General features: G+C 40.1%; 7 protein-coding genes across 7 annotated transcripts; 4 read left to right on the forward strand and 3 right to left on the reverse strand.

Annotated features, from left to right (window-relative positions):
• Nucleotides 1-3,475: 3,475 nt before the first annotated feature.
• LOC134290302 (probable serine/threonine-protein kinase DDB_G0278845) lies at nucleotides 3,476-10,717 on the reverse strand. The gene is made up of 2 exons (XM_062857409.1): nucleotides 9,920-10,717; nucleotides 3,476-3,565 (listed from the first exon to the last, which is right to left on the reverse strand). The coding sequence occupies exons 1-2, from the start codon at nucleotides 10,715-10,717 to the stop codon at nucleotides 3,476-3,478; spliced, it is 888 nt and encodes a 295-aa protein (XP_062713393.1).
• Nucleotides 10,718-17,468: 6,751 nt separating this feature from the next.
• Nucleotides 17,469-19,007, forward strand: LOC134290303 (uncharacterized). The gene is made up of 2 exons (XM_062857410.1): nucleotides 17,469-17,713; nucleotides 17,888-19,007. The coding sequence occupies exons 1-2, from the start codon at nucleotides 17,469-17,471 to the stop codon at nucleotides 19,005-19,007; spliced, it is 1,365 nt and encodes a 454-aa protein (XP_062713394.1).
• Nucleotides 19,008-22,263: 3,256 nt separating this feature from the next.
• On the forward strand, nucleotides 22,264-24,950 carry LOC109415509 (glutamate receptor-like). The gene is made up of 7 exons (XM_029875116.2): nucleotides 22,264-22,799; nucleotides 22,862-23,082; nucleotides 23,136-23,271; nucleotides 23,430-23,538; nucleotides 23,598-24,099; nucleotides 24,162-24,455; nucleotides 24,514-24,950. The coding sequence occupies exons 1-7, from the start codon at nucleotides 22,367-22,369 to the stop codon at nucleotides 24,778-24,780; spliced, it is 1,962 nt and encodes a 653-aa protein (XP_029730976.2). The 5' UTR covers nucleotides 22,264-22,366; the 3' UTR covers nucleotides 24,781-24,950.
• Nucleotides 24,951-30,250: 5,300 nt separating this feature from the next.
• LOC109400841 (uncharacterized) lies at nucleotides 30,251-39,641 on the forward strand. The gene is made up of 6 exons (XM_019673327.3): nucleotides 30,251-30,901; nucleotides 30,959-31,094; nucleotides 31,157-31,265; nucleotides 38,247-38,751; nucleotides 38,815-39,108; nucleotides 39,175-39,641. Exons 1-6 carry the CDS (start codon nucleotides 30,287-30,289, stop codon nucleotides 39,436-39,438), a joined length of 1,923 nt encoding a protein of 640 aa, XP_019528872.2. The 5' UTR covers nucleotides 30,251-30,286; the 3' UTR covers nucleotides 39,439-39,641.
• A 130-nt stretch (nucleotides 39,642-39,771) lies between these two features.
• LOC109415489 (forkhead box protein J3) lies at nucleotides 39,772-98,239 on the reverse strand. The gene is made up of 5 exons (XM_019689372.3): nucleotides 97,550-98,239; nucleotides 58,542-59,001; nucleotides 58,248-58,437; nucleotides 40,485-41,066; nucleotides 39,772-40,428 (listed from the first exon to the last, which is right to left on the reverse strand). Exons 1-5 carry the CDS (start codon nucleotides 97,632-97,634, stop codon nucleotides 40,198-40,200), a joined length of 1,548 nt encoding a protein of 515 aa, XP_019544917.3. The 5' UTR covers nucleotides 97,635-98,239; the 3' UTR covers nucleotides 39,772-40,197.
• LOC134291902 (uncharacterized) lies at nucleotides 72,241-86,205 on the forward strand. Its single transcript, XM_062860297.1, has 5 exons — nucleotides 72,241-72,312; nucleotides 72,382-73,086; nucleotides 84,287-84,473; nucleotides 84,535-84,940; nucleotides 84,999-86,205. Exons 2-5 carry the CDS (start codon nucleotides 72,492-72,494, stop codon nucleotides 85,509-85,511), a joined length of 1,701 nt encoding a protein of 566 aa, XP_062716281.1. The 5' UTR covers nucleotides 72,241-72,312; nucleotides 72,382-72,491; the 3' UTR covers nucleotides 85,512-86,205.
• A 21,344-nt stretch (nucleotides 98,240-119,583) lies between the features above and the next one.
• On the reverse strand, nucleotides 119,584-128,653 carry LOC109400808 (glutamate receptor U1-like). Its single transcript, XM_019673306.3, has 4 exons — nucleotides 128,574-128,653; nucleotides 127,518-128,521; nucleotides 120,055-120,642; nucleotides 119,584-119,975 (listed from the first exon to the last, which is right to left on the reverse strand). The coding sequence occupies exons 2-4, from the start codon at nucleotides 128,352-128,354 to the stop codon at nucleotides 119,685-119,687; spliced, it is 1,716 nt and encodes a 571-aa protein (XP_019528851.3). The 5' UTR covers nucleotides 128,355-128,521; nucleotides 128,574-128,653; the 3' UTR covers nucleotides 119,584-119,684.
• Between the last annotated feature and the right edge of the window lie 15,526 nt (nucleotides 128,654-144,179).

A 144,179-nucleotide genomic window follows, 5' to 3' on the forward strand; every position in this document is an offset into this window, starting at 1 on the left:
TGCCACCACTAGTGCTATGGGCATCATGCCCGCTAGCACACATACCGAATTCTTAGAGACCGTGCGATATGCGCTGACCACCTTAAGGCATAACAACCTGTGAGTACTCTTGAGTCGCTTCACGTTTCGATTGACCAGAGGTTCCCGAACTTTTTGCTACTAAATTTTCGCGGCGCACCAACAACTTCTTACAAAGAATTTTAATAATTTTAACTCCTTCAGTACAAGATTTCAAATAAAAATCGGTAAAAAGCCTTCAATGTCATGCTTTTTTATAATTAAAAACAAAAAAGAAAAGTTGCTTAAAGATTCGCAGAACTTAACACAAATTTTATATTTCTGAAGGATTGCTTTGCAAAACTTTTATATTTTTTAAATAAAGTACGTAGATTCCCAAATTAAAGGGAAAATAGATATAAAAATAAATTGTTCAGAAGCTGTCAGAACGGCTGATAGTGACGGTGGGGGTTATTTTTTTTGTATTCGGAACTCAAAAAACTCAACTCAACTCAACTCAATAACTCAAAAAGGCGGCTTCAGAACCATGCATGAAATTGACACATAAATTATCGCAGATTTTTTACGATAAGGTGCTAAACCAGTCTATAGGAGGAAATCTCAATCATAGAGACAAACTAACAGGTTATGATAGTGATGTAAGTAAAAATATCGTCCCGAAACGTTTGAGACAGCACGAAGACCTGGAGATTGACAGTAATTATATATCACCGTATTACGGAAAGAACTTTGAATTACAAGCTATTTATAAAATCGAAAACTAAGCCGTATCATAAAAAGTCCAAGAATTTGAGAGTCTTACTAAAATTTTCAAAATTCCGGAAATATAAAAAAATGTAAAAATCTAAATGTTTCTCGAGGATATTATAAATTCCGGAAAACATTCGTAGACTTTGAATATTTACTATTTAATTGAAAGTTTAGAATAAGGAAACCCCCTTTGAATGACTTTTTTTTGAAGTCTTCCACAAAAAAAACCAAAGGGTTTGAGGTGACTCTAATTTTACAAAACAATACAAAAACAGCTAAAAATATATTCTGCCTTCAATAATAAGAGTTTGTTCTTTGTGTTTTGGCCCAAGAGCCTGCGGCGCACCTGAGAGATGTTAACGGCGCACCAGGGCGACGCGGCGCACAGTTTGGGAAGCACTGCGATTGACCACTTGCGCATTCGACCATGCAGCGGTGCCGTCGACCTCATCCAGTCCTCTACTATGCTAATTGCGTGCGTTGCAGTCAATTCCACTTCCTCTATCGATTCGCCGTATACCACGAGGGTAATATCGTAGACAAAGCCGATCCGCTTCATGCCCGGTGAAAGTTTAAGCCTCAATACGCCATCATACGCCGCGTTCCATACTACCGGGCCCAGGACGGACCCCTGAGGTACCCCCGCGGTGATATTGTAGCTCTTCTCGCCTTCCTCGGTGTCATAGATTAGCACACTATTCTGGAAGTGGCTCTCCAGTAACCGGCATAGGCTAACGGGAACTCTTAGGTGGTGTATGGCGCACTCGATGGCGGTCTAGCTGACGCTGTAGAACGCATTCTTTACGTCCAGCAGCGTGACGACTGCACAATAGCGGACTCCTGTTCGCTTCTTTTGGAGTGCTATCTCGGCCATTTTGGTTACAACCCTAATAGCGTCCACCGTTGATCGACCCTTCCGGAAGCCGAATTGGTTATCCGAGAGGCCAGAGTCATCGGGTTTCTCGGTATAGACCATCAGCCACGACAGAATGATCCGTTCCAACAGTGTTCCGGCGGTTTCCAGAAGGCAGATAGGTCTGTACCCAAGCAACCAAAAGTTCGGATTCCACTTGAAGAACGAACTCAGAAGTTCAAATTTGGTTCAACTCCGGTTTCGTTGAACTTGATTCTCCAAAAAACTACTCTTGTATTGTTTATGAACATGGAAGGACATGTACATGTTTTGACTTCTCTTCAAAACGACATTAAAGTCGAAAAAAGGTTCAAAAAGAACTTATGTTGAACTTTAAGACAGAGTTCAATCAAATATTAACCGAACTCATGTTGAACTTTTACGTGCCTTTAAAACTCAAAAAGAGTTCATTTGGACATATTTCAACAACTTGAAATCATCCGTTCAGAACCTGTTTCGAACTTGTTTTGAACTTACTACTCAAAGTTCGGATAAATATTAACCGTACCAAAAGTGAACTTCACTTGAACTTCGGCGACAGCGGGGCCGGGGAGAAGTTCTCATTCAATTAAATCACTCGGAAATCGAGCCCAGCAGCCACAGCTTGTGTTAATTTCACAAGTACACTTTGTTCCACTATAATATTTCAACGTACTTACTTGTAATCAACGCAAAGGATCCGTATTGTGTGGCTTAAAGGCTGCCCCCGCAGCGGACAACTGTTCCCCCCAGGATTCCGCCGGGTTTCTTTCGGCTGCGCACAAAAATTTTCCAACTTTGCTAGATGTTTTCACACCCGTCTCACTTGTCGCTGCAGCGCACCGGTAATCGACGCAATCGTAGTCACTGGAAACCAAGCTGAAAACTTATAATCTTTTCTTAAAGTCGATACACAGGCCCTAATTTATTGCTTTGCACTGCGAACCACAACAAATTGAAAATGTCAAACTGTGTATGTTCACAAGAAGTTCCACGTGAACTTCTTTCGAACTTTCGACTTCAAAAAGTATTCCAAGTTCAGGGAAAGTTCACAGGCGAACCTGATTGAGCTCTACTATATGATATTAGTACATTGAGTAAAATCCCACAGTGCCTAACAACACATACATGGAGTAGTGGTTAGGCACCGACTTTCAACGAAGAGAACCCGAGTTCAAATCTCAGTAAGTAAAAAACATCAAAAATTATTTCAAGGTATTAGTCAATTTAGATTCCACATGAACTAATGTTTCTTTGTAATAAATTACTTTTAAGGACTAAACACATTTTTTTTTCATTTTTTTCAAAGTTTATTTTTAAGCTGAATAGCGTTCCTTTCAGCGACACAAGGGTACTTTTTGTGAACTCAAGTTCGGTTAATTACTTAAAAAGTGAGCTGAATAGAATGCTTTTCATCTTCCTTCGAATAGCTGATTAAGCCCAAACATACTTTTTTATCCGAACTTTTGGTTGCTTGGGTATGCCGATGGGTCGCTAGGTGGCTTTCCGGGTTATTTCAGTAGAACCAATCTTTGTCTTTTCCACCTCTCCGGAAATTTGCCTCTGTCTAGGCACATCTGCAAAGGCATTATGATCATATCAAGGCTAGCCTCGATGGCCGCCTTGAAGGATACTGTCGGGTTACCGTCCGGACCCAGAGCCTTGTTCAACTTAAGTGACTTCGCTATTGCGATGAGATCGTCATTCGTCACCGCACCGGGGCGACCTTGCTATGGCCGGTTTGGCCATAGGGGATGGGGCCCATGGTCCTGTATCGTGGCGCGGGAATAGCGTTTCACGATCTTCTGCAGCATCTTAGCGTTCTGTGGGTGCTGACCCTGACGCACCCTTTGTTTTGGATATGACTACGCTGTAGTCATCATCCCAAAGGGTCATGTTGGCTGCCTGGCAGAGATATTAGAAGCAAACTTGCTTACGCACCTTAATCTCTCTGTTCAGTACCAGTTTAGCCACCACCAGCAAACCGGTTTGCATCCATTTCTGGGTAGGGATTGTGTTGGCATTGCGGCGTCACATGCACGGCTTAGGGTTCCGACTAGATCATCGCTGGATAGATCGTCGGGGTTACCCGCCATAAGCAATCGCTCCACAAATGCCGGCTTATCGAAGCGCGAGGTCAACCATCCCCGATGACGGTCGATGACCAACGGCTGTGGCACTCTTCCTCCGCTTTCCACACTGTATCGAATCGCTAGATGGTTACTGTGCGTGTATCCATCGACGACCCTCTAGTTTGAACTCGAACTTAGACCGAGGCTCCAGAAGGTTACATCAATGATGGGCTCTGCACCGTTCCTACTGTAGGTTTTTTTTTGTCGCCTATGTTCGCGACATCCACGTTCAATCTAGCAGCCATAGCTTCGAATAGAGCTCAGCCTCTCGCGTTAGTCAAGCGGCTACCCAACTCAATCACCCAGGCGTTGTTCGGTGGCGACGACCACGGGACTCAATCCCACTAGTGCGCTTGATAGCGAATCCAGCATAGACGAGATCTGGGCCCTGTAGCATAATCGGGCTAATAATATTAGCTACAAGTTACAAGTTACAAGTACTAATATTACAAGTGCTAATAATTTGTGTTGCATAAAGGCTCAATTTTCCACTAATATTATTAGCACTTGTAATATTAGTGACCATAAAAATACATGTTGTTTTGGTTCATTTACCTGTCAAAATTCATCCGACAGTTCACTATTAATTTGAAATGGCAGTTGATGTTTGTTTATATTCTGCATTTTCCGCGTAACATCCGGAAATAGCTTCATTTATTCCGAAGTTTTGCATTCTTTATACGATAGATGAAGAAAAGCATATGCTGATAATTTTCGGCCGCTCTGACGAAATATTTTTTTACAAAGTATGGCACTGCAAGTACCTAGATTTTTAGTAAAATGTCCCAAAGATTTAATAGTAATGGTTGAAAAACAATGTATAAAGATTTAGCAACATGTATTATGCTTCTTGTTAAAATCCCAAGTGATCTGGGATGCAAAAATTGAGCTTTTACCTACTTTTATATGTCGCAACTCGATTCGAGTTAGTGTATGTATATTGTAGCTCTTGATTAGCTTAATGATGCGCAATACAAGCAATTGATTCAAATTTATTTCGCATCTGCAACTTTACCTGTGCATATGCAGTGTCCATAATAACCATAACATTACCAAGAACCTCCAATCAAAGATGGGTATTGTAGAAACTTTGGGGAACTTGAGAGACTCAGCAGAAATTATATTTTGGATACAAAGTGTACATCAACGCAATTTTCTCTTAAATGAGTTTCGAATACATACTGCCAAATTTAATCGTCGAAAACTGGAATCAAGGTTGACATGTTAGATAAATAATGTCTTTTGAGTTCATCAAAATGGTAAATCGATATATTCAAAACTAAATATGACTTCTGCAATACTTTAAATCTAACTTGTAAATTATTTTACAAGACCTTTGAGACTTGTAATCAAAAGTACAAGTCATAGCTAATACTTTATACTTGTAGTTTGTTTATGCAACATACACTTGTAAATTCTACTAATAATATTAGTCCATCCGACTTGTAGTATTGGACTTGTAACTTGTACTTGTAGTATTTTTATGCAACAGAAAATTATAAGTTACAAGCTACAAGACTAATATTATTAGTAAAATTTTCATTATGCTACAGGCCCCTGGTCTATCGGTCACATGGGAGGGGCATAACAACTGCAGTAGTGTAGACGCGAAGTGGTCACGGCACTGCACTGGCTTTCTTTCTATTCTTCCTTTTTCGGAAAAACTAACTCTACGATTATTACTTCTTACTGTTTATTCTTCTTCTAGACTTACTTTCTAACACTTTCTCGCAACCACACGGCACACTAACGTCGTCGACACCGACGACAAACGGACACCCGGACTTCTACAACGAACCCACAACAACCGTCACCGCGAACAGACGAACCGGGCAGCCGACGATCCACACAACAATACAACGCCGCCCCGGCGTCAATCGCGGGTCTTTTAACTTGCCGTCGCAAGAACTCATTCTCCCGATCTGAAAAGAAATAAGAGAAAAGAGAAAAGCCAAAACGGGCGTCGTCCACTCTGGCTTCATTAGTTCGGCCGCGTGACTGAGACCTTGTTGGGGTTCAGTCAGCGCTGCCGGGCGACAAACAAAAATTAAAAGAAAAACATTTCTCCGGCATTGGAGCGAGAACGTTATATCACCAGGTCAACCAGCAACAAGCAGTAAGCATTCTCTCTGCTTGCATCGCTTGTTTCTTGGTTAACCGGCGTTGGTCTATAAACATGACCGTGAAATCCACATGTGATGTAATCCACTAATTGCGTGGAGCACCATGAGGAAATAAAGGGTCTTTCTTAGATCAATGGTGATCATTGATCTTTAGATTTATTCGATACAGGGAGGGAAATGCTTCCTTCGGTCGGCAGGACCGCTACATCCGCCCCCCCTTAAATTAAGTTTTTATTTGTGAAGCAAAGAAGAACTTGCAGTAGGCATTCGGCTAGCGTATACATTTGCGGGTTAAAGATTATCTTGCAAAAACGAACTAAACTAATCCTTATTTCTTTCCCTACTCTAAGATGATTCACCTCCCTCCAGACGCTCGAGTCTATCAAAATGCCGCTTCGTGTTTGTGTTGCAGTAGAAGTTACATCGACCGAAACTAGATTTCAAGCACCAAAGAGGGGTTATTTGTAGGGTTGTCCATTGAACGAAGTCTCTCAACCAACCGCCATAATCTTTAAACTCGGAGTACCTCCCAAATAGTAACCAACATCCTTCCATTGCACGTACGTAACCAACAACCTTCTATCTGCACAAAGTCGTTTTCATGTGTTGAGTAGTTTTATCTACCTATCACCATTCCCATTCCATCGAACCACTCTCAGAGATTCGACGAGTGTCTTTTCCATGTCACCGTTCAACTCCGTGAAGTTTGTCGGATTCAGCTGGCACATGTCATATAGTACTCTTGCGAAGCATTTCAGATGCCTAATGACTCCTCCCTTGGCACAGCTCGGAATATTCTTCCCATTCCAAATGCATAACTTACTCCCGAAATCAAAGACTAGGATTTTCGGTCTAACATGGCAATTTAAGCAGCAACATCCCAGCATTTCTCCATCGGCGCTAAACCATCACCTTCAAACGTGTAAACCTTGTTCGTCTTAATCGGGCAAACTCCCAACGGCTCGTCCTTGTCGGCATGACTAGCATCGCAGACTACCGCTCCATGATCCTTCTGACCCTATTCTGTCCCTACGAAAAATTCAAATTCCGTCTCCTATATCAATTAAGTTAATCAGTCAAATAAATAGTAAAAGAAATACTCCCTTATTTTTAAAGATTAAAAAGTGCGAATTAAATACGAACTATATTTTGTGAACTTTTAAAAATGGCATTTAATTATATTTTTTTTTCGAAATACTTTTTTTTTCGAATGTTTTTTTTTTGTTGTTTTTTTTTTCGAAAATATCTTACTTTTTTTTCGAATATTGTTTTTTTTAATATATATTTTCGAATATTATTTTTTTTTCGAAAAATGTTTTTTTTTTCGAAAATATCTTACTTTTTTTTTCGAATATTGTTTTTTTATATATATTTTCGAATATTGTTTTTTTTTCGAAAAATGTTTTTTTTTTGCCTTTTTTCTTAATACATGTGTAATATTAATAATAATGTAATAAACTTAATACATGTGTAATGTAATATTAATCAAATATTTCACCATGAATTGGCCTACTTCATTAGCCTTATGCCTTCGGCAAATTATGTGACAAACTTGAAAAAAAGGGAAAAAAACCAATTGATCACAATTGAATCATTTTTCAGAAGGTCAATTCTGTCAGCCAGAAACAATTTGCATTTTATATTCCATCAAATCTGGATTTCACTATATGAATGAAAAAAAATAAATTTCGAGACGCTGCCGGAGAAAAACAAAAAACAACAAACTTACATACTACATCATAATGTTGCAGGGATGCAAGGCAATAATCTATTTATCTCTCTTGCATATCCGCAAAAGCTTAAAAATAAAATGAACTCACCGAGTCTCTAGGTACCTTACTTTTTCGTCCTTCTCCGTTTGTTGTGGCAAGTCCTTGGCTGCCGGCATTGCTCCACCCCTTTCCCTTTTGAGGTTGTAGGTTGGGCCTGTAAGTATACTCCATTTCTCTTGATTAACTTGTGTATAAAACCACATTGTAAATATCATTCCATATTATTTTTACAGAGGATATGGGTTCCTCTAATTTCTCTTAATATTTCATTATTTCATAGAGGTTTTGGATTTCCTCTTTCGTCAAAATTTGTAGACATTTGCTTTGTCTCCTTTCTGTATTTTAAATTTTCTCATAATTTCATTTAAATTTTCAGAGGGCTTTTGTAAATCCTCTCTTGATTCTCTTAAGTTTTCATATTCGTTTTTTTTTTTAAAACGCTTAATTTTGCTCTCGTTTTAGTTTCTGTACTATTAAATCATTGGAGGGTACGTGTTCCTCTCCTAAATCATCTCTCCTTTCGTTCATATTTTCCGCTTATTATGTTATTGAAGGGTGTGTATTCCTCTTCTTTATTATTTTTCTTCAATTATTTCCTTGTATTTTCTGTATTCCTGGAGGGTGTGTTTTCTTCTCCTTAATCATTTATTTCTCTTTGTTCTTTGATATCTATGGCCCTTACAGAATAGTAGTTACTCTGGTTTTCCAGCCCTTCGGTACATTCAAAACTGAGTTTGACGGACGCATTCATTGTTATAATTTGGCTGTAGACTCATAGTTTACCAGTTACCCTAATTTTCATTTAATTTTTTATAGAGGGTATGAAATTCCTCTCTATTTTGCTTTAATTTTTCATTTTATTGTTATCGAGGGTATGAATTTCCTCCATTTTCTGAAAAATGTTCACTTATTTTTATAGAGGTTATGAAATTCCTCTCATTTCAATTAAATTTTCATTTTATAATTATAGAGGGTATGAAATTCCTCTCCATTTCACTTTTAATTTTCATTTTGTATTTATTGAGGGTATGAAATTCCTCTCATTTTTCATCAATTTAATTTACCACTTTATCCTGAGCGGTGACAGATGTACTTGATCTTCGTTTATATTTGCACTGATATAATTCATATCAATCGCTCTTGCTGTAATAGGTAATGTGTTTGGTATCATGTAGTCACTCTTTATTTTTATTTAAATTTGATCAACTAAGTTGTATAATCTACTCCTATATATATTTTTCATAATCCTTAATGATTTGATTATGAGTGTAAATTAGTCAATATCATCGACAATATTTTAACATGAGGAATAATTAGCTCTCCTTTGTCAGTATGGGTATTTACAATTGTTGTAAACAAGAATAAAAAATATTTATTGTTGATAAATGTTGTTTTTGGTTCAAATCAACCGTGGTCATCCCACAGAAGTTCCGTTAGGCACTCATAGTTTTCCGAAAAGACACAACCTCGTAGTAAATCTATCTCGTTTAAAAGATTGCCCAGTGGTTCAAAGTATTTCCGTTTTTCGAGACTCGCAACAGTTGCTTCCTCTTTGGTATGAGCAGTTTCTTGTTGTTTGATTTGGCTTTGGGGTTCTTGAAAAAAGTTCTCTTTATCATAGATTGTTTCTTGTGGCTGTTGTAATTTCAATCGAGTTTTAGTATTGCAGCTTTCGCTCACAGCTTTCTCCACATGGGCTTTCTTTAACTGTTTCAATGTTTCAGTCAATTTGTTCTGCGTTTCCTCCTTAATTTCGCAAAATTTATAACTTGTAACTTTTTCATAGCTATTGAAACATTTTGAAATTTCTTCTAGTTCTTGAACTTTATCCTTTTCATTGAGTAGCTTTTCAGATTTATAAAAAGATTCTGCCAATTTTTCATTAAGATTGTTCTTCTGTTGCTCCAGCTTGATAATAATCGTTTTCATACGATGGTTTTCTTTTTCCAGATCCAAAATATTTCGCTCGCAATCCATAAACTTTGAAGATTGGTCATTCTTCTCTTGTTCTAAATTGATAATAACCGTCTTCATACGATAATTCTCCATTTCTAGATCCAAAATCTTTCGTTCGAATCCCACAAACTTTGAAGAAATATCACTTTTTTCTTGCTCTAAATTAAAAATAACTGTTTTCATATTATGGTTCTCCTTTTCCAAATCCAAAGTCTTTTGCTCGAATTCCACAAACTTCGACTTCAACTCGTTCTTTTGTTTATTGCAAGTAGTTACCGTCAAGGTTATCGTACTGTCAAGATTCTTCACTTTTTCATCAGTGGCCGCCAGTTTGTCCTGCAGATCGTTGACTTGATTCCTTAAGATCTCTCTATTTATCAACACTTCTTCCATGTTCTTCTGATTGCTTTCGAGTTGCACCTTCAATTTGCGTACTTCACTTTCTTTACTTTCCAATTCGGAATTAATTGCCGTTTTGTTCTCAGCAACCGATAAAGCATACTCTTCCTCTCGTGTCTTAAGCATAGTGACTTCCTGGCTTAATGCTTCATTCAATATTTTCTCATTGCTCAGCTTAGCTTCCAAAGCTTTTAACTTGTTATCAAATTTATTTTCTTTTGCAGCCATATCGTTAGCAGCATCCCGCCTATCGTCATGAAGGTCTTTTATGTCACGATGATACAGTTCTTCCAATCGAGCTTTTGATTCTTCTGATTGCTTTAAGAGTGATTTTATTACCCGTTGGTAAGCGTTTGCAATCAAAAGCATTTTCTCTTCCGTATCTTTCCATAACTTCTTGTATTTTTCTACTTCCATTCTAAGGCCATTTTCTTCCTCGTTCGTCTCTCTGTGGTTGTAATAGTTATCGTTTTGGTTGTAGTTGTTGTTGTGGTTGTAATTGTTGTTGTTGCGACTGTAATTGTTGTTCCGGTAGTAGTAGTTGTTGTTATTGCCTCGTGGCTTATCAACCCGATCCTCTTCCTCATACTCTCTCTCTTCCTCAGACTCTCTCTCGAGCCTGTCTCGCAATTCTCGGAAGAATCTATCCCGTTGGGAATACTTAGAAAATGCCATTTTTTTTTTTGAGGGAGCTATTGAGAGTGCTACTTCTATAAATGAGTTATCTGTGGTCATTAACTTTGTGACAGTTACTTATTCCACCCAAGTGCAAAATCCATAATCAATTACGAGAGAACTATAGAACAAAACAGAACTATTTTCCCGTCGTGTTTCTTCATGTTTAATTTTTCCTTCAGCAAATTATTTAATTAATATTAATAGATATCAATTAATATCATCCATAAATCAAGCCGTGCCATCAACACTCCTAATTTCACATGGCCATCCGTAAAGGCAATAATCGAAAAGCGCGAAAGTTTTACCGATAGGGTTTGGCCGTGTTTGTCGCAGTAACACGATCTTTGCTCTCATCTCCAGCAACCTATGTTTGTTTCTAATCACACCCATGTTCATTCCAAATCCGTTAAAATAGTAGGAGAAACCAACCGGGAAATAAATTGTTGATAGATTTTTGATAGACTCGTTCCTCTTTAACCACATGATTAAATCAGATGATTCATTAAAATTAAATTTTTCTTATAAATTTTGCAATATCTTTTCTACATGCTTCACTAACATGATCTTGAGAAACGAAACTGCCATAAAATGTTCAAGCATTCCAAAGATTACAATATTCATAGTTCATAATCTTCAATTTGATCAAGAGTTCATGTGAAAAAGCCAACAAATATAATTATAAAAAAAAAGGATTTATTTACGTGCAATTTTTTATTACTTGCCTTTCTCAAACTCAAATAAAAAAGATACAATAATAGCATTCTATTAGAATGTTGTAACTTTCATTTTGTGCTAAGAGAACCAAAATCATATACACATACGCACTTAAAATCACTCAATTAAAAAAAAAATATTGATTCGACTTACCCATTATTCGGCATCATATTGCTGGGTCCGATGAAGATACGTAGTTCCTCTTGTAGGAAATGATCTGGCAGTGATCGATTTGCAAGCGGTTTGCAAATGTGCGACTCAGTAGTATCCAGTGGGTCCAACTTCTTCTCTGTTTTGACTCGATCAGTAACACGACAATTTTCGTTAAAAGGAATCCGAGATCAGCATCACACTCAAACTGTGCACGGTTCAAGAGTTCTACTCAACTGAATGATTCACACTGTTTCGCCTAATAGTTTTCTGCGCAACACTTACACGATTTCTTCTGTAGTAACCAGCTGGGTCTTAGATACTTCAATAGGTTTTTATTCTTTTTCACTTTCCAATCACAAACGGCGTGCCTGCACTTGTTTAGCGCTTTTGCGCTGTCACCTGAATGTAGAGGCAAAACGATCCGGGCGACGTCGAACGGCCGGCAAACGGACCCCGCGGACAGTCCAAAACGCGCACCACAACAATACAATACAACGCCGCCCCGGCGTCAATCGCGGGTCTTTTACCCGACGTCTCCACTAGACAGAAATGTCTTGCCATTTTGCTGGACAGATGTGTCATGACAGAAATGTTCTCTCGCTGTTTGAATGGCAAGCAGCGGTGTTGATCATTTCTGTTACGTTTTCTCTTTCTGGCAGCAAAATGGCAAGACATTTCTGTCTAGTGGAGACGTAGGGTTAACTTGCCGTCGCAAGAACTCATTCTCCCGATCTGAAAAGAAATAAGAGAAAAGAGAAAAGCCAAAACGGGCGTCGTCCACTCTGGCTTCATTAGTTCGGCCGCGTGACTGAGACCTTGTTGGGGTTCAGTCAGCGCTGCCGGGCGACAAACAAAAATTAAAAGAAAAACATTTCTCCGGCATTGGAGCGAGAACGTTATATCACCAGGTCAACCAGCAACAAGCAGTAAGCATTCTCTCTGCTTGCATCGCTTGTTTCTTGGTTAACCGGCGTTGGTCTATAAACATGACCGTGAAATCCACATGTGATGTAATCCACTAATTGCGTGGAGCACCATGAGGAAATAAAGGGTCTTTCTTAGATCAATGGTGATCATTGATCTTTAGATTTATTCGATACAGGGAGGGAAATGCTTCCTTCGGTCGGCAGGACCGCTACAGTAGTACACCCCGTTGATCTTCACTATTGCGAAGCCCTCGTGCGACGTGGAAATTGTGGTATCCTGACATGGGTGTTGAGTGGATGAATCGAGTAGAGAGGTAGTTCTCGGTGTGGTGAGAGTGGTGTGCCTCAGACGTGGCATTGGAGTAAGTTTGGTAAGTGTATAAAAGGCTACAAACGGGAGTATTTGGAACGTGCCACTATAGGATATCACATTGGCGATCCTGCCATGTTGATGGCGAAAAAATTCAGGTGAAACATATAGGGAAAACTTTTTAGAAAGTGAAAAAAAAAACGTATTTTGCATTGTGTTATGAAAGTCTCCATGGAGATAGTGAGTGCTAAGAAGAGAGAGCCTTGTAAGAGAAATGAAGGTTCTTGCGGCAAGGTTGCCAGAAACAATGTAATTACCAAAACGATCTCTTGAATCGGCTTTTAGCTCATCCACCAGATGTACAATAAAGCATTGAATCGGGTGAAGCCCAAGGTCAATGTAAGTATTGCGTCGAGTAAAGCTCATGGCCAATACAAGTACACATGGATGAAATTGCTTGCGCAGAGTTTGAGCTCATTGCCAAGCGTAATTAATGTTGCGTCGGGTTCAGCCCATGGCCAACACAAGTATTGAGTCGAGTTTAGCTCAAGGCCAGTACAAGAGCATATAAAGTGATACCTTGCGCAGAGTTATAGCTCATTGCCAAGTCGGTTGAAAAGTTGCGTCGGGTAAAGCCCATGGCCAACGTACGCATCGCGTCGAGTAAAGCTCATTACCGATATGATTAAAAAAAAAATTGTGCTGAAAGCTCATCTAGTTATATATTTGTTACATTGAGAAGTGCAACAAAGTACTAATTGAAAGATAGAGAAAAATTCGATAATCTTGAACAGAAAAAGAAAACAAAACGAAATTTCAATCAATGGGTTAGTGCGCATCAAGGAATACTTACATTCATAATAAGAACCATAGTAAATTTTTATTCTTTTCAGTAAAGAGATAAATAACTGTCGGTAGTTGCAAAAGAGGTAAATAATAATAAGTGTCAGTAGCATTGATAACTTTGAATCATGGTCGCTGACGAGAAAACAGTGTAATCTGCTGACACTGCTCAAACTCAGTAACTCAACACTACGAAAATGGGAGAGGAATAATTCTTATGTTCATTTCCGCAATTGGTGTGTGTGATGTGTGGAGGAGTGGACTCTTACGACTGCGCTTCGCTTGATAACTGATTGGCTAACGTGGCTGATACTAAACGCAAAGACAAAATTCTTTCAATTTTTCTCCACCCAATATTCGAGGTTTTGTGATGGTGGGCTGTCAGCTGATGATTTTGTGGCTAAGATACTTAGACGTTCGGTGTTGTCCCATTTTGCCTGCTGGATGTATTTAACCGAACGGTGCTGACGTGCGTAAAACAAAAACGATGGCCGGCAGCGGAGCGGTGCACCACCGCGGTGGTTTCTTTGGTCAAAAATACTGAGAACGTAGAAGTGAGATACCTGCATGTCTGTCATTATTTTTTGCATATGTGTAGGTATGCGTTCTCGAAATGCTTCGCCAGTTTGTTTATGTTTTAGCAGTTGAGTCGAGTGAGAGGCAGTAGTGCCTGCACGCTAAAAATCACATAGAATGCAATGTAGGATAAGATTACTGAAAACAAAAAGAATTGCTTTCGAGCGTACATATTATCTGGAGGATGCTGTTGGCCACCTCAAATTCTGTGTTTGTCGTCAAATTAGTAATTGAATTGGAATTGCGCTATATATATTGAGTATACTTTGAAGAGCTTTTTGAGCTGGAAGGCAAATCTGTGCACTCAGCGACATTTGTAAGTGTGACACAGTGTGCATTTATTTTAGGGTGTTTTTCTTACTGAGCGGGAAAATGAGAGAATGCGCCGCAAGTTAAATACACTCAGGTAAAATAACTTACGAATGTCATAAGTTTAAACTAAGGAAACACCATTTTAAATAATATATAACAATTAGAGTGAATTTCATAAACTCGCTCAATGGCGCGGTATCGATTCAAAGTTTGAATTGTATGTATATTTATCAATAACATATTCTTGTACGTTGATGGCCGTGTGGATTATGTACAAATTTAGTGATCTCATCATTCTCAAATTCATAAAGTACTTTGTATACTTTTGCTAATTCACTTCGCTGTGTGTATAGATGGCGGCTTGAACGGTAATCCATGCTTGGATAGGGCAAAACAAAAACGAAGTATGCGTGTCGCATTCACAAAAATAACTTGGTACGTTTGAGTTGAGTCGTTGAGTACTGATGTTCATTCATGAAGCCCTCGGCAGCGTGCGCTTGATTAGAGCAATCCTAACAGCAACCACTATTTTATCAACTAACTCAACATTTTTGTTTTGATTAATTTAAAAGCCCAAATATAGTATTACTTTTTGAGGGATCTTAATCAGGGATGATTTAGGGAACCATACAAGCGCTCAGTGATCTAATCAGCATCTATAAAATATGGTAATACTGTGATACATTTCTCGGCATTTAAGTCATCGGAAAAGAAAATCAAGTTGCTGCTAAATTATATGTCAAGAAATTGCTCTTTTCAATATTAAATTGCTTTCAATCTAAAAATGGATATTCAAACCTGATAATCAAATGGAACACCATAGGGTTAGTTTTTGAAGAGCCAGCGAGAATAATTACAAAAGAAGTTACGGGAACTTGTTGTCGAAATTTCAGGATCCCACCAGGGGATATTCTACACTTGGTTACGGATGTTAAAAGTCTCTGAAGCCGTAAATGTTCATTTTTTTTTGGTTCCAGGGAGAGGAAGTAGCAAAAAGGGATTTTGAAAGTCTACTCGAAAATGATGATAGTTTAGTTTAGAAGTATATAATGTAGTTTCTCATGTTTTGGAATGATATTACACGGGTTTTGAATCATTTTCTGCAAAGGGAGGATGTGGTATCCTGACATGGGTGTTGAGTGGATGAATCGAGTAGAGAGGTAGTTCTCGGTGTGGTGAGAGTGGTGTGCCTCAGACGTGGCATTGGAGTAAGTTTGGTAAGTGTATAAAAGGCTACAAACGGGAGTATTTGGAACGTGCCACTATAGGATATCACAGAAATTATTTGCTGGATCGGAAAACGACCGGTTGTACAAATCACCGCTAGCTTGGCCTTATCCGCTACCCAGTTCCCTTTATCGGCTGGGATGCGGTATGGGTCCGATAGTAGGGCGATGTCTGTACTTGACTCCGAGACTGACTGCCACATAGCAACTGTTGTACGGCTTCACAGTGGTTCAGGTTTACCTGTGTAATGCACGTTGGTTGGTTCGACCTCCTTGCGTGCCTGGACATTTAACCCGTAGGCTACGGGGCTTACAACAAAATTTCAAACCGCTGCCAAAGACGCAAACATCAATATTTTTCAATGAAATTTTGAGGTTCACTTCACTATTAGTTGTAGTTTCAGTTATGTTGGGAGCCACAAAAATTGAAGCCACGAGGACAGTTTTATTCCGGTGGACGTCTGGGTCAGGAGGGGTAAAAATTGCATAACCTTCCTTTTAACAAGGTTGGAATTCAAATGAATTCATCTGAAAAGTTGTTAGTTCTATGTATTATTGTATATTACGTCAGGCCTGGGGGTTAAGAAGTTTATAGGTGGTGTAGAACTTTTTCCAGGCCTCCAAAATATTTTCAATTTTGAGTCTAATTTCTATGCGGTTGTAAAAGATTTTGAGGCACGCAAGAAGTAGATTTTTCTGTCCTTAGCTAGGTCTTAAGCATATTGAATTAAACTATAAGTAAAACTTGATGGTAACATACTGTTTTCGTTAGAAAAATCATGTTTTCCACGAAAGTAAGACGATTTTACAAGAAATTGCATACTTTTACGCGATAAATGCTGTACCTTTTGTGAAACAACTCAAAACTCCTACCGCTAAACCTTTTATTACCTAAACCTATCGACTCAGCAAAACGGTCCCGGCCAAAGTCTGCGTCGATGTCTTCCGATCCGTCGTCGTCCACGTTGGTTGGGCACGCGTTGCCACCTCGATTGGATAATTGGCTAGATCATCACTTCCACGTTGCATCGATCGATGGTGTCTTCTGATTGGCTGGCATGTGGGCAAGTCTGTTCCTAACGTACATATGGTGGCACCACCTATACGGCACCACCTATAGAGGGAAAGGACAAGACGCTGACGGAGGGTTATAGACCAATAACCTTACTTAGTTGCATGAGGAAAACACTCGAGCGGATGGTTAACCGTCGCCTGTCAACTGAGCTGGAAAGGCATGAGCGAATCCACCCACAGCAACACGCATTCCGATGCGGCTATGGTGCGGAGACGTTCTTTTCCCAGCTTGACTGTCTATTGGAGAAAGCGTCGAGCGAGGGCCTACACGTAGATGTAATATCACTCGACCTCTCCAAGGCCTATGACATGACATCGAGACTCTCTATCCTGACTACCCTCAAGAGATGGGATATCCAAGGGCGCATGTTTAACTACGTAGCTAACTTTCTACGTAACCGCAGTTTTCGAGTCTTGAACGCAGGCGCAACCTCATCCTCGAGGTTGCTTGAGAATGGCATCCCGCAAGGGTCCGTCATCTCAGTCACGCTGTTTCTCATCGCGATGAACTCAGTAGTATTTGAACGCATACCCCCGGAGTACACCTAATTGTGTACGCTGATGATATGACCTTAGTATTCTTTGGAAAGTATGCTAGGCGAGTTAGGTAAAAAATGCAGCAAGCGGTTGATTGTGTGGTGGAATGGGCTGATAGCGTCGGCTTTAAGATTTCCCCCAAGAAGTCTAACCTGATGCATGTCTGCTTTGACCACACACACAGGCCGGCTTTGCCCCCTGTCAGCATCGGTGAGCACGCAGTCAAGGCCGTGCGCGAGATGAAGCTACTTGGCCTCCTGATTGATAATAAGCTAACTTTTATCAAGCATGCCAAGCAAGTGAAGGAGAAGCTCAATACGAAGTTGAATATACTCCGGGCCTTGGGTGGACGCTTCTCTGAAGCCTCTCGTAGCACTTTGATTAAAGTAGCAAGGGCAATGTGTGTCCCAAGCGTACTTTACGGTTCCGAATTGTGGAGCAGAGGTAGCACCGCGGTGCTAAACATTCTAGAACCTTAGTACAATGAGATTTTTAGGACCTGCTCAGGCGCCTTCAAGACTTCACCGGTAGCTTCTCTACTGGTGGAGTGCGGAAGACTACCACTTGTACATCTGGTAGCAGAGGACCTGGCTACTAAGGCTGCGCGGGCCCTGGAAAGGGACCACCTGGCAGGTGGGATGCCGGTAGTCCAGCTTGCCTCGAGTCAGTGGCACGATCTTACGTCGACGAACCTCCCTTCGTTAGTCACTAGGCCTCGCCTATGGCAACGGGCATGGGACGCGGACGTCCCTAAGATCGACTGGCGAATGAGGGAGAAGTGCGGTGCTGGTGCCAACCCCGCGGTAGCTCAGGCTACCGTTACAGAGGTTGCAGCTTCGTACGCAGATAGGCCACAGTATTTCACCGATGGCTCATTAGTACAAGAGGAAGTAGGTTATGGAGTGTCTGGGGAGGCCATAAGCCGCTGCGGCCGGCTACCCGGTCTCTGTGGTATCTTCTCAGCTGAGGCCTATGCACTACTGCAAGCTTGCAGGCATGCAAATGGGTCTCAGGCTGTTGTCTTCTCGGACTCCGCGAGTTGTCTCTCCGCCCTAGATCATGGGAAAGTTGGACACCCGTGGCTGATTGAGGTGCAACAGTACACGAACATAACCTTTGTCTGGGTACCTGGACACGCAGGTATCCCGGGCAACGAGGCCGCCGATGTTCTAGCAAACCAGGGTCGTCATGCTCCGCAGGAGGAATCTTCGGTGCCTCTCTGTGACGTAACCCGCTGGATCAAGCGGACCTCCAGAGAAACGTGGGACTCGGCCTGGTATCACAACCGGGACGCTTTCATACGTAGGATAAAGAACGACACACAAGAGTGGAGAGATGTTCCTAATTCTCGAGATCAGAAGATTCTGACTCGGCTGAGAATTGGACACACTCGGCTCACTCATGGGTCAAGATTCGGTGGTAATACGGCCTACTGTCAGGGTTGCGGGCAAATACTAGATGTAACGCACATACTAGTAGACTGTCCCGCGCGTGAGTTGTTAAGGGCGGAACACGGCGTTCGCGGCTCAATACTGGAAGTATTGGTGAATGACCGTAACGCGGAAAAAGGAGTTATTAAGCTGATTAGGGCACTAGGGCTCTATGATGCTATCTAGTGGATTAGGGCTCTGGTGCTCTATGACGCTAGGGCGCCACACTGGGGCAGGATTGAAAATACACGGAAAAAACCTCTAGCTCGTCGAGATGTCGAGATACGCACTTGGTGTCTTCAGAGAAAATATTTCTATGAACATATCGACCTTGTTCATAGAAACGGTAGCATATTTTTCTTACGTTATTCGCATAAAAGTCCTATAAGTCATTTTGGCCATCTTTCATTTTAGCGATATGGTGTCTTCGGCAAAGTTGTTCGGCTATTTATGCTAAAAAAGTTTGCCGAAGACGTCAAATTTCCAAAGCCTACTGTTCTTGAGATATTAGTCGTTTTATAAAATACCTACCTAAAATCGAGTTTTTTCATTAAATTACGTTTGTAAACAAATTAAATGTCCGTTTTCGAGTTATAATAATGAAAAATACTAAAATAAAACATATGTAAAATAAATTAGTTGGAAAAAACAAAATATGCATTGATTTTTCATAGAAAGTTCCTGAAAATCACGCAAAATGTATATAGGACGTTCTTGCAGTCGGGCAAGTTCGGGCAAGTTTTTTCATCGGCGATCACCTAAAAAATACATAAGCTTTCATGTAAATTTTTTTCACCGACATGATATTTGATGATTTTTTTAAATAGCGTTCAAAGTTTACTGTTTTGTGTGAATTAGTACAACATTTTTGCACATATTTTACCATGTTGTATGTTGCCAAGTGAACCATGAGAAGTATAAATGCAATCTAGTTACAGGTTTAGTCATATTTAAGCTCCAAACAAATTGTAAACACACAAAAATGTCCGAAACGCCAATAAAAGTGAGTTTTTAGATCATTGAACACACAAAAAATATTTCTATTAAATAAAATTATGTAAAATAATGATAAAACCAAAGCTAAATGGCGTGTTTAGGACATTTTTGAGTTTAACAATTTGTTTGGAGCTTAAAAATGACTAAACCTGTAACTAGATTGCATTTATACTTCTCATGGTTCACTTGGCAACATACAACATGGTAAAATATGTGCAAAAATGTTGTACTAATTCACACAAAACAGTAAACTTTGAACGCTATTTAAAAAAAATCATCAAATATCATGTCGGTGAAAAAAATTTACATGAAAGCTTATGTATTTTTTAGGTGATCGCCGATGAAAAAACTTGCCCGAACTTGCCCGACTGCAAGAACGTCCTATATACATTTTGCGTGATTTTCAGGAACTTTCTATGAAAAATCAATGCATATTTTGTTTTTTTCAACTAATTTATTTTACATATGTTTTATTTTAGTATTTTTCATTATTATAACTCGAAAACGGACATTTAATTTGTTTACAAACGTAATTTAATAAAAAAACTCGATTTTAGGTAGGTATTTTATAAAACGACTAATATCTCAAGAACAGTAGGCTTTGGAAATTTGACGTCTTCGGCAAACTTTTTTAGCATAAATAGCCGAACAACTTTGCCGAAGACACCATACCGCTAAAATGAAAGATGGCCAAAATGACTTATAGGACTTTTATGCGAATAACGTAAGAAAAATATGCTACCATTCAGAATATCGACCTTGTTCATAGAAATATTTTCTCTGAAGACACCAAGTGCGTATCTCGACATCTCGACGAGCTAGAGGTTTTTTCCGTGTATTTTCAATCCTGCCCCAGTGTGGGGCGTAAGCGTAGGAATGAGGTTAAGAGTTTAAGGGCGAGTTTAAGAGGGGTCGCTAGCTACGATACGTGAGATATCGTACTACGACAAAGTACTGGACACGGCAGTACCAAGACTTAGAGGTTGGCTCTCTAAGCATTGAAGTTGAACTTGAAAGAAAATGACGAAGGTGTCCGTCATCAGGTGGTTCAACGAGAGGAAAGACTCACACATAACTCTAGTCCTCGGGAATGAAGGACACCAGCCTGAGGTATCCAAGAAATCGAGCGAAAGATTACAAGAGATTTTACAGGGAGGAGGGCGTCTCGTGCAATGTGATGTCAACACGATTCGCCGGCCAAGGAGGAAGCTGTCTGCATCTGGTGGTTCACACCTTATGCTGTCACGAATGAACTTCGTTGTTTAAAGTGACGTTAATAAAAAAGGCCACCTATACGAATGACTTGTGAACTACTAAATTCTTGGTAATTGATTCCCCTGATAAATACAATTACTTTGTTCATGTGCTGGAAGTGTTTTGTTTCTGAGTAATTGATTTTGTCCCGCTAGTTTGCAATCCTGGCCCTTAGAACAACGTGATGCATTGAAGGTTTTTTTTATCTGTATTAACCCTCTAATACCCAACCCCGCCTTTAGACGGGGTATAGTTTGAGCGTTTTTGTAATTTTTGTTTCGTGGAAAATCAAAATTTTTATATTTTTGGCTAATTTTTGTTTTGTATATCTCAAAATGGTTTTTGGTGTATTTTAAAGCGTATTTACATTTTTCAAAAATCAATGAAAAATTGATGTTTTAGTCACCTTTTAGAAGTCATTGTTTATTTTGTACTGAATCGCCACAATTAAAATATTTTAAATTTTTTCCCAAATCATTCTATTCTAGTTTAATAGTTTAAAGAAATCAAATACACTCTAAAATTATTTTCCTTAAAATAACACGGAAAATAAAATTTCCTATAAAAAAAAAATAAAAATAAAAATATTTCAACAATCATTATAAAATCTCAAAATGTTTTCATCTCGAAAAATCCGTACCTCAAATAGGCTTCCAGGAAAAATATAAAAGTTTGGGAATGCTCAAAAATAAAAATTAGAAAAATCAAAAACTGAAATTCACGAAATCGAGAATTAAAAAGAATCATCTTCCAAAACATGTTTAAATCGATTTTAGATGACGAAAAATGATATTTAGATCAAAATCAAAAATTTGGGTATTAGAGGGTTAACGAGATTTTTTAGCCCTGGGCTAGTTCATCTCGGGACCCACGCTTTACTTCCCTTCTGAAGGAAGAACTCACATTTTGCTAGTTTGTCGGGAGTGGGATTCGATCCTAGGTCCTCGGCGTGATAGTCACTTGCTTTAACCATCACACCAGGTCCGCTCCACATTGAAGGTTAATGCACTTCTCATTCTTTTTGGAACTGAATTCCTATATCAACTTATTTGTGCCATCATCTTTAACATTTGAGTACAAAAGTAATTACTTTTTAGTGCTCCCTATGACACTGATATGTAGATATTATGTTACCGCTGCAAATTTTTCTCTTAGTTAATAATTTGTGATCGACTCAGAATTAATGGATGATCAAAATTTCATCCTTATGCACCGGTTAATTTGTACACTGAAAAACAAAGACTACAACAAAACAGCATGGATGACCTCATCGCCTTATATCATGTTAACCTAACATGAGAGCTCATCAGTTGATACGACGTATCGTTCTCCGAAGCATGGATTTGCGTGACCAAATGCCTTTCGACCAATCATCCGGTTCATCGTTGATCCGTTTGATTAACTACCTTGCCTTGACCTACCTATCGAATTACCATTCCGTTTGCGTAGTAAAAACCAGCGCGGAGTTTATACTAATCGACGTTGACATTCCTATCATGGTCATGACCGTCGACGCACAATTCAACACAACCTTCCGAAGGGGGGTCGAAGGCGGATGCCAAGCATTTATCGTTCAACAGCATGCTGCTTTGTGGTCGTTTTTGGACGTGTTTCCGGATGCTCATGACTATTCGGATCAACGATCGGCTGCAAAGAAATTAATTGTTTTGTTGGACGATCTGAGTCCTGAAACATCTGAGCGGCTTTGTGCTCATTTGACTATTCGAGGTTTGTCGGTGGATTTAGGATAGCGATGGACGTGGACTGGAGTAAACGTTTTTGCATTACAGATCTTCCTGATATGTTGATAGTCCTGTCAAAGGAAGAAGATGACCTTTTTGAGTTCTTCACGACTGAAATTACGGGTGATGGCACAAGAGGAACGGTGACTGTTCGCATACAGCCTGTGTCACCGCCCAACTACTTTCCAGAAAAGCACCAAAACATGAACGGAATGCCGATACGGTTTCAAACCGTGATGTATCCACCGTTCGTTTACTATGCGGAAACAGTAAGTTTTTATTGGAAGATATATCTCTTGATATTGATCGTTCCCATTTACAGACTCCTGAGAAAGCGAACGCCAGGAAAGATCCTCGTTATTATACAGACAACAACCCTGTGTTCATCGATGGAACTGAACCACTTCTTCTGGTAGAGTTCTGCCAGCGGAAAAATTGCACAATTGACGCTTATTTTGGTAAGATTTGATTTCCTGCAATTCAACATTGTTGATTCCATAGGGCTTCAGACGGTGCACCTCAATGTACTTGGTAAACCACGACACCTCTAAATTTTGCCTAAGATTTTGCTCTTGTCGAACGGTAGTAATGAACATTTCATAAAAATTTATTCCAGATGAGACCTACCTGTGGGGTGATGTTACTGAGAATAGAACTGCCAACGGAGTTTTAGGGGCAGTTGCTACCCGGCAGGCCGACTTCGCTGTATCGGCAATATACTATTGGTAAGAGCTCCTCTTGTAGAAGAAACGGCAAATCCCATTATCAAGTTTTTCCCAAAAAGGCCACATCCGTATCGGTTCGCCACTTATACCGGAGACATCAGCCGATCCGGCCTCACTGTACTGGTACCGAAACCTTCAGCAGTTGCCCCTTGGCGAACGCCATTTCTGTCATTTTCCAAGCATCTCTGGATAGCCGTAGGAGTTGCGTTCTGCGCTGGAGTCACTGCCGTATGGCTGCTCGATAAAGGTCGCTCGCACATTAAGGACTCTGCAGCAGGTAAACGGATGAGCCTCAGCGATGCGTTGCTCTCCATGATTGGATTCTACATGGAACAGACTGTCTTCATGAGACGAGACCTGGTGGCATGTGTATTTTTGTCGACTTCACTGTTGTTCGCTGGATTCATGGTGGGTAATCTATACGGAGCAGGGCTGGCTGGGGTCATGACTATTCCGCAATTTGAAGCTGCAATCGAAACGGGCCGGGACCTGGCAAAGAAGGGTTTAACCTTCGTGGGCAACGACTGGGCTTGGATGTTTGCCCTGAGACCTTCACCGTTGGTACGAACTGAAAAATTGTTAGTACGGAAATGTTGACCAAAGCTTCCACGTTTCTCCAACAGGCATACGTTCAGAAAATTGTTCGACAATACAAAGTGGTCGATGATGCGTTCATGGTGCAGCACCGAAACATGCGAGACATCGGATACGTAGCGGAGAAAACGGAGTTCGGCCATGTTGGTCCGGTTGATTTTCTAGATGTTCAATCCTCGGATAACTACCAACTTTTGAAGGAAGATCTGGCCTGGCAGTACTGTACGGCAGTTGTGACCAAGACTTGCCCTTTTAAGCATAGCTTTAACGACCTACTGATCAACATTCGTCAATCCGGAATACAATACTACTGGGAAACAATGGTTCGTAAGCGCGCATCAATTTAAACAATCGAAATCTACGCACTATTCCTTCCCGTAGGTTGTGAATCGCTATCTCAGTATGGCAATTCAGCAGAAAATACTTGAGTCGGACCTGCAGGAAACAAGTCAGGATGCTGTCATACTAACCGTATCGCATTTCATTGGAGCGTTCCTGGTTCTAGGATTTGGATTCGCGTGTGCAGTCACCGTTTTTATTTTGGAAAACTTGTATGCTGCAATGCATAATAGAAACAGATCTTGGTTTGATATCTCGAGACCATTATTTGTCTGTAAGAAATTTGTAATTGATGGAGAACTGAAATAACAATTAATGCAGCAAACATGTTTACTCGCAAAAATAAATTCCATTTCCGTTTGAAAAGTTCCTATAATTACTAGTTATTGTTATCCTACAGAAATCATTGTTAGTTACCAAATGCAATCAAATAAAACTAAAGCTACGCTTCGAATAATAAGATCAGATAAAATCAGAAACAAAATGTGCAAGAATCGAGATGATTGAAATATTTATAGGGTACGAGACTATTTGGGCAACGGTCCTATTTAGGGCATAACTCGTTCAATTTTATCCAAATTGACTTATTTTCTATATACCGTGAGATACATAGCCGTGTACAAAAAATAATGTCAATCAGTGTGGATTTGACTGAGTTATATCGGAAAACTGCCCAAAACAGACCCCCAAATAGTCCAGTACCCTAGTTCGTGTGCATACTAAAATGCTTGAATGATTTTGTATTTTATCAATTGTCCATTATCAAGGTGGTTCTCCTTGATATTTGACTTAGCAAAACTGATTGGCCAGGCTCTTTGTTCGATTTTAATTGTATCGTGATTGAATCATTTTAGGTAATTGAGCACTTCATGCAAATAGGACATTATGTCAAGTGTTGTTATTCAATTTAGATAAGTGATTGCAAATGGGAAGAGATTCAATTTATCAGCAGTTTGTGTGTCTACATTGATTCTGAGATCACAGGCGTGTGCAGACTTTGTGGGGAATAAATTTTCAAAAATCAAAATGAATGTTTGTTGAAAAACCGCATGATTCAATATTACTAAAGCAAATATTTGGAAAATTAGTTGGTCCATTTATTGTAATCAAAACAACCTGTTTATTTTATGCTGTGTAAGATTTCAGTTGAGTTCTGTCTAAAAAAAGTATGTTTTATTTGTATGCCTTAAATCAAATTAAGATTTTCTATAGTAATGTCTGCAAACATGTGTAACATAAATCAAATGCAAACCATCCAACTGAAACACGCCACACTAAAATTTATATATGATTTGCAATAGGGTATTGGTTCCCTTATTAAGCATGTGGCTCCTATTTTCATCCTACGGAAAACAAAGGATTGAAGCGCTGTTTGTTTTGTTTCTTATTTTTGGATTTTTAGTTAGAAGTGTGGGTGCTGCAAACAAAAAGAACGGAATCAATCGGTGCCGTAGTCGCTTGTTTTCGTATAAGATGAATATGGGAGCGTAAGATTACTGATGGCACACATACCCTATGTAATTGAAGATACCTTACTAGAATCCAATTCCAGCTCGTCTGGGATCTTTTCAACATGACAATTTCTTTGCCTGCTTCACAAACAACTACACTCAGCGAAAAAAACTAGCGAACTTCATCGAAATACCTTATGAAAATTTGCTATAACTAATTCTTATGGATGGCATAAGAATACCTTATGAAAAATCATCGTGCTTGCTATGACAAATTTCATAAGATAGGCTTATGAAAAGAACAAAAAAATCTCAAAATGAAGCAGACTGGATTCGATCCATGAACGTCAGGATCACCCACCCCGTATTTATTCACACGGATACCGACGCTTGAGAATACCATGTTGTTAAACATGAATAAAAGCCAAACTGTGAGACGATTTTACGTCATAGAGTGACCTTATGAAATTCATCCGAATCATTATGAATTATTTAAAGGCCGTTTCATAAGTTGGGCCTTATGGAAATCTTAAGGTTATTTGGCTGAGTGTATGGATACAAATCGATAAATTGCTTATGAGGTGTAAGAAATTAATTCGGGAAACGGAGCGAATTCTAGGAGGAGTTCCTGACAGAATTCCAGCAGGAATCCCAAAGGAATATCGGCAGGAATCTGTAAAGGAATTTCAGCTGGAATTTACAAAAGAATTCCAGGAGAAATCTCCAGACAAGAGGATTTCTATGAGGGATCATCAAAGGATATCCATTAGGAACCACAGCACAGCAGGCAGTACAGCTCACTTCAGAAAAGCTGAACCTGAGAATATGGTGTGGGGTCATTCATAAACCACGTAGACTTTTTGGGGGGAAGGGGGTGTGGCCAAAGTCCACGCTCCATACAAATTTCAAAATTTTTGTATGGACAAAAGTCTACGAGGGGGGAGTGGGGGGGGGGGGGGGGTGTTTCTGAGATTGCCAAATTTTGGTCTACGTGGTTTATGAATAGCCCTTGTGTAAAAAACTTGTGCGGCTATAGACCAGTTCTACAAGAAAATCACGGAAAACCGCTCTTTTTCGTATATTTAAGGTAAATGTCACGGACTATATTTGAAAAAAGCCAATTGAAATTCATGGTGAATACCAATCGGTAATGTTTAATGGTAGTCTGTGACATTTACCTTGTATTTTTGAAAAAGAGACTTTTTTGTAGAACTGGTGTAGCCGCTCAAGTTTTTCATATACCATATTCTCAGGTTCAGCTTCTAAAAAGTGCTGTAGGTGGATGAATTTAGATACGCCGAAATGAAATTTTCAGCACTGGCCGAAAAAAAAATCCCAAAAAAAACATCCAGAAGAAATCGCTGAAGAAATTCCAGGTGAAATCCTCGAAGGAATTCTAGGAGGAATCCTCGAAAGAATTCCAAGAAGAAATGTCAGGAGAAATCTCCGAAACAGATCCAGGAATTACAGGAAAAATTTCCAACGGAAGTCCAGAAGAAATTCCATGACTAACCCCGAAAGAATTCCAGGAAGAATCTTCGAAGGAATTCCAGAAGGAATGCACGACACAGTTTCAGGAGGAATGCCCGAAGGATTTCTAGAAGGAATCCCTGAAGGATTTTCAGAAGCAATCCGCGAAAGAATTTCGAAGAAAATCCTACATGATACCCTAAAAGAAATCATGGAGGAATTCCTGTAGCAACTCCATGAGAGATCATTCAAGAAAATCCTGGAGATATGCCTGACTAAAGTCCTAAGCAAATTCTTGAAGGAAGTCTTAGAATAATGCCTGAGGAGTTCTTAAAGCAATTTCTGCAGAAATGTCTGATGTAACTTCAGGAGGGATCCACGTCCTGGAAAAACCTCCGAGTCCAGGATCGATACCTGTAAGAACTCCTGGAAGAGTTTCCAGAGGAACTTCTCGAGGAATCCCATAAGGAGTTCCTGGAGTAATCACTGAATGAGCTCCTGTAGAAAATCCTGATGAAACTGCTGCGAATACCTAAATTATCCTGGAGATAGATTTGGATCCTCCTGTAAGAAACTCTGATGGAAAACTAGGAGAGATCCTTGAAGGAGCTCCTGGACTGGAGGGATCTCTGAAGGAACTTCTGGAGGAATCCTTGAAGTAATTAAGGAGGAATCTGTGCAAAAATATCTGTACAAATCCTTGAAATTATTGTGGGGTTTTCTGCAGATATTCCTGAAGAAACTCTACGATGAATCCCTGGAGGACCTCCTAAAATAATTTGTAAAGGACCTCCTGTAGGAATTCCTGTAGGAACTTCTGGAGAAAGTTCTGAAGGATCTTCAGCAGACATCCCTGAATTTTTCTGAAGGAAATTCTGAAATAATACCTGAGGGAACTTCTGGTGGAATAGCTGAGGACACTTGTGAAGGAGTATCTGATAAAACATCAAGGGCCTTCTGGAACTACTGAGGAGATCCCTGAAGGAACTCATGGAATGATCACTGAAAGAAGTTCTGGAGCAATTCCCGAAGAAGCTACGATACTGCAGGAATTCTCGAAGAACGCCTGGATAAATTCATGAAATAACTTCTGAGGGAAAACCTGAGGGAACTCCTAGAGAAATTTCTGAAAAAAACTTCTGAAATAATGTCTGAAAATTCTTCATGAGGTATCTCGAAGGAATTCCAAGGAAAATACCCGAACAAATTACAGGAAGTATCCTTGAAGAAATTCTAGCAGGAATACCCGAAGGAACTCCAGAAGAAATTAGTGAAAGAATTCCTGAAGGAATCCTGGGAGGAACTCCTGCAAATGTTACTGAATCAATTCCTGTAGGAATTACAGGAAGGGTTCTCGAAGAAACTCCAGGAGAGATCCTAGAAGAAACCTGTCTAAGAATCCTTGATGGAACTCCTGGAGAGATCCTTGAAGAAACTGCTAAAGAGATCCCAAGAGAAACGTCAGAGAAAATCCCTGATTGGAATTCTAGAGGAATTCCTGAAAGAACTCCAGAAGGAATCTCTGAAGGAACTCTTGGGCTAATTCCTGAATGTATTCCTACATCATCTATCGGAATCCCTGAAGTACATTCTGGATAAACAACTGATGGACCGCTGCCTGCTGTTATTGAAGTCCATACTGTTGTAAACCATCAGGTGATCCAGTTCAATCTACTTGTTAGGCTTCCACTGTACAGGCATTGAAGTCACTTGCTGTTACCATCGGCCTTCGCTCGTCATACAGTCCAGCATCTGCGTGAACTGCTCAATCGACCACCGCGGATGCGTATAGCAGCCACAGAAGAAGACCCCTTTTTTTTGGCGTCCACGAAACCCTCATAGGTGGTAGGCACCAACTCCTGGACGGGGTATTTACCCGTCGTCCATATCGCCACCATTTTTCCGGACCTTCCGCAACCCAATTGCCGTTGCCAGCGAGTACTCGGTATGGGTTTGCTCTGTTGGCGATAACCGTCTCCCACTCAGAAACTGCCTGACAAAGCATTCAGGTTCACCTGCACCACAGACAAACAGACGTAACACTTGCAAAATTACCATCGACCATGGTTTTAACGATCATTTTAAATCATCATAGATGTGGCTTTCACATCCAGAGGCGCGCGTCTCGTTTTTCTTTGCATTTGACGTTCCTGCACTACTGTGATTTGTTCGCTTCGACTTTTTTGAAGGCCGGGCACCTTGGATCATCCGTTGGGTGCTTGTTGTTCACACCTTTAGCTTTCCTTCTTTAGACACCCTAATAAAAATCAAGCACAACCAATCAACGATCGAATTGTTACTTGTGAGATAGGGTCATGAAGGGTATTATCGGCAGGTTTGTTCTAATCATCATAGGGGGCTTTTGTAGGTCAAATTGCTTGAAATTTGGGCATAAAACTCAGCTTGGTTGTGAAGGATTTGAGTCCAATTCTGAGTTCAGCAGGTTTATAAAAAACCACGACAAAGAGAACAAAACTGTCGAAAATACGTAAGTTCCCTAAGTAATTTTAGCAGAAATAAATGCATGATTCAATTCTGGTATAACCGAGCTAAGTTGAAAGTTAACGTCTGAATGAACATATTTATTTTTATTGCTAACGGTCTCCAAGCTGATGTAGTATTCACTCAGTCTAATTGTCTGGATCATAATGACCACAATATTAAAGCTAATAACCAGCTAGTTTGATAGAAAATTAAGATACTAGTGATTCTTACCATGGATGGATATAAAATGTGTTGTTCTTACCTTTTAAAAATAAAATCCCTTCCGAGCTACATCCACATAATGAAACCGTTATCCACGTCATAAACGGTCAATTAGCACAATCAGTCTTAAGTTGCATTTATAAGATCGAATCCTTAAACAAACATGCCCGTTTATCTGCGCGTGAAGCATGGATTTACTGGAACAGACGTTATCCACTGGCCAGGGCGCTAGCTCGCCACTGATTTCCCTAATTAACTTTTTGGCCGTGTCGTATCTTTCGGAATACTTCTGCGTTTGTGTAGTGAAACCCAGCGAAGAGTTTGTCCTGGTCGACGTTGAAATTCCGACAATGATTATAACCGTTGACGAAAGATTCAATCGGACACTGTTGCAAGGGATTGAACACGGCTGCCAAGCGTTTATTGTTTTTCAGGAAGTGGCACTGTGGCCATTTTTGGACTCGTTTTTGGATGTCCATGACGACTCGGATCAACGATCTGCTCGGAAGAAGTTAATAGCTGTGTTGGATTCACCAGATTCAGAGATGTTTGACAAATTTTGTGCTCATCCTGCTGTGAGAGATCTGCCGGATCTTCTGATGATTGTAACATCCACGGAAAACGACACAATGCTGTTCTATACAACGGATATTTCTGGAGACGGAACTAGGGGTACGGTGCGGGTTACAATGTTGCCCGTCACTCCACCGGATTATTTTCCAGACAAAACCAAGAACATGAAAGGTGTTCCGATCAGATTTCAAACGTTGATGTATCCACCGTTCACGTATTATGCTGAAACTGTAAGTACTTAACAATGATTTCGATCAGGTGCTGTTCAGTAATAGTCAAGCCCATAGACACCCGAAAACGCCAATGCCAGAAAGGATCCCCGTTACTACCAGGACGATACTCCGATATTCATCGATGGGACAGAGCCTCGCTTGCTGGTTGAGTTTTGTCAGCGTAAGAATTGCACCATTGATGCGTATTTTGGTAAGTGACTGTTTATACATAACTTAGATATCAACTAGGTCAATGACTGATTTGCCCCGCAGATGAAGTCGGTTTATGGGGCGGTGTTTCTGAAAATCGTACTGGCACGGGAATTCTCGGAGCAGTTGCAACACGTCGAGCTGATTTTGCGGTGGCTGCTAACTATTATTGGTGAGACCTTTTTGATGACATTGCACGAACAGTTTTGTATTTTTTGTAAGTTTTTGTATCTTGCCAAACCAACTTTGATTAGTAATCGCACCCAAGCAACACACATGGTTACCCAAGCTATCAAAAGTTCGGATAAAACAGCATGTTTGGGCTTAATCAGCTATTTGAAGGAAGATGAGTAGCATTCTATTCAGCTCACTTTTCAAGTAATTAACCGAACTTGAGTTTACAAAAAGTACACTTGTGTTGCTGAAAGGAACGCTATTCAGTTAAAAAAAAAACTTCGAAAAAATGAAAAAAATGTGCTTAGTCCGTAAAAGTAATTTATTATTATTTAAGAAACATTAGTTCATGTGGAACCAACAAATGCTTTTCGTATGGAAAACGAAACCATTCAAGCAAAATTAAATTGTTTTTGATAGATAAGTTGGTTGGGCACAAACATTTTTGTCTTCGAAAAAACGGATTCGGTGGACCCATTTTGCATGGGAGAAAATGGAGTGCGAAGTTTGCTACTTTCGCTAGCGTGAGAACGAACCGACATGTTTAAAAATCCCATAAATTCGAAATCAATCAGTTGCCATTCAAATTCTCGAGAGAAATTCTACAGGGACTCTAGTGAGGAATCCCGGAAAAAAAAATCTTCTTTGCAATTCCTGAAAAAAATCTAGAAAAATTATCAAAGGAATCCCTTTGAATATTCACCTTAACGAATTTGAGGAGAAACACCTGAAAGAATGTTGGAAGGAATTTCGGGAAAAATCACTTATGGAATCCTGGGAGAAATTATTGAAGGAATGAAGGCAAGAAACCTGGGAAAAATCTCTTAAGGAATCCTGTGAAGAATCCTTGAAAAAAAAAAACTGAATTTATCTTGGAAGGATACTTAAAGGAAATTCTAGAAAAATCAATGAATAAATCCCGGGAGGTAGTAATATTGCAATTTGGAAGGTATCCTTTAATTAATTCCTGAAGAAATCCCTAAAGGAAGCCCGGAATAAATCCCTGTAGGAATTTCGGGAGAAAACCCAGGGAAAAGCCTGGAGAAATTTCTGAATGAATCTCGAAAATAATCCGTGAATGAATCCGAAATGAAACTCGGGAGAATGCGAATCCCAGAAGAAGTCAATAAAGGAATACTGGGAGGAACCGATGAAGCACTTTTTCAAAAATATTCTTTGACTCTCAAGTCCATCCCCTTATTTTGATTGACATCCAAAAAGAAGTCACTGCTTAAAAGTTCAGCTAAATACACTGAAATTGAGAGGTGCATCAAATCAATTTAGTATTTTTCGACTATTTTAGAATTTCAAAAAATCATAATTTCATAAAAACTTGCCGAGAAATGATTCTTTTCAAATCGGAAGAATTTTTGCGAAATTCCTACATCATTGGTGTCGAAGAAGCAACTAATCATAAGACTGTAGAGAATATAATACCGTTTTGGACAATCTAACTTGAAACGCATATTATTGTGCTTGGGAACGAATTCCATTGAAAAACATTTGTTAGGTCCTTCGGATGACAAATGCAAATTTTTCGTATATTAAAAAAAAATCATTGATATGCGATGTTGGGAGAATTCGTAGCGGACATACATGTCTACCGATTCGTGCTTAAAGTTTTTGACAAGTTTAGATGAAGTTCTTTTTTTTTGAAGTTCGAAAATAGTTGAAAGATTACAGATTGATTTGATGCACCTCTTAACTTCAACAATTGATTTAGCTGGATGCTAATCAAAACATGGGGGTTAGCTTGAGATCGAAGAACATTTATGAAAAGTGGACACGAGACAGGCTTGATATTCATAATGAACTCCCTGGAGGAATCAATGAAGGAATACCCGGAGCAATTCCAGAGATAATTCCTGAAGAAACCCTAAATAGATTTCCAGAGGAATCTATGAAAGAATCCCAGGAGTGAGCACGGTAATGGAAATCAGTGAAGAAATCTCGGAAAATAATCTGAGAGGAATCCCGAGAAAAATCATTGAAGGAATCCCGGAAAACAATGCCGATATTCATAAAAGAATCTTTGAAGAAATCATTTAAAAAACTCGGAAGGAGTATCTGAACCCGAGCAGAAGGGAATAGCAACAGCATAATAAAATATGTGATTTTGGCAAAATAACTGACTAACAGAAAGAGTTTTTTTAATGTTATTAATTCATGTTATAAATTCATTGTTATTAATCATGTTATAAACTTGTCTGTCATAAGCGGCAAAATAACATCAAGCAAAGCAATCATAACAAACAAATATTTCTGGAAGAACAGTTGAACAATTTGTTTTGTTTGTTTCAATTACAACTTAATAATAGTGAATTTTTTTAAATATTTCAGTAACAAATTTTGAAATTAAGATGTTATTGATAACAACCTGAAAGCAAGTCATACGAAAACGTTTTCGTATGAAAATATTAAACAAAAAAATGATACCTATCTTCTGTGACCGCTTAAGAGAGAAGAGTGATGAACGCCAGATTGCCTTATGGGGACTTAGGACTTATTTAATGGGTATTTCCGAACTAGTGTGTATACATGAATGCATTAAGATCCCAGTACACAGGTTCAAATATTTGTCCGCCACAAAAGTTCCAATATGATGGATGCAGTGGCTTAATTTCCCCAACAGCTGGGATAAAAAAACCAATACTCAAACATCAAATATTTGCTCGGTCTCAATAACACAATTATAACTGAACTTGTTCTACAACAAAACATGTTATTGAAAATTTATTTGTAGGAAATATACCAATAGCACGATCATAACAAAATTAGATTGTCGAACAAAACATGTTATGGAATGGTGATGCCTCAATAAGTCAATAATAACAAACCAAGATATAAAAACACGTTTTGTGATTTCGTTGTTATTATTTTGATATTCCCGTCTGCTCGGGAAGGAACCCAGGGAGGAATTCCCAATGGAATCTCTGTAGGAATATCTGAAACCCAAAAGAAATTTTCAAAGAGATCTCCGGATAAATTCCTATGAGAATCTCAAGAGAAATCAATCATGGAATTCCGAAAAAAAATTCTAATGGATCTCTGAAATAATGCTGGACAGCTTTCCAAAAGAATCTAAAGGAATTCTGGGAGAAATCGATGAAAAAATGTCGGAATGAATCCCGGAAAGATTCCTTGAAAGAATCCCTGAACCCATCTTGAGAGGAATCCTTAAAGGAATCACGAGAAAATCAATGAAGCAATTCCGGCAGGAATCAGGAAGGAATCCTGGGAAGAAATCCTGAAAGAATCTCGGATGGAACCCTTGCAAGAATCTCCGGAGAAACCACAGTAAGACTGGAATCTCGAGAATAATCCGTGAAAGAGCCTGGAATGAATCTCGGGACAAATCCCTGAAGGAATCCCGAGAGGAGTTAATGAAGAAATACCGGGAGGAACTATCGAATGAATCGCGGGAAGAATCTGAAGGAATACTGGAAAATATCCCGGGAGGAATCCCTAGAGAAATCCATATAGAAATTTCTGGAGGAATTAATGAAGGACCTTCGGGAGGAATTTTTAACGCAATTCCTGTAAGAATCTGTTTTCATATTTCTGGAAGAATGCCAAAAAAAATCCATGCCGGAAGCCTGGAAGAAATCCCTGGTGGAATATCTGGAGAAACCCCTGGAAGTCATGGATGGAATCTTGAGAATAATTCGTGAAAGAATCTGAATTGAGTTTTGGAGGAGTCAATAAAGTAAAACATACCGGAAGAATCCTTGATGGAACGCAGGAATATATCCCAGAAGGAATCCCGTGAAAAAGTCCCTAAATCAGTCTCTGAAGGAATCAATAATTCCGAAAGGCATTCCAAATGAATTTTCAGAAAAATTCTAAAACCCAGGCGACATTTTTAATGAAATCCCTCGGGAAATCCTTGAACGAATCCCGTGAGAAATCAATAAAAAAAACTGATAAAATCCATGTAAGAATCTATGCAAGAATCCAGAAGAACTACTGTATATATCCTTAGAATAATATTTGAAGGAATCCAAGGAAGAATTTTGACTTAAATATTGGGAGGAATTTCAAGAGGAATCCTGGAACGAGTCGCTACAGGATTTTTGGAAGGGATTGCAAGATGAAATCTGCTATGGACCCCAGATGAAATCCATGGAGAATTATCGGGAGGCAAAAAGCGAGATTTTTTCAACGTGTTGTACAAAATACAACAGTGCGATCGCTCGAGGGTTATAGATAAATTATTTCTGCGGGTGGGATGGGTGACAGCAGTCGAAAGACAGAACTTCGAATGCCAAAACGTCGAAAGGACAAAACGTCGAAAAGTGTGTGAGTGGTCGCAGTTCAGTGTGGAGTGTCTATAAGATTTTGTGTGAATTTCTATAGTGTTTTGTGAAAAAAGTGCAGGCAGGGTAAATCGCTGCCGTCGCCACCATAAAGATACCAGAGATCTGGCTGACGACAGCTAAAGGCCGCTACCGTAGCCACCCTGAAGGAATTTTAGACGCAATGCACAGTGGGCCAGGACCCAGATTTACGAGGGAAGATGCATTCGGCGCTTTCAAATGATTTTTAGACAACCACGATCTTCTAAAAAGTTGTTCCTTATAATAGGGCCTTCTTTTCAATGTACGTAAAAATAAGGGTGGTTCTTATTTGCGAAGAAATTGGATATCAAGCTTTTTTATTTGCAAGAATATCTATATACATTCTTTAGCAAAGTTGTAGAATATGTAGATCTATCAATTTTGAGGAAGTTTGCTGAAGACAATTTCAATGTAGCTTTGAAAATGACTGATCTAGAGATATTTTCCTGAATTAGCTTAGGGTGGTTCAAGAAAAACCGGTCTTCTGGCAGTTTATATTTTAGTTTCAGTTTCCTATCATGGTCGCCCAAAAATCACTTATGATAGTTGTCTCTTTTTGTTTTGTTTTGTTTTGTTTAGAGAGACTTTACCTCTAGGGCATTCGTCTCATATTGTCTCTTTTGGTTCAAAAGTTATGAGCGTATTTCTTCAAAAATCATTGGTTATTCAAAAGGTGATATTACGAGTTGGGGCAAAGATAGAGAATATATTTTTCCAGCCTTCAAACGATGTGTTCTAGCGCCACCCTGTGAAAGCTATGGGAAAACTGTTTTTTCGCTTAATCTTTTTATTTTAAATTTCTCATCGAAGTCATGAAATAACCACTTTTAGAGCTTTTAAAGACGCACATTTTCGTGCGCGGAGATCGTCGCAAACACCAACTTTGCAAGGTTGTTGTCCAGCATTCTTGCAACATGACCTGCCCACCATATCCTTCTCGCTTTGACCACCTTACTTGCGGGTCCTCCTCGAGCATGGTCCATGTCATGTCTCGTGTCCGAAGAGGACCACCAACCAGGGTGCAAAATTTTCATAGTCATTGACTGAAAACAGCACGAATTTGAATGATTCTGCACTGAATATTCAAAACAAACAAATTCATTTTCGCTCTCCCTCTTCACACAGTCAGTCAATTAGTAGTCATTGAATATGAAGCCGATCGAGAAACATCTTCATAATTACCTACGTTTATGGCTACGATTCCTTCCAAAAACACTCCACAACAATCAAATGAGAAAAGATCTGTGTAAAGCACCGTTGAATGTAATCGAAACGTTAATATTTTATCAGCAATTTAGCACTTTGTAAGATGTTTTCATTGACTTTCATTCAGCTGACAAACGAGTATCGAGCAGCTGAATATGAATATGCAGGCAAGTGAATGAAAATTGCCGCACGATGAACTTCAACTCGTCTGCTCAAAAATTTTGCGTCCTGCCACCAGCCTTATCAGCTTTTTGTACATAGTGCGTGGGGCAATCTTTTTAGACCGCAGCTTCTTCTGGAGCCCGTAGTAGGTACGACTTCCACTGATGCAACATGGAATTTCGTAGGCCGCTTTGAAGTCGATGATCAGGTGATGCCTTGGTACCTTTTGTTTGATTTTAGTTTTTATTTTTGTGTATTTTAACTTAGATGCTAATTCTACACTCTGCCTTGGGACCTGGTATTCACGGCATTTCTGGAGGATTTGCCGTACGGTGAAGATCTAGTTCGTTGTCGACCGGCCGTCGATTGAGCCGGCTTGATAACTTCCCACGAAATCATTTGTTCTAGGCGACAGGCGACGGAAGATAATCTGGGGTAGCACTTTGTAGGCAGCATTCAAAATGGTGATCGCTTTGAAGTTCTCACATTTCAAATGGTCGCCTTTCTTGTAAATGGGGTAGATTACCCCTTCCTTCCACTTCTCCGGTAGCTGTTCGGTTTCCCAATTCCTGACTATCAACCGGTGCAGAAAGGTGGCCAAATTTTCTGGACCCATCTTGATGAGTTCTGCTGCGATACTTACCATCCTTACCAGCTGCTTTGTTGGCTTTGATGTACACCAAGATATCCGTGATATATTTAAATAATACCAGTGCAATGTAGTGCGGATTTTTTTTCTAGAGATCTTTTCGACACATCGCTCTTATGAACTTCAATGTTTTTGATGAAGACTTCGCCATCTTTATCTCTTCCTTGGGCCGATATAATAATAATAGTAGTTTTTTCACTATATTACCGGACTCAGTCTGGAAAAATAAACCAAAATTATATCTTTTTGTTCTTCAAAACAAATCGAGAGTACTCATGATCCGCAGCCATGTAATATTTGCAGCCACGCTTGCGCAACCTGGTGAGTAATGTACGAAACAATTTCTCCGAAAATAATATACTGAAATGTTGTGTAATTCTCAAAATATTCGCTTCAAATGTACACACAGGTGAAAATTGCCACCATTCCAAGTCACCAGAATTCTGAGATATTTGGGTTCGAAAACCTATATGTACAGGTGCAAGCATGCTGATTCACAATATCATCTAATACATACTGCGTTCCTTTTTATTTCCAAAATTTCAATGATCAATTTTTAAACATGGTACTACATTGATATGTAAAAATGTACTGTTGGCTCTCTCTATTGTTTTTTAACCTACAGGCTTGGCCCGTATCGTTTCGCAACCTACTCGGAAGTCATCAGCCGTTCCGGACTGATAGTGCTGGTCCCGAAGCCGAAGATAGTCGCTCCCTGGCGCACTCCGTTCCTGTCGTTCTCCAAGAGTCTCTGGATGGCCGTAGCGGTTGCCTTCGCAGTCGGCGTATGCTCCGTCTGGTTGATCGAGAAAGGTCGTTCTCATATTGTGGGATCTGCCGCCGGTGGGCACCCGAAGAGCCTCAGCGATTCGTTGTTGACCATGATCGGGTTCTACATGGAACAGAATGCATTCATGAGGAACGATCTGATGGCTTGCGTTTTTCTGTTCGGGGCTCTGCTTTTTGCTGGATTTATGGTGGGAAACCTGTACGGCGCCGGGTTGGCTGGGATTATGACGATTCCACAGTTCGAGAAAGCCATCGAGACGCGTCATGATTTGGCAGATACGGGTCTGACCTTTGTGGGAAACGACTTGGCATGGATGTTCGCCTTGATGCCATCTCCTCAGGTATGGTTTGGATTTGTAAGGATTTTTGTGATGCGAGTACTAATCGAACTTTTCATCGTCTAGGCGTACATACAAAAGATCGTCAGAGATTTCAAAGTAGTGGACGACGATTACATGGTAGAGCATAGACACATCCATGACGTAGGATATATAGGAGAGAGAACTCAATTTGGTCACTTTGGACCCGTTGATTATCTGGATGTGGAGTCATCCAGGCACTTTCAACTGCTCAAGGAAGATTTGTCATATCAGTACTGCGTAGTGATCCTGACCAAAACATGCCCATTCAAGCAAAGTTTCAACGACCTGATGATAGTAATACGTCAATCCGGTATTCAGTATTTTTGGGAAACTTTGGTATGTACCTATCAAAATGTCTAAATTGGAGAATGATTGTTCATATAACTTATGTTTCGATTCTAGGTTGCCAATCGGTATCTCAGCGTAACTATTCAACAGAACTTGCTGGGCAGTGGGCCTTCGGACAGCGATGCCGTGGTATTGGGTGTATCACATTTCTTGGGGGCATTTTTGATTTTGAGTATTGGCTGTTCATGTGCTACAATTGTATTTTGCTTAGAGTGTCTGTATGCAAAGCTGAAGAGAAGAGGCTATACAGAAGTTCTTGTACGGTCCAGAATTGAGTGGATTGTGAGATGGAGAAATGACCGACAAATGCGCTGTTAGTTGACGTAATTCGATATGTAGTAATATTTTTTTGCTATCGAAATGTCCACGGGGAGGAGGAAGGGGATCAACAATCAAGGATTTGCTATCCACCCACATGGTATATGGACGACCTCTAATCCGTTCTATCATCATGTGTACTTACTCCTAACCCAACATTCGGAGATAACAAAAATACCAAATTAATTTACTGTTTTTGAAGGTATTGAAGAAGTGTCTTCGACGTGGACGATACCATCTTCACTGTAGGGATCTTTAGGTGTAATGTAAAAGGAAGTTTATGTTGAAAATGTTATACATTGGAAGGGTTGTTAAATAAAACAAGTGAACACATATTAGTTAAGTTGAATTTGTGCAATGAATAGATTTGTTTTATTGTGCTCATATATATATCACACTACGTCGTTGTTGAGAGTATGATTATGATAGTTCCCAATCCTACCACCTAGAGTACAGCAATAATATTTCAACAGATTAGACAATTTTATAATATTTGCTGATGTTCAGACTTATCTTATTCCCTCTTATTACAAACTCGGCACGTATCCTCCACATTACTGGTTGACAAACTTTACGTTTAATTCTTATTCAAACTTCAAAAACCTACCGTAAATGGACTAGACAAATTTCTTTCATGTTTGGGTGTCATCTGACCTTACACTGATACATGGGGACGGAGTAAACACTGCTTTGAGAAAGGCACCAACTACCAATAGTTTGGTTCAAATGTACAAAATTGCTTCTTTTCCAATAACCAATCTACAAAAATCCATGCTCGTTGAGAAACTCATCGCTGATCTCCTGTTCGTTGATGTTGATCAGGTTGCCAAAGTCTTGCTCGTCAAAGTTACCCATGTCGGGAAGAAAGTACGGAATGGTTTCGACAATCACATTGGGACCCGTCTGGACGGTTTGCTGTCCGTTGGTTCCGAAGAACGGCACCACGATGTCGTCGTTGGCTGGCTGGGGAATTTCGTTATCTGAAAAGATCTGTGGAAAGCACTATAGTACAATTTGAAATGTTACCCAGGCAACAACAAACCTACCTCATCCACGCTAAGATTGGTAAAGATGTTGGTTCCAGTCTCCGCGTTGATGATCGAATCGAAATTGATGTTGCAGTTCTCTACTAAAGTGCTCGATCGGATTAGCTGATCATCGGTGACGGTTATGATAGGCGACTCGCTGATCGTAGAAATTTGATCGATATCTACGCAGCCGGAGTCGGCATTGCTGACATTATCCACGCTATCGATGGTGACGTTGTGGATCATTTGATCATCCATGATCATTTGTTCGGCACTGGTTTCGGTGTAGCAAACAGTAGTTGCTGTTGCTGGGTTGTCGTTATTGTTTCCGTCAACAATACTGTTCGAAGTTGATTTGGCATTATTGCAGTCGACTGGCGCTTCTTCGTCATTGGAGTCCGTCTTTCGCTGCCGGTTGCGACTGCGAATCGAGGGTGCTGTTGAACTACCGCGATTGCGTTGTCGAATCCTGATACGCTTTCGTTCGCTTTTGGACGCATCCATTGAGAGCTCCCAGTAGCCTCCCTTGCCTTTCTCGTCTTTGGCGCGCGATACTTTGGTGAAGTAGAAACTCAACGACAGATTGTGACGAATGGAATTCTGTAAAAGAGTGTTTAATTTAGAATTAAATTCATAATTCATGTTTTTCTCATATTTTGAAAAATTATAATTTCTTCACGAAAAAATAACTTTTATTTCAAAACAGAATTTCTACATGTCGCATATTTTTGCAGCTTCCATACATGTATGAAAAATCTACAGAAATGGCTCCATGAATTCCTGTAAAAACCCTTTAGGTATTACTTCAGTATGTTCTCAAGTGAGTCCTCCTGAATATCTTCCAGGGAATATTCAAGAAATTCTGCCAGAAATGCCTTCGGAGTAGATTCTCTGAGAATTCCTTGAAAAATTCTTCCAGGGATTCTTCAAGAAAATTCATAGTTTTCCTTAGAATTTCCTCCATAATTTTCTAGAGATTACCCCAGAAACTACTGACAGTACTCCTTTATAAAACTTTCCTTGGATTCCTTACAAAATCGCTACGTGGATTCCTTCAAAACATCTTCTATGGAAAGCTTTAACTATTGGGAGTTCAGCAGTGATTTGTTCAGAAATTTCAGGTTTTCAGGATTTCCATTGATTATTTCCACAGGAATGTGTCAAGAAATTTTCTTCAGGTTTCCAGACAATTCTGCAAAAATTCCTCCAAAGATTCTTGCATTATTCAGACAGAGAAATCTTCAGAGATTTTTTGAGGATTTTCTTCATGTATTTCTCCAGAAATTCCTCCTGCACTTTCTCTATGGATTAATCTAAGAGTTTCTTCACGAAACGTTTCCTAGGAATTCCTCCTATGATTTTTTTTTCTAAATATCTCTCTAGTCGCTTAACAAGACATTTCTCCAGTTATTCCCGCAGGAATTTCTTTAGAAATACGTCGACAGATTGCTCCAGGATCTCTTTGAGAAAATCCTCCACGGTTTTCATTAAAAGGTTTTTCTAGGAATTTTCATAAATAATTTTCAATAAACATTTCTATAAATTCCAGCAAGGGTTTCCTGAGAAATTTCTCCGGGATGTTCAACAGAAATTCCTCCTGGAATCGCTTCAAGAATTTCATTGTGGCTTTCTCAGATATTTCTTTATGCATTCATTAAACAGTACTTTTTGAGATTTTTACTGCAATCTCCTGGAGATTTCTTCCGAGTTTTCTTTAGCAAGGGATTTCTTCAAAAATTCTACCATGTGTTTTTTAAAGTTCCTTTAATATATTTTTTTCAAGGGCAACAGAGTTACCTTCGGAAATTCTTCCAAGGGTTCCTTAACCCTAAAAGGGATACCTGGTGTCCAATGGACCTCAGGCGCCTTTCAGAGCTCGTCTTTGATGGAACACACTCAGCGAGGTGATGAAACTGAGGCCATGAAGGTATCCCTTTTAGGGTTAAAGAGGGGCCAAGGGCTTAATTCACTGGTACTTACAGAAATTCCTTCAATGATTTCTCTAAGAAATTGCTCATGCTATTCCATCTGAAATATCTTTTGAGATTCCTGTGAAGATTTCAGCAGGGATTTTTCTCCTCCAGAAATTGCGCTTAATAAATTGGAAGAATTCTTGAAAGAATCTCTGAACAAATTTTTAAAGAAATTTCTGAGGATTGTCTGAAGGAATGTCTTGAAAATCTCCAGGTGATTTCTAGGTATTTTTTTCCAGGAAATTCCTGGATAACGCCCGGAAGATTGCCTAAAAAAAATTATTAAGTACCTTCTTAATTCCTCCAACAAAAATCATTAGAAATTTCTGGAGGAACTCTGAAAGTAACTCCAATTAAAAATTTCTTGGGAAATGTCTTACAAGAATTCCTGGAGAAATCCGTAGAGAAACTTTTGAAGGAATGTCTCATGCTATTCCATCATAAATATCTTCTGGGATTCCTGTGAAGATTTCTGCAGGGATTTTTTCACAAGCTCCTTCAGAAATTGCGCCTAAAATATTGGAAGAATTCTTGAAAGAATCTCTGAACGAATTTTTAAAGAAATTTCTGAGGATTGTCTGAAGGAATGTCTTGAAAATCTCCAGGTATTTTTTAGGCAAATTTTATTTTTCTTGAGAAATTCCTGGATAACGCCCGGAAGATTGCCTGAAGAACTCCTTAAGTACCTCCTTAACCGTCCTATGGCATTAGAGTTATTTTTTACCCAAACCGTACTCTACGTCAACGAGCTGCTGCCAACGCTATGCAAAAGGAAGGTTAATACCTACAACAAAAATCATGAGAAATTTCTGGAGGGACTCTGAAAGTAACTCCAAGGAAAATTTTCTTGGGAAATAGGGTCTGGGACCATTTGGGCAGGAGGACCTATTTTGGGCACTTAGTCAATTTTTAACCAATCGATTTCAATTTTGTACATGGCTAGATGCTGTGCGTATCTCACCGTGTCCCAAAAATCAGGACAATTGGTTAAAAATTGTCTGAGTTATAGCAGCAAGTGCCCAAAATAGGTCCGCCTGCCCAAATGGTCCCAGACCCTATCTTAAAGAATTCCTGGAGAAATCCTTAGAGAAACTTTTGAAGGAATTTCTTAAAAAATGCATGCAGAAAATGCAGACAAAAGTACTGGTGGCATTCGTGCAGCAATCCATCAATAAATTTCTTAGGCACTGTCCATAAAATACGTAGACTTATTTTTGGCCATCTCAGACTCCCCACCACCTAGACTCTTGTTTATACAAAAATATATGAAAATTTGCATGAAGCGTGATTTTCGACCGGACCCCGTAGACTCCGAGGGGGAGGTCTACGTAGTTTATAGACTGGATAGGCCCTTAGGGATCCCTGAAGGATTTTCTGAAGGAATCATTGGAAGACACCAGAAGAAGCCTCTGGAGGAATTCTTAGAAAAAAATTTTTGCGAAAGAAAAAAAAAATACTAAGGAAATCTCGCAGAAATGAAAAAAAAACCCTACCTAGGAGAACTGGAGAAACCTCTGCAGGTATACATGTAATATGGAAATTTTCTTGTAAAATGCCAAGGAATAGATTCTGGAGTATTATCTGTGGGAATTGCTGACAAAATATTCCTGAAGCATTTTTAGAAAAAAAAAATAGGAAAGAATCACCAAAGAAAGGTCTGAATTAACCCTAGGCAATCCCTGTAGAAATACCTGGAGGAAATTCTGGAAAAACCTCCTGAGGAACTTCCAAAAGAATCACGTTAGAAATTTCTACTGAAATTTCTAAATTAATGCCTGAGAGAATTGCTGAATATATGTAGTCAAACCTTGTTTCGGAAGAACTTCCTGAGAAAGAATCTCGAAAACAATTTCAAAAGCTCTGTGCACTATGGGCCACAAATCAAAATTTCGCGACAAAAGTCAAAAAAGTTGTTTTTCTAAGATCAATCAATTTTCATATTTGTATGATTGTTTGGGCTATGTTTGATTATATACCGACTGATTTTTTCGATTTGTAGCAAAATTGTATCGGTTATTGTATGGAGAAACTTCTTATAAGCGAAAAGTCTCGATTTTAACCAATATTTAGAAAAATGTGATTTGTAGTGAAAAATGTGCCCAACAAGTATAACGCATGCATTTACTTAAAGTAAATTTAGTATATTTTGCATATTTGATGCACTAATTACGATGGGTTTTGAATCCATCGGCCGAATCGTGAAATTCCTGTTAGCGCTATGGTTACAGATCCGGATAGTTTCTATGCCAAAGTGAATTTTTTTCTTAAATCGGAGTTTCAAACAGGAAGACTTGGAAGAAATTGAAGTGCTGTGAAGTGTTTTTTTTTTACAAATACGGTGCTATCAGTGGGTGAATTGTCTGTGTCTGGTGAACCGGGAAAATATTAACATTCGGCACCGGTGGTAGGTGGATCATCGACAGCTGGTGGATCATCGACAAGGAAACGCTTTCCGGGTGAGAAATTTCCAATCTTTTTTTCGCATAATGTTTTGACATTTAGGCAGTGCCGCTTCGCTCAGGCGTTGGGTTTTCTGCGGGTTTGTGCGGAAGTCTATGGAGTTTGCTGACCATTGGTACCTTTCTCTCCGAATCGATCGTTCGATGGTTTCATGATGAAAATATGATTTTGAAGACTGGCTTGAAGACTGTTCGATGCGTATGTTGGGGGAAGGGAAAATTTGGTCATCAGCAGCTTCTCTCCCGTATCCTTTGCAGATGACGGCAGATCAGAGTGACACTGTTGCATGTAACTAGGTGAATCTATCACTCTCAATAATTACAGCAATAATTCTCAGGTGGTCATTAGCCTGTGTATGTTGGCAACATTCTTTTGTTTCTTGACTTTTGCTGCGAGTCCTGTTTTGGTGCTGTCCTGCTCACTCTCACAGGGATTTTGAACACAGTGCTCCATTGTTACATTGTTATAGCTGGCGTGCGCAGCTTTTAAATGGTATACCAGTTGAGTGAGTACCCTATATAACCTTCAGAATATTTTATGGTTTTTATGGAAATCAAAGCATTCAAACTTAAATTTTTATCTGGCTGTTTCCAGAATGAAATATTTGATCACAGCAAGATCAATATTTCATACAATTTGCTCTATTTTTTCGTTCAGTTTTATTGTTTACTATTTACAAACGTTTTATTTCTGGAGGATTCAGGTAAATATACTATTAGATATAGGAGGATTCAGGTAAATCTATAATTTTTCCTTTTCTATTTTAGATGTGAAAACGAACACCCAAAGAGGATCAAGTTGGGAAAGGAACCAGGCATCAACCAAAAATATTTTGTGCACATAAACGTTGACCAAACGTTTCCATTGAAATTTACCCTTCCCCTAACACCCAAATTCCCGTGACGCCTAGGCCTGAAAGAATGTAGAGGTCTCTATGTACTTTCATAGGTGTCCAACTAATCTTCCTTTCCCATCCCTCAGCTGTCGCAAGGACGTGGCCAGGACAGCACTCGACCGTTGGAGGATTGCGTCAATCTTGTCTAAGAGTCAGAGATTAGTCCCAAATCTTTGTGCTTTGGAAACGGACAGGAAGGATGCAACCCTCATAACAGCGATCCAGGGCTGTACCACCTACGAATTTGTGCGACTTGCTTAATGCTAATGCTTCATTCCTTACCGATCGTTTGAAGCAGCCGGTCGTGTGTACCGTGTCTGAATCGCAGTCAATCGCTTTGTAGCCGGTGGAGTTTTTTTGCCCACCTAGTGGTTTTTTATATCGCGAGTTATTTATCCTACCGAGGACGAAGACGATTGTCTTGGGCGATCCGCGATCGCGGGAAGGAAGCAGGCATTGAAATAGTGCACTGTGCAACAGAAATTTAATTACCCACGCCATCAATAGCGGGCCCGACATCAACGGCGGCGCGCGGCGGCGGCGGTGACGAGTGTGACGGGTGATACAAAAGCAGCAGCAGCGTTTTGTCTGTGCATCCGAGGCATCACCAACAAACAGCTATCTATACACTCGATAAGTATAATCGATATTCGATCTCGTTTTGTGTTGTCCCATTCCTCCGCTCATCACGTCATCACGTGTTAGTTGTTTGTCCACTTTGCAATAACAGTAGGCTGAGGCTCTACAGTGGGCTGAGGCTCAACAGTGGGCTGAGGCCAGAGTGAGCAATTGTAAAATTTTTTTCTCTTTATATATATATTTTTTCTTGTGAATTTTTTTTTCTTTTGCCGGTTTTTTTTTCTTTTTATTAGCTAACGTTCCACACAGAGTGTGTTAAAATATAAACCAATTTTGTATTAATTCTTCTCCTGTGCATGGATGAATCCAATGGAGGCGAAACGCCTCCCAATGATATCATTGCTCGTACGCGGTTTTATCAGCCATCTTCGCCTGGGCCTTGGGTTGTCTATTTCCGGCGCAAATGCAAACCATTGAATATGCTTTCGATTTCTCGAGAGCTGACGCGTAAGTATCCTGGGACCGTTGTTCACCAAGTGAAAGCATCCAAGCTGCGTGTTACCGCACCTAGCTACAAAGCAGCAAATGAAATTGCTCAACACGAAGCGTTTACTGTTGAATACGTGGTCTATGTGCCAGCACGAGAAGTGGAGGTGGAGGGGAAGATCCTCGACGAAATGCTGACATGTGAGGACATCAAGACCGGCTTTGGTCGATTCAAAAATAGGTCAATTCCTGATGTGGCTATCCTAGACTGTAAACGCTTATCTAAGGCTTCCATGGAAGGAAATAAAAAGGTGTACTCGCCTTCAGCGTTTTTTCGAGTGACTTTTCCAGGTTCCGTTCTCCCGGAATTTGTTGTAATCGATGGTGGTTTTTACCCAGTGCATCTTTTTAGGCCGAAGGTTTTTAATTGTACCAAATGCAAGCAGTTTGGTCACAGTGATAGCTTTTGCGACAACAAGCCCCGTTGTGGCAAATGCAACCAAGCTCATTTGGAGGACTCTTGCACACAGGAAGCGGAAAAATGTAGCTACTGTGGTGGAGATCCACATGACTTGCAAGTTTGCCCGGCTTACAAAAGACGCATTCGAAATGAGAGTCGCTCTATCATAAGGCGCTCCAAACAGACATATGCGGAGATGGTGAAATCTTTTAAAACACCAGATTCCGTGTCTGAATCAGCTGTCCCAGTTGAAAATCCCTATCAGGAGTTGTCTTCCGATGATCAGGACGATGGCGAAACTGATGAGGGTGGATCTCTATCGGAGGTACACGCACCTGGAAAAAGGAAGTCATCATCTTCCCCGGGATTGCGCCGAAAGGTCTTTTTGAAGTCTTCCCTCAAAAGTTTGCCTAATGTCAAAGGAGGCGGGGTAAATTTAAAAACTCCGAATAATCAGGTTCCTTTAGCTTCAGATCCATGTTGTAGCAAGAATCTGTCACCCCCGTCTCCGCCTGTTAAATACACTTCAAAGACAAATATTCGACAAGGTAGCAAGAAAAAAGCTACCAAAGTTCCTCGCACTTCAAGCAAGCCTCCTAGACCCAAGCGAGGACTGTTTACTTTTAGGGTTCTCGTGGATCGCTTATATAATGCCCTCAGCCTTCCAGAAACATTTAGAGGCATTATTGATATGTTTATACCTACAGTAGAAGAATATCTTCGGAATCTGACACAATCATGGCCCCTCCTTGCTGCGATCATATCTTTCGATGGATAATTCATCAAGTGAGGTACAAGATATGATCACTGTGCTACAGTGGAACTGTCATAGTCTAAAACCTAAATTAGACCTGTTTAAGTTTTTGATTCACAACTCTGACTGTGATATATTTGCCCTTTGTGAAACATGGCTTTCTTCTGAAGATGAACTCAACTTCCACGATTTTAACATTATACGCCAGGATCGAGATGACCATTATGGAGGGGTTCTTTTGGGGATCAAAAAGACTTACTCATTTTATAGAATTCCAATCGCGACTCATCCTGGCGTAGAAATCGTCGCTTGCCAAATAAACGTAAAGGGTAAAGAACTTTGCGTAGCTTCCGTTTACATTCCTCCAAGAATTTCAATTAACCGCCGTCATCTTTGGAATGCGGTTGCTGCACTATCACATCCAGTTTTAATTCTGGGTGATATGAACGCACATGGTACAGGGTGGGGCGAACCATGTGACGATAATAGAGCGGCCATTTTCTATGATTTGTGCGACGATTTCAATTTGAACATTTTAAATACAGGTGAAGTGACACGTATTGCATCTGACGGCAAAGAAAGTCGTCTCGACCTATCACTGGGGTCAAGTTCACTATCATTCGATTGCTTGTGGAAGGTAATCGAGGATCCTCATGGTAGTGATCACTTGCCCATTATAACCATCATAAAGCATAATAGTGAAAGGTCAGACCAACCAATTCAGGTTCCTTTTGACCTCACAAGGAATATCGATTGGCAAAAATATGCAGAAGCGGTATCTTTTGGCATCGAATCATTCAACCCCCTCCCACCTTTGGATGAATATCGATTCCTATCAGAACTGATATACAAGAGTGCATTAGAATCACAAAAACGACGAGTTCCAAGTGCAACTTTCAAAAGAAGACCCGCCACACTAGGCTGGGATGATGATTGCACCCAGTTGTATCTTAAAAAATCTGATGCTTTCAAAGCTTTTCGTAGGCATGGTACTTCAGATCTTTTTCAAGAGTATGCTAAGCTCGAAAGACAGCTGAAGAACCTGCTGAAAGCGAAGAAGCGTAGTTATTGGCGACACTTCATTGAGGGCCTCTCTAGAGAAACTTCAATGACAACGCTTTGGAGAGTGGCTCGCAACATGCGAAACCGCTCTTCTTCTAATGAGAGTGACGAATACTCCAACCGTTGGATATTTAGCTTCGCGAAAAAGGTCTGCCCAGACTCAGTCCCAGCACAACCGATTTCTTGGGAAACAACCTCAGGAGACGGTTCTCTGGACAGACCATTCACTATGCTGGAATTTTCTATGGCTCTTCTTTCATCAAACAATTCCGCTCCGGGACGCGATATGATCAAGTTCAATCTTCTCAAAAATCTCCCAGATATCGCGAAAAGACGATTACTGGACCTGTTCAACTCATTGATGGAGAATAACATTGTTCCGCCAGAATGGAGACAGGTCAAAGTAATAGCTATTCAAAAGCCTGGTAAACCAGCGTCTGATCATAATTCATACCGCCCAATTGCTATGTTATCATGTTTAAGGAAATTGTTAGAAAAAATGATCCTATCACGACTCGACCATTGGGTTGAATCGAATGATTTGCTTTCAAATACACAGTTCGGGTTTCGCAAGGGCAAAGGAACAAACGATTGTCTAGCGTTGCTTTCAACAGATATTCAACTGGCCTTTGCGGAAAAGGAGCAACTGGCTTCAGTTTTCTTGGATATTAAGGGCGCCTTTGATTCAGTTTCCATAGGAATATTGCCAGAAAAACTGCACAATAGTGGACTTCCAGGAATTTTAAATAATTTCTTGTATAATTTGTTGTCAGAAAAACATATGAGCTTCAATCTCGGACAACTGACAACTTCCAGAATTAGTTACATGGGCCTACCCCAAGGCTCATGTTTAAGTCCCTTGTTTTATAATTTTTACGTGAAAGACATTGATAGTTGCTTGGAAGGACAATGCACGCTAAGACAACTTGCAGATGATGCTGTGGTTTCTCTAAAAGGCCCACATGCAGAAATGTTGCAAAGACCATTGCAAAATTCTCTAAATAATCTGTCAATCTGGGCAAGAGATTTGGGGATCGAGTTTGCTCCGCAAAAAACTCAATTGGTTGTGTTTTCTAGAAAGCGGAACCCAGCCCAACTGAAACTCAATCTTTTGGGAATAGAAATCGACCAGTCTTTGACTTCGAAATACCTTGGGGTCTGGTTTGATTCAAAAGGCACTTGGGGTACCCAAATCAAGTATTTGGTGCAAAAATGTCAACAAAGGATCAATTTTCTACGCACAATTACCGGAACATGGTGGGGTGCTCACCCGGAAGACCTCATAAAACTTTACAAAACGACTATTCTCTCTGTTCTCGAGTATGGCTCTTTCTGCTTCCACTCAGCAGCAAACTGCCACCTAATAAAGTTGGAACGAATTCAATACCGTTGTTTGCGTATTGCTCTCGGTTGTATGCACTCAACGCATAATGCGAGCCTAGAGGTCCTGGCAGGGGTGAAACCTCTCCAGAACCGATTCTGGGAGCTCTCGCTAAGGTTACTTATCAAGTGTGGAGTGAGCAACACACTTGTCATTGAAAACTTCGAAGAAATGCTCAGTCTGAACACTCAATCAAAATTCATGAGAATCTATCTGTTCTACATGTCATCTGACATAAGCCTACCAAGTTATAATCCTCCCCGTGTACACTTCACTAATGACAGTTCCTCTGTTAAATACGATCTGTCCATGAAACAAGCTATTCATGGAATACCAGATCAACTTCGATGTCTATCTATTCCTCGCATTTTTAACGAAAAGTACCAAAATGTCAATTCCTGTAAGAGATTCTTCACTGATGGGTCTCGCATAAATGGATCCACTGGTTTCGGTGTCTTCAATGAAAATTTCACCGCCTTCCGCAAACTTCAGGAACCTTGTTCGGTTTATGTTGCTGAGCTGGCAGCAATCAATTTCGCTTTGGGGATGATTTCCAACATGCCCGTAGACCATTTCTTCATCTTCTCGGATAGCCTTAGTTCGATTGAGGCACTCCGGTCGATGAAACCTGTAAAACATCCATCTTACTTTCTTACAAAAATAAGGGAGCAGATGGGTGCACTGGTCGAAAGATCCTACAAGATTACCTTTGTATGGGTCCCCTCACATTGCTCAATTTATGGCAATGAGAAGGCGGACTCTCTCGCAAAGGTGGGCGCACAGGAAGGTGAGATCTATGATAGAAGAATTTCACATGATGAATTTTTCCATTTTGTTCGCCAGAGTTCTCTTCAAAGTTGGCAAAATGATTGGCGAGATGGCCAGCTGGGACGGTGGTTACATTCCATTATTCCTAATGTTTCTTTGCGAGTGTGGTGGTATGGTTTGGATGTAAGTCGCAATTTCATTCGCGTGATGTCAAGACTTATGTCCAACCATTACTCGCTAGACGCGCATTTACACAGGATTAACCTCGCGTTGAGCAATGTTTGTACTAAGTGCGGTTCCGGTTATGATGACATCGACCACGTAGTTTGGCAATGCCCGGATAATGACGCCTCCAGAGCACTACTTTTGGATACCTTTGAGGCCCGAGGTAGACAACCCTTTGTTCTTGTGAGAGATGTGTTGGGGACCCGCGATGTCACATATATGGGATGTATTTTCGACTTTCTTCGCTCTGCTGGTATAAAAGTTTAATTCGCTTGTGTTTTCTTCTCCAGTTTTTTTTTTCTCTGTTTTGTCCTCTTTGTGTTACCAAGCTACTCCTGGCCATCCGGAAGACCAAGTTCCACAACAAGTTGGTACCAACACCACAAGGCACCGAATTCGCTAGCAAGATGCGATTTACCCCCGGATGAGCAGCTGTGAAACCTTTGGCCCAATCCTTACCCTGTCCATCCCTCAAAATGTGACCTTCTAACCTCGAGCTGCCACGAGTACCCTGGCTTCCACCCATTACTAACAGATATCATTAAAAAGTTATTACTATGTATAGTGTATACTATTAAGTACAAGATCTTCGGCTCCGTAAAGCGTTATACGCGATTGAGCCCCAAATAAATGAACTAGATAAAAAAAAAATAATGCTAATGCTAATGCTAATGCTAATTTGATGCACTAATTACGATGCGTTTAAGTTTAAAAATAAATTTTACAACATTTACTCAAATTTTACGATTTATTTGCCAATGTGTTCAGAAAGTAGGAGTATTCGACCGTATTCGACATGCAACCGGTCTAGGATGCTAGTTTAGACTCTTCTTTTTCGAATGCTTCCGGACATTTTTGCGGGAATTTGCGGGAAACCAAGTTAGAGTGATTTTAGTGCTTGCTTTAATTTTACCATATTTAACGCTGTACTTAAATAATCATCCACTCTTGCCTTTACTACGCAATGACTTTATGGCTTGTGAAACAATATACATAGCAACAAACAACTACCATTCTGGAAGTTTTTGTTTTAGATATAAATGTGACTATAAGCTTGTAAGTCAAGACCACACACTTACTCAATGTGCAAAGTTTCGGTATATCAATCCGTGTGATCAATAAGAATTTTAAATTAACTCAACGTACATACATAATACATATGTACAGATGGATACATTATTAATGAAATTAGGAACAAATCCACAGCTCAAGTGAGATTTGACCTCACAAGCCTTATATGCTACACAAGTGCTTTACTGACTTAGCTACCGAGCCAATCAATGACACGGCATTTTAAATATTACATGGAAATTTAAATATGTCTATTTATCGCAAATACATCCATCCCACTTGTACATATGTACGAAGAGCGAGCGTAATCTATTTATTGTTCAAATACCGGCTCCGAGTCATTTGGCCGACTGCCATTTGGGTGATTGCCGCTTGTCCGAACACCATTTGGCCGAAAGGGTCATTTGGCCGAACGCCATTTGGCTGAATGCCGTTTGGCTGAAGAAGAAACGATCGTGCCACTGTTTTCCACATCAGTATAACTCAAAATAATCGCCTATGATTAAAAGGAGGAAAAATCTCTGAATTGTAAAACTAGAAAGAATAGACAATGATTGGAGGAAGGAAGATAGAAAAATTAATGATGATAAAATTGGCAGCTATCATGTGAAAAGGGTTCTCTGAATTATTTTGAACATAATTCGGTCAAGCGGCATTCGGCCAAACGCCAGACATTTGAAAAACCTGATCAGCGAATTTTTCACCAAAAACTTATCCATATATACATAAATTGAGCTTTTTAAAAATCATAATAGACCACACGAGTTGATGTACCGAAACTTTGCACTTTGAGTAAGTGTGTGGTATTGATTTGAACGTATACCTCTTACCTGAAACGAAACCTTCCAGAATAATAGTAGTTTGTTGGTATGTGTATTGTTTCACAAGCCATAAAGAGATTGAGTCGTAATGGCAAAAGTGGATCTTGGAGTGGATGGTTATTGAAGCACAGCGTAAAACATAGTTTAGTAAAATAAACGCATGCACTAAAATCACTATAACTTGGTTTCCCACAAATTCCTACAAAAAGTCCGGTAGCATCCGAAAAATAAGAGTCTCAACTAGCTTCCTAGACCAGTTGCGTCGAATGTCGAATTCTACTACTTTTTGAACAAATTGGCAAATAAACCGTAAATTTTGAGAACATATTGTAAAAGTTCAATTTAAACATAAAGACATCACAATTTGTGCATCAAATATGCAAAATATACTAAATTTACTGTTAGGAAATGTAGGCGATATATTTGTTGTGCAGATTTTCCACCAAAAATCTCATTTTTCTTGCTGATACGTATGCACCACGGGAATGGTGTAAAGTATCACTAATAAACAAACAAACAAACATTTTTTCTTGATATTAGTAAAAATCGAGAATTTTCGCTTATAAGATCTTTCTCCATACAAAAAACTATACAACTTTGTTACAAATCAAACAAAATCAGTCGGTATACAAGCAACCATAGCCCAAACAATCATACATATATGAAAAAAATATTTATTTAAAAAAAAGAACAACTTCTTTGAATTTTGTCGCGAAATTTTGATTTCTGGCCCATAGTGCTGTGAAGAAAATTGTATTTTGACTGCATTTACAAAAAAAAAAATACTTAAAAGAATTAATTCTGGAAGAATTTCTTGAGAAATTTCTAGAAGAGTTCTTGGAGAAATTCCTAAGAAATTGTACTTCTATCTGGAACTCTGAGGATATTCCTGGAATACATGGATAAACTTTTGTAGTAATGTTTGAATTTTTTTTCCAAAGGATCCCTGGAGGAATTTCTGAAGGATTTTCTGAGAGGATTATCTGAAGAAAGCCGTTCACTGGTTCCAAGATGAATCTTTTGATATTTTTTTTTTGAGAAAATCCTAAAGAATATCTAAGAAAAATTTCCGACGGGTTTGAGGGTCTAATGGCTACCGCGTTTGATTCGAATGCAAAAGATTCTGTTATCAATCCTTGGCTCTTTCTCTCCACTTCACAATAAATATACTCTATCTTTGGATCGTATCACCGACCAAAGGTGACTCCCACATATCCCATCCTACCTCTGATTTTACCATTACAGCATTGGACGTAGTTCGTGACAGAAACTTATATAAATTTAATGCTAGAGTCACAGTCTCTGGAAGGGTTGATGGACGATTTCTTTAAAAATATTCTGGTGACATCATACCTCTGAATTTAAGAAAAAATGTCAATTTCGTTAGAAGAAACTTATCCAGTTCTTTCACGAACCCCGTGAAAAGTTCTTGAAAATATCTTCATGAATCAAAAACAAGACACTGTACCAGTTGTACAGACTGAACAATCACTAACATCAAACAACGTACAACAAACATAAAATCCAATGGTCCAGTGTTTTTTTATTAGACGGAAAGGTTTTTTTTGTCACGAACTGCGCACTTCGTTTGCCACATGAGCAAATCGCTTGACAAATCATTCATTTCTGGGCAAACTATGAAAGTTCTCTTTCCACATTTCTCATCGTTACCCGTAAAATCACCGTTGACTGCATGATTTTGAGTTGTTCTCCAATGTGCCGGTGAGAGAGTATTTTTGTTAGCTGCCGCCGAAAAATGCAGTATGAGAAGAATGTCAATACTGATTGCATGGAATTAAATGATATGTGGTAATCTTAAGAAACTGTCAATGGCGAGCGGAGGAACACAATACGGTCCCTCGTCAGCACTTCGAGACTTTGTTGAGTAAAATGACCGTTAGCACATCGACGAATAAATTAAGTATCAATGTCGATCCAACAGCTATGGAGTGGAGCCTTCAACGCTAGATGAGGTTAAAAGGCTGTCAAAGAGCTGACGATAAGTAAGGCCGCTGGCCGGCTGTACTTTTCAAATACGTGATAAGGTGCACGAAATGGTTCACCAAATTTGGTTGAAGATATGGGAAGAAGAATTGTTGACTGGAGGGCTTCTTCTATCCTCTTTACAAAACGGGACACCTGCCAATTGTTGGGGAATAAGGCTCCTCATTGTCTTCAGGGCCGGGCGTATCAACAACAGATTAAATGTGAATTTAATCTGAAATTCTTATCAAGTATACATTAGTTCTTGTTGAGATTTTCCTCGAAATTTTTCGAGCGGTTCTTTCGGAAAATCTTTTATGGAATACTTTAAAATTTTAGAGAATCCTCCACGAATGCCTTTACAAAATATTTTAAGATTATTTTAAAGGGTGGTACGGTCAAAAATTTGGTCATACATTTTTTTCATAACGACAGACTGCGTACACTAAAACAGCTGATTTTTGGACCAGTAATGGTACATTATGTGTACTTATGCCATAAAATTTTCATCGAAATCCATTAAGTATTGGTTGATATATAGATAAAACCATCCACCTGCCTTTTTAGAATTTTGTACAAAGGAACTCCATAGTAAATCATTGACAATTTAAGATCAGTAGAGCACACTTTTGGTTATAAAACTACTAATACTGCTCCGATTTATATGAAAATTTTACAGTATAATACTATTATACAAATATGATCTAAGTAAAATTTTGAGCCATTATGTATGAATACTTCCAAAGTTGTGGCAGTTTGAATATGAAAAAAAAAACTGACAGGGTGCCACTTAAACAAATATAACTTTGAAACAGCAAAATCAAATTGAATGAAATTTTTACACAACATTTGGACATGCATTCTTTATATACAGAAAAAAATCAGTGAATTCGGTTCAGTATTTCTGGCTCTATAAATAAAACAGTAAAAATGTGTTCTTATTTTTGAAGCCTCTTTGTACAAAATTTAAAATTGCAGATCTCAGGATTCAACAATATCTCCGCAAAAACTAAACCGATTTTGATGAAAATTTTATGGCATTAGCTACATACAATGCACCATTACTGGTCCAGCTATTTTGGTGTACGTAGTCCAAAGTTATAAAAAAATGTTTGATCAAATTTTGACCGTACCACCCTTTAATCATGGCTGCTAAGTGTCTTCCAGAAATTCCTTGTAAAATCCATTCAGGAATAATTTCACAAAATATTACATGGATTTCTTTAGAAATTTTGCCAGATATTCCATCAGAAATCCTTCTTGACACTACTCCAAAATATTAAAAAAAGTTCCTGTAGAAAATCTTCCCTGAATTTCTTTCTTCTCCAATAATGTTTAAAAAAATCCTGGAAACATTTTCAGAATTTTTTTAACGGCTCCTTAAATTTATCCAGGAATTTTATTTTCAAAAAATCTTTGGTGGATTATTACAGTTACAGTTGTTTGGTGGCTTCCACAGTTTTCCCTAGAGAACCTTCCATGTATTTTTTAAAGAATTCTTCCGGGGATTTGTCGTCTGGAAATCATTCATGGTATCCTTCACAATTTTTTCCTTGAATTTATCCATAAAATTTACAATGCACAGTACGCCGTGTGTGCTTCAGAAGTTCCCTGTGAGATTCTTCCGAGATTCCTTCTGCGATTTCAAGGGATTCCTCCTAAGGTTCTCTGGGAATTTCAAGAATTCTTCAAGAATTGTTTCCGGTATTCATGCAGGACTTCTTTCTGAGATTATCCTAATTGTACCTTTTGAAATGTCTTCAAAGTTTTTTTTGGAGGAATATCTGGATAATGGAATCCTGGAAGGAAATATTGGATGACACCAAGGGGGACTTTCTTACGACACCGATGGAGGAATTCCATAAGAAATTGTTGGAATAATTCCTCAATCTCCTGTAGAGGAAATTGTGGAAGTTAATTAAGGAAATCCTTGAGTAATTCCATAAAGAATGTCACAAAAAACTTTAACATTTCTGTAATTATATCTTGGAGGATTATGATTCGAGAAACATCTGGGAGAATAAATCCAGAACGATCTGTAGAAAATCCAGAAGGAACTCCTGAAGGAATCCGGAAAATGTTTTTCAGAGGAATCCAGGATGAAGCTCCTGGAAATAAAATCGGAAGCAATTTCGGAAAGAATACTGGAATAGATTCCCCGTAGAATTCCTGAAGAAGTTCCTGTAAGAATCTTATAAGGAGTTCCTGGAGGAATCTCGGAAGGAGTTCTTGAGTTCTTACCGGTAAAAGTTTCTGGATGGAGTTCCCAAAGGAATCGCTGATCGAATTCCTAGAGAAATCCAGGAGTTCATGAACAAATCTCGACGGCAGTTCCCGAAAAAGTCCCGGAAGAAGTTTCCGGAGAAATCTCGGAAGAAGTTTCCTGAAGAATTCCGGAAGGCGTTTTGAAGAATCCTTCAAGAAGTTCCTGGACAAATCCCAGAACAAGTTTTTGTAAAATTCACGGAAAGATTTCCTAGATGAATCTCAAAATATATTAAGGAAAATCCCGAAGAAATCGCAGAAGGAATTCCTAGAAAAATTTCCCATGGAATTCCTGAAGGAATTTTGAGGACTGCCTGGAAGGAACTTCTGCAGAAAATTCGAAAGGAGTTCCCGAAGCAATCACATTCTACAATTACACATTCTCACGGAATTTTAGTTCCTGAAGCACTTCAGGCAAGAACCTCTGGAGGTAAGAATCCCTGGTGAAATAGCTGGAAATAATCCTCCAGAAGAATCTCATAAGAAAACCCTGGGAATCGCAGAAGGAGAAGTATTCGAAAAAGTTTGTGGAGAAATCACAGAAGGAATCCTAGAGGAATAATTCTTTCTCCCAACAAAGTTAAACGACAATACTCACATTCCAGTTCTTGTGCACCTTGTAATACGCGAACTTTTCCTGTATCCACTTGCAGATCTGCTTCAAGGTCATCCGTCCCTCGTCCAGCATGGCCATCGCTATGATTTGCGCATAATTGAAGGGTGGCTTTTCGGTGGCGTTCGTCACCGAAGTGTACTCCTCCTTCCGTTTGTCGTACGACTCGCGGCTCCTGCAATACAGACAGAGGTAGTGGAAATGAGCGACATCGCGTGTCGGAATGCAATTAAACCCAACCACAGTTCAAGAAAGTGGAAATCCCCCAATAAAACCTACCTTCGCACCTGGGCGATGAATTTGTTGAACCGAGCCGTCGGTAGATCCGTCAGCGGAATGTCCGACGGCGCTAGGTTGGTAATGTTTTTCAGCTCGGTCAACCATGAGAGGTTAGTCAACTCTGGTTCGGAGTCATCCTCCGCTTCAGCTTCCATCAACGGCTGGTCCTCTTCCTCTTCGAGGGGTTCACAGTCTTCCTGGATGGTACTGCTGTTGGCAATGAGCGATTCGTTACAAGCACTGCTGCTCGAACTGCTGGCTTCTTCGTAGTGATGTTGCTGATTTGTGGTGTGGGGCACGGTAGAGCACTGTAAAGGACCCGGAGGGGGAGGGGCTTCCGGTGGGACAGTTTCCACGTTGATGGAAACTGCGCCATTTAGATCGATGGTGCCTTCGGCTAGTGCAGTGGTGGCGGGAGTCAGCGGAATGGAGTTGTGACCATTTAGGACATAATTGTAGGCTAGGGAAGAGCAAGAGACAAAACACAACATTTACATTTTGAACAATTACGAATAATCACATATTACTCTTTTACAATGTTTTTCTTTGCGTGATGTCGTTTGTTTACTTTATTGCAAAGGTAGCCAGAGCTATTTGCATAAGCTCAATATTTTATCGAATTCAAGCGCATCATTGCCAAACAGTTTGCCATATTTTAGACCTTTGCAAAAATTGAAAATCACATATTTGTTTTTCGTTCGGGTCAGAGGATGTTCACGATAAAAATGAACTGAAATTTCTTGATTTTCACATATATACTTACATTTCCAAGACTTAATCTAGTGTGTGTAGTACCTAAATATAGTGTTTATCATAACAAATATTCATTTTTAAATGTCTTAAAGCTTTGGAAAATAGGAAATTTTTGTGAGAATTGGATAAGAGGATAATAAAATCATTTTCAGAGGAGAGTAAAATCATTTTCAATCAGTTAGCTATTTTAAGTACCAATGCATTATACTTTAAGCACCAATGTATTATACTCCTTGATGATTACTGAAAGACTTCTTCTCTCTGTTTTACATAACAACCCTAAAGATGAATAAATCTACTATTCTAAATCTATTATTTGGCATCTGCTGCGCAGTCCAGCACGTTTAATTTTTCACATTTTTTTTTAATTCTCCCCAAAGCCCAAGGAGTCAACCATATAGCTTCACAATGTTTAGTTATGTTCAGATGTTCAACTTTATCTAGGGTGCCTGTACCAATTATCGCACTACCTAAGGAAAACTATTTCTACAAAAAATAGAAGAAAACCGACGAATGTCATCGATATGTCAAATGATGGATTAGTTGTCAAGCTTTACAGGAAAAATATAAAAACTGAACCAAATCTACTTTAAGTATTTATTACGGCGTGTGCCAATGATAGGAACCCTGTACCAGTTATGGACATAAAGGGTTCCACTTCGCACTATTTACATGCATTCCTTATGGGATTAGCCATAACTGGTACACTATGGCGAAATAGGGTGCAAGGAAGCCGAAAAGTTAAGGAAAATTATTTATTTCTATCATAATTTGAGCAAATTGTGAAGTTTGAATGATTGCAACCATCTTTTGTGAACGTGATCTGTTGTTCATATTTTTTTCTTGTTGATTTTCATCATTACAAGTTGAAAAACAACTATGGCGAATTTGCGGTACTATAGCCATAACTGGTACATTGAGCCTATTGCGAAGAAATTTTCCTATAATTCCCAGAAAGTTTAGAAAGATCTTATTTTTTTTTCTCATAGGCTTTATCTGCTAGATTGATACTATGTTGGGGGAATTGGAAGGCAGGAAAACGGCTTTTCCAACCCGTTTCAGGTTCTAGCGATGGCGAGAGGAGAGCGAAAGTACATAGAAAGATACAAAGTAGGAGGAAAGGGATGGTCCAGGGATTGAACCCATAATCCTCTGCATACGAATCAGAAGCGGTAGCCACTAGACCACCAAGCTCGTCTTTATCAATATTCATTGACAAAAGGACTGTATCGGAAATCTATATCTATATACAGGGTGTTGGGTTCCTGAGTGCAAACTTTTTAAAGGGTGATAGAGGACCATAAATGGTGAAAAAAATTGTTCTACGCATATGGTCAAATCTCAACCGTTACGTAGTTATTGAACTTTCCATGTTTTTGACTCTCGTTGCCTTAACTGGCTTTAACTTGAAAATGGTCAAACTTATCGCAGTTTTTTTACTCTTATTCGAAAGATTATTGAATTTTCTATCAAATATCATCTTTGAATCGATTGGTTTAGTTAAATAACTAAGTTTTCTAGAGCAAACTAGCTCAAAATAGCGTGTTTTAATTTGTTTTTGTCAATTATCTTTGAAACATGCGTAATAAATTAAAGTTCTTTCTTTGGCAAAGTTGTGGCTCCTGTTCCACTCTACAGTTCGTTCTTTGTCATTAAACGTCTATCTCTTATCGTTTTCTTGCAATTTCGATTTAAACATCGCATTTCAGGTCAAAAATTTGCAACGGTCAAGGAAAGCACTTTTTTGCGCACTGTGCCGCACAATTAAATCGAAATTGCAAGAAAACGATAAGAGCTAGAAGTTTGGTGTCAAAGAACGAATTGTAGAGTTGAACAGGAGCCACAACTTTGCCAAAGAAAGAATTTTAATTTATTACGCATGTTTCAAAGATAAGTGACAAAAACCAATTAAAACACACTTTTTTTTAGCTATTTTACTCTAGAAAACTTAGTTAATTAACTAAACCAATCGATTCAAAGATGCCATTTGACAGAAAATTCAATAATCTTTCGATTATGGGTTAAAAAATTGCGATAAGTTTGACCATTTTCAAGTTATAGCCAGTTAAGGCAATAAGAGTCAAAAACATGGGAAGTTCAATAACTACGTAACGGTTGAGATTTGACCATATGCGTAGAACAATTTTTTTCACCATTTAGGGTCCTCTATCACCCTTTAAAAAGTTTGCACTCACGAACCTAACACCCTGTATATAAAAGTCAATGTAAGTTTGTATGTTTGTATGTTTATTTGTTTGTATGTATGTATGTATCCGACGCCATTTTGGAATCCAAGATGACGGTCTTTAATCCAAGATGGCGGACAATAATCCAAGATGGCGGCCATGGAATGGTGGTTTGAGCTATGATACGAAGCAATTAGGGTATCTATCAATCGGGCTTGACGAGTAGAAGTCAAAAATATATATTTGACGCCATTTTGGAATCAAAGATGGCGGACCATAATCCAAGATGGCGGCCATGGAATGGTGGTTTGAGTTATGATCGCATGCAATATGGGTATCTATCGATCGAGCTTGATGTGTAGAAGTCAAAAATAGATATATGATGCCATTTTGGAATCCAATATGGCGAACTATAAATCCAATATGGCGGACCATAATCCAAAATGGCGGCCATGGATTGGTGGTTTGAGCTATGATACCATGCAATATGGGTATCTATCGATCGGGCTTGACGAGTAGAAGTCAAAAATCAATATCGGACGCCATTTTGGAATCCAATATGGCGAACTATAAATCTAATATGGCGGACCATAATCCAAGATGGCGGCCATGAAATGGTAGTTTGAACTATGATACCATGCAATATGGGTATCTATCGATCGGGCTTGACGAGTAGAAGTCAAAAATAGATATTTGACGCCATTTTGAAATCCAAGATGGCGACCATGGAATGGTGGTTTGAGTTATGATACCATGCAATATGGGTATCTATCGATCGGGCTTGATGAGTAGAAGTCAAAAATAGATATATGATGCCATTTTGGAATCCAATATGGCGGACTATAAATCCAACATGGCGGATCATAATCCAAGATGGCGGCCATGAAATGGTAGTTTGAACTATGATACCATGCAATAAGGGTAGCTATCGATCGGGCTTGACGAGTAGAAGTCAAAAATAAATATTTGACGCCATTTTGAAATCCAAGATGGCGGCCATGGAATGGTGGTTTGATCTATGATACCATGCAATATGGGTATCTATCAAACGGGCTTGACGAGTAGAAGTCAGAAATAGATATTTGACGCTATTTTGGAATCCAAGATGGTGGAATATAGTCCAAGATGGCGGCCATGGAATGGTGGTTTGAGTTATGATCCCATGCAATATGGGTATCTATCGATCGGGCTTGATGAGTAGAAGTCAAAAATAGATTGTATGATGCCATTTTGGAATCCAATATAGCGGACTATAAATCCAATATGGCGGACCATAATCCAAAATGGCGGCCATGGAATGGTGGTTTGAGCTATGATACCATGCAATATGGGTATCTATCGATCGGACATGACGAGTAGAAGTCAAAAATAGATACTTGACGCCATTTTGAAATCCAAGATGGCGGACCATTATCCAAGATGGCGGCCATGGAAAGGTGGTTAGAGCTATGATATCATGCAATATGGGTATCTATCGATCGGGCTTGATGAGTAGAAGTCAAAAATAGATACTTGACGCCATTTTGAAATCCAAGATGGCGGACAATAATCAAAGATGGCGGCCATGGAATGGTGGTTTGAGCTATGATACCATGCAATATGGGTATCTATTGATCGGGCTTGATGAGTAGAAGTCAAAAACCAATATCCGACGCCATTTTGGAATCCAAGATGGCGGACCACAATCCAAGATGGCGGACCATATTCCAAGATGGCGGCCATGGAATGGTGGTTTGAGCTGACACCATGCAATATGGGTATCTATCGATCGGGCTTGATGAGTAGAAGTCAAAAATCAAAATCCAACGCCATTTTGGAATCCAATATGGCGGACTACAATCCAAGATGGCGGACCATATTCCAAGATGGCGGCCATGGAATGGTGGTTTGAGCTATGACACCATGCAATATGGGTATCTATCGATCGGCCTTGATGAGTAGAAGTCAAAAATCAATATCCGGCGCCATGTTGGAATCCAAGATGGCGGATTATAATCCATGATGGCGGACCATATTCCAAGAGCCATGAAATGATAGATTGAGTTATGATACCATGCAAAATGAGTATCTATCGATCGGGTTTGATGAGTAGAATTCAAAAATCAATATCCGACGCCATTTTGGGATCCAAGATGGCGGCAATGGAATGGTGGTTTGAGTCATGACACCATGCAGTATGTGTTTCTATCGATCGGGCTTGATGAATAGAAGTAAAAATCAATAATCGACGCCATTTTGGAATCCAAGATGGCAGACCATGATCCAAGGTGGCGGAACATATTCCAAAATGGCGGCCATGGAATGGTGGTTTGAGCTATGACACCATGCAATATGAGTATCTATCGATCGGGCTTGATGAGTAGAAGCCAAAAATCAATATCCGGCGCCATGTTGGAATCCAAGATGGCGGATTATAATCCAAGATGGCAGACCATATTCCAAAAGCCATGAAATGATAGATTGAGCTATGATACGATGCAATATGGGTATCTATCGATCGGGCTTGATGAGTAGAAGTCAAAAATAGATACTTGACGCCATTTTGAAATCCAAGATGGCGGACAATAATCAAATATGGCGGCCATGGAATGGTGGTTTGAGCTATGATACCATGCAATATGGGTATCTATTGATCGGGCTTGATGAGTAGAAGTCAAAAACCAATATCCGTCGCCATTTTGGAATCCAAGATGGCGGACCACAATCCAAGATGGCGGACCATATTCCAAGATGGCGGCCATGGAATGGTGGTTTGAGCTATGACACCATGCAATATGGGTATCTATCGATCGGGCATGATGAGTAGAAGCCAAAAATCAATATCCGGCGCCATGTTGGAATCCAAGATGGCGGATTATAATCCAAGATGGCAGACCATATTCCAAAAGCCATGAAATGATAGAGTGAGCTATGATACCATGCAATATGGGTATCTATCGATCGGGCTTGATGAGTAGAAGTCAAAAATCAATACCCGACGCCATTTTGAAATCCATGATGACAGATCATAATCCAAGATGGCGGACCATATTCCAAGGTGGCGGTCGTTTGAGCTATAACACCATGCAATATGCGTATCCTACGATCGGGTTTCATGAGTAGAAGACAAAAATTGATATTTAATCTAAGATACCGGACTGTAAATCCAAGATGGTGGACCATAATTCAAGACGGCGGGCATGTAATGGTGGTTTGTGCCATGATACCAAGCAATATGGATATCAGTCGATCGGGCTTGATGAGTAGAAGTCAAAAATCGATATTTGATGCCATTTTTGGATTCCAAGATGCCGCACAATAAATTCCAGATGGTGGATCATAATCCAAGATATCGGCCATGGAATGGTAGTTTAAGCCATGATACCTTGCAATATGTGTATCAATCGATCGGGATTGATGAATAGAAATTACAAATCGATATCGAACGCCATTTTGGAAATCAAGATAGTGGACCGAAAAACATTCATTTACCATAAAAAAATTAACAGTTGTCGGCAACTTTTTGCGTTGCAACTGTATGGAGGACTGAGGAACATCGGCGGCAGAAAGCCGCCGATGTACCGAAAGTCCGACGCGCCGTGTTTGCGTCGATTCACTTCTAGGCGAACAGCATATCCAAGCATTTGGCCGGTAGAATGCGAACATAGGTGTTATCCCTTTTTTAAGTCCGACGTGCGTAAGCGAGTCGGACAGCAAGCGTTTACACGTTGTAACGCAATCATATGTCTATTGATTGAGATTTGAAACCACGGCTTCGCAATTTGATAGGACACAGAGCACGCAACGAAAACTTACTGAAACGCCCATATATTATTTTCGTTATATTTCTTTATGAAACCTGAGATTATATACATATAACACTTCCTCAAAGTGCCGTTGAAAAATGGTGAGAACACATGATTTAGCTTTAATTTATTTTGAACTGTTTGTTGACAGAGCAAAACATGAACAATCATAATTTATATTGAAAGCTATGAAACTAATAAATACAATGTGCACTGTTGGCAGAAACGAAAATAAAATTCAAGTTATGGTATTGAACTTAGCCTATCTCTTTTCAGCTTAATGTTTTTTTAACTGTTTTTAATTGAATGACTTCTTTGATTTCCATTCCATAAATTTGTATATTGTGCGGCCAACACAATGGCACACTATGCCGTAGAATCGTATCAGTAAACTTAAAGTTTAGTATGCTTAGTATGTTTCGAAATTCTAGGTTTTTGGCAGTTTTTTCATAGGTTTTTGACAGTTTTTTCATATGGCTTTTATGTAACCTGGAATCACTTCATCTTCAGCATTGTCTTGCGGAAAACCGGCACCCATTCGGTTAAATGGGACTTCGCATTGGCTTCAATCATGCACAATAAATAAACCCGAGCAAAGCCGGGTCATTCAGCTAGTTAACTATAAACGTTCACAATTGCCTGAAAAATAAAGATACTTAATAGTGTATTTGATGGTCTTTCCAGTGCTTGAAATCGAATGAATATGAATGGTACGATCAGTCATCAGCGCCAGTCATCACTACGAACGAACACGCACAGGGAGCAAGGAGAAACCGAACCAACCGCGACCACTATTCCTCATCGGTCGGTTGGCTGCTGAAGCATATTGACTGGTAACGATTATTTCTCACTTGCTGCGGTGAGGCTGAAGATACGTAATTGATTCAGTGTATTTATTTTTTGCTCAAAACTTGTTAAAACAATCAATTTGTCCATAAGTGAATGATGGAAGTGACTATTATAATCGATTTATTTCGAGTTTATGTCATTTGCACTGTAATAACGACGCTCCCACTTGCTTCAGAAGCATGTTAGCCAATGAAGGCATATTGCTACCGCTTTGGGTTAAAAGGGGCGGTCAAAGAAGAACAAATTTTGATTCGTCTGAGGTAAAACGCTTCAATTTTCAAGCGCTGGGTTTTTCAGATGCGATCTCCGTCAAAGCAATTCCTTGAAAAAAAAAATACAACTTTTTTTTTGAGAGACATTTTCCGTTTTTTTTTGTCTGATCATAAACTAAGCTATTCTATGGTCATCGAGATGCGCTCTTTGATTTAAACCGTTTCCAAACTAATTCAGCGGTCTTCGTTTTTCTGTCGTTTCAAAACTAATTCGTTTGAAAAAAAATAAAATAAAACAAAAGTATTCAAAGATGTTTAAGAACGAATTAATTCGATGGTCTTCTAGATGCGCCCTTGTTTTTTTTGGAATTCTAAAACCAATTTGACGGTCTTTAAACATGTTTTATGCTTTTCCATTCAAAAACAAAGCTCGTTTTCTGTCAATCCAAAACCATTTAGATCCTAAAACTCAATCTATTCAACGTTCCAAACAAATTCAACGGTCTGCGAGATGCATCTTTAACTATTCGGCGGTCTTCGAGGCGTATCCTCTATATTTTTTCATTGATTTAAAGATTTTCTTCCTTTTTCGATTTTTAATTCGATTATCTGACTTTAATGGGTAGTACGCTGATCGCAAGAAATGTCTTGGCCTATCTCGATGCGTGGAAAATTCAGGAAAGGAATCGCTCAAGATACAAGAAAGCGTCGCTTTATTCCGGATCCTAGTACGGAGCTGAAACGAAACGTCAAATCAAATGGGGTTTGCTGTGTTAAATTTCTTGACGGAAAAATAATGCACTGAACGAAAATTACTTAAGCGATTCCGTTTGAAGGGCATACCTTGCATAAGAAAAGAAAAAGAAAAAAAACAATAAAAAAGGTCATACTTTTTCACTCCTATAATGAATTTAATTTTTCATTTTTTTATTCTTTAATCACTTAACCTAATTTACAGCTCTTTTTATCCACTAGGGCACTGCGAGAGCGATTCCAAGCTGTACTTACACTTCGTACAGCGCCAAAATATATTCTATTCTAATTCTACTATATCAAACTGGTTGCTGTTGCGCTGCTTTCACTTTCTACCCTATCATGGTAGAATGATGAGCACGAGGATGTTGATGTGCGGCTGTTGGTTGATACTTTTTCAAGTCCGATAAGGGGTCCATTATGGGGTGCCATTCGCCGATGTCCAAGTATCTGGGTACATTTGAGCCATGGGCAACTGACGAAAATGCCGGAGCTGGAATCGAACCCATGACCATCTGCTTATGAAGCAAACGTGTGACCAACTGCGCCACGGGCCCCTGCAATTTTTCATTAACCTAACAAAAATATCCTACAAGATACATTAAATTCCATGTGGACACGGTTGAATCTGGAAGTTAGGATTCATTTAGAAGTTTATTTTCAAGGATTTTCCAGAAATTCCCTCAGAGTTTCTTTTTAGCACGTTTTTAGAAATACCTCTTGGAATGCCTTCCAGGATTCCGTATTTCTTCCGTAGGTTGTTCCAATACTGCCCCCCGAGTTCCTCATGGATTTTTCTCGGAGTTTCTCCAACGTTTTCTTCAAAGAAATTTTCGTAGATTTATTACGAGATCTCTACAACATTTTTTTCTCACAATATTTTTCATATGTTGTTGCGGAATTTCTCCTAGCGCTTTTTTTCGGGATTTCTCTTGAAAAGTTTTTACAATTCCTTCCGGTATTTTGCTTGGGACTTCCCTAGGAGATCTTCCCGGTGATTTCTCCCGGTGTTTCTACATGAGCTGTTCCTGGGATCTCTTTAGGAGTTTTTCACGAATTTCTTGCTAGATTTCCCATGTTTCTCCTTTTATTTCTTCTAGAAATTTCCGAAATTTCCGTGAGCTTTTTCCTAGGGTTTCTCCCGGGACTGCTACAGGACTTTCAGCCACGATATTTCCTAAAAATTTTCGCAGCATTTCTTTTGAAGTTTCACTTTAGAGTTCTTTCGGAGCTTCTTCCGGTTCTTTCAGAAGATTGTTTCAGGTGTTTGTGCTATGATGTCTCTCAGAATTGTCTAGATTTTTGCCTAAGAATTCCTCCCATTTGCCTTTTTGGATTTCTGTAGGAACTATTGCTGATGTAGATTTTTTAGGCATTTCCTCGTAGCTGTTTCTTGAAGTGATCTTCCTGGGATTATTTTTTACACCTTATCTTGGAATTTTTCCCAGAACTTTTCTCGCACCCAGAATCTCGTGACAATTTCGGTTAGGAATTGTCACGAGATTCTGGGTGCTCTTTCTGGCAAATTTTTAAATAGTTGCAGAAGTTAATCATTTTATGGCTTTAGCGGTCATTTTCTACTCAGAGTGTGAAAGAGTAGAGATCAAAGTGGATTATGAAATGATAGATATGTTAGTATTTGCTAAGTGCGAATAAGTGTTAAAATTTTAAAAGTTGAAATTGGGCATGATATTGACCGAATACATCGAATGCGTGAATCTTCTGACGTACGACCTGAACTGAAACAGATCGGTTTGGTTAGTAGTTCATACCACCATCACATAACATAAGTGGAACTCCATAGTCAGATCGAAGGAAAAAGTTGTATCCTTTTCCAGCACGCGAAACTGATTTTTTTTATCTGTATTAACGAAAGTTTTTTAGCCCTAGGTAGTTCATCTCGGGATCCACGCTTTACTTCCCTTCCGAAGGAAGAACTCACATTTTGTAAGTTTTGTCGGGAAAGGGATTCGATCCCAGGTCCTCGGCGTGATAGTCAAGTGTTCTAATCATCACAACAGCTCCGCTCCACACGCGAAACTGTTATATCTTTTATAAAAGACTTTGAACTGTCATTTGTTTTGGTAAACAAAAAACATCTGATCCAACCAGTATTCCAGTTGTGGCAAAGAATACAGGAACGAAGATTGGCATCTGAGATATGCGTAAAGAAAGCTGCTGGAAATCCTCTAATTTTTTTGTCATAACTTTATTGAAATCTTCGAAATAACACATCCACGTTTCACATATCGATGTCCCTTTATATTTGAAGCTAGAAAGCGAATTTTTGACTTGAGTTTACAAAGTTTCATCACAATTTACATCCTATTTTAGATCTCCACGTGCTGCCAGTCAAGATCTATGAGATCTTTGTTTTACTTCGTAGCAATGAAAAATGGTATACATGCTGAAAAATAGCAATAATGTTATATCGCATTTGACAATTCAATGCCCTGCATACCAGTGAGTGTACGCAATCGAAAAGGCATCAACTTTTTGAGCCAGAGTTCCACTTATGTTATGTGCCACCATACTGACCAGTCTTTGGATTCTCATAAGGAATTTCAGCAATTACATTTTTGAATAAATTCTCAAAGAAATTCTTAATCTATGAAAGAGTTCTTGAGAAGTCAAGGGAGAAGTATTATTTGGAGTAGTTGTTTTTCGTAGGATTTTCATACTAATCTCAACAAAAACGAGCATGGTGGTCTAGTGGGTATCGTTTCTGATACATATGCAGAAGGTCATGGGCTCAATCCCTGGCTCGTCCATTTTCTTCAGCCAGCCAGACCAAAGCATATTTCTTTTAATTTGAATGAGATTTTGTTCATTGCATCAACATATAACCATTGTTTCCTCACCTAGCATTTGAAAAGAGTGTATGAAAATGATGTCTTCGATTTGAAGTACTTTGAGAAAAAAAAATACACTGAGAGTAATATTCATCGCGGATCTACGTTAGATGTTAGATACTTTAAATTTTCCAAAAACCCTACACACGAAAAATAAAGTACCGTATTCAGCTATTCTAATTTAGGAAAAAGTTCAGATTCCTGAATGTTCATCAAACCGAAGTTCGGCAAAAAATTACCGAATGTTTGGTAAGCTCCACCGAATCATTGGTAATGATTACTGAACGTTCGGTAAAAAATAACCAAGCTTCGATAAAACTTCCCAGCTTTTGGGTAGTACGCTGATCGCAAGAAATCTCGATGCGTGGAAAATTCAGGCAAGGAATCGCTCAAGAAATAATAAAGCGTCGCTTAATTCCGGATCCTAGTACGGAGCTGAAACGAAACGTCAAATCAAATGGGGCTTGCTGTGTTAAATTTCTTGACCATTCTGGTCACGGATAAATATTGCACTGAACGAAAATTACTTGAGCGATTCCATTTGAAGTGCATACCTCGCATCTTACCAAAAATAAAACAGCCGAAAAAGTGGCTCTGAAATAAGTGTGTGCCCTTTGATTTTTCTATTTTTTTATATTGTTCAAGCAAAAATCCGAAAAATAAGATAAATAAATGGGATCTTGAAACATAGTTTTCATAGCTTTTTTCATGATTTACTATTTTAAACAATTATTTTTCACACATGTAAATTTTCAGGCCGTCTCGAACAACATTTTATGTCTATTTTTTTGAAAATTATATATTGTATGAAAAATCTTTTTTTGTAGAAAAAAAATTCAAAAATTGTTTCCTCCTGCTTGTTTAAAAAATCGATAAAAAATTAAAATTTGAGAAAAACAGTTAGATGCATTTGACCATCCTGGGCCACTTGGCATATTTTGAGGCTGACTTCCAGCCTCGATATAGCCTTTTTCTGTATATTTATAAAAAATAAAAAATGAAGGATATGGTTTTTAAAAAAATAAAATGATATGAAATCCAACACAGATCCGCAGTGAATATAACTTTCAGTGTATTTTTTTCTAAAAAATATCGAAAATCATCTTCGAAAACACCATTTCAATCCCACCACACACCTTCGAGTTACAATGTTTTGAAGATGAAAATTAGATTTCCTTCATACGCTTTTTTCCAAAAGTTAGATGAATAATATTGCAAAACAAGTAATTTAAAAAAAAATCGGATAACAGCTCGTACATGAGAAAAAAATCATTTGAATTGAAAACGTCGCGTTTACGCGATTCGTGCTTTTAAATGGATATGCTATATATCAAATACAGGAGATGGCCAAAATGTTTGGGATAGGCAACTTTTTTTTCTCCCACAAAAAAAGTCAACATGTTATAACTTTTCATAGAGTGCATCAAAAAATCTCAAATTTTGACTGTTTGTCAACCAATCATATGTGCATCATTGGTACAAATTTGGGCTCAATTGATCAATCTTTCGCTAAGTTAGAACCGTTCGGGCAAAACACTATTTTTAGATAACTCATTTTTGAGCTGTCATATCTTGGAAACCAGTGAACCGAATTGAATGAAATTTTGAGCGTACACTAACAATATACAAATGCTTCACAAACTATTAAAACAAAGATATTTTTTGAACGTTGAAAAATTATCAGGGATTGACACTTTTTGGATTTTTCTCGAAAAAATGTATTTTTTTTACGTCAATGTCTATAAATTTTAGTGTTGCTGTCCAAAGATTTTCCACCTCTGTTCTCAAGTTATCTTAAATCAGACATATTAGAGCCTATTTAGATTAAAGGAAGAACACATTTGGTAATTTTTGTGTGGTATTGTAAATTTGACTTATTTTCCACTATATGGGTAAAAATTTCAACCCTGTATAACCTAATTCGCCGTAAGAAAATATTGTTTTTTATAACGTTGTATTAAGTATCAGTTGTCAGTATTAAGTTGTCTTAAAAATAGAGTTTTACCCGAACGGTTCTAACTTCGCGAAAAATTATTCAATCGAGACCAAATTTGTACCAATGATGCACATATGATAGGTTGACAAACAGTCAAAATTTGAGATTTTTTTATGCACTCTATGAAAAGTTACAGCATGTTGAGTTTTTTTGTGTTAGCAAAAAAGTTGCCTATCCCAAACATTTCGTCCACCCCTTGTACTTTCCGGATACTAAATGACCAATATTTGAAGTATACTAGTCGCATAATCAATCAGTAGAACTTCTCTTTAAATACGGCGCCGGTTACTCGCAATTTTTGTTTGCACCAAAATGGATTCACTTGAAGTATTTCTACCAGACAGCCAGTTTGAGCAGGCATTCTCATCCTTGATTGATCACATTTGTGAGTATTTCTGATATCTTTATCACTTGATATTGTTTCCATATCTTCATACATTTTTTTCTTCCACAGTTATAACCTATGTGGTGGCGACTCGTGCGGCATGCATTCTGTTTAGCAGCGATTCCACCAACTCACTGATTAACACCATACAAATTTCCGCAACTCAGCCGGTCATCTCGATGTTCCTGAACTCCGCCGGTCGTTACGACCCCAGACTAACCGCCAACATCGACATGGGTTGCCATGCTTTTGTCATGGACCAAACGAATGCAATTTTCTTTCTGGACTCATACACGATTACTCACGATCGTGCGACGATCAGACATCCCAACAAAACGCTGATCATAGTTCAGGATCCCACCACCGAACAGGACCCCGATTTCAAGGACCATGTGCGAAAGCATCCAGCGGTTCAGGATATCCCCCGGCTTCTACTGGTGGAACCACGCGGTGATGAAATTGACCTGTACACTCATTGGTTCAAGGGAACCTCTGAAGAGGCCGCGGAATTACTCTTTCTGGATACGTATTCCACGCGGAACGAATCTTTCCTGTGGGAAGCGGATCTGTTTCCTGACAAGACGATGAACATGGAGCGAAAAATGTACCGGCTGGCAAGTTTTCGATTGATTCCGCATTTTATTTTCACACCGATCTACGATGAGCCTTGGATAGCGTTGTACAAGAACCAGACGATGCGAATCGACGGAATGGGTGGACTGGTGATGGTCGAGTTTTGTGGCAAGTACAACTGCACGTGGGATTTGCAAATAGGTGAGTGTTAGATGTAATTTAATCCACCTAGCGGTGATAGTGCCTTTCTCGTCGATAATGCTCTCACGATCTTTCCGTCGATGTAAGCCAAAGTGTTCTCAATCCTTATAAATACTTTATAAGAAAAGCAAGCATTTTATCAAAGCCATCATTGAATTGACTTCAAACTTATTGATGGCACATAGTCCGACGTTATGTTCAACGTATAAGCAGAGCTGAAAAATATCAGACTTCTCAGTTGACTGCTTGAGCATCTTCACTAACACTGGAGGCCGATCAATATCAAAACGATTCCTACAAGCCAAGATATATTTTTTCACACAATCACAAATCACTTTGCGATCTTCGCCAATGTTTTTTTTCTGCACACTTTAGGCTATATTTTATTATCATATCATAGGTTACAAAATTCAAAAAAAAAAATGGACAAAAAATGCAAGCATGTGAAATTTTTCATGTAAACTTCAACCACTTACAGAGCGCGAGGGTGCAACCATTAAAATTTTACCCAGTAATTTTATACGCAAAAGGGGATTAAAAAACTTTTGTTCGGGGTTGATGCGATTAAATTCAAATTTTCCCATACAACGTTGACTCATCCTACTGTATATGATCGTCGCATCACCAAATCGAAGTCGCGACTCGCGTGACATGCAAAGTTGCAGATGTGAAATTAATTTGAACCAATTATTGGCATCGCGCATCATTGAGCTTATTAAGAGCTACAATTGATTGATTTGTCTTTATTAAAGAGACTTTCAGCCCTTGGCTGGTACGTCTCTATTAAAAGCTACAATATGTACTCATCCGAATCGAGATGCGACACTTAAAACCAAGTAAAAACTCAATTTTCGCTTCCCAGATCACTTCGAATTTCAACAAAAAGCATAATCTGAAATTGTGTGATTTGATGAGCACAGCACAGATAAACAGACATATCACTTGCAACAAATTGCGATCCGCCTAGACGGTGGAAGTGAATAAACGTCAAACAGGAGCGCAAACGATGCGTGTGATGTAAGCGTTCAATTGGCGAACTGCTAAATATTTGAATCAACTGTTGAAAACAACAACGATATGTAGTGTATAGTCTGTTTCTATGGGGGTTTAATTTGTCAAATTTTGTTTCTCTTACACATATTTATCGTTTGTATTGATTTTGTTCACCGGTAGTCTCTAATGTAGCTATAAAATGTGTGAGCCTATTTTATAGCTAACCGTTCCTCAGGTTATTAAAAAAGCCGTGGTTTGATGTGTCGCACGGTACATTTGGTCAATTTCGATGAGACACCCGCAACTGGTTCCGGGACACTACCGAGTCTCCCAAGTATAGTCTGAGACCATTTTATTGCTAATGTTCATTATGTTACTTAGAAAACCACGATTTCATGTTTCGCGTGCATGGGTATGGATCACTTTTACGTTTGACCACTTCCAGTGGGACACCCAGAACCGGTTTAAGGACACTACCGGTTGTCTAAAATATGGTCTTACGAATCGATCATCGTGTTATCGAAAAAGCTGCTATTTGATAAATAAAAGAAAATCGGGTTAAGTACGGTTCCTTTGAATTCCACTAAGAATTTGCATCCTTTGACAGATACGTATTTCGACCTCAACTGTAAGGTCGTCTTCAGTGTCTTGTACTTGACTCGACTGAAGAGATCCATCGCATTCTACACGTCTCATACATCATAGGTAAAAATAATAGGTAGCTTAATCTAGGTAGTTTTTTTTTTTTTTTTTTTTTTTCTCCCAAGCATGCAAAAACTTATATCTATATTAAACCTCCACCATAGAATAGGTAAAATTTCCCTCCACCACCGAATAGGTACATTTCCCTCCAGCACAGGATAGGTTAACAAAGTTCATGTATCACAGGTACATTATGAGACGCACGCCATACGAGAGTGCTTAGGGGGTAATAATTTGAAAAGCCACGAACTTCCATTGCCTTGATCCTTATTCAACAGCGTGTTAGGTACCTGTTTGTATATCTCTAGACTCTCAGCAACGTCCAATTTCCAAGGTGAAGTTACATTTCGCAAAATTTGAATATCCTCTGTAGTTACAGGGTGGCCCTCCTCAAAGACATGTTCAGCAACTTTCGACCTGAAATCGTATTCCAAACCTCTATTCACTGTCCTCTGCGCCTTTCCCACCTCCGCCATATGTTCCCTGAATCTAACCTCCAAAGACCGTTTTGTTTGACCAACGTAGACTTTATCACAATGGGAGCAACTGATTTTGTAAACGCCAGCCTTGTTTAGGGTGTTGACCGGATCTTTTGTAGAGCCTAATGAAGTCTTCAACTGATTGCTTCTGCTAGAAAATACTAAATCGATCCCGAAATTTCTGAACCTAGAACGTAAATTATTAGTGATGTGTTGATCGAAGGGGACTGATACTCGCTTCAAAGATTCTGAAATAGGGGTAAGAGTTGTTAGGGATCCTCGATATCGCAACCTCTCCTTTTTGCCAATGATGGCCTGAATTGTCCTCTCCTTATATCCGTTGATTTTCGCTGTTTCGAATATGTGAGTGAGTTCCTTATTCTTCCCGTCATCGCTTAGAGGTAGAATCTGCATTCGGTGAACCATGTGGTGAAAAGCTGCCATCTTATGTTGGAAGGAGTGATTCGACGAATAGGGGATGACACGCATGGTATTGGTAGGTTTCCTGTAAATCTCGAATTCGAACGACGAACTGTCTTCCCTCTTAACTAATAGATCCAAAAATGGAAGTTTTCCCTCCTTTTCTTCCTCGTGAGTGAACCTGATATCCTTATGTACATTGTTGATGACCTCTAGAACCTTAGATAAAGCTTCCCGTTTGATCACACTGAAAATATCGTCGACGTACCTCCACCATTTCTCCGGAAGTAAACCTTGCTCCTTAAGCTTGGTTTCTAAATTTGCCATGAAAAGCTCGCATAAAAATGGGGATAGGGGATTTCCCATGGGGGCACCTTTGGTCTGCTTGTAGAACTGTCCACGGAATTGGAAGTAATTCTCATCCATGCACAGTCTGGCCAAACGTAAATAAGTCCTAACTTTTCCTTTCCAAGCTGCGTCAGACTTTTGGGGTAGTAACCAATCCTCGAGAAGATTAAGAGTATCCTTTACAGGGACACTTGGGAATAGTGCTGCGACGTCGAAAGAAACCATAATCTCGTCCTCCTTGATGGTTCCTGATTCCAACAACTTTTGGGTGAATTCCTGAGTGTTTTTGACCGAACTGGTGGGGAAGGGTTTTGGCATACTTTGGAACTCTTGAACTAACCATTTAGCCAATTTGTGGGTAGGGGATCCTTCAGCTGAAATAATCTCTCGCATCTCTTGACCGGGTTTGTGAATTTTAGGAAGACCTTTGATCCGCGGAAGAATGGGATTTGCTTCCTTCAAACGAGCCTCTCCGATGATGGGTTTACAGTCCTTCAGGGTCTTGTCTGTCAGCCTTATTAGTCCGGGTAGTGGATCTACTCGTAGATGTCTGTATGGTCCTTCGTTTATCTTCTTCTCCATCTGTTCGTTGTAGTCCTTCTTGTCCATAATAACAACCGCGTTACCTTTGTCTGCCTTCATGTAGTATACTGGTTTCTTTTTAAGTTCCGTTACAATCCTTGTCTCGTCTGAATTTACCTTACTGCGCTGTCCTGTTTTGATGGCGTCTGCTACGATGTTCCTGGCTGTATTTTGGTCTTTGATGTTAACGTTCTGTGTGATCGCTGTTTCCATGTCCACGATGATCTGTTCCACGTCTGGCTTCGAAGTAACCGCATATCCTAACCCCTTGTTGAGGTGTGTCAATTGTTCCTCTGTGAACTGTTGCGTCGAAAGGTTTACTACGAATCCTTCAATGGGTTGAACCTTGACCTTAATCCTATGACTAACGGGTGTTAGTTTCTCCTTTTGACATTTCTTCAGAAATGCCACGTCCTTCTGAATGCTGATGATGGATCTCTTCAAATCGATGAAATAACTCTGCTCCGTCCGCTTGGTAGCCATGATGATGATGATTAACCTGGGCTTGTTAGGGGAATATCTGTAAATAAAAGAAAATCGGGTTAAGTACGGTTCCTTTGAATTCCACTAAGAATTTGCATCCTTTGACAGATACGTATTTCGACCTCAACTGTAAGGTCGTCTTCAGTGTCTTGTACTTGACTCGACTGAAGAGATCCATCTCTTCCATGTCCTCTGCGCCTTTCCCACCTCAGTGAATAGAGGTTTGGAATACGATTTCAGGTCGAAAGTTGCTGAACATGTCTTTGAGGAGGGCCACCCTGTAACTACAGAGGATATTCAAATTTTGCGAAATGTAACTTCACCTTGGAAATTGGACGTTGCTGAGAGTCTAGAGATATACAAACAGGTACCTAACACGCTGTTGAATAAGGATCAAGGCAATGGAAGTTCGTGGCTTTTCAAATTATTACCCCCTAAGCACTCTCGTATGGCGTGCGTCTCATAATGTACCTGTGATACATGAACTTTGTTAACCTATCCTGTGCTGGAGGGAAATGTACCTATTCGGTGGTGGAGGGAAATTTTACCTATTCTATGGTGGAGGTTTAATATAGATATAAGTTTTTGCATGCTTGGGAGAAAAAAAAAAAAAAACTACCTAGATTAAGCTACCTATTATTTTTACCTATGATGTATGAGACGTGTAGAATGCGATGGATCTCTTCAGTCGAGTCAAGTACAAGACACTGAAGACGACCTTACAGTTGAGGTCGAAATACGTATCTGTCAAAGGATGCAAATTCTTAGTGGAATTCAAAGGAACCGTACTTAACCCGATTTTCTTTTATTTACAGATATTCCCCTAACAAGCCCAGGTTAATCATCATGCTATTTGATGTACTGTCCAACCTCCCATATTAATCACTTTTTAATACGACTCTTTTTAATTCGTACCTAGCTCATTCGACATTTGTCGAATTAAAAAATGATCAAATGTCACAGTGATATACAGCGGTCTTGGAAGGAATAGTTCACAAAATTATGTTTGTACAAAAAGCGTTGTTCGATTTGAATTAAGAGCTCTGGGATTTATTTGTCCGGAAGTGAAACTTTTTCTATAGTAAATCCTATTCATTCATTTCATTCATTTAGTATTACATCAAATTCAAGATAAAACTGAATCAACAATATTTCTCCATAATACACGGTTCGTGGCTGCCGCTCTCCATCCTCGGTCGCGCCCGATGCTCACCAAGTCACGCTCCACCTGGTCCGCCCATCGTGCTCTCTGCGCTCCACGCCTTCTTGTGCCAACCGGATCAGTTGCAAACACCAGCTTTGCAGGGTTGTTGTCCGGCATTCTTGCAACACGCCCTGCCCACCGTATCCTTCCGGCTTTGGCCACCTTCTGGATGCTGGGTTCGCCGTAAAGTGCAGCGAGCTCGTGGTTCATCCTTCTCCGCCACACACCGTTCTCCTGCACACCGCCGAAGATCGTTCTTAGCACGCGTCGCTCGAAAACTTCAAGTGCTTGTAGGTCCTCCTCGAGCATGGTCCATGTCTCGTGCCCGTAGAGGATCACCGGTCTTATTAGCGTTTTGTACATGGTGCATTTGGTGCGTGGATGAATCTATTTAGACCGCAGTTTCTTCTGGAGCCCGTAGTAGGCCCGACTTCCGCTGATGATGCGCCTCCGAATTTCACGGCTCACGTTGTTGTCAGCCGTCAGTAAGGATCCGAGGTAGACGAATTCCTCCACCACCTCGAAAGTATCCCCGTCTATCGTAACATTACTACCCAGACGGATCCGGTCGTTTTCGGTTCCGCCTACCAGCATGTACTTTGTTTTTGAGGCATTCACCACCAGTCCGACCTTTGCTGCTTCGCGTTTCAGGCGGGTGTACAGTTCTGCCATCGTTCCAAATGTTCTAGCGATAATGTCCATGTCGTCCGCAAAGCACACAAATTGACCGGATTTTGTGTCCCCGGCTGTTGAGCCCGGCTCGTCGCATCACACCTTCCAGAGCGATGTTGAAGAGTAGACATGAGAGTCCGTCACCTTGTCGCAGTCCCCGGCGAGATACGAATGAACTGGATAGTTCACCCGAAATCCTTACGCTGTTCTGCACACCGTCCATCGTTGCTCTTATCAGTTTGAACAGCTTTCCCGGGAAAGCTGTTCCGTCCATGATTTTCCAATGCTCTGTGCGGTAGATACCGTCGTATGCCGCTTTGAAGTCGATGAACAGGTGGTGCGTTGGGACCTGGTATTCACGACATTTCTGGTGGATTTGCCGTACGGTGAAGATCTGGTCCGTTGTCGACCGGCCGTCGATGAAACCGGCTTGGTAACTTCCCACGAACTCATTTACTTTAGGTGAAAGACGACGGAAGATGATCTGGGATAGCACTTTGTAGGCGGCATTCAAAATGGTGATCGCTCGAAAGTTCTCACACATTAACTTGTCGCCTTTCTTGTGGATGGGACAGATTATCCCTTCCTTCCACTCCTCCGGTAGCTGTTCGGTTTCCCAGATCTTGACTACTAACTGGTGCAGACAGGAGGCCAACTTTTCCAGGCCCATCTTGATGAGTTCTGCTGCGATACCGTCCTTACCAGCTGCTTTGTTGTTTTTGAGCTGGTGGATGGCATCCTTAACTTCCCTCAGCGTGGGAGTTGGTTCGTTCACGTCCTCCGCTGCGCCAACATAGTCATACCCTCCGCTGTCTTGATCCCCCGTGCCTACATTCTCTTCGCCATTCAGGTGTTCGTCGAAGTGCTGCTTCCACTTTTCGATCACCTCACGTTGATCCGTCAGGAGGCTCCCGTCCTTATCCCTGCAGATTTCGGCTTGCGGCACGTAGCCTTAGCGGGATGCTTCTGGTAGAATTTACGTGTCTCTTGTGAACGTGTCCTTCTCCTCCAGAACCGCTCTGCACTCCTCGTCGATCCAATCGTTTCGTCGACTCCGTTCTACGTATCCGATAGTGCTCTCGGCTGCGTTGTTGATGGCTTTTTTTTACTGTACTCCAGTAGTCCTCTAGAGGGGCCACATCGAGCACACCCTCGTCCGGCAACGCTGCCTCGAGATTCTGCGCGTATGCGGTGGCGACATCCGGATGTTTCAGTCGCTCTAGATCGTACCGGGGCGGCCTACAGTACTGTACATTGTTAAAAACGGAGAGTTTTGGGGGCAGTTTAACCATCAGCAAGAAGTGATCAGAGTCGATATTAGTGCCACGATAGGTCCTAACGTCGATAATGTCGGAGAAGTGCCACCCATTAATCAGAACGTGGTCGATTTGCGATTCCGTTTGTTGTGGTGATCTCCAGGTGTAACGATACGGGAGGCTGTGCTGGAAAAAGGTGCTACGAATGGTCATGTTCTTGGAGGCGGCGATATCAATGAGTCGTAGGCCGTTTTCGTTCGTCTGCTGGTGGGCGCTGAACTTACCAATCGTCGGTCTGAATTCCTCCTCCTGGCCTACCTGAGCGTTTAGATCCCCTGTGATGATCTTGACGTCTTGGTTTGGGCAGCGGTCGTACTCGCGTTCGAGCTGCGCGTAAAATGCGTCTTTGTCATCATCAGTGCTTCCGGAGTGAGGGCTGTGCACGTTTATTATGCTAATGTTGAAGAATCGGCCCTTGATCCTCAAGCTGTTCCCAGCTCACGTGTGTTGCCGCAACTCTGGTAGATGGTATGATTACCTCTAAACGTTCGCACCAGAGATTCTGTCCAACACACCTCCTGCAGCGCTACGATTCCGAACCCGCGGTCCTTCAGTATATCGGCGAGTATGCGGGTGCTCCCGATGAAGTTGAGAGATCTGCAGTTCCACGTACCGAGCTTCCAATCGCAAGTCCCTTTTCGTCGCTGTGGTCGTCGCCATTGGTATCGGTTCGCATTCTTCTGTTGTTGATTTTCCGGTGCTAGTCTTTTTTACGGCTGGCTCGCAGGGCCTGACACCAACCCACTAACCCAGGGAGCTGGGCTTACTTTCCCGGAGGCTACGGGTTCTGCATTGTCATTTTCTCCAACTACAGTGCTAAATAGCTAGGCTCAAGCGCCAGTCTTCGCCGGGGTTGGTGTTTTTAATGAGCGCCCAGTAGATAATATTTTACCTGAGCTTCCACTCCCGAATTCCTCCGGAAATTTCACCCAGAATTCCTCCGGAAATTCCACCAGGAATTTCTCCGGGAATTCCTCCAGGAACTCCTCCGGATTTTTTTTTCCATGAATGCCTCTGGAAATTCCTCCAGGAATGCCCAAGGAACTATAGGAGGAATTTTCGAAAGAACTCCTGGCGGAATATTTTGAGGAAATTCCTGGGAGAATTCCTGGAGGAAGTCTTGGAGGAATTCTTGGAAAATTTGCCGAAGGAAGTCACGGAGGAATTCTCATAAAAACTCATAAACTCATAAAAATTTCAGGGGGAAGTTCCTGGAGAAATTCTTGGAGGAAGTTTCGGAGGAACTTACGTAGGAGCTCCTGAAGGAATTTTTGGTGGAATTTTGGAGATATTCTTTAGGTGATACCTGTTTGAATTTTCGGAAGAAACTTCTGGAGGAAACTCCGGGGTTTGCGGAGGTAACTTGTGCAAGAGCGTTCGGAAGCATTTTACGCGGAATCACCCGAAACGATTTTTTGGAAAATTCTCTGTAATTAATTTCTGGAGGAACCCTCACAATATCCAGGAAGTATGTTTAAAAGGAATTCTTGGATGAATCCCCGGAATCAAATCTCCATAAGAAACTCCTGGAGGAATCCCTAAAAGGAATTCCTGTGACACTTTTTGGAGGAAACTCCTCGAAGAATCCTCGGAATGAGTTTTTGGTAACATCGCTGGATTGAATAAACTTGAAAAACAACCTTCAAGAGGATGAATTCTGGAGGAAATTCTTTGGAAAGGTTGCGGAATTCCATGAGGAATCTGCGGAAGGCATTCCTGGATGCATTCTCAGAATGAATACCCAACAGTGGCAATTTCTGGTTCAAAGCATAAATATACGGATAGCTCGTGGTCGCATGATTGCGTTTTTTCATCTTCAAAAAATTGACCCCGGAACCACCGGAACCGATTCCCTGGAAATCCGAATATCGATTCTAAAATGGCCAACAGTATTTCAGATAATGCAATATTAGCCCAGAATGATGAAGGGTGAGTCGATAATTATTATGCCATTTTCAAACTAACGTAACTTTTTTCCTACTTCACCAAAATCGACCAAATTTTGAACAATTTCTCTTTATAGTCTATTGTTTACATAAAATGAATTGATCAGTTATCAGTGAGATTCCGGTCGATATAGAATAAATTTAGTTACTAGTTCTAAAAAAGATGTTGTACAATCACATGCTAAAATCTAAAATCATGGTATTGCCCCTCGGAACAATTAATGATTATACATTATCGGATCATCTTAATGTTCGTCAATAGGTTTCAGGAAAGGTTGTCAGTGAAACATGAGCTTGGTGCTGGGTGAAAACCAGGCACGATGCGCATAAACAAACCAGAGAGCTTTAATTATTTGTTTCAAGTGGAGCCTGAACATGCCCACATGGAGAGCGTTAATTGAAAATGTCGTGAATTTCACTAAAACGCATCCTAAATTTGAACCTATACCAAAAAGTTGAAATACATACATATACTGAACTACAGTAAAAATTTGGTTTAATTTCGTTAACTGTAGACAATTTGAGAATCAGTTGAAGGTAGGGTGGCACAATAATTAACGACTCACCCTTTATTTTGAAAACCACGATATTTGAGATGCCGCATGACGGTGTTGAACCATTTTCAAAACTTGGCCCCGGAACTGGATTCTGGAAAATCTTTAAACCGATTCCATAATGGCCAAATGTATTCTAAGTGGCCAATCATTATGATAAAATGCCATAATTTTAAAAATCATGAAGTTTGATATGTATGGTGTTTGTTTATTTTCGAAAATTGGACTCCGGAAACACCGGAACCGATTCCCGGGAAATCCAAATAACGGTTCCAAAATGGCCAACGGTATTTCAGACAACGCCAAAACAGCACAGAATGATGTATCTTGAGTAGTTTGAGGTGTCGCATGATGGAATTGAATCATGATCAAAAATTGACCTCGGAACCGGTTCCCCGGAACATCCGTAAAACGAGTTCCAAGGCACGTAGTGACCGGGATGGACTTGTAGACAATTTTTTCTATCATTCCAGTGCACTTAGGTCTGAAAGCTGAACGGCTCTCATATCGGAAATTGACTTTTTCCAAAATGGCCAAATCGAATGACCCATTTTGATTCCGGAATTACTCCGGAACCAGGTGGCCATTCCAGCAATCCCTAGCAAATCCCTAAATAAGAAGGATGTCCGCTTATTGTGTCAAAATTTGGTCGAAAAACATTGAAAAACAAAAAAGTTATAACGAAAAGAGTACTTTTTTGCACTCTCGTTAGGGGGGGTTAGCGTTGGTAACGGAAGGGTTAAAATGTTTGCACTCAGGAACCTAACACCCTGTATATGACATGAAGAAGATGTCCGCAGTCCAAAAATTGTGACCAGAATATCCAAGATGGCGATTGGGAATCCAAGATGGCGGCTGTTTGGAATTTGAGTCTACAGTCATGCAATATGGGTATATTTGATATGGGTTAGGAGTCTGGAGTCCAAAAATGGTGACCAGAATGTTTAATATGGCGGAAATAAATCCAAATTGACAGCTCAAAATTTAGGATAGCAGCTTTTATAAAAATTTAAGGTTAAAATATCAAAAGATAAATAAACGAAATGATTTCTGGCGCCATGAAATGGATTTGTGTTAAACGTATGCATAGGCGAAACTACTGGGGGTGCCGGGGGTGCCAGGCACCCCCTACAATTTGAATGCATTGCTGTGAGATATGGGGCGATGAATGATGAATGGATGAACAAATGAATATTTGTTTGTAGTGCACCCCCTGAAAAAAATCCGTAGTTTCGCTCATGAACGTATGAAAGTGAGATATTTATCAAAAAGCTTTTATCGTAGTTGCTTTTAGATAATACTCGAAAATTTGCACAAAAAAAGAGGTTTAGATAAACTAGGGGAATATATGCTATTTTCGACAGCATTGGTCTCTTCGTGAGGGTGTTCTCAAGAACATGTTGAACTCGAAATTACCCTCAAAACTTTCCTAACCAAACCGGAGTGTATGGGCGAATTTCGGGCTACTTGGCCGACAATATTTGTTTTTTTTTTTATTCAGATCAAGCCGGTGAATGGGGTGTAATCTACGACAACGGAACTGGCGATGGCATCATTGGAACTGTGGCCGAACGGCGTGCGGATGTCGGCGTAGGTTCCTTGTTGACATGGCAAACCACTCACAAGTTTTTGGCTTTCACCGCAACTATACGCAAGGTTGGAATTTGTGGCTTCGCTCCCCGGCCTCGGTAAGAGAAATCGCAATAGAATACCGATGGATTCCAATCACACTAGTGCTCTTCATTTCAGTTTACTTCCCCCATGGCAAACCGTTATCCTGGCATTCGAACCCGAGGTATGGTTGTACATTGGCATCAGTGTTGTATGCTGCATTGCGACCTACGCTTTGATGGCAGGCTTTGAGACCCACGTCAAAACCAAGGGCGTTGGATGGAACGCCATGAATGTAATTGCGGTGTTTTTGTTTCAAGGAGCGGGAATCCTATATCGAACTTTGCCCGAATGTATCCTGTCGATTGCCTTGATCGCTTTCACCATCAATGTGGGAAACATATTCGTGGGAAAGAATGCTAGCCTAAGAACTTTTCCGCTATTCGAGTCTCCCATTGACACGGACGCGGATATAGCGAACCGAGATATAATTTGGACCCAGACCCATGAAGCGTGGGTACATTCCCTTCTATTGAGCCAGAATGTAAGTCAGAGCATTGTTTCGGTTTGATGTGAAATTTATATTTACCACTATGTTTCAGCCCATCGTCCAGAAAGTTGTTGCCAACTTTCGTGCCCATGCCGTACCGGAATTGCTAGTCCTAGCCAACCAGGGCCACGTTGCCTTCGGAGTCAGCAAGCTGAACTACGGTCACTACATGATCGGGACATTCATCACGGCTCAAAATGTTCACCTCTACCGGTTGATGAAGGAAGACCTGTACTTCGAGTACGAAGTATCGATGACGACCAAAACGTGGCCCCTGATAGATCGCCTCTCGGATTTGATTCTTCGGATTGTGGCGTCCGGGATTAGGGCCTACCAGGAACCGATTGTTGCCAAACGGTACATGGATTATGGAGTGCAGATCAAAATTTTTCATTCACAGGACAAGGAAGAGGTTCCACCGCACGCAATGGAAGTGGAGGATTTGTTGTTAGCCTATATGGTGCTAGGAGTTGGGCTTTCTTTAGGGGTAGTGGCGTTTGCAGGGGAATATTTGTTTCATTGGCACATGGGAAGAAAACAGTCTTGGGCAGTGAAAGCGAAGTGAGAGATACGTACAAAAAGAGCACATATCATGTTAGACAAAAATAATAAAACTTCAAAACTTGTAGAGACTGCAAAAAATGGATGTATCACGTGAATTGCATTTGTAGGCTTCAAAATGAAGTGGTATTTTATGCACATGAATTGAATGAGAGCAATTATCTGGTTTCATGATATTTTTTTTATCACTATCTTCATCATGCATTGACTGTTCGATTTAAGTAATTAGGTTCCTAATTCTATTCTCGAAATCTTATTTAGACACAATAAAATCGAAATAGGGTATGTGTTCCATCAGTAATCTCACGCTCCCATATTCATCCTATTCGAAAACAAGCAATTACGGCACCGATTGATTCTGTTCTTTTTGTTTTCATGGGTGCTCACTTCTAACAAAAAATACAAAAATAAGGAACAAAACAAACAACGCTTCAATCCTTTGTTTTTCATAGGATGAAAATGGGAGCCACATGCTTAATAAGGGAACTAATACCCTACACGCTAACAATATCAAAAGCACTCAAACACGCACATAAAAGACTGTTTTGGCCGTTATTTGTTTTATGAAGCGGAACTGCTAAGAAACGCTGAACTGTGAAACCGTAGCACAGTGTACAATGGTCCGTGGGTGTCAGTGTACAATGGTTCAAATTGAAAACAAAAATATATTTACGTCTAAACCATTAGTTTAAGCTATATGCTGCCTTCGAGCAAGTTTCTTAAAATTTTTTAAACATTTTTTCCAATAATGTGAAATTGGGGTGGTCCAAATGGTTCTCAAGATCACAATGCGCAATAGTCCGAACCCACGTTTTAGCAGGAAAAAATCCCTATCTCTGTTATCGTTAATTTTAGGCGTTTGGTATCTTCAGAGAAGTTGTTTGCATTGCGATTGAGTTCTTCAGAAAAGTTGTAGGCAATGCTATTTCGAGCAACTTTGCCAAAGACGCTTTTGATCTAGCTCTTGATTTGAACGTAGTAGGTCAATTTTAACCCTCGAGCAGTCGCGTCTTAAACTACCTGCAGTGACGTCGCGCTCACGCTGTGTATCACATGCGTGCATTTTTCATGGTGCGTGTACTCAGTACACGACGCTACCGCTCCTGGGTTAAGTGCAGTAGGTGATCCCTCCAAAAACGTTTTTTTCACATTAACTTTTTTATTTGATTTTTTTCAAAGATGTGAGCTCCTGAGAATTTGAAGAGCAAGTAAAGGCGCATATTTGTTCTGAACATTGCATGTTGCTTCGTTTTGTCATTCACATGTTATGGGAAGTATTGACTTAAAAAACAACGATGTCTTGAAATGCTTATATCTCTTGTAGTTGGTACTATAAAAAAGTTCTTTAAGCGGCATTTGGAAGGTCACATATAAAGCCAAACTTGGAGTAGAAATTACGAGAACGTTATTTTTTTAAATTAGAATAAATTGACTCCAAAAATCCCCTTAAAAATCGAAAAATTACATATAACTCATACTAGGAAATCAGAACGATTATATTCTTTAGAAACAAATTATCAATTTCAAGCATTTTTTTTACGATTTACAAAAAAACTCGAGGATTTTGGAGGCGTTTCAATAGTCTAAAGAGGATTTCAGGAACGTCTCAAGGCTCTTTGAGCGCGATCCAGGGGGTTTCAGGTGCCTATAAAATGTGTTACAATGGATTCTATTTGTTTCAAGGCATTTCAGGGGGTTTCAGGAACGTTTCAAGAGCGTTCCGAGAGATTTTAGGGAGGTTTTAGGAGCGCTTGATAGTATTGCAGTGGCATTTCAAGGGGTTTTCCGATTTGTTTCAGAGGGTTCAGAAGCTTTTTAAGGTGTTTCAAGTGGTTTCAGGGATATTTTAACCCTTCAGGACGCGCATTGTTGTAAAAGTACAACACCACCCCTCGCTCGTCGTATTTAGCGCGAGCGCGGTGTAGTTTCGGTTGCTTGATGGCGCGCGTCCTGAAAGGTTAAATTTATGATGATGATTTAATGGGATTATGGAGGTTTCTGGGACAATTCGGGGCATTTCAGGTCAGGGTCGTTTGAAGGGAGGTGAACCAACACCCTTAAATTCAAGAGATTTCAGGGTCATTTCAAATTGATTACGGGGATTCCAAGGCCTTTTAAATGGGATTATAGAGGTTTCAGTTTCAGTTTCACGGGCGTTTTAAGGGGTTTCATTTTTTTTTTTGTAAAAGGGTCTCAGAAGTTGAAGAATGTTTTGAGGTATTTCTAAGAGATTACGAGGATTTGCAAGCGGTTCATAGTATAAAGCCCCCCAGAGAACCCCTTGAAGAACCTCGAATACCCCAGGAGACCCCGTAAAGCATTTCTGAGACCTTCAGATACTCCCTGAGATCCCCTGAAATACCCCTGAGACTCTCTAAAACACCCTGAGACATCCTGGAAGACTCCTGAGAACCGTTGGCACTCTCCTTGATAGTATAGTGAACCTACTGATACCGTTGGAACTCCCTGAAATCAGTGATTCAAAATGTACTGTCAAAAATTGTAATTGGCAATCATCTTGATTACCATGCAACAAAAACATGTACGCAAACGACAAAGAAACATTCATGGGTGACTGTAACATTGTTTTAAACACAGTAAAAAAGCAGTGGATTGGCAAAATTAGTGAATCAAAGAAATCCCAGTGGTTCCGAATAACTAAAGAACCAGAAGTGAGAGGAGGTGGAGACATTGGTGTTCGGATTGTGTGTTCCGAGGATCGTAACCACCAATAAAGCTATAAAGTCAGTAGCTTCCAACTGTGTTTTTAACCCTCGATCAGTCGCGTCTTCGACTAACTGCAACGGCACTACGTTCACGCTGTGTATCAAAAGCGTGCATTTTTCATGGTGCGTGTACTCATTACACTACGTGACCACTCCCGGTTTAAAGCCCACATTTTATTAATCCAGAATACTCATGCCATATAAATATTTTCGGACCTGGTTCAGTGAGAAGATGTCGGAATCCGATATCATCCCAAGTAACACACTTGTCACGGAAGAGTCACAGTGGCGCAGGTTTTTGTTGCGCAGAAGTCAATGTGACTTACTTCTAGCAAATATGTATTTATTAGTTATAGAAGTAAATCACATGACCGCCGTGACTCTTCCATGATCACTGATCAATGTGTTACTTGGGATACGCTATTTTTGAATCCAAGATGACGACCTCCGGTTAGTGTTTACTAGTCCGAAAGGCAACCTAGTAAACTGAAAGAGACCTTTCCCTGGAATCGAGAAAGCAGTGAACCTTCTCGATGCACGGTTCAACGGTACTTGCAGAAAAGCCTGCGAAAAGTCAATGGTAGTTAAGAACCTGAATGGACCAAGTTGCGATTTTAATGTGGGAGAGGATATGCATCTCTCTTTGTTCGCTCTTTGAGCTTTCGAGCATCGAGACACAGTCGCACATCACCGCTATCGCGATTTTCAACGGGTACGACCGGTAAAGCCCAATTCGAGTTCGAAGGTTCGACCACTCCGTCCCTGATCATATTATCCAATGCACGGTGGATATTTTCCTGGATCTCGGGACTCCACGGGTATGAGTTCTTTCGAACGGGATCAGCCTTTACAAACTCGTCCTTCAACTCGATGTGATGCTCAATGAGACCTGTTTTGCCCACATGGCCTGGACTCGCAGGGAGAAACAAACTTTTCACTTCTTCCAGCTGTCTCATTTGATCCTCGCTCAACTCACTCATCTTTTCTAATGATTCTCTTTCAGCTTCGTCGATCGCATCGATATGTTGAGATAGCGTAGGACGGATCCCGAAAGCCTGCCTGAAATCATAGCCGAGAATGCATCGACGACTCAGATTTGGAGCGACCAGAACTGGTAAGAGTTTGGTCTCTCCGTTAAACGTTATTGGAACGTCAGTTGATCCAGGAACCTCTAGACTTTGTCCTCCAGCAGTTTTCAAGTCAATTTTCGTGGGTCTCAATTTTAATTTCAAGGCGTTAATTAGTTTGTTACAGCCTATGCCTAAAACTGTTTTTGCTGCTCCACTGTCTAACAGTCCAATGATTGGGATCACCAGTATTTCCACTCTCACGAATGGTATGGGGTCGTCGCTGAGAGTCACGAGGATGGTTGCTAGCTCGGCCCCATCAGCAGTTGGTATCTCCACTCACTCGTGAGTAACCCAGCTATTCGAGAGAGTCTGGAACTGCCGGCTTTGTGTGAGGTCTTGTGGAGATCATTGCAAGACTGTCTTGCCTCTCTAGGCATGTTTTTGACTGACAATATGGACAGTTTTTGGTTAGTGTGTTATAGGGATTTCCAGAAAGGGAAGTTGCTTGGAGTTTTCGGTTGCGTTACAAAAGCGTTACAAAAGAGTAACGCACCTGTGAACTTCCGGAACCCCCGAAATGCTCTGAATCATCCTGAAAACACTCACGGACCCCATGTAACGCACTTGAGACAATACGAAACCACTGAAAACGCATCTGTAACGCCACTGAACCCTGCCAAAAAATCCTCTGATGCTTCCTAAAATACCCGTTAATTCTTCCTGAAACCCCTCGGATCCCATGTAACACCTCTAAAACTCTAATTTATGTGGGTTGGCTCTTTTCGGTGACATTTTTTTTTTTTTTTTTTTTTTTTACGCGTTTCGGCTTACTACTCTTCAGCCCTCTTCAGACGCCTAAAACATTTATTGAGACATTACAATTTTCTTAATTAAGTTAACACATACAAAACGTTTATACAATACACTTACAACATGCTGAATGTGACCATCAGCTCGGTCTGTCACAGATAAACTAAATCAAATTTTCCCAGACCTCCCAATAAATCTTACACCCTATTCGACACCCATTCTGTTCGGTTCGTTTTCGACGTCATTCGTTCTCTCTCTCGTTCGAGCTCGGGTTTCTCCACGTAGTCGGGCCAATAGTCCATTGTACGTCGTGTTGAAATTCCCGCACTCTCGCTGGAGATTTACCGTCTGCTGTTCGCCTAGCTTTTTAATATGGAACACCTCCACGATCATCCTGGTATCTGGGTGTTCGATTCGTTCCAAAATCGTTGTGCTATCGAAATCGAACACATGCCCTTCCTCGATCGTGTGTACTGCAAGGCCAGATTTGAGAATTCTCTTTTTACTGTCGTTCTTGTGTTCCGCAATTCATACCTCCAGCATTCGTTTAGTTTGCCCGATGTACACCTTCCCGTCTTCGGCTCCACACGGTATGGAGTACACCACATTCGTCTGTTTGCCTGGTGGTATCGGATCCTTCATCTTACTGAACACTAACTTTTTTATTTTGTTTTGCGGTCGGGAAGCCAGGATCACGTTGTGTTTTTGCAGGATTTTTCTCAGCTTCTCGTTCAGACATGGTATGTAGGGGGCGGACGCATATTTTTGGGGTTGGTCCGACGTCGTTCTTTCTTCCATTGTGTTGTAGTGTTTGTGAACTCGTTTTTTCCTCACTCTGTTTATAAACCAGGTCGGATAGTTGTTTTTCCGCAGAATCCTTGTGGCTTGATCGAGTGCTTCCTGACGTTTTTCTCCGCAGGACAGCTTGATCGCTCGATCGATTAGGGCTATCGCGGTATTTTCCTTGTGTTGGAATGGACTTTTCGAGTTAAAGTCCAGGTACCTGCCATCCGTTTGTTTGGGGAGCCATGACGTTGTTATTTTGTCAGCCTCCCGGTCGAGCATCATATCCAGGAATTTAATTTTCCCATCCTTCTCGTACTCCACTGTAAATTGCAGTCTTTCGTGAAAGCTGTTGAATGTATCCACGATCGTTTCGATGTGCTCTCTCCTGGCTACACACAAACAGTCGTCGACGTACCTTCTATACACCTTCATGTGTATTTGTTTTGTCTCCAGATTGCTTATGCTCTCCAGTTCCAGCTTTTCCATTACGACATTGGCGATGACCGGTGATAGTGGCGATCCCATTGGAACTCCGAACGCTTGTGCGTATACCGTCCCTCGGTACACGAAAAAGGTTGACTCCAGAACTACCTTTACTGCTTCGATGAAGCTTTCCTTGTCTATGTTCGTGTGTTGTTCGATTTCGGTCCACCTTTCCTCCAGACATCGTAGCGCGTAGTCGACTGGCACGTTTGTGTAAAGAGATACGACGTCCAAGGAAAACAAGACCTCTCCTTCGTCCGTCTGCACTCCTGTTATTTGGTCTGCGAATTCAAAACTGTTGCGTACGTGGAAATTCGTTTTTCCGACCACGTTTCCAATTATGTCCGACAGGTATCGGGCTATTTTGTATGTTGCCGATCCTATCGTGGAAACTACCGGGCGCATTGGTCTGTTTTCCTTGTGTGTTTTCGGAAGCCCGTATATCCTGGGTGGGTTGCAACTGGATTCTTTCAATTTCCGTTGGATACGGAAGTCGATGTATCCACTTCTATGCCACTTATCGATTATACCGTTGATTTTCCTCAGGATCTTGTTCGTTGGATTCGACGGTAACTTCTTGTAGGTGCTTTCGTCTTCGAGAAGGCTCTGCATCTTGCTGTGGTATTCTTCAGCGTCCAAGATGACTGTTTTGCTTCCTTTATCTGCCTTTGTTACCACCAGATTCGGATTCTCCTTCAGGTATGTCCTGCTTTTGATGACGTCCTTTCGAATCCATTCTTCCGGGGGGTGACGGGGTTGTCGCTGGTAATTGATGTGGTTGATCATCGCATTGGAGACTTCTGACCTTATTTCCTCTGCGTTCTCCTTGCATTGGATGGCTTTCCCAATACTCGCTACCAATTCGATGTAAGGAAGATCTCTGTTGTCCTCTATGTTGAAGTTTGGTCCCAGCATAAGAGTTCGTTCTACATAATCGGGGATTTCCGCAGACGTTGTGTTTTCAATCCAATTGGATTCACTATTCATTTCTGTTATTCGAACAGCCTTCATTCTGGCCATTTTTCTTATCTCCCTCGTTCGCACTTTTCTGTAGACGGTTGCAGTTTTCTCTTTCACCATCTTCCGTACTCTTTCTGCATCCCTTTGATCAAACTTTTCCTCCATCTTACGGTCCATCGATTGTTTCGCTTTCTTGGTACTCGCCATCGTACGCTTGGTATCAGCGATCATCACGCTCAGAAGACGGATTTGATGTCGCCATGTCACTTTCTCCAGTTCTCGTCTTGACGCCTCGTTGTCCAGCTTCAGGTGGTCTTTGGACTTAAGGCATGGTGGAATGATCTTGCACCTTCTGCAGTTTAACAGGAACTTCATTCTGTTGTTCGCTTTTGCTAATCTGATTGACGTCTTCAGAAAACGCCAAATCGATCGCCTGCTGTCTCCACCATATTTTCGCTCAAGTTCGTTCACTAGCAACATTTTCTTTGCCAATTGACTTGTACTGATCGGGATTGATCACCGTCGAATCACCGAAAAGAGCCAACCCACATAAATTAGTAAAATTCCACGGTGATCAATCCCGATCAGTACCTCTAAAACTCGCCGATTATCCACTGCAACTTCCTTAAATGCTACTAAACCCCCTTGGATACCATGTAACGTATCTAAGACCCTTCAAAACGTCTACATAACACCTCTGAGACCGAAAACGTCCACGTTACGCCTCTGAAACTCATCAAAACTCCTCTGAACCTTTCTTAACCCTTCAGCGCGCGCACCGTTGTAAAAAGTACAACACTACCAAAAAACCTCGCTCGTCGTATACAGCGTGAGCGCGGTGCAGTTTCAGCTGCTTAATGGCGCGCGTCCTGGAAGGTTAAATGCCTCCGATATCCTTTTCAAACTCTTTTGAACTCAACGTAACGTAATATTTGCTATGCCGGTAAAGGCAAGACCTCCTTAAATGCCCTTGAAGACGACTCCTACTCATCAGACAGGCGCGTGAACACTACACTACGAAAAAACTCGAAGTTAACTTGAATTGATTTGATGGATTTGTCTTTATTAAAGAAAATTTCAGCAGTGAATTCGAATTCAACTCAAAAACACGTGGAAATTATGAAAACCCCTTTTGAGTGATTCCAAATCTGATAGTTTCATATTTTCTTCTAATAAACAAAGGAGCTCCTTTATATTCTGGAAAAGGTATAGCGCATTTAGTTCACCACTGGACTATCGCACTAGTTTTCAAGAGTGCGAAAACGCAAATAAAAGTGCGCGATTGCATCCAATCGACTCGGTGTCTTCAGAGCACTAATTCAGCATACCTACATCGAAGAATTAGTGCGCCGAAGACATCAACCTGATTTGATGGAATCGCGCAGTTTTATTTACGTTTTCGCTCTTATGAAAACTCAGTGCGCAGTCCAGTGGTGAATTAAATGCGGTATAATTAAATCTTCGGTGAATAACTCAAAACTCAACAATAACAAAATAAACTGTGATTACATAACATACTTTACTTTTCGAGACGGAGCGCAAAAAAGTGAAATCTCCATACAAATGGCTCAAATTTAGTTCCGGATCATTTGGCCGAATGCCATTTGGCCAGACACCCTCAAATCTGACTCTCCAGAGCTCTTAGATTTCCCAACAAAATAACAATTATTGTACGTCATTTGGAAGAACTACTCTTTATTTTTCGATGTCTAGCTTTGACTACCTAGATAAATCGGAAATAAAAAATATACGACAGAAAAAACTTTTTCATGTTTGTCATTTTTTTTTGTTTTTTCTTACCTCTTTTTGTTCAGTTTGTAGTGTTAAATCTTACAAGCAACGTAAACAAAAAATTGTTTGCACACATACACTCTCGATCAAAAGTTTGGGGTCACCCCCTCAAAAACATGTCATATTTTTAGGCCCATATCTTCGCCAATTTGCGTCCGATTTCAAAACCCTAGGTCTCATTCAAAAATAATAAGTCAAAGAAACTTTGAACATATTTGAAAAGAAACTTTTTAAAAAAAATATGTATGTAAACTTAACCAAATAATAAGAATATCAAGAAAGTCCACTCCGCTGATGCTCGGGGGACACTACCGCAGCGCTATCTGCGGATGAAAGTTCGACCTTCATGTGGTAGTGTGCGTTACTGATTGTATGCGGATACCAAAACATACGCACACCACCTTCTCTTATAACAAATCACGAATACTGTTACATAGAGCTTCCACCTTGAAACGCTTAGAGAGTGCCACTTGTCTTGTCGCTTGACGTTTACATAGAAAAAGACAAGAGAGGGCATTCTTTCTATTTTTATTCTTTGACTTAACCCAAAGTTGCCAAATTTTCTAAAAAATGAATAAAAACTTACGGCAGTGTCGCTGGAAATTGGGTCGACCAAATTTTAAGATGAGAGCGATAATATAACCCATTTTCTATTAGCTTTCAACTGCTTTTTACATAACTTAGCTTCTTCTTCTTCGTCTTCTTCTTCTTGGCGTAACGTCCTCATTGGGACAAAGCCTGCTTCTCAGCTTAGTGTTCTATGAGCACTTCCACAGTTATTAACTGAGAGCTTCCTCTGCCAATGACCATTTTGCATGTGTATATCGTGTGGCAGGCACGAAGATACTCTATGCCCAAGGAAGTCAAGGAAATTTCCTTTACGAAAAGATCCTGGACCGACCGGGAATCGAACCCGTCACCCTCGGCATGATCATGCTGAATACCCGTGCGTTTACCGCCTCGGCTATATGGGCCACAGAACTTAGCTAAAAAATCTAGAAAAAAAGTTATTAAGTAAATTAACTCTTCATGTCATCGACCAAAAGTTTGGGGTCACCCCTCAATATGATGTATCAGCCAAAAGTTTGGGGTCACTTTCGTAAAACGTGGAAAAGTGATTTGGTAATATCTTCGTCATCTATAGTTCAATTTTAATTCTTTTTGGCTCATTTCAAAGATAATTAACTAAATTTACGGTTGATGTCTTTAACTTAACGTATTTAACGATTTTTGTTTATAAAAATGTTATGTAAAGTTAACACATTTCACCACATTTCAAAAATTGAGGCAACTTTACGTTAAGTTTTAGTATGTAAATTTCAACTAATATGTGTGGTTCAATGTCTATGCAGTAAGTATCATTCATTATGTTTCAAATAAGCCAAGAAAAATTAAAATTGAATGAAAGATGACAAAGATATCAACAAATCACTTCTCCATGTTTTACGATAGTGACCCCAAACTTTTGGTCGATGACATCAAGGATGAATTTACTTAATAACTTTTTTTTTCTAGATTTTTTAGCTAAGTTCTGTAAAAAGCAGTTGAAATCTAATAGAAAATGGGTTATATTACCGCTCTTATCTTAAAATTTTGTCGACCCAATTTCCAAAGACACTGCCGTAAGTTTATATTCATTTTTTAGAAAATTTGGCAACTTTGGGTTTAGTTTACATACATAGTTTTTTGAAAAAGTTTCCTTTAAAACATGCTTAAAGTTTCTTTGATTTATTATCTTTTGAATGAGACCTAGGGTTTTGAAATCGGACGCAAATTGGCGCCATGGGCCTAAAAATATGACATGTTTTTGAGGGGGTGACCCCAAACTTTTGATCGGCAGTGTACAAGTATAAGTAATGGTTCAATAATTACAACAGTTTACATCACACAAATCAAGGGCTAAAAATGATGCAAACTTGTTATTGCTCAATAACACAATTGTGCTGGTTAATCACGAAAGGGTTATGCAATTCAGTATCATAATTTCTAATTTATACTACTCATTTCAGTATTATTATGAACTATTTTTACGTACCGGTTCATTATGCAACTATGATGAGTTGCTTAGTGAAAAAGTTACATAATGTTCATAATGCAACACATTTGAGTCGTATAATGAACATTATGTAACTCAAATGAGTTACATCATGGAAAAAAAAAATCATTGCATAAAATGTTCCAAACAACAAAACGTTGCAAAATTTGATTTTCCAGCACTCTTCGTATTTATCCAACTCGACAAGACTCGCTGGATAAATGTATGACTCGTGCTGAGAAAAAATCAACTCTTTGCATTTCGTTACATTAATAACTATTCCCAAGCAGCACACATATCACAGGAGAGTCACGCAGCGCAGTGTTTTTTGGTTGCACACGAACTATAGATATGATATTCTAACTCCATGTTAGAATTACTTGTCTTTGATTTGTGCGCCAAAATAATTAGACCCGTATATTTTTATGTCGTCATTAGGGTGACCAGTTTTATGATAGGGTGGTTCAAAAAATAAGGATTTTTCAAAACTAAAAGCGTTTGTACCAATTGACCGATTTGAATTTTCTTTTTTTTTTGTTTGAAAGCTTTTGAATTCAAGTATTCAGGAGAAATATGTGCTTTCGTGCAAAAAACATGCAAATATATTAAATATTTCAGGGGACCAAAGGGGTACTCTGATTGGTATGCATTCATACACTCCTCATCATAAGTACGGACTCACAAAAAGTATTGCAACAATATTGCATCACCCTGACTCACCTCAATATCTCCAAAACCTTAGGACTTATAAAGATGCTGCCTTCTGCAAAGTTATTCAGATGCCCAAAATCAACAACTTTTCTGAAGGTGGCATTTTTGTAGATGTTCTGGTTTTTGAAATATCGAGGTGAGTCAGGGTGATGCAATATTGTTGCAATACTTGTCCTTACTTATGACCGGTAGTGTATATCTTGGCCAAGATATGCAAGCATATTTTCATTCCGCAAAGATCTTGGTTCGACCTGGAATTAAGCCCATCACCCTCATGATGGCCATTCAGTTTTCACATGTATTCACACTGAATTGAAATGCACAAATGGTAAATATCGCAAAATTTTTCGTAGATGAATAATTTATGCTTATTTAAATCGATCAGCCGAACATGTTTGCAAGAAACTGTAAATAAGCCAAATTGATGTTGATTTATGTTTTCCAGAATCACTGAATTGACGCAATTTCGAATCCAACTTCCTTCAGTACTGGTACTTTCATCACATTTCCATAATAATCAATAAATCGTCTTCACTGGAAAAATGGACCGAGACCGCGCTCATTTATGCAAATCACTACCCATTACGCAGTAGGTACACATCACAGTCTCGGTGAATCCGTACCGTTATATCTATGCAGGCATACGTATGTATGCCACGTATGTACTCACTATTCAGGTCATTGTTGTAGATTATGATGGTTCCGGGAAACTTGAGCAGGTTGTTCAACAGAACGTCGTCCTCCAGTTGCGTCATCGTGATTGGAATAGCTGGTGATTTGGTTTTTTCTTAGCACTGTAAAACTTTTCACTTTTTGCTTCCGTTGAATCAGTGATCACGTGGAAACGGTTCCATCGCTAAAATTAACGGTTATTGCGCGTCACTTTTATTTCTTTGTTAGGATTTTGAGCATAACTTTATCCTTTGTGAAAACAATAATCCACAAATAGAATGAGCAGCATTTAAATCAAATCACTGGTACGCCATAGCACCTGGATCAATTATTCTTCTAAGCACACGTCCCAGGCTTTTTCCACACACAAAACTTGAGGTTCACTTGAGCAATAAATTTCAAACTTTTTCCGTTGCTTTCCTCCGGATTCAACAATCACAATTCAGCATAATCCTTCCAAGTTTTGAACGTTTCACAAAAGATCACCATTCGGAAAATTTTCACCCATCTGACCAGCGTCCACGGGAGGCCATCTTTTGTTCCAAGTAGCGACGTGTAAAAAGTAGATCACCACTGTGTCAGGATACCCACTCTCAGTGTAGGCTACCGAGGTGACAACACTTGCTCGGACACTCGCGTCCTGGACTGGACAAAGGCACACGCGCGCGCTCTCTCTCTATCGCTCTCTGTGGGTCTTTCAGGTGGTGCTGCTGCTGCTGCTGCTGGACCTATAGGTTTCCTCCTGGCAGGAGACGACGACGGCGCATTGAGCTCGTCTCTCCGGGGTTGCAGGTCACCACGACGCGACGACGTTGACCAGTACTGTGTGGTGGGTACCTCCACTGCTCCTAGTGGCAGCAACTACGATGACGGCGGTGACAAGGATATGTGAGCGTCCCCGAGTGTAGACTACGAAAGGACTGTACGTGTAGAGTTTTTGTGACCGGCTGGTTGGTCCGTTTTTGTATGTAAGCAAATCGATGGGGACGAGGTGCTGCTGTTGCTGCTGCTGGCTACTAGGTCGTTGGTCGTCGCCGCCGCCGTCGTCGTTGAGCGCGCGTAGGGGTACAGGTAAATGAACAAATAAAGGCAAAGGAAAGGACAAAATAAAAAAAAAACAGGATAATGAACGTTGAGTTTTTCAACAGGGACCTTTGGAACAAGTGAACCGTGGAAAGGATGTGTTCGCTTGATGTTGATTGTGGAGGTATAGTGTGTATATATAAGCGCCGGACAGCAGAACGCTAGGATCGAAATTGGCGGACCATGTGACGTCAGTGTTGTTTGGGTTATTTGCCAGAATGGGAAATTCCCTGTGTTTTTTTTTGTATGTTGCTGGACTTTAAATTGGCTCCATTAGGTTTGACATAAAGTTTGACACAAAAGCATAAGCCGTTTTATCTAAATATGATAGTTATTGAAAATTCTGCATTGTAACACATTTCTCAAGTATTATACAGAGTGTCGGACAATTAAAATACATCAAACATAGTTCCCCATACAAACTAGTTCAGCTTCGAGTTCCATATTATCGTCATTTCTCAACCGATTGATTTAATTTTTCTCTGGAGAAATACAAAACATTATAGTTTTAAAAACTACTGAAAATAAAAAATGGTGATGTTAAATCAAGTTGGTGTCTCATCCATATTCATAACACAAGAAAAACATTTGTCAAATACAACAAAAGGATCAGGGAATTTTGGGGGCTTTCATGAGGTGTCAGAGGGCCTCAGTGAGTTTCAAGAATTCCCAGGGAGTTTATGGGGGTTCAGGGGCGTTTATGTGGGCCTCAAGGGTATTTAAGGTGGTTTAAAGGACGCTTAGGACGTTTTAGGAGGTCCAGGGATGTTCAAGAGTTTATGGGGCTTCATGAGGGGTTCAGTGAATTCCACGGGGCATTCATAGACATTTAAGATAGTCTTTGGAGCGTTTCAGGTAATTTTAAGGGGTTTCTTGAGGCGTTTCCAGGGGCCACAAGGAATTCACAGAGACGTGTCAGGGGGTTTCAGGGTCATTTAAGGGGTTTTAGGATTTAGGGGATCTCAGGGCCTTTTTGGGGAGTTAGGGGGAATTTCAGGGAGCATCAGGGGTGTTTCGGGGGACTTCAGAGGGTATCAGATGATCACTGGGACGTTTCAGGAGGCTCAAAGGTGTTTCAGGAGATCTCAGGGGCGTTGCAAGGGATCTCAGGGAGGTTTAGAGCGTTTGAAGGGCAGGCACGTGCACAGGAAAGGCTACTGAAGATAGGCTAGGCAGCGTCCATTTATTAAGTAACGCTAAAATCGTCAATTTTAGATCCCCCTCCCCCACCGTGACGTTTTTTGTATGAAAATCCTAATCAATCGGCCGTATCCCCCCTCCCCCTAGAGCGTTACGTAATTTGTGGCGCAATCTCAACAAAATATGAAACGGCGTGTAGTATTATGGCACTTTATTAATGGGACCCTCCAAAACCGCTCCTAAGGGCACGTGCTTGTTCATGAGTTCTCACGAGGTTTAAGGGGGTCTCAGGGCATGGATCTTGTATTTAGCATTTAGAATAGTTATATTTGAAAATTTATATAGATTTTTTATGGATGTTGGCTTTAAGCATAAATTCCGCTGGGTTTTGCGCCATCTCTAAATATCAACCGAAATCGCTTATTCTTGAACAGCTCACTTGTTTCGATCAGTAGATCACTTTCTACCTGGGAAACCATAGATAGATGTAATTGTGGAATGGTTCGACGAGGGGTGTAAAAAGTTTTAGGAAAAGAAGAATGCAGCGAAAGCGGTAATACTGCAGCAAGGAACCCGGCAGAACGAGGAATGTTACAAACAGAAGCGAAACAGCAGTGCCTCCTGGAAGAAGCAGAGTGCGAAGAAACGAAACTTCTGTGTCGTTTCCAAGAACCAAGGAAGTTCTACCAGAAGATCAACGGCTTATTCAGTTCTTATTCAGTGATAAGAACGGGATCCTCTTTGATGAACGGACGTGAGGTGATTGAAAAGCGGAAGCAGCACTTCGCGGGAGACCACGGCAACGGAGGAAACGACTACGTCAGTGAAGCAGAGGACGGAAATGATCCAACTCCCATGCTGAGGAAACTTAAGGATGCCATTCATCAGCTCAAAACCAACAAAGCAGCTAGTGAGGATGCTATCGTAGCTGAACTCATCAAGAAAGTTGGTCACCTGTCTACCTACACCGTCAGAATCTGGAAAACAGAACAACTAGCGGAAGAATGGAAGGGAAGGGTAATCTGCTCCATTTACAAGAAAAGCGATCATTTGGAATGTAAGAACATTCCAGCGATCAACATTTTGAATGCCGCATACATCGTTCTATCATATGTTACGTCGTCTATCACCTAAAGTAAATGAGTTAATGGGTAGTTATCATACCGGATTTATCGACGGCTGGTCGACAACGGACCAGACCTTCACCATACGGCAAATCCTCTAGAAATTCCGTTAATACCAGGTCCCAACGCATCACAAGCTCACCAACTTCAAGGCGGTATACAACAGTACCGACCGCACAGAGCTGTGAAACACTATGGACGAAAACGGCTTTTCTGGGAAGCTGACAAGACTAAAGTAACCATGGATGGTATTGTGGATTTACCGGCTACTTGTATTCTACCGGAAACTTCAGTAGCCGTTTATAAAAAGAGTAACTAAAAAATGAGCTTCAACATTTTTATTAAATGTGCTATTCCTCGTTGCCATTAGCCACTCAATGATATTCATTTTTTGACAATTAAGTTGATCTTAATATGAAAACGGCTACTTAAGTGACCAGTAGATAACAAGTAGCCGGTAAATCCACAATATACAAAATTGTGTGATGGTTTCAGGTGGACGGCAACGGCCACGTCTTCGCAGCCAGTTACAAATGGGGAAGAAATGTTTGTTGTTGTATTTTCTTCTACATCTCCGCAAAGTTCACAGGATGAAAAGTTTGTTTGTTTTTTTTATTCTTCAACCACTTAACCTAATTTACAGCTCTTTTGCAGTGTTGGTAAAAACTCAAATTCTCAAAACTCATGATTGAGTTGTTTCACGCGCGGTTGTTGACTCGCCAAAATCACCGCCGAAAAAATCGTGCATGAGTTGACTCATGATTTCACTCATTGCTTTATTTCTTGGTGTTCTTAATATTTATATCAAAGTATTAAGGATTGTATGATAGAACAAAAGCAAATCTGGCGTACAACTACATGTAATGCAGTTCAAATTGATTTGGATTCGTTTTACAAGCGAACGAGATTTCGGCGCTTGACTCGTGAGAGCGAGATTTTGAAATTGAAGATGAAATTATCGCGCGTGAGAAAATGATTCAATATCGCGCGCGAGTTTGCTCATGCAGGAGCGGTTCATGAGTGTGCTTTGAGTGTGAGTTTACCAACACTGCTCTTTTGTCCACTAGGGCACTGCGTGAGCGATACCAATGGACTACCCGCTTTGCGCGCAGCCACAGTTGATCAGCAGGAGTAAATCAATTTAATTTTGTATGGCGAAATGCATCTAAACTTGAATTACTTGAAATACAAAGCTTTTCCCGAATATATATTTGGTAGGCTTGGTCACCATTGTGCACAATCACTACCAAATATTTTTTCGAATAATGTGTTCCACTTTGAAGAATTTGCCTTTAGATGGTATTCGCCATACAATATTTTTGCGATTTACTTTTAGCGATTTTTCGCGCATAGAAGCTAGCGCCACATTGGTCGATGCGGAGAGTAGGAAAACAGCCGATGTAGTTAATTCATTGGCGGCTGCACTTACACTTTGTACAGAGCCGAAATGTATTCTATTCTAATTCTACTACATCGAACTGGTTGTCTTTGCGCTGCTGTCACTTTTTTACCTTGTCCATGGTAGAATGATGAGCACGAGGATGTTGATGTGTGGCTCTTGTTTTTTTTTTTCCAGTTCAATTGGTTTCTTTAGCAATGTTGAGATAATTCCATATTCTGAATCTGCATGCCAAACTGAGCCAAAATCCAAATTTTCATGAATTTTGATGCCCGGGAACCTATTTAAATATCAATTTGAAGTTTGTATGGGAGCAATTTGTCGAATCACCCCTCGTCGCATTTTGTACTCTGCGCAGCTGTCAAGCAGTTGCCCAGCTGTCAAAAGGTGATTTCAAAAAATCTCTTTGAAATTGATTTTAGGTGCCAAAACAAAGTTCTAAAAATCTGAAAAAAATCATAGTGGCTCAGAAAAAGGTGCTCTTTCGTATAAATTCAAAAAAACAATACATTTTCCGAAATTTAAAAACCCAATTGGGAGTCCCATTATGAGCTGCCTTTAGCCGATATCAAAAACCAAGTCATGGCCAAACATGTCTAAAGGTCCTATCTGCATTTGAGAGGCTCTCTTTGGTTTCCCTCTCCTTCGTTAATATCTCAGCTGTTAATTTGTATTATGATTGTCTCCTTGCATTGAACGATGGTCAATATAATCTTCTCTTGATTTGTAATGCAAAAGTAGTTAAAAAGTGTACCATTACATTGCAATAATTGAAAGAGAAGGTGAACAAAGAGAGCCTCTCAAATGCAGATAGGACCTAAGTATTGAAATGTTTGGCCTGAATATGCTCAGAAGAGGGTCAAGTGTCAGCCGCTTTCGGGTGGAAGAGTAACCGACGAAAAATTGCAGTGCCGGGGCTAGGATCGAAACCATGATCATCCACTAATGAAGTGGACGTGTGGGCACTACGATACGGGCCCCGGCAAAAGAAAGTTTATTTATAGGAAAGAATTGTTAGATTTGATTCTTTTATTTTGATAAGTGATTTGATCATCCACAAAGGCTCGGTTTGAGATAGCGCAATTTGATTATAGATAATACTTTAACTTTACTGTTACTTTCTTATCCTCTAAATACCATTTGCTTCTTTCACGATTAGGTCCAGCTCAACAGTCCCATATTCATTCCCCCATACATCATGTTTTCCCAAACACTTACCTACCAATAGAGTCTATTTCGAGCAAGGTGCAATCATGCGAGTAATTCTTGCTCTGCCGTATGACCGTTTGCATGTAATAAAGTTTCGAAAATATAATTGCACCAACAGCGGCAGCGAACCGTGACGAGTCGAAGCGAGGATATATGTACATACCTACCTACCTACAGAGCAGCGAACATAGGCAGAAAGTGGAAAGGACCGCGCATCGCGTTCTGGGAGCAACCGCTCCAGAACAAAACCGGAGAGCGAATGAACGGAAAAGTTTCGACGAGGAATTCCTAACACACCACACCTATAGGCAGGGATGGGAACACTCACTTGGAAAGAGTTACATTCACTTGGTATTTTCTCAGCTCAGAAGCATGCTATTAAAAAACAATGTATGGAGCACTTTTACCTTGTGGTTCTATCTAAAACTTTGCCGAATGCATTAAGGATCGCACACGCATACCAAAGTCGTGAGAGGGCTATGAAGGCGAGTCTCCACAAGGTGAATGTAAATTACACTCACCTCGTGGAGAGTTGCCTTCAACGCTCTATCACGACTTTGGAATGCGTGTGCGACCCTTACTTTATTCGGAAAAGATTGAGATAAAATCACAAGGTAAAAGTGCTTCATACACTGTTTTTTGATAGCATGCTTCTGTGATGAGAAAACAGCAAGTGAGTGTAACTCTTTCCAAGTGAGTGTTCCCATCCCTGCCTATAGGACTCGTATAGCAACATATGTTCAGCGACATTATAATCAGGCACCGTTACCGTTGCTTCATCTTTCGTCGTTTTTTTATGATGTAACTACCATATGCGCATGGGATGCGTCTTTAAGACTTCCATGTCCAGTCCATATGGTTGTCTGTTTGAAGACTTCTGCCTTGGAGAATTTAAAATTTAAATGTCTTTCGATAAAAGGGTAAACAGAGAAATATGCGAGCGCTTTAAATTACTTCAAACAGTGCGTATGATAAGGGCCTGTCCATAAACTACGTAGACCTTAGAGGGAAGGGAGAGTCTGGTTAAAGTCTACGCTCTATACAAATTAAAAAAAAATGTATCAACAAAAGTCTACGAGGGGGAGGTCTGAGATGGCAAAAAAGTGCACGTAGTTTATGAACAGCGCCTAACCCTTTGAGCATGCCGGGGTTATATATGTATGACCATAAAATGTATGTCAAATTGCTTTATGAATTCTTACATTTACTGTCTGAATCAGAACTGTATTGAAATACAGAACATTTTTTACACATCATCTACTTTTCCTTCTGACTGTTTTCGTATATTTTATTGAAAATGTTATCAAGTATAGTATTTATTCAGATCCTTCTTCAGAAAATTTCCACTGACTGTCACAGATTTCAATACTTGATACGGTTGTTATTACCCTAGTTTCTTCCTTCCAGGTAAAATAGAAACATAATGCCACAATTGCTTCTAACCAACCCCTGCTAGTAGGCACTTCAATGCAGTTTTACATCGAATAGGGGGTGAGCAGGTGTCGCATGGGAATTGTGGTGGATTAGGCAACTTTAACCGAATAAAAACATTTAACGACGCAACAGACAGCTAGTTGGAAAGGGGGAAATTCTTTGCGAGGGTTGTCCATTCATACTTTTTCTATCGTATATGGGGTGCCTAATTTTTATTCCTTTTTTTTTGAAGCAGATCACATTGAGTATAGTTGTGGGGTTGTGGCCATCTGAACGGGATGGTTCATTACGGGTGTAACATCCAACATCTAACAAACAGAGACACTTTTGATGTACACGTTTTCTATTTTTCGCCATGTCGCAAATACAAATGCGTCAAACTGTGAAAGTACATCCCACTACAGTCAATACTCGCATTAATTATTCATTGGTCAACGATTCTTTACGACCATGGAGTGGTGTGGGACATGCGCAAAACTTAGATAGGGTTCGGGCACTCACTCGAAGAGCTACTGAGTGACCAACGTTAACACTGGCAATGCCGGGAATAGAATTTCTGAGGATTCAGGATTTTTGTGTTTTAAAAGTATTTTATATTGAAATCCAAAAATGTCTTCATATGTAACATACAACCTATTTATTGTTCTGGTTGACCTTTTTTTTATTTTCGCACCTATCAAAAATTACTTGTGAAATCAGCTACGTTGAGTTGATAGAGGTGTGTTCTTTGAAAAATGCAAACTGGAAATTGGCGATTTAAAAAATATTGAGCCAACATTTTTAATACGTTTACTATTGGTGAACTTGACAGTAAGTTTATTGTTCAAATACTTCAGACTTCGGCAGAATTTATGTGACTTCTGTTGGAACTACCAGCTTTCCTAGCGACTCACGACCAGGATCTTCAGTGGAACACCCGACAAACTCATCACGGGACTATCGCGTTACGAAGAAAGAAAACAGTAATCTACTTAATGCTTACGAAAATACATCTTTATTCACCGACGAAACAAATGTTACAGACTAACATGATCCACATCACAATAACACCAATCTGACAGTTTCATTCGGTCAGGGCATGGCACTATCATCGCTTGATATTCTACTGGATGAGGAGAGGGACACTAGAAATTCTCCAAAAACTTCAACAACTGTAGGACAACTTCAGGGTTCAGGTATGCGGAGTGCGAGAGTAAGTCTCGGCTTCAAATAAAAATAATACGCTCTCACTTGTAGTTGTTGGGCACAAACGAGGCTGTGTTGTGGATTGACATCTAAGCCGAAAGAGAGATAGATGGTTCTTGAAAAAGTGAATGTTCATGGTGAGGGCTCGGGTTCAGTTTGGCTTTCTATTCCGCAGAATTATCACCTGTTCTGTGGCTTAGTTGGTTAAAGCACCGGTCTAGCGAATACGGGGTCGTGGGTTCGAATCCCACCAGAACGCGATTTTTTTCAAAAATTCATCCCTCAATTTGTCAATTAGCAACATTCTGTGTCTTCTAACTACAAGTTTTTCTGTATGTTTATGACATACTAGCTAACCTGGTAAATGCCAGTAAAGGGCAACATATATCAGTGTAACTTCAGGGTTTTTTTTTATTTTTCCGAAACACAGGAATATTGAGAAAAAAAACTTGTTCAATCTCAATAAAATTCTATGTAAAACAACAAAAAAAAATTATTGCTCCTCGGCTAATTTTTTTTCTGATTTATAAATAAAGGTTTCTCGTTTCAATACACAATATTGTTGTTTAAAAAAAAAGCTGTTAACATACACATTTTTTTTTTGCTAAATTTACAAAATGTTTTATGCTTTAAAAAAAAACAACAAGAATTCCAAGTGGGAATTTAACGTATACTTGCAAGTTGCTCGTCATTACCAGAGCTGCTCTTGATAACTAGTGAATAATTCATAATAATAATAAATTCAGCGTGATGTTTCACTTAAGGTTCTTTATTTCAAATAAAGTACCAACAGCGCCCGAAATGTTGCAGTTGGCACTTGTAGATTTACAGTACTTTCACAATGCATACACTAGCGTGTCAGCTTGGCAAAATAAGGCTGTTTGCCATTTGGACATGAACATTTTTTTAGACATAGTACTGAAACGTTACTGCAAGCAAAAAATTAAATTTACAATTTTCGTTTCGTTCAGCGGTCATAGTGAAATAAACAAATGTTATATTTGAATAAACCAAATGAAATAGTAGAATTAAAAAAAAATCAATTTGTAGTATTTGAGGTATAAAATTATATATTTATGCAATCCAGTATCATAATCTCTATTTTATATTTTAGTTTCATAATGCCGGTTCGTTATGCAACTGAAATGAGTTACATATTGAGAAATAGTTGCATTATGTTCATTGTGCAACTCAAATGGGTTAATCATTGCGCTCTGAGGCGTTTTATTAGCGCGTTTAAACGTGATTTTATCGGCTCAGTGTCTTCGGATGAAGTTTGATTTAAGTTCGCTAACTTTGCCACAGGTGGCGCTGTAATATCCAACTTTTTTATTTGACGATTTTTCACTGTAGTGTCTTCAGCACAGTTGTAGATATGCTCAATACAAGTATAAAAATCCACGTTTTTGGCCATTCGTCCCACCGGAAATTTAAATAGAGCATTTTCAGCTCAACGCACGAATCGCATAGACGGGACCTTTTTCAATTAAAATAGAATTTTGATCATGCATGAACTTCTATCTGAAAATGTTTTCATGTTTTTTTGTTTTTTATACTCCAATTATACTCCAAAACGACTTGTTGGACTGAAATGATATCTTCAAATACGTTTGAGAATATGAGAGTAATATTCATCGCAAATCTATTTTAGATGTCACGTAGTTTTTCTGAAGAAAGCTGGCTTCTAACCCCATAATTTGGCGAAGGCAACATAATTTGGCGCAGGATGGACACATTTTCTCGAGTTTTTATTTTTCATATATTTTCAAAACGGGCAAAAGGAAACCATTTTTGGGATTTTCGATATCAATAATAAATTCTACGTACAAGTTTGTGTGATAAAATTATGAATATTTTTTGCATACATTGAACCACACTCAAGTTAGAGCAGATTAAAAAAAACATCCCATACGTTTTCCCTAATATTCCTAATATGTCGCCGTCTACTCAAGCATGATGAGATGTAGAAAAAAAAATCATAGTTTTTTTTTATTGAAACCTGTACGTAGAATCGATTTTTGAAATCGAATTTAAAATCGTTAAAAAATGAAAATATGTGAAAATTTGACGAGGCTCCACAATCCCCTGCTTGCAATAATTACTCTAAAGCATCATAGATTGTCGTCGCACATAAGACAAATGAAATTAGATGAAAATGATGCAACATCTTTAAGATTTTAGTTGTAACCTTGTTAGGTAAAATCAAACGTTAACTACTTGTTTCAATAGGGCAACAAATAAAAACCAATGAAAAAAATATAAAACTACGTATAAAAACATTCGCAGATAAAATTGTTTCATTGAATTAAAAAAAAAAAGTCAAATATCAATAGTTTTTGTTCAATATCTTTTTCGGGAAACGCTTTTACAAATAGTCGTCCAAAGTAGTGGGAATCATTATGTTATTGATACATTTTGTTTGTTTTTGTTATATTTTGTGAACGGCACTCATTTAAAAAGGTTTCGAAAAACCAGGACACCCGAAAAATAATTGTATTTGAGCTCGAACACTTCAAAACGCATGCTTGTGCAACTCGAATTTTGCCCTACCTTACTCTAATTAAAAAAATATTCAAGAATATAGGCCATTTTGAGGTTTGGGGATAAAATTAGGTTGCGCTTGCCAATATGTCCAATCCCAAGTAACAATCACCATGCCTTGAAGGTTTATTCATGTTTTATCCTGGTTTTATACGAGCATGTCAAAAAGCTAGTTGTTCTAAATTAGTTTTATGTGGTAGTTTTTTACTTTGAACCTTTGGCGTTCCATAAAACTATCATATAACTTCTGCTATAAACATCTTCAATTAAAGACTTGCAAGTAGACATGAATTGGTTTTATCACTCATTATATACCATTTCAATAAAACTTGCATTTGCGGTTGTTGTCGGAGAGATTTTTTTTGTAAACAAATACACAAAACTGTGAGGCAATGCATAAAACCCACAAAAGATTTCGTGGCCGTAACATAAACCAAAAAAATGCTGTGATAAAACCGCTAGTTCTATCATGAGCTCAGTTATGACTACCTCAGGAGGATTAGCCCTATTGGAGGAATCATCAGGAACACAGAGTTTTATCAGAAAAATATGTCGCCTAGCCGGGATAATTCATGTAAATACAGAAAAAGTATTACTCAATTTTATGATTTCACGTACGATTAAGATTAAATTAAATCATACAACACGTTTCCGTCATTTTATTTTGTCAGAAAAATTACATAATGTCTTTTAAACTCCGCTGTGTTGAAAAAACTTTTTTTGCACCCAACTCCACCGAGTGAATTAAATGCATTTAACTTCCAAATTATGCATAGTTTGTGTGGCGCACTTAGTTTTTGTCATTATCACAGTCACATTCACCACAAATTTTCCGTGGCATGTCTCCTGACACGTATTAAATAGGAAAACAAATCTGAATTCCATATCTGCATCTTTCCAATTGATGGCTGGATAAACAACCAAGCATAATTTATTCTGACGATCGAACATTGCGAGTGAAAAATAATGAAAACAATTATTTGACAAGTCAGAAGATGGTTTTATTTAGAAGATTGATAAAACTATGATACAACCCGAAATCCTAAGCCGGTTTGCATACGAAGTCCTGTAGACCCTAATAAGACTGGGCCAACTAGCCAGAACGTGGGCTTATTGAGGCATACAAGAACTGGAGAGCATTTTCAAGTCGGCATCAATGGTTTTATGTTTAGGATTTTTGAAGCGCTAAAAAACTTTGATAAAATTAAAATTGTTACTTGGGATATGCAATGAAATATACATATAGTCCTAGTAAGTTTGTCTAATTTACCTGACTGCTCATTAAGGGGCCATCTATTAAGCACGTCACGGTCCTAGGGGGAGGGGGTGTTTGTGAAAGTGTGACAAGCAATGCATTAAGTATAGGAAAACCCGTACGAAGGGGGAGGGGGGGCGTCCAAAATTTCCCAATTTTAGCGTGACTTACTTAATGGATGCTCCCTCAATTATAGATTGCTGTTAGAAAATATAAAAAGTTTTAAAAATGCTTTGCTTTAACACAATATATAAAACGGAACTTTTTCACCAAGTTTTCAATAATAAGCTTCGTCCAAAATTTTGAAGGGATGGACTGCATTATGAAATCCAGGAAACTTCCAGAGATCCACCAGATGACTTTTGCTCGTGAGTTTCCTCCTGCAGCACTTCTGATGAGTTTCTTGATCTCCAAACAGGTTGCCGAATCCATTTAATCCTCGACTATTTCAGCCCTTACAGTATGACCCATAAAATAATGCGAAAATCCATTTTTTTCTTTCTTTGGTAATTTTTGTTGCAATATTTCTTATGAATTCAGTTTTTTTAGATAGGGCTACTATAAGGAGGTGATTGTCATACAGGATATCTCAAATTTGTGTCAAAATATTCATTGGTTACGTATATGGAATATCTAATAGGTGCCATCAATTTCTGAAAAAAATAAATGTTTCCTCGAATTTTCGGAGCTTTACGAATTAGAATGAAAACTTTTAAATACATGGAAATCATGCAGAAATATGTATTCTTAAAAACGCGGCCATTTGAAAAACTTTTTGATAACAATATCAAATGCTTAGGAACCAAAAACTAAAAAATGTGGCATATTTCAAAAGCCTTATATAAGATAGATCCATAAATAACTTCAAGCTGTTTGAAAAAAAATTTAAAATAATTTCTTGCTAATGAAGGCTTATAATCCTACGTTTATAATAGACACAAATACGTAGTGCTTAACAACAGTTTGATGCTTCATACATCTGTTCTTCTGAAAATGCCCATTTGTCGTACACTCTAATTTTCAGTAAATGTCCCATAACTTATAAGACAATATTTTTTTTTCACTTGTCCAAAGCAACAACGATCGCCTGGAGACCTTGTCTAACTACGAAAGTGCTGTTCTTAAAATAAAATTTAATTAAATGTGACTGAGAGCAATTTGACCAAAATTACAACCTTTAAAAAACACCTCTGGCGCGAGGACGTTTTTGAGATCCTTATGTTTAACATGGGCGTAACCAGAGGGGGGCAGGGGGGGGCCATGCCCCCCCCCCCTGGCCACCAGATTAATTTTTAATATCGAGTCAACTCAAATATTATCAATAATTCAGAGTTCCAGAAAAAAAATATCTAAAAAATTTAATATTTTAATATTCTTTTTTTATCCACAATTATCAAACCCTTTTTACTCGAGAACCACAGGAAATTTCGCCAAATATTTCTCCAAGAGAACCATTTCAATCTTATCTTAGATTTTTTACCAAATAACAAGCTTGGTCGAATGGCTAAACTTTGTGATGTTTATTCATGCAATACAAAAACAGCATGCCAAATTTTCCAGATATGCCGGAACCGGTTCCGGTAGGGAAAAAGAAGGACTTAGTAGAATTATATGCTGCTATAGAGTGTAGTTATGTGCTACTGCAACACGAATTTTCACTAGTATTCAATTCAAACAAACGTCATGCTAAGAGCAAAATACCTGGCATTTCTTTACAAATGCTTTCAAGGACACCTTCAAAAATTCTTTAAGGCATTTATTCAGGAACTTCTTCAGGTATTCTTTCAGAAATTCCACAAGGGACTTCTCCAGGAGTTTTTCCTTCGTGAATTCTTCCATGGGCATCTTACAGAGTTCCGATAGTGATTGGTTGTTTCAAGTATTCCTCCCACGATTCCTACAGATTTTTTTATAGATACTTCTGTAAGGATGCATCGACGAATTCCTCCAGGAATTTTTCCATAGCTTCCTTCAGTGATTCCATCATAGATTGCTCCAGAGAATTTTTCAAGAGTTCCTCTATGGGTTACACCAGACATTCCTCCGGGAATTTATCCTGCGATTTCAATAGAGATTCTCCCAGTGACTGTTCCAGAGTTTTTTCGAGGATTCCTCCAGGAATTTCTTCAAAAGAAAATCTTTTAGGTATTTCTGCAAATGTTCCTTCAGAGATTTCTTCAGGAACTTCTTCATATATTCCTTCGAGAATTCCTCTAGAGATATAATTCAATCTGGAAAAATTCGAAGTATTTCAGCAGGAATATCTTACAGGAAATTTTATCAGAGATTTGCGAAAGAACCAAGCATACTATAAAACATTGTGCAAAACATTCATTTTTGAGTCCATCCAAAGATTCGAACAATAATTCGACCAAAAGTTATTGCAGACATGTATTCCTCCATATTTCCCCCCCCCCCCAACAGAAATTTGTCGAGTAATTCTTAACAAAGTTTTCCTGGGATTTCCTAAGGAATTCCTCATTTGATTGCTTCCTGAATTCCTCATGGTTTTTTCCAGGAATTCCTCCATGTTTTCCTTCAAGAATTCCTCCAGGGATTCAGCCGGGAATTTCTTCCGTGTTTCTTTCAGGAACAAGTCAAGGGATTATTCAAAAACGCCTCGAACGATTCCCCCAGCAACACTTTTTAAGGAGTTCCTCTTAAATTTCTATTTAATTCAGGAATTAATCCAGTACTTCCTCTAGCGACTGTTTAGGGATTCCTTTAGGAATGCCTCTAGGAATTGCTTCCAGGATTCCTCCTGGGGTTTATTCAGGAGCTCTTGCAGGGATTCCGTCAGGAACTGCTACAGGGATTCCTCAAGGAGTTCCTCCAATAACTCTTCTTGAAATTCCTTCAGGATTTCTCCAAGGATTCCATCTGCAATTTCCTCAGGAATTCTTTCAGGGATTCCTACAGGAATTTCTCAACGGATTCCTCCACGAATTTCTTCAGTGATTCCTGCAGGAATCATTCCAGGGATTCCTCTGGGAATTGCTGCAGGGATTTCTCTAAACAATCATCCAGGGATTCCTTCAGAAATGCCTCTAGAGATTCCTCCAGAAACCCCTCCAGGAATTCTTCTAGAGATTCCTCCAGGAGTATTTCCAGAGCTTCCTCCGTTAATCGCATTTCTCTAGGATATACTCCAGGAATTCCTCCATGGTTTCCTCCAAGATTTTCTGCAGGGCTAAAATAGAGAATTTCTTCTGTTATTCTTTCTGCAACTACTTATTTTAAAAATTTCTACAAAGATTCTCCCTGGAACTCTTCTTAAGATTCCTTCAGGAATTCCTCCTTATATTCCTTAAGAAACTTCTCCAGGAAATAATTCAGTACTTCCTCCAGGAACTGTTTAGTAATTTTCTTAGGAATTCATCTTGAAATTGCTACCGGGATTCTTTCTGGAGTTTCGTCAGAGATGTTCTGGGGATTCCTCCAGAATTTCTCCAAGAATTCCATCTGCGACTTCTTCAGGAATTATTCCTGGTATATGAAGTTCTTAAGAGATTCATCCACGAATTTCTTCAAGGTATTTCATTTTATCTAGAGATTTCTCTAGGAGTTGCCTCCAGGATGTCCTCCAGGGATCCCTCCAAGAATTTCTACAAGATTTTTCTTCAGATATTCTTCCAAGAAATCCTCCTTCCTGCATTCCTTCCTCCAGGCATTCCTCCAGAGATTCCTCTAATAATTGCTTCCGGGATTCATCCAAGAATTTTACCATGAATTCCTACATAAATTTATCCAGGAAATCTTCGAGGGATTCTTCCAAGGATTGTTTCCAGAGACTCCTACAGGAATTCATCTAAACATTTCTCCAGGAATTACTTCAAGAAATCCTCCAAGAATTCCACTAGGAATTTTCCTAGGCTTTCTTCCAGGAAAATTTCCAGGCATTCATCCAGAGATTCTTCCCTAGATTCTTGCATAGATTTCTCCAGAATTTTTTTCAGCGATTCCTCCATGAATTCCTCCAGATATTCCTCCAGGAATTCGCCAGGAGTTGTTCCAGTAGTTTCTCCTGGGATTGTTTCAGGAATTCTTTCTGGGATTCCTTCAGAAATCCACGCAGGCATTCCTCCAGGATTTCTTCCAGGAATTTCACCAGGGAATAATCAAGGAATTCCATCATATGTTATGTCAGTAATTCATCCAGGAATTTCTCTAGGAAATTCTTCAGGGATTCTTTCAATAATACTACCAGGATTTTCTCTTGAAATACCTTCTAGAACTTTTTCAGAAATTCCTCCAAGAATTCTTGTAGATTTACCTCCACGCTTGGATTCCTTCAGGAATTTCGCTAAAAATTTCTCCAGGACCTTCTTCAAGGATTTTTCCAGAGGTTTTTCCACGAATTTCCCCAAGAATTCCCCCAAGGATTCATTCAGAAATTCCTTCGAGGATTTCTCCAGGAATTTCTCCAGAAATATCCCTAGGAATTCCTGCAGGAATTTCTCATGGGATTTTTTTTTTCAGAAATTTCTCCCAGAGTTTCTCTAGAAATTCCCCAGAAATTCATCCAGTAATTGTTGCAAGAATTTCAACAAATATTCCTTCAGGAATTTCTTAAAGGATTCCTGCAGTAATTCTCAATAGAAACCTTCACAAATTATGCCAGCAATTTCTCCAGGAATTTTTCCAGAAAATCTACTGAGAATTTTTCCAGGAAATTTTCCAGGATTACCCTCAGGAATTTTTCAGGAATTACTCCAGGCATTTTTCCAGGAATTTGTCCTGATATTCCTTCATGAATTGCTCCAGGAATGCCTCCACGGATTTCTCCACAAATTTCTCCACAAATTTTCCCAGGGATTCCTCCAGGAAATCCTTCGAAGATTTCTTCAGAAAATTCTTCAGAAGTTTCTCCAAGGATTCTTCCAGTAAATCTTGCAAGAAAATTCTCCAGGAATACCTTCAGGAATTTTTCAGGGATTCCTCCAGGCATTTTTCCAGGAATTCCTTCTGGAGATTCCTCCAGGAATTTTTTCACATTTTTTTTCAAGGATACCCCCAGGGATTCCTTCTGGAATTCCTTCGAGGATTTCTCAAGTGATTCCTCCAGAAATACCGCCAGAAACTCATCCAAGATTTTCTCAAGGGATTTTTTCAGAAATAGAAAAATTATATAAATCTCCCAGAATTCCTCTGGAGATTCCTCTAGAAACTTATCCAGTAATTCTTTCAAGAATTACTCTAAAGATTCTTCCAGGAATTTAATCATGGTTTTCCTCCAGGATTTTATACAGGATCTTATCCAGGAACTCCTCCAGGAATTACCCCAGGACATCGTTCAGAAATTTTGTTAGCTATTCCACTAGGGATTCCTCCAGCCATTTCTCCAGGAATTTCATCAGGAATTCCTCCGAGATTTCGGCAAAAAATTTCTCCAGGGATTTTACCATGGATTCCTCCAGAAAATCCTTCGAAGATGCTTCCAAGAAGTTCTCCAGTAGTTCCTCCAAGGATTCTTCCAGGAAATCATCTAAGGGTTTCTTCAGAAATTCTTCCAGGAGGAGAACTTCTTGGAATACCTACAGGAATTTCACAGGGATTCCCCCAGGTATTCCTCTAGGGATTTCCTGGAGTATCCAGATATAGAAACAGAAATCTCCAAGAATTTCTCTGGAGATTCCTCTAGAAATTCATCCAGCAATTCTTCCAAGAATTTCTCCAGAGATTCCTCCAGAAGATATCACAGGAATACCTCTAGGAATTTCTTCAGGAAATTATCTGGGATTTTATCAAGGAATTCCTGCAGGAATTTCTTCAGAACTCCTCCAGAAAATTCTCCAGGAATTGCTCCTGGACATCCTCCAGAAATTATGTCAGCAATTCAGGAAATCCTTAAGAAATTTCTTCAGAGATTCTTCCAGGAAATTCTCCAGGAATACTTTCACAAATTTTCTTCCAGACATTCCTCCAGGAATTCTATCAGAGATTTATCAGGAATTGCTTCAGGGGTTGCTGCAGGTAATTCTCCACGAATTTCTTCAGGGATATTCCCAGAGATTCCTCCCGGGAATCATCCAGAAATTCCTCCAAGGGTTCTTCCAGGAAATCTTCCTGGAATTTCTCAAGGGATTTTTTCAGAAATTTCTCCAGCTAGAATTCCTCTGGAGATTTCTTCAGTGATTTTTCTAGGGATTGCTCCAAGAATTCATCCAAGAAATATCTCCAGGAATTTCTTCAGGGTTTCCTGTTGGGTCTCATCCAAAAATTCTTCCAGGAATTACGTCAGGAATTTGTTTAGAAGGTTCTCCAGGCATTTATCCAGGATTTTCTCTAGAGATTTTCCCAGGAATTGCTTCAGGCATTCCTCCTGGAATTCCTTCAGAGATTTCTCCAAGAACTTTTCCAAGGATTTTTTTTCAATTCTTCTAAGATTTCCTCTATAAATTCCTCAAGAGATTTATTCTGATTTTTTTAGGGATTCCCCCCAGAATTCCTCCAGGAATTTCTCCAGAACTTCCTCCAAGGACTCCTCCAGAAATTTATCTAGAATTTCTTCTAGGATTTCCTCATGAGATCTCTTCAAATATGTCTCTAGGTGTTCTTCCCATAATTTAAAGAGGAATTTCTCCTCCGGGAATTTCTCCGCGATTTCCTCCGGGAATTTCTACGGGAATTCTTCCAGGGATTCTATAGGGCTTCCTCCAGGCAATCCTGTAGGAATTGCGCCAGGGATTTATCCAGGAAGTCTTCCAGGGATTGCTCCGGGAATTATTTCCATAGAAATTTCTCTCAGGTTTTCTTCAAAAAATCATTCAGGAGTTCCTTCGGAAATTTTAGAAATCCTTCAATCATCTTTTCAGAGATGTACCTAAAAACTTCTCCAGGTTTATCTGATGATTTATTTTTATTTATTTCAAGAATTTCTGGAGGAATTCCTGCAGCGAATAGTATTGGAAGATAATTTAAAAAGGACTCAAACAGGAATCAGGAAATTCTAGTCCTAAAAATCCTCAATCTTCCAGAAATTGCTCACCGCTACCAGCATCACCTTGAATCATGTAGATCAGGCGAGTTTTTTAACGTATTGTACAAAATACATCAGCGTGACTGCTGAAGGGTTAAATAATGCTTTTAGAATATAATGTTAATATATTCAATTTCATCGTACTGCGTATAGATATAAGAAGCTAGTAGGCGCAAATTTGCTAAGGGTGCTTGCCCCCCCCCCCCCCTGACCGAAAAGCTGGCTACGCCCTTGATGTTTAACATTATTTTTATCAATGGTTTATGATTCAAATCAGTAAATGTTCCTATGCCATTGTTAAATTAGTGTCTCGACTATATTATCCAATAGATAAATGCAAGTTTTATCGGTTGGAAGCAGGTGAACAATGTGTTCGAAAACTTTCGCATTTTTTTATGGGTCATACTGTAGTTGTAACACTTCACTTTTCTCGTAGTATTTTCATATTATTCATGTGTTGATGCAAAAGTAAATGATTCACGAAATCCTCATGCACTGGATAGCGTTCAAGTTGAAGAATTGGTATCTTTTTCATGTTTTAGTATTAGCATTAAGCGAGTCGCACAAATTCGTAGGTGGTACAGTCCTAGATCGCTGTTCTGAGGGTTGCCTTCTTCCTGTCCGAACCAAAGCACAAAGATTTGGGACTTATCTCTGACTCTTAGACAAGACTGACGCAATCCTCCAATGGTCGAGCACTATCCTGGCCACGTCCTTGCGACTGCTGAGGGATGTGAAAGGATGGTTAGTTTTGGACACCTATGAAAAATGTAGACAACTCTACGATCGCTCAAGCCTAGGTGTCACGGGAATTTGGGTGTTGTTAGTGGAAGGGTAAACTCCAAAGGATACGCTTGGTCAACGTTCAGGCACACCATTGTTAGACTGCTTCGAATCAGTTGTCTGCCCAATTTATCCTGGCTTTCTCGTCATCTTGATGACATTTGGTTGGATTACTAAATTCTTCGGTTGATAATCTGAAATATAAAATAATATTAACATCGTACGTCAAATAAGATACATATTAGTGATACGCTCGCCACAGTTACATATTTTTACAATATTATTTATAGCCGATAAATTTACCTGAATTCTGCTGAAATAAAATGTAGATAAGCAGTACATTGAATCAAAAATTCTACAAAACCCAAAAAAGTGCATCATACTTTGATCTTGGAATATTTATAAAAACGGTAAATATCAAGAACAAAATTAGATTTGGTAGATCTTACACCACAACGCACCATTCTAAGGTGATCTACCCACGTTACGGGGAGAATTGGGTTTTTAAATTACGAAATATTCAATAACTTTTTATTTTTAAATGAAAGAGCACCTTTTTCTGAGCCGCTATGATTTTTTCAGATTTTTAGAACTTTATTTTGGTATCTAAAATCAATTTCAAAGAGATTTTTTAAATCACCTTTTGACAGCTGGGCAACTGCTTGACAGCTCCGCTCAGTACAAAATGCGACGAGGGGTGATTCGACAAATCGCTCCCATACAAATTTCAAATTGATTTTTAATTAGGTTCCCGGGTACCAAAATTGATGAAAATTTGGATTTCGGCTCAGTTTGGCATGTAGATTCAGAATATGCAATTATCTCAAGACCACTAAAGAAGCCAATTGGTATCTTTTTCATGTTTTAGGCTGGAAATGATGATGATGATGATGATGATTGTGTACCCACCATCAGGGCAAGGATTACCTATGGCTGCAGAGTCATACCGGAACGGAATGATCTACCTGATGGTTTGTTGTAGCAGGGTAAGCTAAATTCACTGGAGTCCTTCGGAAAACAACATGATAATTGTTATCTCGTGACAAAGTCTGGCCACCCCACGAACATTTGCCCGGAAACCAGTTCATTTAACTTCCTTAGGCTACCCCTCCGAAATACCCATATATGTTATGTTCAAATATAAAAAGTAATAATATGGAACGAACTCACCGGGTAATCCTGACCAGCTGGTTTTCTATGTTTGGCTTTGGTCTCAGCATGCAAACGGTCCAAACCATATTAAATGTGGACTCGTTCACACCACTCGCTGATTCTCCGATCGTCCATCGAAGAATCCGAAAAAAATACAAAAGCGAGAATACCCGACGCACTGAAAAACAATCTCTTGGATACTAGCATTTCCGAACTCGGAATAACGACGAACACGAGCACCACGACGCAGGCAATGTGGTCTCTTCCCGCCGAGCCATCGTCGATCGTTTACACCAAGTGCGAACAAAAAACACAAAGAAAAATACGAAAACGCGGGAACGATGAAATGCGGTTAGTTTCAGCCTCCGCGCCCTGCTTGTCACTGACGACCGACGACCGTTCACTCTTCCATCAGCGCTCCACCCAAGTACGAACGAAAACATAGAAAAAAGCAAAAACGCGGTAAAGACGAAATGCGGCATGTTTCAGCCTCCGCGCCCTGCTTGTTACTGACGACCGACGACCGTTCACTCTTTCATCAGCGTTCCTCTCAAGTACGAACGAAAACAAAGAAAAATGCAAAAACGCGGTAAAGACGAAATGCGGCATGTTTCAGCCTCCGCGCCCTGCTTGTCACTGTTTTAGGCTGGAAATGTTCAATAACTTCTTCTACTTATTTTGTAGAGGGCCCAGCTACTTAAACTGTTGCCAGAAGTTTGTTTCTTAAAATTACGTTCAAAATTCAAATTTTAAGAGGAAAGATCTGTTATCTTTAAACACATTACTAATCCATTCCGCTAGTTCTGCTAAGTACATACAATAGACTTTGACAAATATTCAGTAGCAAGCTTATTTCTGATCAAAGTCAGTCATGTTTCCACTAATCGACCCATACAGCGGCCGAACAGCATTCCTTGGTGAACGAAAAATTTCCCGCTGGTTTGCTTTGCGAACTTCCGCCATCTTTCCCAGCATCATCTCCACCAAAAACGCTAACATTCCGGCAGCCAATCCAAAGCCTAGCATTAGAAAAGCACCCAACAGATGGGACGGTTGCAGTACTATTGGTCCATCACTATCCGTATGACGTGACGTAGCTATGGCCAGCTGAACATTATCGTTCTCGTATTTCGTCACCACCTATCAGTGAAAGGAGGAAAATCGAAATGTGAGTGATTAGGGAAGCGCACGCGCATTATGGGTAGTGCGGGTAACTCACCTGTAACTCCCACTGGCGTTGGATGCCACTCTGAAATATGGTCAAAATCAGTTGGTCCAACTGGTCCATCATGGGCCACGTTTTCGTGGACATGGCCACGCAATTTTCCCAGTAGATATCCTCCGTCATGAGGTGGTACCTGTGTGAAGCTTCCTCGTCGATGTACTCTCCGATGGCAAAGTGATTGTACGGCAATCTTTCCACGCTGTAGGCCAAATCGAGTTTCCTGGTGTGCGCGTGTAGCACCTCTTTCGGGTGAGTTTGAAAGTTGTGCAGGATTTTCACAATGATCGGTTGCGTTGCCATAAGGATGGAGAAGATCCAGGCATCGTGAGTGGACGCCCACGGCAGGTTGCTGTTGGCCAGATCTTCGAGGGTGTCGATTGGGCGTTCGTAACGAGGAATTGTCATGATGCTGGATAGGCCACCGCTGTAAATGTTTCCAACCATCAGTCCCACGAACAGCAGCGATCCCATGATTATCATTTGCGACATAAGCTTGGACCGGTTGATTCGCAGCAGGACGGATTGCAGGATGAAAATGCTGCCAATGATCATGAACGATTCGCACAAGTCTACTCGACGATTCTGCAATGTTTAGAAAGAAAAAAGAATCAAGATGATGGAAAGGATTCACCTACTTAAGATGTTGCAAAAAGACAAAGGTGGTTATGGCAGCTCACATACTCTGACGTGCGAATTTTTATTAGTTTTAAGCAGTGAAACAACAAAAAAATCGTACAAGAAATACCTACTACTAGATTTGATTTTTTCCATGCGACTTTCAAATCACCGTCTACTGGTCAGGTGTATATGATATGACATATGACTACAGTTCGATTCAGTTACCTTTAAAATTTAGGACTATGTTTAAGGCTGCTAACTTTTTTTTTGCATTTCAATTAGTCAGTTTTGTGCAATAGGGCACCGCATGAAAATCTCTCCTTCTCTTTCACTCTTACAGAAATTTTGTAAACAACAAGGCCACGAAACGTCAAAATCCCATACAAAATCAAAACAGTGCAGAGCCCTATGGACCTGTGCGCCTACAAATCAGAAGCGCGCCAAACGCCGGTGTTTGTCGCGCCGCCGATTTTAATGTTTCGCGCCGATGATCACTGCACGAACAAAACAAAGTTTACATAAAGTTAAGAAAAATCATGAGAATTTGACTCCAATAATTGATTTCTCATAATAAATTTTCTCATTAGTTAATGTTAATGTAATGTCAAAACTGTTCTCTAGCGCAGCGTTTCTCAAACCACAGATAACAGACGTTTATGCTTATATTGGCAATGTGTGTAAAAATGCTCAACAGCCATTTTGTATGTAACGAGCAGCTGAAACTCATGTGGCAATCATTTAGAGATGGCGCAGTGATCGATAGTCAGTGATCGCTTTCAAGATTGCATGCACTACGCAATTTTACATTCAAGATTGTATTCGATCTTGAATGAAAGTGGAACTTTGAACTATTTTTGCATTCAAGTTAGATGTAATGTCGCAAACAGTTGAGTAGATGGCGGTAGTGAGCCAACGTATATCGTTTTGAACATTTACACAGGATTCTGCGAAAAATTTGTACTAGCATAAACATCTGTTATCTGTGCTCAAACTATGGGTCACAACCCACTGGTGGGTCGCGGGCTGATTTTCGATGGGCCGCGAAGTCTTAATTAAGTTATGTTAAATGATATAGCTAGTCATTTTTATTTTCTAATACTATCTCATACTACTAAAATATAGAAACTCCTAAAATTCTCTAGTGTCGTGCTTTCTTCAAAGAGCGTATAGCTCACTGGAAGCATTGAACGTATCCGTGTCTTTAAACTCTTGGAATCATATATTTTTCCATTAGAGTACGGACACTACCTGCTATCAGTCGGTCGGTACATATTTTCCATTAGATTTCATTCATCATTCCGATTCTTCCGGAAGGGCTAAGTGATGCCTCCAGCAGATCCATCTGCGATTCCTCTAGAACATTCTACAGGGATACCAACAGTAGTTTCTTTGGAGATTCTTCCAGGAGTTCCATAAAAGATTCCTCCTAAAATAACAATCCGGGATTTCTCAAGGAGTTCGTATAGATATCTCTTCAGGAGTTCTTTCAGAGATATCTCCATTAGTTCCTTCAGAGATTCATCCATGAGGATTGTAACCAGTGGTGTGTTTCTGTCGCAGGCTAAGGATAGGGCGGCCATGAGGGGTGGCGTATGATGGGATGATTTCCAAGAAAGCGGGAACTCATGGTCGAAGAGGCTCTAAATAGCCGTTGCCCCATTGCTCCAGATCATTGACAAGCCAAAACTCGAAAGAGATAGACGTGAAATTAATCACAAGTTAAAAGCGAAGTACGTTAAAAGAATTAGCCGAAATTAGCAGGAGTTGAAAAGAACAAATATTGTTTGCAAGATTGTGGAAGAAGCAGATCAATTGAAATATCCAGGTAAGAAACCCTCGACCAGAGTCCCAATCGTCCTCATCAGTAATACGCCACCTACCCGTTTCCAAACTGCCCACAGGACCTCTTGGTTTATCTTAGTGTAGTCCCCAGAGTGCGTGTAGTGAACCCGAAGTCCTTGTGTGGTCCTACCGCTTCTCAAGTTACCGCTTGCAATTCGGTAATCAAACGTTTTCTTGATCGCGTCTGGTCACGCGCATATGCCGACCCTGAGGCAGTGAAGAAGGGGGTCTCATTGATGCCGGATAGGGGGAGGCCCCATTAGTTACAGGATTCAAGGATGTCTTTAGGATTTTCAACAGGGATTCAAAAGAACTCTCAGATGTTCCGACAAGAGTTTCTTCAAGGATTGTTCCAGATGTTTCTTCAGAGCTTCTTTCAGGTGGATTCAGGGATGCCTTCCGGAGATCCATCAGGGATTCCTCCAGAAGCTCCTATAGGAGATATAGGAGGTCCATTAGAGATCTATCTAGGAAATTCTTTGGATTTTTTTCTGAAGTTCAAAAATTCGAACAGTAGTTTCTTCAGGGGTTATTTGAAGACAACTTTATCAAGAAGACATGCAACTCTGTTATTTTTCCATACTAACGGCAAGCGTCACCGACGGCACCGCCGCCTGCGAATAGTGCCACCTTCATCCGGGGTGGCGCTGCTAGCAGTGACTCCCGATTTTCAGCAGTGCTGTAAGTCTTCTTGATAATGTGGTCTTCAGGTTATTCCAGGAGTTTCTTCAGGGATTCGTACAAAAACGTCCTCCAAAGAATTCCACTTAGTGTTTCCTCCAGAATTCCAGTTAGGGATTTCTCCTGGTGTTTCTTTAGAAATCTATCTAGGAATTCCTTCAGACGTCTCTCCACGAGATCCTTCAGATATTCTCCCAGGAGCATTCAGGGATACCTTCACAAGTTACATCAAGGGTTCCTACAAGAGTTCCTTTTAAGATCTCTCCAGAAATTCCAGCAAGATCCCTCCAGGAATTCTTTCAGGAATTTCTCCAAGAATTCCTTCAGGGATAACTCCAGTAGTTTCTTTAATAATTTTAGCAAGAGTTCCTTCTAGGATTCCTCCAGGATTTTTTTCAGAAACTTCCTCTGCGATTCCTTCTGAAATTCCTACGGAGATTCCTCTATCTTCAGAATGTTCATGGAGATTTTCGAAAGATTCTACCAGGAGTTCCTTTACGGATTTCTCTAGGAGTTTCTTCAGGTATTCCTACAGAAGTTCCTCCAAGGATTAATTCAGGAGTTCCTTCGAGGATTCCCGCAGAGCAGTAGTTCTTTCAGGGATTTCTCCAGGAGTTCCTTAAGGAATCCCCCCAGTAGTTCAGTAGTTCTTCCAAGAGGATTCAGGGATGCCTTCAGAAGTTTCTTTAGAGATCTCTCAGGTATTCCGACAGAAGTACCTTCAGGGATTTCCTGCAGAGGTTCCTTCAAAGATCTCTCCAGGAGTTCCTTCAGGGATCTCTCCAAGATGAACTTCACAGATTTTTTCAGGAGGATTCAAGGATGCCTCCGGAGTTTCAGGGATTCCTCCAGATGCTTCTTCAGGGATTTCTAGGGATTAGTCCAGGAGTTCCTTCTAAGATTACTATAGGAGTTTTTTTCAGGGATACCTCCAGAAGTTCCGTTAGAGATTCGTCCAAGAATTACATCTGGACATCTTTCGGAGATTGTCCCAGAAGAATTCAGCAATGCCTCCAGGAAGTACATCAAGGATTTCTCCAGGAGTTCAGGGATTTTTCTAGGAGTTCTTTCAGGGATTTCTTTGAGAATTTAATCAGGCATACCTCCAGGATTTCCTTGATGGATCTCTCATAGACTTCCTACAAGAATTCCTCCAGGATTTCTTTCAGGGAATCCTGCAGTATTTCCTTCTGGACTTACGCCTGAAATTCTCTCGGGGATTGCTCCTGGAAATCCATCGGAAATTCATCTTGGAATTCTTTCGAGGGTTCCTCCTGGAATTCATCCTGCGAGTCCTTCGGGGACTCCTCCAGAAAATCCTTCGAAGATTCCTGCAGGAAATCCTTGCGGGCTATCTTCTGGAAATCCTTCGGGGATTTCTGCTGGAAACCTTTCGGAGATTTCTCTTGATAATCCTTTGAGAGCTCCTCCTGGAAATCCTTCGGGAATTCATCTTGAAATTCTTTCTGGATTTCCTCCTGGAATTCATCCTGGGAGTCCTTCGGGGACTCCTCCTGGAAATCCTTTGGAAATTCCTGCAGGAAATCCTTCCGGGCTATCTTCTGGAAATTCTTCGGGGATTCCTCCTGGAATTACTTTATGAATTGCTGCTGAAATTCTTCTAGGGATCCTCCTGTAATTCCTTCGGGGTTTTCTCCTAGAATTCCTTCGGTAATTTGTTTAGGAATTCCTTCTGGAATGTCTTCGGTAATTCTTCTTGGAATTCCTTTGGGATTTTTTTTGGAAATCCTTCGGGAATTCCTCTTGGAATTTCTTCGCAGATTCCTCCTGGCATTCCTATGGCTGTTCCTCCTGGAATCCTCTCTAGGATTTCTCCTGGAATCCTTTCTAGGATTCCTTGTGGAAACTTTTCGGGGATTTCTCTTAAATTCCGATCAAGGCTTTCTCCAGAAATTTCTGCAGGGAACCTTAGGAGAGATTCTTGATCCACCAGGAATTCTTGCAGAACTTTCTTCAGGGATTCATTCAGCACTTCCAGCAGGGATTAGTCTAGGTGTTCCTCCAGGGATTCTTTAACGAGTTCTTTCAGAGATTCCTCCAGGCAAAACCTGTGCCTCCCGTGGTCTTAATTTATCATACTAGGCGCCCCTTCGCCTCTTACAGAGAATGTACAAAACCCCTCCTTTTTCGCCCTTTCTGTGCAAGGCAATGCATCCAGAAGTTCATTGAAAGATTCCTTCTGTAGTTGCAAATAGCGAGACCTTGGAAAACAAAAGCGGTATCAAAATCGATGCTCTATTGCCCTTTAATGGCAATGGATTAATGCGACATGCACTATACTAAAGACACGGATAAATGCCACAATAGGTCTAATCTTGGACATGAAAATTCTCACACTACAAATTCTAGAGCGTACTGACAAGCTCTGTGCTTCACTAATGTTGACTTCATGGTCAAATTTTCGGTCATGCCGATTCATCCCTGCCGAAAATTGTCACCGCCGCTGGCTAAAAATGGCCCTTATACCGCCGCCATGCGAAATATAATCGGACTACAGGTCGGGTGTTTGTTGTTCACGGATTTCCGGAACAAATCAATCACTTGGGATACAGAGTTCGTACAGCCTTGTGTGTTATAGCCTTCACCTCCACATCGCCTACAAAGCTAGCTCCTGTCAGCGCCTTCGCAGTCCCATGACTTGGGCTTCTGATTCCAGTCACCTGAAGCGAGCCTCTATAGTGGCTCGTGTACCGAACTGCCCTCCTTGAGCTTCTCTATTTGAACGGACTTGTTAGCGTATACCACAGGTATCTGTACAAAGGCCGCCGTGTCCCTGCTGAGCCTTTCCCAACCCAAACGCCTGCAGTGACCACCTGCACCATGCATTATTGCCGCAGTGCCGTGTTGGGCTCTTCCGCGTCAGTGATTTCGTCTTGGTTTTTCACCTTCAGAGTAGCTTACGCTTGCGAGCGCTTCCTGGTCACCTCTCAACAGACGGCTACCTCACACGCTTCTGCGATTGTTTGTCATACCTAAACAATCACGTACGCGAATGCAAAGGACTTCATCTGGATAAACTCCGGCACCTTCAGAAATAACCGGCTCTGCCACTGCCGTAGTTGCCATGAGTTTATCATGGTCCTGCTTGGTCGTTGACTAATGAAGTCTCTTCAGGGCCCGCTTGAGATTTTAACCTCCATCACTCATTCCTCGGCACGCGCCACTTGACACCTTGATTGAGGTTATTCTGTTTGGTGGATTTTTCCCTACCATCGGAACAGTAGTGGTTCTCTAGTAGGAAATCCTGGATAAATCAGGACCTACTAGTGACCCAAGTTCATGCTGCACGAGCCGCGTTCTTCCCCTTCAAAACCTCTATGTATTCTTCGTTAAAGCATCCGTTCCATCGATTCCACATTCCATGTACCCAACGGTACTCTCATCTTGATATGGATGCTGTGGCTGTACTCTAGGAGTACTGCAAAGAGACAACTTTGAGCGCATCCTCATTCGACAACACTGTTGCAGTGTAGCTGTCGGCTTAGAACTTCCCCAAGTAACACACTTGTCACAGAAGAGTCACGGCAGCACAGGGTTTTGTTGCGCAGAAGTTACTGTGACTTACTTCTAACATATAAATACTTACTTGCTAGAAGTAAGTCACAATGACTTCTGCGCAAAAAAGCCCTGCGCCACCGTGACTTTTCTATAACAAGTGTGTTACTTGGGGAAATTCTAAGCCGGCAGCTACACAGCAACAGTGTTGCCGAATGAGGATGCGCTCAAAGTAGTCTCTTTGGAGTACTGCTAGAGTACAGTCACATGATCCATCAAGATGAGAGTACCGTTGGGTACATGGAATGCGGAATCGATGGAACGATTGGTTTAACGGAGAATGCATTCTTTGTGGATCTACGTTCCCACTGGAACTTGGCTTGCCTCGCTTCAACTTAGTGTTTTTTGAGCACTTCCACAGTTATTAATTGAAGGGCTTTCTTTGCCTGTCATTGCATGAATTTGTATATTGTGAGGCAAGTATGTACAATGATACACTATGCCCAGGGAGTCGAGAAAATGTCCCCGACCGGAACGGGAATCGAACCCGCCGTCTCCGGATTGGCGATCCATAGCCTTAACCACTAGGCTAACTGGAGACCCCTATTACTAGATTAGAGGAAGTATTGTGATGTTTAAGAAAAAAGATTCTTTAAAGATGTTAAAGAATCTTTTGCAGTTATATGTAGCTGTTTGCAACTATAACTGGTTAGCTGATGTTTCACTCAAGGCATATACAAATATTGTCCATTTTCAAATGGCTGGATGCCGTTTAGGATTACATTAGGCAGAGTACTTACCTCTTTGTGCAGCACGTTATCAACCAAAAAGTTGACAATCAGCGAGAAAAAGCTCATGCAGAGAAACGTACTCAGCACTGCGATCCACAAGTTCAGCGAAAACGGGAGCACCGGTATGAGCCAACCACTCAGAAGCTTCGGCTTCGGAGTGATACAGGTAACTCCCGTCCTTGAAATCGGCTTCGATAGCGCAAGGTAGATAGACTCATGATGCCAGGAGTATAGTGCACCGACGCCTACATCCGCCCGACGTTCAACTACTGCTCCGATGATTCCATTCCCGGTACGGTTGTCGAATATCTCGCCCCACTCACCGGCCTCGTCCAACGAGATGTCCAGGGTGCAGTTGTACTTGGAACAGAACTCCAAGAATAGTTTGCTCTCAGTTCCGTCGATGCTCAGCACTGGTTGTTGCTCATAATTGGCGTTGGATTCGGCGGTAGAGTTGACTTCCTGCCAAATGGTGTAGGGATTATACTTGAATATTGCCAAGCGAAGATAACGACCTCCCAGATCGTGTAACTTGTTGGGAAATAGATCATTTCCATGGATGAATGTGCCAAGTGAGGGAACAAATGTATCCAGCAGGATGAGATCAAGGCTGTGGTCTTGTGTACTGAATCGATTGGTTTTCAGATCTATTCGATCTGGATCGAATGGTATCAAGAGCAATAGCTGAGGAATATCATGGATGGCGTCATGCAGGATAAGTTGATCAACTGCGGTTTGGTTTTCGATGAGGATGATCATCTTTTTATTGGAGAACCGTTGAAGTGCTCGGTCATGGAGGAAGTTGAACTCGTCTAGGAATGTTTGCGATGCTCGTTGAGTAACCATGAACGACTGGCAACCATTCTCAATACTCTCAAGTATCGATTTCTCACTAACGGTTGCTTGATCTATGTAGATTGTTAGCTGCGACGGCTTGTATCCCGCCAAATAATCATTTTCAGGTGATTTGGTAATTATGCAGGTACAATAAATATCCGTGAAATATTTTAAAGCTGAAAATAACAATTTCATCAGATTGGCACAAATAAAAATTACTTTCCTTACCGATAAGACTAATCAGCGATGATACCCCAAAATCAACGGGGGTTTCTATGGAGTGCAGAAAAGTATAATTTAAGTTGGACATTTTCTTATTTTCAGGGAAGATGTCTCTCGGAAGACGTGTTTATAAACCTTTTCAGTCAATTTGAATATTTTATAAGGATTTCCACAAGTTTTCGCCATTTGATGAAAGAAGAGCACGTTTTAACAGTTATCAATGCGTCGTTTTAAAATTTTCACCGGTCCGTTGCAGCACTAATGATGTGCAAACAAAAATTAAGGCCATAACGAATGTTTACAATCAATTTTCGTTAACTCGATAATGTTTCAATCGGCCGCAGTAGGTATCAATGTCTCTTTTGTTTGCCATAGATTACTGCAATTTATTGATTCCGCGCACATTAAATAGGGTAGTCGTTCCCTTCGTTGTGGTAATACCTAAAGTTGCGGTAATGGCATTTTGAGCACTTTTGCAAATGAAATGTTAAAGACATTTTATTGATGTATTATTCTTCAATTATTAGGTTGAACCATTGTGTACTCTTTAAAAACATATTTCCTTATTATTTTTGTTCCTTTTTTCCTATTGTTGAGGTAGTGTTCCCATAAGCGTAACTAGGTCATGGCTCTAGGGGAGGGCCAAGGCCATGTCGATGTAGATTTTTTATACTAAAATGATACTTTTCGCCTGAATTGCGTGATTTTTTTTTCCAAAATGGATTATTCTGGAGAGGGCCAGGCTCCCCCTGGCCACTCCCTATTTACGCCAATGAGTGTTCCTATCCTCCAAAATCCCATATGAATACAAAGGGATTCCGCAACATTTGGAACCAAAACTAAATTTTATCTCCCTAATAGGAACAGTATGCCTAATGTTGGTTCAAGCGATTTATTATCGAAAATGAAAAAAAACGATGATTTTTATATTTTTCCTAACAAATTTGGATGAAAAAACTTCCGACTAAAATTTTGAAACCCTCTATTATTTGGTACATTCATTTTTCTTAAATTTATTTACAATATTACCACTATGATGGGCACACTTACCCTAGATGGGAATGAAAAACCCAAGTTTTAAAATCCTCCGTCTCTCAACACATGCTTACAACGATATGGACCTAGGAAACCTTATAGGCTTCATCATGGAGTCTTATCGGCGAACTGGTTGTTTTAAGAAGTTGTAAACACTTCAGGAGAAACATTAGGAAATAAAAATATGGGTGTCACAATGGCCAACTTGAACCCCTACTCATGTTTTATAAAGGTATTGTTGCTCTTTGGCATTTGAGGTGGGGCTAAGAGGGTTTCCAGGAAGTTTCCAGAGAGGCCAAAAATATCGTCATATCTCGTCGTACCGTATTGGCCATTACGCCAATATAAGGGAAGTATTCTTGAACCTGTAGGATACGGACGTTGTTGGCTTCATTTACTATTATAGCCAGAACAATATACAATGAAAACATAAACGACAGCTCATTTATAAAGTTATTGTACATCTCCAAACTGAATTTCGAAAATAATGTTGGCCAAATTCTTCAGTTACGCCCATTTGATGGTCATAAGTGCTTATTGTAGAAATATTATAAAACTTAGTTTCATTTAATCATGATTATTATTTGGTAATGTAGTTTAGCAGTTGAATGTAGAACTATCATTACAATTGATCAATCCTTATTTTTGTATGTTTGTTAGTTTTGAAAACGGCATTCACTATTAAAACTAACGACTGGCATTTTCCAGATGTATAATCTTTATAAAATGTTTTTATAGAAGGCATGACGAATTTCATCCCACATCTATTTAGGAGCTGGCAGCACCCTCTCAGATTACAATGAGACTTTCTAGGCGTGTAGACCTTGACTAGATAAGCCCGTAACGTGGGTAGATCACCTTAGAACGGTGCGTTACGGTGTAAGATCTACCACATTGCATCAAATTTTAATCTTGCTATTACTGCCTAAAGTGGTAGCATACCAGATTAAAATTTGATGTATTTTTGTAAATGTTTTGTTTTAATTTATGTTTTGTTTTTAATTTCTAATAAACCTTTTTGTTTCAGGAGGATTCAGGTAATTTTATTATATAATAATACCATGTTTTAAAAAATAGTAACTGTAACGAGCGTATCACTTATGCTTTATTCAGTATATATTACTTAATCCTTTATTCTCTTTTCAGTGAAGAATCTTACCACCATTCCTGGTGCACTAATCAATATATTTTAGCAAATCACCGTATACATCACCATAATAATACATGCGAACATATTTAAATATCTATATCGTTATCTGGAAGCGTTTGGTACGGGAGGTCCACGCTTCCATCTTTCCCCTCGATTTCAAGGTGTAGAATGTTTTCAAATATTGACTATGTTGAAACCTTTCTATCCCTTGAAATCTTCTCTGCGGTACATGCTGCGCAGTTGGCCTGGCCGTTAGACAAGAAAAATGATAGACTTGAAAAGTCTTCATTTTCCAGGATGCATTCAAGTAATGGCTGCGTTAGTGTGAGATTAGATTAGATTAGATTAGATTAGATTAGTGTAGACCTTGACTAGATAAGCCACTTTGCATACTTAGTTTCTCAAAATTTATCTAGACTGTCTTTGGAAAAGGGCTAAACTTTTTTTACCGGCCTTTTTCAAATGCGTTAAATAAAAAAAAATGACTACTCCTACAAGAAAGTGTTGTATCGGTGATTGTCACAAAATACGTCAAGTTTCATGAAAAAAATATTGGAAAAAATCTAAATTGAGTGCTACATTAAAACAAGAAACATTTAAAAAAAATCAAAGTCGATTTACAAAAAAAAACACCATTTTCGATTTCGACGAAATTTTGTGTCAAGATAGGTATTTATGTTTCAGACCAACCGTTCATACACCACAAGAAGTCTTATGGGCGTTTGATAGCATATCAGGGGCGTTTCAAGGGGTTTTCAGGTACGATTTAGGGGGTTTCTGGACCCAATTAAAGAAGTAAAAAGGAGTTTGAGAGGCATTTCAAATTGAATCTGATTATTTCAAGAGCGTTTCAATGGGATTACGAAGGTTTCAGAGGCGATACGAGGCATTTTAGATCGGGGTCGTATGAGAGAGTTTCAAGAACACCTTTAAATCGCAGGGTATTTCAGGGCGCTTTAAAAAATATTGTGATGGGTCTCTAAAAGTTCTCGGAAACTTCCTGAAATGCCTCCAAGATCCCCCTGGAACCCCCTCGGACTCCATGTAACGCACCTGAGACAGTCCGAAACCCCCGAAAACTCCTCAGAAGCGCTTCCGTAACGCCTTTGAATATCGCCGAAAATGCGCTGAAACTTCCTGAAATGCTTCCATAATCCCCCATAAGCCCCCTCGGTCCCCATGTAACGCACCTGAGAGGCTTCGAAACCCCCAAAAACTTCTCCGTAACGCTTGCGTAACGCCTCTGAATCCCGCGGAAAATGCTCTGAAACTTCCTGGAAGGCTTCAAAATTCCCCTTTAAACCGCTTCGAACCCCATGTAACGCACCTGAGAGGCTACGAAATCCCCGAAAACTCCTCTGTAACGCTTCTGTAACGCCTCTGAACTCTGCTGAAATGCTCTGAAACTACCTGAAATGCTTCTAAAATTATCCTTAAACTCCCTCGAACCCCATGTAACGCACCTAAGAGGCTCCGAAACCCTCGGAAACTCCTCTGTAACGCTTCCGTAACGCCTCTGAACCCCACCGAAAATGCTCTAAAGCTCCCTGAAATGCCTCTGAGATTCTCCTTAATCTCCCTCGAACCCCATGTAACGCACCTAAGAGGCTCCGAAACCTCCGAAAACTCCTCTGTAGCGCTTCCGTAACGCCTCTGAACCCCGCAGAAATGCTCTGAAACTACCTGAAATGCTTTTAAAATTCTCCTTAAACCCCCTCGAACTCCATGTAATGCACCTGAGAGGCTCCGAAAGCTCCTCTGTATCGCTTCCGTAACGCCTCTGCACCTCGCCGAAAATGTTCTGAAGCTTCCTGAAATGCCTCTAAAATTCTCCCTTTACTCCCTCGGACCCCGTGTAACGCACTTGAGAAGCTCTAAAACCTCCGAAAACTCCAACCTAACGCTGCTATAACGCCGCTGAACCCCGTCGAAAATGCTCTGACACTTCCTGACATGCCTCCAAAATCCCCTTTAAACCCTTTCGGACTCCATGTAATGCATCTGATACCCACCGAAATTTCCGAAAACGCTTGCGTAACGCCTCTGACTCCCGCCAAAAATTCTCTGAAATTTCCTGAAATTTCCCCCTAAAGCCCCCTCGGACTCTATGTAACGCATCTGAGATTCTCCGAAACTCCTAAAAACACCTCCACAATGCCTCTCAGATCAGCCTAAAATGCTCTGAGACGGAAAATATTCATCGATTACTTTTCAATTTTCCAAAGAAGCATATCCCTTTCGTGACGAACCAGCACAATCGTGCTGTTGAGCGATGACACCTTTGCATGTTTGTTTCATCTGTTTAGTCTTTGTTTTATATGATGTAAACTATTTCAATAATTCAGCCAATACTTATACTTGTATGTATGTAGGGGTAGGCGGGGCATAATGAGCACCTTGGGTTTTCACGTTAAATTTCCAGATTTTCAACAAAAATTGCTTGATTGTAGTTTAATTACCTCAAATCCAATGAATTGATGACGAAACATTTGTCAAAAAAGCCGTTTGCTTTGAAAAAATAGACAAAATGCGTGAAGTGGTCATGTACTGGGGAAATATTATAAGAATCAGCTGACCTAAAATAAGGTTTTGGCATCGAAATAAGAACGTAATGGGAATCTATCGAATTTCTTGATATTTACTGGGTCTATGAAATGTATTTGTAACACTTTCAAAATATTTGTATAATTATTTCGTTAAAAAAATATACTTTAAAAAGTTGATAGTAGAGTGGGGCAAAATGAGCAACTGATGGAAAAATGATGAAAATTTTTAACATTTTAAACCAACGATTTTCACTTTTGGTTTTATCTGAACCGATGCATATAGTAAGGTTTTATCATTAATTTCCAATTTATTAGCTTTAAAAAATCAGAATCTGTAAATCATCACCGTTTAAAAATGCCTTATTAGTATATTCCATGGAACCCCACAGTTCCCTACAAATTAAACCCCATAATCCTTTCAAATTATCATTGGTTGTTGCCGGTATGCTTTATCATTGACAAGAACAGTCAGTTAGCATTTGGTTGTGTACAAAACAGGAATTGACCATCTTGCCCCACCTAGGGTGCTCATTATGTCCCACCCCTAAAACGCAATCCACGATTTTATACGTTTTCTAAAACATTAAATTTTGTCACATTTATAACTATATTCGGAATTTCAACGATTAGTTTTTGTAAGTTAAGGTTCAAAAGAGGATTATACGTCGAAATTACACATCGATTGCGCTTAATTTACTGGATTTGGTGGCAAAATGCTTAAGCTGCTCATTATGCCCCGCCTACCCCTAAACAAACTTGTGTATACATTGCCTGTGATATTTACCACAACGAGTTAAACAAAAAGTGCACAAAACTGTAAAGCATGAAAAAGTTTTAGGGAATCGCGCCACTTGGGCGGTGGCTTCTATTTTCGTCTGTTTGCCACTATAACTCAGTCAAATTTGAACCAATTGACACAATTTTTGGAATGCGGTGAGATAGGTATAGTTTTTACCCGTGTACAACATTTCAAGTCAATTGGTTCAAAATTGAGTGAGTTATAGTGGCAAACAGACGAATAAAGAAGCCACCGCCCAAGTGGCGCGATACCCTATCTGTCGCATATTTTTTATTTCCGATTTATCAATGTAGTCAAAGCTAGAAATCGAAAGATAAAGAGTAGTTCTTTCAAACGAGGAAAAATAAATTTTGGTATGTTGCGAAATCTAAGAGGAGAGCCAAAGTTGAGCCATTTGTATGGAAATTTCTGTTTTTTGCGCTCCGTCCCGAAAGGGATATCAGAAAACTATTAAGCCGTCATTTGGATCCATAAAACATTGTCTAATGCTCCCTTGTTTTCGTAAATTTTAGCATTAAAATATTCTAGAATTTCATGAACCGTACCATGAAATGGCTGAAACGATCCATTGTATGATGTATAACGAAATAGAAAACGATCCCTACACAGAAAAAAATATGTAATCAAAATTCAGCGAGAAATTATGCATATAAAGGAAATGCTAGAGTTAGTTTACTTTTACACGAGATATAATGTATAATTACATTACCATCGTGTAAATTTCCACCAACCATCGCGTAAACAATCATGGAATCTAACCGGTTACGCGACTATTAGCGGAAATTTATACGAACGAAACGTAATTTTACATGATATCTCATGTAAATATGCACTAACTCTAGCATTCCGTTTATGTGCATGATTTTTTTCTGAATTTAACAGAGTGTGTGTAGTGACGGCTCAGCAGCTGGAGGCCAGATTTGCGCGCGCGTTGCCTTCGGTGCTCCGATTTAGTTTTTTTTCCATTTGCTTTTTGCGCTTTTTGGTACGGTTGATGGCAGAGGAAGAAGACCCGGCTTCAGTCAGGCTGTGACCATAGTGGGTAAGGTGAGATGCGATCGGATGCGATAAGTTATGAGATGAGAAGAGGGAAGTTTGATAGGCCATAGTGCATGAGGTTTTCAATGAGGGTGCGCATGTTGTTTTCACATCCTTTTTCGCCTATTTCGTGCGCATCAACGACTCGCGTGATTTGATCGATGAAGTCGCTTGTATTTTGAAGCGCTTCTTTGGATGTGGGTAGTGAAATGATCGTTTCATGTGGAAGAGCGGAAAGATAAAATGCACCTGCTTTTTGTTTTGCGCGGGCCGTTTTTTTTGCTATAACTTAGTCAGTTTTGATCCTGTTGCAATAGCAAAAACCGACCAGTTCAAAAAACAAATCTGGTGTAACTGTACAAGATTGAGATTATTGAATTAATTATTTGATAAAAGAATGTATACAATGTAATTATATCCGCGTGAGGGATGTCTTTATGTATACACATATTTTTACTTTCCGGACTGAGCTATCTAAGTGTTGTTTTCAATTTAAATCAATATGAGACTGTTATACTGATTTTCGGCATTAAAACATTACTTTATTGTGCTGATCTCGGCAAAAAGAAACAAAAATTCGGCAAGTATGTATTATTTAAGGGTGTAGATTTATTACAAAATTTTCGGCGACATGTACGAGAAAAGATGTCTCTAGGGTGTCTACTACCTGGAAAAAACCTGGAAAACCGGGAATCCTCAGGGAATTTTATATAACAGGGAAAAACCTGGAATACTCAGGGAATTTCTTGAGTACTCAGGGAAATTTTACTCCGAAAAAAAAAATCATTGGGTCGTATGAACCTGGTAGTAAAAATCCATATAGAAATTTCGGTACAAGGATTTTTTTCCAGAAATTCCGTCAGAATTTCTTTCTGGAACTTCTTTAACAATATCTCCTGGAATGTCTCCCAGGATTTCTTATAAAATTTCACTCCGCATTTTTGACGCTATTTTTCTTGGTATTCCTTTTTGATTTTTTTCCGGAAAGGTATACTTCCGGATTCCTTCCAGGATTCCTGAATTCCAACCGATTTCTCCTGGAGTTTTTCACGGGGATGCTATTTCTTCTCAGAGTTCCTCCAGTGTTTTGCTCAAAGAAATCTTCGTAGGATTTCTACCAGAATTTATTCCGAATACTCTATAAGAATGTCTGTCGGGATAAATCGTGGAATTTCTTTCGACACTCCTCACGAAAATTTTACCCGATTCCTTCCGGTGTTCCTCTTGGGACTTCCCCAGAAGATCTTCACAGAACGTTTTTCAGAGTTGCTAAAGAAGTTATTCCTGGGGTTCCTACTAAAGTTTCTCCAAGGGTTTCTGAAGGAGTTTTCACGAATTCACTGCAAGAGTTCCTCAAGAGATTTTTTTTTATTTTTTTCCTGTGATATCTTCAAACCATTGCTTTGGGCTTTCTTCGAGATGTTCTTCCTGGTCTCCTACAGGAATTTGTTAAAAGTTTTTGCGATGTTTATTTTGAAGTTTTACCTGAGATTTTTCTCGGAGTATCTCCTGGAACTTCTCTCAGAAAATTCCTTCCGATGTTGGTCATGAGATGTCTCTCAGAGCTTTTCTTAATTAAAATACCCTGGATTTTCCCCTAAGATTTTTTTTCCAGAGTGCCTTCTGGGATTTCTACAGGTGTTATTGCTGATATTTCTCATTGAATTCTTCTCTTGCATATTTTCAGAGCCAGGCTGTTTCTTGTAGTTGTACAGATATTCTGTGCATTATTCTTAAAATTCTTCCCGGAATCTTTACCAGAAATTGTCCCGAGATTCTGGATATTCCTTCAGGAATTTCTCCCAAAGTAATTGCAGGGATTCTTCTACGGGTTTTCCTCAAAATGTCTCCTGAGATAACTTACGAAATACCTTATAGGAAATTCATGGAGACATATTCGAGGGAATTCAATTAAAATCTTGCGAGAAACTCCGCAAAGTGTTATTGAAGAAATCTCAACAGGAACTTCAGGAAAAACCTGAGAAAAAATTAGACATCTAGAAAAAAGTTCGAGATAATAGTAATCCCGAGAAAAAATATTAAGGACATCCAAGGAGGAATTCTGAAAACCATATGGAATCTTGAAAGCAGCTGCGGACGAAGTTCCGCGAGGAAAACAAGAGGAATATCGAAAAACTATAGGTAAAAATCCAATAGTTTATGGATAGCTGTCCCGGAAAACCGTTAAAAAAGGCATGGACACTGGCTTCAGCCGGCGGCTGTACCGATTGAACGAAACTTAACACGGAGTGGCTACAGATAAGAAGCTATTCTCGTGAAAATTTTCATCGGTCGGAGCGGGAATCGAACCCGTATCCACCCGGACTCTAACCGCATGGCTACGACATTCTTGAAGAAATTTTGAATAGTTTTGGATGGATCTTCAGGAAGAATCCAGCGAGAATCTCTGGTATATCGGAAAACATTTGCAAGAAATATCGGGACGTACTCAAACAGATATCTCGTGTGAAAGAATCTTGCGGAAAGCCAGGAAGATACTTTGGAAGAAATTCCAGGAATAATGCTCAGAAATATTGAAAGAATATTTGAAGAGTAGGGGAACTTACGTATTTTCGGCAGTTTTGTTCTCTTCGTCATGGGAAGTTTTTTGAAACCTGTTGAACTCAGAGTTGGCATCAAATCCTTCCCAACCAAATTGAATATGATCAAGTTTCAGGCAATTTGACCGGCATAAATCTCTCATGACGAAGAGAACAAACCTGGCGATGATACCCTAAGTCACCCTTTATAATTTAAAGAAAATTTGGGTTATTTTTTTAATTATAAACATTCGAAATTTCATCTGGAAAAACCTGGAAAACTCAGAGAATTTTATTTTGAGTTATGAGTAGACACCCAAGTACACAATATTCATCATATATTAGGTAAAAGAGTATCAATCGAAATCGATGTCACACTCTTTTCTAGTTTTGCCTGACAAAGGAAAAAGCAGAACCTTTCAATCAGAATCCTTTTAGCAATTGAGTTGAATACCATAAAACCCTGAAACTTTCTAACTTGCACATGAATAGCATGCACTGAACAAACGACCATATCAAACATTGATCACTTCATTTAAATCCCGAACATAGAAAATAAAATGTTTTTTTATACACATATAATAACAAAAATATGCTATAAAAAACTTAAAAGATTTGATGGAATACTATTTTATATGCAATGAAATATGTTATTTTACATGGCGATCGATAGACAGTATGATAAATTTTTATTACGTCTGGTTCATCAAAATGCATGTCATGTGAAAAAGCATTGAGTTATATTTAAAAACAACAGCATTTTAACGCATTTTATATTACCTACTAGCATTCCCAACACATTAAATCCGCATTGCTTTACATACACAACGAGCGCAATCATAAAATCCATACCCGACAAGCATTCTCTTGCGTTCTCTTGCGTTCACATGCGTCGAAGCAGCTCCATCGCATCTCCGCACTTATCGCAACTCATCTACTATGTACGGTTCATGCGTTCTGCATATAGTTTCCACAGAGTGTGCTTCGACGCTTATCCGATCTCTTATCTCTTTGCATCGCACCTTACCCACTATGTGCTCAACGTCAGTGTGTGTTGTGACGGCTCGGCAGCTGGAGGCCAGATTTGCGCGCGCGTTGCCTTCGGTGCTCCGATTTAGTTTTTTTTCCATTTGCTTTTTGCGCTTTTTGGTACGGTTGATGGCAGAGGAAGAAGACCCGGCTTCAGTCAGTGTGTGTTGTGACGGCTCGGCAGCTGGAGGCCAGATTTGCGCGCGCGTTGCCTTCGGTGCTCCGATTTAGTTTTTTTCCATTTGCTTTTTGCGCTTTTTGGTACGGTTGATGGCAGAGGAAGAAGACCCGGCTTCAGTCAGTGTGTGTAGTGACGGCTCGGCAGCTGGAGGCCAGATTTGCGCGCGCGTTGCCTTCGGTGCTCCGATTTAGTTTTTTTTCCATTTGCTTTTTGCGCTTTTTGGTACGGTTGATGGCAGAGGAAGAAGACCCGGCTTCAGTCAGTGTGTGTAGTGACGGCTCAGCAGCTGGAGGCCAGATTTGCGCGCGCGTTGCCTTCGGTGCTCCGATTTAGTTTTTTTACATTTGCTTTTTGCGCTTTTTGATCCGATTGATAGCAGAGGAAGAAGACCCGGCTTCAGTCAGTGTGTGTAGTGACGGCTCAGCAGCTGGAGGCCAGATTTGCGCGCGCGTTGCCTTCGGTACCCCGATTAAGTTTTTTTCCATTTGCTTTTTGCGCTTTTTGGTACGGTTGATGGCAGAGGAAGAAGACCCGGCTTCAGTCAGTGTGTGTAGTGACGGCTCAGCAGCTGGAGGCCAGATTTGCGCGCGCGTTGCCTTCGGTACCCCGATTAAGTTTTTTTCCATTTGCTTTTTGCGCTTTTTGGTACGGTTGATGGCAGAGGAAGAAGACCCGGCTTCAGTCAGTGTGTGTAGTGACGGCTCAGCAGCTGGAGGCCAGATTTGCGCGCGCGTTGCCTTCGGTGCTCCGATTTAGTTTTTTTACATTTGCTTTTTGCGCTTTTTGATCCGATTGATAGCAGAGGAAGAAGACCCGGCTTCAGTCAGTGTGTGTAGTGACGGCTCGGCAGCTGGAGGCCAGATTTGCGCGCGCGTTGCCTTCGGTGCTCCGATTTAGTTTTTTTTCCATTTGCTTTTTGCGCTTTTTGGTACGGTTGATGGCAGAGGAAGAAGACCCGGCTTCAGTCAGTGTGTGTAGTGACGGCTCAGCAGCTGGAGGCCAGATTTGCGCGCGCGTTGCCTTCGGTACCCCGATTAAGTTTTTTTCCATTTGCTTTTTGCGCTTTTTGGTACGGTTGATGGCAGAGGAAGAAGACCCGGCTTCAGTCAGTGTGTGTAGCGACGGCTCGGCAACTGGAGGCCGGATTCGCGCGCGCGTTGCCTTCGGTGCTCCGATTTTTTTTTTCGTTTCGCATTTTTGGTTCGATTGATGGCAGGCGATTATCCGGTGAGTTTGTTCCTTGTTATTCTCTTTCTATGGATTCTACATCAATTATTATATTAATACAATTTTATACCATATATTTATATTATCCTCTTTTCAAATATTTTTTCATTGACTTTGTATAGTTCGTCACCATGAGTGTCGACTTGGATTTTTGTTTCATTTTGTCACTGTTCGAGATGGCATTTTACAAACTATCTCTTCTTTTTATTGCATTTCATTTCTTTTGTGCAATCTCTTAACGACATACTATTTTTCTATGTATCTGTCCATGTATATTTGTTGCAAGTATTTTTATGAATAAATATTGAGCGATCACCTTACGTGGGTGGTCAATCGTTTGCTTTCCGCGTGATGCGAACAATAGCGCATCAGATTGCATGTTTTGACACGTCTTTTGTTGTAAATCTTGAGTGTCCACCTGACGCGGGTGGCTGATTGTTTACTTGCCGCGCGGAGTGAGCAATAGCGCTTAAGTTTGTATGTGTTGTTGCGTCTTTAATAGTAAATATTAAACTTTGGGAGATGGCTTAGCAGTCGTGGAGGAAATTGAAAACTAGTTGTTTAAATCTTTCCCGACGTTTCGATCCGTTTGGGATCTTTTTCAAGGGTTCGATTTGCTACTGTTTTTTCGTCAAGATTGGTTTTGTATAACGTGAAAATGTCATATGAAAAAATGGTCTGTTTTTCGACTTGGTCCGACTAAGTTTGACGGTTTGTGCGTCGGATAATCCGCAATATTCTGCGCTGGTCGAATTCGGGCACACTGTTTTGCTGTCTTCCACCATTGCTTTTCCTATATTAATATATTAATTATATTATATTAATATATTCCTATATTAAACGATCACCTGACGTGGGTGGTCGATTGTTTGCTTTCCGCGTGATGCGAACAATAGCACTTTGTTGCTTCATTTGTAGTCAATATTGAGCAATCACCTGACGAGGGTGGTTGGTTGTTTGCTTTCCGCGTGAAGCGAACAACATCACTGCAGTTTGCACGGCATACTGAAACTCCAAAAGGTCATATTACTTATCGAAGTGAATCCTGACCCAACGATACCTGCCCTACTAACAATCACTCCTTCCTGCAGCTTTTGGTGGAGACGTGCGGTAAACGCCAACTTTCACATAACAAAGGTTGCTATTAACATTCCTTCACTCTTCCAACCTGACTGCAAGGACGTGGCCGGCGCCGTTATTGTACTGTTAAAGAGAGCCTCTGAAGCGTGCACAGTGAGAATGTTGACCACTCCCAGTCAATTATTCAGTTGATTCATTGTGCAACTGTCATTGGTTCGAGTCAATCACGGAGTAGCAACCATAGATATGTGCAGTCAGTCTAAGCTAAGCTATGATTTTTTTCTGAATTTAACATGAATATTTTTTTCTGTGTAAACAATATAAAATGATCCCTAGAAAATAGAAAAATTATCCATAGAAAATGTGATCACGATCCATAAAATATAGAAAATGATCCTTAGAAAATAAGAAAACGATCCATAAAATATAAGAAATAATCTATAAAATTTTGAGAACGATCCATATTTTTTTTCGAAATGATCCATAAAATTGGGAAAATTATCCATAAAAATACAGATCTATGAAACCATGGACGACTTCTGCGTGAAATTTACATTGTTGGTTTATGGATCATTTACCAAATTTTATGGACAATTTCTTGAATTTTATGGATTGTTTCCAAAATTTCATGGATCATTTTCTATGTTTATGAATCGTTCTCCTATTTTCTATGGGTCATTTTTAATATTTTATGGATCATTTTTATATTTTCTATGGATCGTTCTCTATTTTATAGGATTCGCTTCCTGTTTTTATTGATCATTCTAGGGATCGTTTCAACTGTTTAACGGAGCAGTTCATGAAATTCTGGATTTTTTATTGCTAAATTTTACAAAAAGAAGAGAGCATTGGACAATGTTTTATGGATTTAAATGTCGGCTTAATAGTTTTCTGATATGCTTCTTCGAAATACTGAAAAGTTATCGATGGATCATTTTACAACTTCGATGGGAACAAGGGGTTGCGACCGCTGGTGGGCCCTCAGCAGCCACAGAGCAGGGCGATCCCAGGGGAGGACCCCCCTTGGACGAAGGTAGAGCGGAAGAAGAAGAAGACGAATCCGCAGGTAGTAGCGCAGGACGCCAAGCCAAGGCGTAGGAGGGCAAGTGCCAAGCGCGAGTAAGGCGACGCGATCGTCATCAAGACGGAACAGTCCAAGTCCAAGTACTCGGAGTACTTGGAGCCGACGTACGCAGTATTAGACGTACTCGTACGGGCGAGATGATCCTGGAGCTGAAGCGCCAGAAGGAACACAAGGGCGCCGCCTACAAGAGGCTGGCAGAAGAGGTCCTTGGTGAGGGTGTGCAAGTGAGGGCTCTGACCCATGAAGTGACTCTGAAGGTCAAGGACATTGATGAGATCGCCGAAGTGGAAGAGCTCGTCACGGTACTGCGGCAACAGTGCGATGTGCAGGTGGCCGCCGCAGCCGTTAAGCTACGGAAAGGGCCAGCAGGGACACAGATAGCTTTGGTTCAGCTACCTGTGGCGGACGTCTAAAAGTCCGCTAAAGTAGGGAGCATAAAGGTGGGTTGGTGTGTATGTCACCTGACATTCCACGAGCCACCAGAGGTTTGCTTCAGGTGTCTGGAACCAGGACACAAGTCGTGGGACCGCAAAGGCCCCGACAGGCGCAAACTGTGCAGGCGATGCGGCGCTGAAGGTCATAAGGCCCAAAGCTGCACGAGTTCGCCCATCTGCATGATCTGTACCGGGAAATCCTCGAACAACAGACATCCGATGGGTGGTCCAGGGTGCCCGGCCTTCAAGAAAGCCGCAGTGAACAACAAATCACAGTGCAGGTAACGCAGCTGAACCTGAACCACTGTGATGCGGCTCAGCAACTGCTTTGTCAGGCGGTCTCTGAGTGGGAGACGGATATCGCCATCATTTCGGACCCATACCGAGTACCCGCTGGCAACAGCAACTGGGTCGCGGATGGGACCAGAAAAATGGCGGCGATAAGGACGACGGGTAAATACCCCGTCCAGGAGTTGGTGTCTACTACCTATGAGGGCTTCGTGGTCGCCAAAGTAAACGGGGTCTTCTTCTGTAGCTCTGCGCCGATGGAGCGGTTCATGCAAATGCTGGACCGCTTAACGACCGTGCTAACAGGGCGAAGGCCGGTGGTAATAGCGGGTGACTTTAATGCGTGGGTCGTGGAATGGGGAAGCCGTTTCACGAACCAGCGGGGTCAGATCCTGCTAGAAACACTGTCCATCTTAGATGTCGACTTGGCTAACGTCGGTACCAAGAGTATCTATAGTCGAAACGGAGCGGAGTCAATTATTGACGTGACCTTTTGTAGTCCTGGCCTAACAAGTAGTTCGAACTGGAGAGTAGATGATGGCTACACTCACTGCGACCACCTGGCGGTTCGCTACAGGATCGACTTCAACAACAGCAGACAGCGGATAGAAGAAGAGGCGGCTAGGCCAAGACCGAGCTCTTGCAGGTGGAAAACATCATTCTTCGACGAAGGTGCATTTAGGGAGGCGTTCCACGGTGAGCGAAACCTACTTGGCTTAGACGGCGACGAGATGGTAGCGGTGTACTTGCGTGCGTGCGATGCAACCATGCCTAGGCGAGTCCACCCTAGAAATGGAAGGCCACCGGCTTACTGGTGGACCGATGCGATTGCGGACCTGCATCGCGCCTGCCTACGGGTTAGGTGGCGCATGCAGCGAGCACGATCAGAGGAAGAGCAAATCGAACGGCGGGTAGTTTTCGCTGCTGCAAAAGCCGCTCTGAAGACTGAGATAAGAGCAAGCAAAAAGACCTGCTGTGAGAGTCTCTGTCAGAGTGCCAATGCGAACTCGTAGGGTGATGTCTACAGGATCGTGATGGCCAACACGAGAGGTGTAATGGCTTCTACAGTGCAATCTCCAAATCAGCAATCATGTGAAATCCTGCTGAACTGTCGGAAGTGCAAAGTGATACCCGTGTGTCTCAACTTCCGGTTGAACATCAACTTGGATTTCACCGAAAAA

The sequence above is a fragment of the Aedes albopictus genome, chromosome 3 (assembly GCF_035046485.1).
Source record: "Aedes albopictus strain Foshan chromosome 3, AalbF5, whole genome shotgun sequence".
Lineage (NCBI taxonomy): Eukaryota > Metazoa > Arthropoda > Insecta > Diptera > Culicidae > Aedes > Aedes albopictus.

Excerpts from the sequence above, each read along its gene's own strand:
- LOC134290302 (XM_062857409.1), bottom strand. The coding sequence starts at position 10,717 with ATGGCATTTTCTAAGTATTCCCAACGGGATAGATTCTTCCGAGAATTG. Across the intron at positions 3,566-9,919 it reads ACAGTACGATAACCTTGACG|GCAGCCAACATGACCCTTTG; the intron begins GTAACTACTTGC and ends TATCTCTGCCAG.
- LOC134290303 (XM_062857410.1), top strand. The coding sequence starts at position 17,469 with ATGCAGCAAGCGGTTGATTGTGTGGTGGAATGGGCTGATAGCGTCGGC. Across the intron at positions 17,714-17,887 it reads AAGGAGAAGCTCAATACGAA|GACCTGCTCAGGCGCCTTCA; the intron begins GTTGAATATACT and ends TGAGATTTTTAG.
- LOC109415509 (XM_029875116.2), top strand. The coding sequence starts at position 22,367 with ATGAGAGCTCATCAGTTGATACGACGTATCGTTCTCCGAAGCATGGAT. Across the intron at positions 23,272-23,429 it reads CACAATTGACGCTTATTTTG|ATGAGACCTACCTGTGGGGT; the intron begins GTAAGATTTGAT and ends AATTTATTCCAG. Across the intron at positions 24,100-24,161 it reads CCCTGAGACCTTCACCGTTG|GCATACGTTCAGAAAATTGT; the intron begins GTACGAACTGAA and ends TTTCTCCAACAG.
- LOC109400841 (XM_019673327.3), top strand. The coding sequence starts at position 30,287 with ATGGATTTACTGGAACAGACGTTATCCACTGGCCAGGGCGCTAGCTCG. Across the intron at positions 30,902-30,958 it reads TCACGTATTATGCTGAAACT|ACACCCGAAAACGCCAATGC; the intron begins GTAAGTACTTAA and ends TCAAGCCCATAG. Across the intron at positions 31,266-38,246 it reads GTGGCTGCTAACTATTATTG|GCTTGGCCCGTATCGTTTCG; the intron begins GTGAGACCTTTT and ends TTTAACCTACAG.
- LOC134291902 (XM_062860297.1), top strand. The coding sequence starts at position 72,492 with ATGTTCCTGAACTCCGCCGGTCGTTACGACCCCAGACTAACCGCCAAC. Across the intron at positions 84,474-84,534 it reads GGCTTCGCTCCCCGGCCTCG|TTTACTTCCCCCATGGCAAA; the intron begins GTAAGAGAAATC and ends TCTTCATTTCAG. Across the intron at positions 84,941-84,998 it reads CCCTTCTATTGAGCCAGAAT|CCCATCGTCCAGAAAGTTGT; the intron begins GTAAGTCAGAGC and ends ACTATGTTTCAG.
- LOC109415489 (XM_019689372.3), bottom strand. The coding sequence starts at position 97,634 with ATGACGCAACTGGAGGACGACGTTCTGTTGAACAACCTGCTCAAGTTT. Across the intron at positions 59,002-97,549 it reads CTACAACAATGACCTGAATA|CCTACAATTATGTCCTAAAT; the intron begins GTGAGTACATAC and ends GCTCTTCCCTAG. Across the intron at positions 41,067-58,247 it reads AGGTGCACAAGAACTGGAAT|AATTCCATTCGTCACAATCT; the intron begins GTGAGTATTGTC and ends ACTCTTTTACAG.
- LOC109400808 (XM_019673306.3), bottom strand. The coding sequence starts at position 128,354 with ATGGTTACTCAACGAGCATCGCAAACATTCCTAGACGAGTTCAACTTC. Across the intron at positions 120,643-127,517 it reads ATAACGTGCTGCACAAAGAG|AATCGTCGAGTAGACTTGTG; the intron begins GTAAGTACTCTG and ends TAAACATTGCAG. Across the intron at positions 119,976-120,054 it reads AACGCCAGTGGGAGTTACAG|GTGGTGACGAAATACGAGAA; the intron begins GTGAGTTACCCG and ends TTTCACTGATAG.